Source organism: Macrotis lagotis, chromosome 5, assembly GCF_037893015.1.
Source record: "Macrotis lagotis isolate mMagLag1 chromosome 5, bilby.v1.9.chrom.fasta, whole genome shotgun sequence".
Classification (NCBI taxonomy): Eukaryota; Metazoa; Chordata; class Mammalia; order Peramelemorphia; family Peramelidae; genus Macrotis; species Macrotis lagotis.
In genome coordinates, this window is record NC_133662.1 from 33,048,117 (window position 1) to 33,192,295 (window position 144,179).

Below are 144,179 nucleotides of genomic sequence, written 5' to 3' on the forward strand. Positions count from 1 at the left end.
TGTAGGCAAAGACTAATAAATGTGTGCAAACCATTATTTCTGGACTATTGCTACTGTGCATGGCCCAGTGATGAGAAGGACACATTTTTCCCACCTTCCCTTCTCAATGTGTTAGAGTTTCTCATTACCCATTTCCATGAACTAGTCTCTTGCCACCTTAGAGATTATAGATAGCTAACTTGAGGAGAAAAACAAGCTAAACTATGGATAATAATAAATTCATTTTATAATTTTTCTTTAAAATACAGTATGAATTGTTCAAGGGATCGGATGTCAGTCAACAATGGCTAGGGAAAAGACCAAACATTTTTATTGTTGTAGGGTTTTTTGTGTGTTTTTTTTGGCAAGGCAATTAGGGCTGGTGCTCCATCCACTATGCCACCTAGCTGCCCCAACCAAACATTTTTAAAGATCCTTTTCATGAAAACTTTGCCCTTTGTATCCATTAGTTACAGCCATTCAGAGCCATAATTTCAGCTAACATTGATATGCTGATTAGACACAGGTTTATGTTTTGATCTCAGCTAACCCTCTGGAATGAAATTCTGATTCAGTTAAATACATAGGCAATAGGCAATTGGAAATTTTTCTTAGGTTACACTTGATGAAAGAGTTTGTTGCCTAATTTTGTGGGGTTATTTCTTTCAAACGGGTGTGGATAATACATATCTATCTATCTACACACACACACACACACACACACACACATATATATATATATATATACATACATACATATATATATATATATATATATATACAGAGAGAGAGAGAGAGAGAGAGAGAGAGAGAGAGAGAGAGAGAGAGAGAGAGAGAGAGAGAGAGAATGAGTTTTAATTGATGGAGAAGGCATTGTGGCCAGGATCAAGTTTGTCTTAGACACACAGTTGTAATTTTTTTATCATATTCTATTATCCCAAGGTTGTGAAATTACAAGGACTTTTGAGTTGTTCTGCTTTATTTAATTCAACAGTATTTATTTAGTACCTTTTGAATCCAAGGTACTCTACTGAGCACTGGGTACACAATATCAAAGTGAAAATCAATCCTTATTCTTCAAAGAACCCAAATTCTAATAATGGGAATTTAAAAAATTATAAATGCAATATAATTATAATTTGTAGAATGGACCATCGAGAGCTGGGAGTACACTGATTGTTTTTGAATTTGTGGTACTTAGCATACAATAAATGCTTACTTTTTGTCTTTCATTTGTTCATTCATTTATTAACTCATCATTTCAGGCTTGGGGTACAACCTGAGCAAAGATAGAGTTCAGAGATGAAATGTAAAATTTAAGCAATGGCATTCCAACCATTTTGACTGAAACAGAAAGAAAGAGGAAGAATGGGAAATGAAGATATAGAAGTAGGTTGGATTCAAACTTAAATGTGAAGAAACTTAAATGTCAAACTCAAAAGTGATTGAGTAAAACTGAATTGGTGTTAGATTCTTTATATCAAGGATTCTTGAGTGTTTTTGCATCACAGACCCTTTCGTAGATTGGTGAAATCCATGGACTTATAAGAAAAATATTTTAAATGCATAAAATGAAATATGTAGGATTACAAAGGAAAGTAAGCATGCTGAAATCAAGATACAATTCATTTATGTATATGAGGTCACAGATCCCCCCCCCTTCCCTGAAATCTATCCACTGACCCCAGGTGAAAAATCTTTACTCTGTTATAAATCATAATAACCTAGAAGCCAAGCATATTACATGATTAAACTGAGTATGGCTAAAGGAAGGAAGCTCCTTGAGAGAGATTTTTTTTGAAGATAGTGAATGATGAATTGAGAAAAAAAAATCTGTGGCTAGATGTATAACCTTTTTTCAAACCCTCTTTACCAAATGGAAAAATGTTTCTGTATCAAGCAAGAATATTTCTTTAATGGTCTGGAAATTCATTGACTTTGGTTCAACATTTTTTCTGTATTATAAGCCTTGACTATAACCTTATTGTTTATAACAGAAGGGAAAATTATTTTTCTAAACATTTTATTAATTTCTTTCTCTCAATATTTACTATTCCCTCAAATTGAGCAAATTCAAAACAAGCAAATTATTCAGTATTTACCTACATAGTATGGCAAAACAAATTCTCATACTCATTTATGAAATTGTATATCTCTTTTGATATTTTCACATCTCTGATCAGTAGGCAAGTGATATATTTCACTTTTTAATTATTTTTTTGGACTCATGGTTTATGATTGCATTGATTAGAGTTCTAAAGTCTTCCATCAATTTTTTCTATATAACAATTTTACTAGTTATTCTTACTTCTCTCTATATTCCTTCATACAACTTTTCCACTTTTTTCTGAAATTGACATTTCATTATTTTGTGACACAATTTCATTACAATCATATACCATACTTTGTTAACCTATTTCCCAGTAGATCAATTCCTTAGTTTCCATTTTTTTACATAGGAGACATTTAACTCTATTTGATTTCTTTAGAATATAGTTCTTTTATGTAGTATAGCTGCTTCTGGTAACTTCTGGAGTATAGATTTTTTTAATATGATGAATAGACTGGATATCTTCCTTTGAAGAATATCTATTAATATCCTTTATCTGTTGGTGAATACTTTTTATACTTATAACTTTAAGTCAGTTCCTTAAACTGTTGCAAAAACTTTTCCCTAGTGACTTGTTTCCTATCAAATTTTTACTAAATTATATTTGTTGTACAACAGTTTTTTTAACATAATTATAATTGTCCATTTTATCTTCTTTAGTCACGATCCTTCTCCATCTATCTATCTATCTATCTATCTATCTATCTATCTATCTATCCATCTATGTATCATCTATCTATGTTGTTGTGGTTCAGTTGTTTCAGTCATATCCAACTCTTTGTGACCCCATTTGGTTTCTGGACAAAGATGCTGGACTGATTTTGCCATTTTATTCTTCAGCTCATTTTACAGATGAAGAAACTGAGACAAATAGTGATTTCTTTAGGGCTTTGCAGCTAGTACTGTCTGAGTCTAGATTTGAACTCAAAAAGAGTTCTGTCTGTCTGTCTATCTATCTATTTATCTATCTATCTATCATCTATCTATCATCTATCTATCTATTTATCTATCTTGTATTGCTTTTAATTGAATATGCCTTGTTTGGGATGGATAACTATGTCATTATTTTTTAAAACGTTTGTAACCTCTGAACTTAGCATAGTGCCTTTAACATATTAGATATTTAATAGATATCTATTATTGAGCATGCTGTGATTCATTTTTAGTAAAGTTCTGATTTTCTAGACTTTTTCATTTGGAATCATTTATATAAACTACTACAGTATAGGTCTATGTCTCACTTAGGGTCTTTTTTTTAAATGTCTTTTTCTCTTGGGAATATTAATAGCCCCAATCACCAGCAAACTTCAGACCCCATTCTGGTAACTGATGAAATGCTTGAATTTCAACAAAATAAAAATTTTTAAATAAATAATTTAGATAATCCATGTAGCATGAACACAAATATAATCTTGAAAAGTAGTTTCGTTCATATTTTCATTCATTTTCTTACTCCTTTACTTGACAAATACTTATTGAGCAATTTATAGTCTTAGAGAAATTTCCTAGATCACTGAGGGATTGAATTTCCCAGGGTTATGATGTCAAAGTGTCAGAGGTAAGACTTCATCCTAGGGCTTTCAACATCTGATGCAGCTTTTTTACCTACTAAGAAGATGCCAATGGACTTTGATAGAGTTTACTCATCTAGAAGTTCATAAATCTAGTCTCTATCCCCCTATTTATTGAGCACTAACTCTTGGTAAGTCTGTATGCAAAACACCTTAATTAAGGGCACTTTTGTTTTAAGGAATTATTTTAGAAGCCTTTTTGTGAAGTCAACAATATTTTATAAAGCGGATAATATACTAAATGATTGTCTTATGAAAATTCTAGATTTTATATATCAGAATCATTTTAAGGAAAATATGCAGGTTTCCAGGTTAAAACAAGGCATTTCATAGAGAAAGGCTCTTTTCTTTTATTTTCCAGCAGTAATCCAAATGATAGAAATGTGATAAAAAAAAAAATCCATTGGAAACACAGCCTAGATTGACACTTGAGAACTTTTCCTTTTTGTTTTGTTTGCATAAATGTAGCACTTGTTTAGACACAAATCAATGGGATTACTCATATTTACCAAATGTGCCCCATCCTCACGCACTTTTTTGGTGGGGATAGATAATGTGGGTATTCCTGAAGGTATTTAAAGTATATAGTAATTCTCCAGAGCTTAATTAACACTAATGCCTAATTGACATGTGTATAATAGTACACATGCAGATACATAAAGAGAAGTACCTACTATGTCACTGCCATGAAAAGATTCTTTTTCAGAGATTTTACATGGGGCATTTTGCTAGCCTGTCCTTCACTACTCTGACCTTTCCCTCACATTGAACCATTGCTCTACTCTCCTTTAAGTGACTTCTGCTAGGTCTCTGAATTTCTTCTAGTGAATTCTCTGGCTGCCTCTTTAATACCCTTTTCTCTTGGACATTAGAATCATTAGAAACTTCAAACCCCACTCTGGTAGTTGACTGAAATCCTTGAATTACAACAAAATAAAAATTTTAAAATAAATAATTTGAATGATCTATGTGGAATGAACACAGTAGGTTAGAAACTATGGTCTGAAATAATTTTCAGAGTAATGTGAGAGCATACAGAACCAGAAGCTGGGTAATACTATTGAAACTTTACCATCCATCTGTCTTTTTACTTCTCATGGATAAATCAAAGTGTTTTTGTTGCTGTTGTTATATGACTATCTAAATGTTGTAATAAACATCAATTTTTAATAAATGTCTATTAACAACATTCAAAGGATATGTAATCCATTTTAAATATAGATTATATTACCTAGCACCTGTTTGTCTTTGAGCAAATTTTGTCCTAACATTTTGATACTATGGTTTCTTTCTCTGTAAAAATGTTTAATTAAAAAATTCAAATCCAAATCTAAATCCTAGGATCTTGCGATCTTATAGGGTACTAAAGGGTCTATACTTTCACTTCTTTGCTGGTTAACATGAAGAAACTGTTCTGGGATTGTGGGGTTGAACCTAAGCTCCAAGGGTTGGAGAAGCATTTATGATATCTTGCCAATTACCCAATATTTAACAGTTAATGTCCTATAAATGAATACTTGTGTTCTAAACATTACTCCCATGCCAATAACTAAAAGCAAAACTCAATGCATAAAGTGATGTATCATCGGGGGCTTCAGTGGAGATGAATTACAATGAATCAGATTTCAGATAGTGTAGGGAATGTGAAACTTGCCAAAAGCCTCCTTGGATATTTTCCAATAAAAGGAATATTTATCTAGGTATAAACAATTTTGTCTGTTTCTAGACTAGACTTCTTTATTACTACTTTCTGTACAAATGTCTCAGGAATAGTTCTGGGCAGTAATGCAATTTGAGACTTGATTGCTTCTGCTTATATAGTGAAAAAGTTTTACTTATGAAGTTGGTCCTTAACAGGGAGGTCCTTACATTTCAGGTTTTATATATGGATATATGTGAATATATGGATATCTATAATTACATATCTATCTATCTATCTATCTATCTATCTATCTATCTATCTATCTATCTATCTATCTGTGTATCTGTCATCTATTTAACTATAGGACACTAATCAATCAGACCATAAGTGCTTTAGTTTGTGAACACTTTTTTTTCTGAAGATTAATTAACTGGAGATCATGAGTCTGGCATTTCAGGCATGTCACGTATTCAAGCCTATTAGCAGCTTAGATTCAGGCACCTGTCATTTGAGGGGAAATCTATCATAGATTGGTTTTCATAATTAACCTAAAGATCTAGATGGTGATGTTGAAAGATAGAGGTTATCTTGGGTTAGGCAGTCTACTAATCTGGTTATTGTTTGGTCATTTCAGTCATGTCCTACTCTTTCTGACCCCCATTGGGGCTTTTTTTTTTGACAAAGACACTGGAATAGTTTTCCATTTCCTTCTTTAGCTCATTTTACAGATGATGAAACTGAATTAAATATGATTAAATGACTTGCCCAGGGTCACACAGATAGTTGATTTTTGAGTCAAGATTTGCACTCAGGTCTTCCTGATTGCAAGTTCAACACTCTATCCACTGCACCACTTACTTGCCCATATTTTACTAATTATTCTGAAAATGACTTTGACAGAGGTTACTATTAGCATGAGTAGTAAGGGGGGTGGTGAAGTATTTTTGCATAAGTCAAGAAAGCTGTTGTACATTTAGAAAGCACATTTATTGGGTAAGCAGTTATACTTTAAAAATGTTCACTCTTATTGTAAGAAAAAAATAATACAATAAATCATATTTAATATACAAGTTCCCTCTACTTAGGAAAGGAGTATCCTCAAGTAGGAATTGCATTTGTGAATTCTGTATTTAATAAATTGGAATAATAATAATACCTGTAGGTAGAAATTCATGTATCAATAACATTTTGAAGTGTTAGATGGATCAGAGGTATTGGAATCGGGGTACTGATTAATGAAAAAGTTCACTCAGTTAAGGGTTAGTTATGCATACAATGAATTTCAAAACAGTTGAGTTTCCTTTAGAAAGCTTAGGAGAGTAGATGTTCACTGAACATAGAGACAGGGATTCAGCTTTGGTGCTTATAAATATAGGTATATTTTCTCTTCTACCTCTTTAGTTTCACATATTCCACTTGCTAGAAGAGCCTTCTCTCCTTGATGATGTACTATATTTAGCATCCTAAGGGTTAAGATTACTTTGCCTTTGCTGTTATTTACATCATTGGTGGGTAAAGAAAATGCCCAGGTTCAATGAGTGACAAATCATTACAGACCAGGCAGTGTAATTAAAAAGCACAGCCATTGATCAGTGATGAGCTAAACCTGAGACCAAAAAGTGAGAGACCTGAAATAGCTGGCAAAACTTCTCATTGAATCTGTCTAAAATGGAAGATGTTTGCCCCTGCAGGCATTGGCGTGAGTCCCATTGTGCATTTCCATTAGAAACACATACTGACTCAGAACATGCCATTGATGTTGGCCTATTTATGAAAGACTGTTGAAAGAGGTTTCAGAGCTAATTGAAAAGAGCTGTTTCTGAAGTAAAGTAGCTTCAAACAATACAACTCTAAAATCTATTTAAATGGATTGGAAATTGGTGAGTTTTCCATATATCCTACATGAAATAAAGTAATTGATTCAAATAAAAACTTCCCTGGCATGTAGTGACATCCAGTTCTTTTAGAAGAAAAAGTTGTTCAATGGACAGGTGACTGAGTTTATTATAGCAGCCCCTGCTTACATCTGTCGATACTTTCATTCTGTTGTCTAGCCTTGTTTCCAAGAATGCATGGTTGCAACTGTGTAAATACACCTCATTCAGGGACTTGGCATTCAAGTTTTAAAGGGATGGCGTCAACTACTGTTCAATAAGAGAGCATGATCTTCTAGGAAAGAGGAATTTTCCAAAGTGTTTTCTATAATAGACAACAAAACCAAAAACAGGCTTTCACAAGTTTTTTTTGTTTTTTTTTCAGGTTAGAATAAAACAGATATAAAACTGGAAGACCTGAATCTTTACCACATTAAAATTGAATGATTTGATGTGAATATATTATAAACAAAATTATTTTTAAAATGAAATAATTTTCCCCCAGACAGTTTTGAGAAAAAATCTCAATTCTCATATCACTTTTAATAATAAAGAATGAGATAGATCTATATAGTACTATAAAGTTTACAAAAACACTTGAATTATCTTATTAAAACCTAATGAAAACCCCCACAATAATTCTATAAAGTAGTTCTGGAGTATTATTATTCCAATTATACTGAAAAAGAAACTGAAGTTCAGTTTAAATGCCTTGCCTAAGTCATACAACTAGTAAATATCAACAGTAGGATTGGAAATCAGGTTTAGCATGGTAGTCACTATGCAATACTTCCTTAAACAAACTTTTTTTTTTTATTATTTGTCCTGATATGCTTTTCTCTCTTAGAATGGAAAGAAAGATCATGAAAATAAGAAAGGGGTGAAAGTAGAATAGGTGGAGGAGAACACTGAGCTCATTCTTGTTCTTGTCTTTCCTTAAATGATTTTTTTGCCAAATGTCTGCTATACATGAGACATTGTGTCTCTCTATCATGCAAAGGATATGTCTCTCATAATCTTTCACTATAGAGAATAGGATGTAGAAGAAACCTATGATGTAAATAGATAATGATGCAGTTATTACACAGACAATATAAAAAAAAGAATCTGAAAGTATAGTAGTTTGGATAGAGAATTGGTCCTGGAGTCCAGAGAACCTGAGTTTAAATCCAGATTCTGACACTTGCTAGCTATATGACCCTGAGTAAGTCACTTAATTCCAATTACCTCTTGTAAAAAGGTATAGTGAGGGAAATGAAAAGGCTTTCATAGCTCAAAGTGAGAGGTTTGTTGCTGCTATGAGGATCAAGAAATGTTTAGTACTATCTCTATCATACCTGTGATTTAAAAAAAAAAATTATTGTCAATTGGGAGGACCAATGACAAAAGACTTTTCTAGGGTCACAAAGGAAGTTGCTATTGAGTAAGAAATATGATTGTAATTCTTGTAATGAGTTGTTTGGCACTAGCAGTTTTCTTAATATACTATGCATACAATGGATACCAAAGCCAGCTCTCTATGTGTGAACAGTCCTATTGTTTATAGCTTAAAACTGAGTCTTTAATCAGATTACTCCCAAGATATTTTGGGCAATCTGAGAATTTGTTAGAATGACCCCAAAATGGTTGCTCCAGTTAATTCATCCATCTTTGTGGTCATTTGTCTTTGTGGTTAATCTACAGATATCTGTAGATATCTGACCAATGGTTTGATGATTGCTATAAGATCTGAGAAATTGCCTTGTTATGTTTTAAAATATTTTTTCTAATATTTTTTATATCTATCTACTTCCTGAACTCAACCATAAATTTGAGGGGTCTTATGGCAATTCAGGACTATTAGGTTAGGATGTGGTGGAGGAATGAATGGACAAAGAAGACTGAGAAACAAGTAACTATCAGACCAAATCCAATTTTGGCAGCACTTTAAAATATAAAGGATACTATCGTTAATTCCTTCCATCCATCCATATCATATCATTAGTATAACATTAGTTGAGTGTAAGATTTCCCAGTTTCTCCTTATCCCTCTTATTAGTGGCAAAGTGAAAAGAGCACTAAATTTGGAGTAAAAGGATCTGAGTTAAAATCCCAGCTTCTACGTATTCTGTGTGAGACTTTAGGTAGCTTACAAGTGCTCTAGATTTTAGCTTTTCTCAACTATAAACAGATAGAAATTAGATAAACTCTAAGGTATCTATTAGTTCTAAATCCTGTTATCCCATGAACATGATATTCTCTGATAGATTCCTATAATAATTTGCCTCCAATCAAAACCCTGAAGCTAATGCTTTTAACACGCAGTGCCTAGGAGACTCCATTTCCCAACAATTCTACAAGACAGAAACATCTTTTGGAATGACTACAGATTTCTGGCTTTGATCCAAACTGGAAATATAGGTTTCATGGTGATGATAATAATGATACTACCCAACAGATCTGGGTAAAGAAATGAGTGATAGTCAATAGGATCCAACATATTTTTATGTCTAGACCCAGTGTTATATATAGAGAAAAATAAATATTTGTTAATGAACTAATGGAAAAAGAAAAAGTCATGAAATGCTTTAGCATTTCTTCATCTCTGTGTCATTGACAACTATTAGGTATTAATTTTAAGAGAAAGGCATGTAGAGAATAATAAGAACATTGAGAAGCTTCACTTGACTGAAGCCAAAATAATGAATAATGACATAATCATTTTAACAAGAATCTACTCCAAAATATATTCACCAAGGGGTCATCTAAATTTTTTTGAAGACCTCCATGTTGTTGTTCAGTTGTTTCAGTCATGTCCAGTCTTCTTGATTCATTTGGGGTTTTCTTGACAAAGATGCTAAAGTATTTGCCATTTCTTTCCTCCAGAAAACTTTCACTGAGAGGGAAATCATTAACTTTCAATACATTTCATTCCACCATTGGATAAGTGTAATTATTTGGAAGATTTTTCTTATAAAAGGAAGAAATCAAGGGACAAGATCTAGCTAGAGTAGGATTGCCTAAGTTCATGGAAAAGCCGTAGTTTTAGGGCGAAAAATGTTAGGGAGAAGAGGGGGAGTGAAAAGGAAGGGGAAGAAAAGGAGTATAATGTATTGCATTCTTTTATAATTTTAGTGGAGTTTTGTGATTTGCCCTAATGTCTTGCTGAAATTGGAATAATGTTTCTATACTAAGCAGCGGTAGCTTCCATATTCTGAAAATGCAGGGTACTTAAGGTCATGCACAAGTTATCCTAATTTCTGGTTTTCCAAGATTGAAGGTTGAGATATATTCATAATTTTTCTTTCCCAAGATGATAAAATCATTTTTAATATAACCTTGGGAACTGGCAATGTTCTGCTTATGGTATGCTTTCTTAATATGGGTGCTATAGTAATATCAATTCAATAAATTGTTCTTTTTAATATGATAGATGATCAAAATTGTTTTAATTGCTGGATATGAGAAGTTATCATTGGAATGAGAACTGATCCAAAAAATATTGAACCCAAGTCACAAGTCAATTCCTGAGGAGTAGGAAGACAGTCTTCAGGAAATTGACCACTCACACTACCTTTTCCATTAATACCAACTCTAAATGTTTCACTTTATCCTTCCATTCCCATTATCATACTCTAACTCTTCCAGTCTTTGTAGTTAAATTTCTGGAGATCATCTAACATATGCATTTCCTTTCCTTTCACTTTCTTAACCCCTTATACTCCAAGTACTGAGTTCATTGTTCAAATAAGACTGCTCTTGTCAAAATTATCAATGTTCTCCTACTTATCAAATCCAATAATCTTTTCATAATTCTCTTTCCTTTTAATTCTCTGCAGGCTTTGACACTGTCAATCATTCTCTGTTTTCAGTACACTACTTTCTCCTGGTTTTTCATCTACTTATGGGACTGCTTTTTCTCAGTCTTCTTTACTGTATCCTCAACCAGGTCTAGTCTACTATTATCATGTTGATGGTTCTCTAGTCCTAATCTCTCTTCTGACTACAATCTCTCATCTCCAGATGTATTTCACACATCTGACACTGTTTAATAGACATCTTAAATTCTTGGTCTCATTTTCTTTCACCCAAAGCATCCTCCCTTTCAAGATTCCCTACTACTGTTCAAGGGACCAGTATCCTTCCAGTCTTCCAGACTTGCAAACTAGTGTCATTCTTGACTTTTCAATCTTTTTTTTTAGGTATTTTAAAAATCTTATTTACTAAAGGCAATGGAGTTAAGTGACTTGCCCAGGGTCATACAGCTAGGCAATTAATAAGTGTCTGAGGCTGGATTTGAACTCAGGTACTCCTATTCACTCTTTATCCACTGTGCCACCTAACTGTCCCTGATTCTTCACTCTTATACATACACAGACACACAGACACACAGACTCACAGACACACACACACACACACACACACACACACACACACACACACACACACCCTTGTAATCCATTGTCAAGACCTTTGCAAAATCTTTCTACTGTAATATAGGTCCTTATCACCTAACACTTGGACTACTGCCATAGCCTATTGGTTGGTCTGCCTGCCAAAAGTCTATCCACTTTTCAGTCCATTCTCTGTACCATCACCTTGGTATGAGTCCTTGTCATCTTACACTTGTACTACATTGTTTGGTCTGTCTGCCAAACGTCTCTAGAGTCTCTAAAATTCTCAAGCTCTTAAACCCCCTTTTTCCTAAAGGAGGGATAAAACCAGAATATGATGCCTGTCAAATTAAAGAAGGGTTTTTATTAAGCAAGGAAGGAAAAAAACCTAAACATACACATGGGAATTGTCCATCTTGTGCTGGACAACAAGTAATGGGTGGGGAGACCTTTTAAACAAAGAAGGGTAGGAAATGTTTGGAGAAAGATGAGCTTAGAAAGAATGACACCAGCTTCTGGGCTAAGAACTATTATTTAATGAAATCTTCTGGGGAAAACTGGGAAATAATATTGCAGAAACTAGGCAATGACCAACATTTCATACCCTATTACCAAAGTATGGTCAAAATTAGTATAGGGTTTACCCACAAAAGGATGAATAAGTCAATGAGGAGAACAAGAAATAATTTATCTGTCAGATATATAGAGAGGGAAGGAGTTTATGACCAAACAAGAGTTAGAGAATATTATAAAATGAAAAATGGATGATTTTTATTGTTTTAAATTAAAAATATTTTGTATAAATAAAACCAATGAAATCAAGAGTAAAAGGAATGCAGAAAGTTGGGAAACAATTTTTATGGTTAATATTTCTGATAAAAGAATTCATTTCTAAATGAAATAGAGAAATGAGTCAAGTGTTTAAGAATGCAGGTCATTGCTCAATTGATAAATGGTCAAAGGAAATGAAGACAGATTTCAGATAAAGAATTAAAGTTATCTAAATCATATGAAAAAATACTCTAAATCATTTTTGATTTGAGAAATGCAAATTAAAACAACTCTGAGGTACCATCTCACATCTATCAGATTGGCCAATTAAAAAAAAAAGAAAATGGTTACTATCAGCAGGGATGTGGAATTTTTCTCAACAAGGGCTAGCTACACATGTGAGCAAAACATTTACAGTATTTGATGCTCTGCTAGTAATTGAAATAATCAATGTTTATGAATTCATGTTTAGTGGTTATATAGTTAATCTAATGACTACATACTAATATTGGACATTTACATTGTGGAAATTATTATTGTTTTTAATTTTTTAGGTTTTTTGCAAGGCAATGGGGTTAAGTGGCTTGTCCAAGGCCACACAGCTAAGGTAATTATTAAGTCTGAGGCTGAATTTGAACTCAGGTCCTCCTAACTCCAGGGCTGGTGCTCTATCTATCCCCTGCGCCACCTAGCTGCCCTGAAAATTATTATTGTTGAGTGATTTCTTCAGTTGTGTCCAACGCTTCATGATTCCATTTGGAGTTTTCTTGGCAAAGATCCTGCAGTGATTTGCCATTTCCTTCTTCAGTTTATTTTACAGATGAGGAATTGAGACAGGGTTAAGTTACCTGTCCACATATAGAAAGTGTCTGAGTCCTGATTTGTACTCAGGAAGATGAGTCTTCCTGACTCCAGGACAGATAATCTTTCCACTATGTCACCTAGCCGTCCAATGGAATTTGAGAGCCCCATAAAGGTAAATCCACATCTCTTTCCCCAAGCTGCCAGTCTATGTTAAGTTTCATAATTTCTTTGATTTATTATAGAATTCTCTGTTAAAATGCTTCTAGGAAGGGCTACACATCATACTCTTAGATATTAACACCGTGGTATGAATTGGTTCATTGTAATTAACTATTGGTTTGTCTATCTGCCACTGTTTTGCCTTGCAAGGCCAGTAACCTTGCAAAGGCCTAAGGAAATGGGTCAGTTAAATTTTGATGAGAAGGTAGAGGAATAAACAAAGTATATTAGGGCATTGTCATAAGTTGTTAGACCAGTAAGAGGATGGCCCGGAATTGCTAGAGGACAATAAGGGATTTCTAGTCACTTGAGCAGTGGGTTTGTAAAAATAAAATGAAAAGAAAAATCACCACAGATATATATATATATATAATATATATATATATATATATATATATATATATATATATATATATATATATATATATTTGTATTATATTCACTTACATGGATGCATATTGTTTCACTTGTTAACTTTTAAGATCTTGAGTTAGGTTGTGGCACACAACAAAGTTCAAATATAGCTTCAGACATTTTATGATCTTGGATAAGTTGTTTAAATTCTGACTCAGTTTCCTCATCTATGAGGGGGAAAATAATAGTACCAACTCCCCAGGGTTGTTTGGAAGATCAAAGGAGATAATATTTGCAAAGTGTCTGGCACATAATATTATGAAGATGATGATGATGATGATGATGATGATGATATGTAGGACCCCTTTTTTGCCTTTTTATATCCTCAGTGCTTAGAATAATACCTAACACACCTTAGAGGCTCAGTTCATAAACTTCACAATATTTTCTTAGGACCAGTTCTGCCTATGTTTAAATAGTAGATGAAATGGGGTTGGGGGGGGGGGGAAGTACTTATCTTGGAATTACAAGACTCAGGTGACTCTCCTCTTTGATAGCAGTTATATGAACTCATTGCATATGTACATTAACTCTCTTGTTTCCCTCTTCTGGAAATGATATTAAGCTCTCTCTACCTGTGGATTGGATTGAATCTGTTAAATCTACCTTAGATTTATTTTCATGATTAATGAAGTACCAAAGATATTTTTATCCTAAAGTGGTTAAATACTCTATCATGCTGGATGAATTCTTAATCTAAGGCATTAAGGGATAAACAAAATACATTACATACTTTAACCAATGGGGCAGTATCTATAAAGTATTATGGAAATAGACTGATAATTATAATGATGGTTATAAATAACTAAATGACATGTATACTTCATAAATCAAAATTATCATAAATATATGATTTATACTTTTACTGTAATTATATAGAACTGATTAAAATAAGTCTGGACCAAAATTTCAGAATAAGCTACAATGGAAGACCCTGAAATGATTTAGTGGAGGAAAGGAGGAAAAAGGGGGGAAAAATCCAAATTTGACATGGAAGATTCACAGAATATACTCAATTAACCTTATCATCTAAATCAATCTGGAAAGTCTTAATCAAGAAGAGGAGGAAATTTAGATGAAGCTGTATGTATGTATATGGGGCTGAGGGGGAAATAAGAGAATATTTACAGGGGAGAATATAGGGTTATAGCTCAATTGATTGAATTTTTCCCATTTCATTTTTTTAATTTCACAATGAAAATTTTGACTCTTGATGACAATCTGCGGTCATGGCTTCTGATTGACTTTGCATGCCAAAAAAAAGAAAGTATGAAATGTATTACATTATTTCATTTCTATTCATTCTCAATTTGCTGCCCTTTAATTTTAGTCAAGTGGCCCTTGTTCATGCATTATTGGACAAGCTATAAAGGAAAGCTTGTTTGTTTCCATTCTGTCTTGTGTAATTTGTGCTCCCTCAGGGAAGTCTTTTGTATTCTCCTTCTTTACACATGTTAAATGGAAAGACATCAGAACAATGGGGTTACATGGGGACTCCACCTACCTTCATGTTTATCAGCTTTCACCCTTCTCTAGTGTATCATATTTAACTCATGCCTCCAATTTATAATGGAGTCTTGGAGTAACCCGATATTCTGTTTCTATTGAGAGGACTCTGGATCAAGGAGAAGGCTAATGAAGGGTGGCCAAGAGAGGATAGCCAAGATAGTGAGGGCATTTGACATCATGTTATTTGAGGATTGATTCAAAGTGTTTAGCTTTTTGGTTTTTAGGTGGTGCTTTGCTTAGAGAAGACTTGTTAGACATGATAAATATATTTGATTATTTGAAGGAAGAAATATCATATGGAAAGGAAATCATTTTTATTTTTCTGAAATCCAAATTGTGCAATGCTAGGAAAAATGAACTAAAGCAAAGTTAGGCATAAAATAAAGAATTTTCAAAAATTAGAGTTATTTCAAAGTGGATTAACCTATTTCTGAAGAGAATGGCTTCATTCTTACTAGAGATCTTCATGTGAAAGTTGGATTATTGCTTGCCATATTATATGTTTAGAAAAACATTTTCTTCAGAAATGGGTTGAACTAAAAAGCCGTCAAGATTCCTTTTAATTCTAAGATCCTCTGAAATTCATTTGTAGGTGTAGTCTAATTGTGATGAAAGTTTAAATTTATTTTCTTTTGCTTTTGTTCTCAAACTAATGCTTGAAATGAGTTCTGCCATAGACCTTTTAAAAATGTATTCTGATCCCCAGACATGAGATATACATATTAACATAATTATAGAGATATATAGAAATTCATTCATAAATAGAAGGGCACATGCATTTATAAACACACACATGCACAAATATGAATACATATACAAACATATATGAAGAAAATGACATAGTTTCTGTTCTTAAGAAGTCTACCCTCTATTGGAGGATATAACTTTTATATATTCCAGGATAGGACAAGGGAAAGATCACACTTGGAGTTAGAATGTAGATTTGAATTTCAGCCCTGCCTCTTCCCACCTTTGATCTCTGGCTAACTATGACTCTTACTTTGATTATCTGTGAAAAGTGGGGATTGTATTAGAAGTCATTTAAATGTTGAAATATATGCTCCTAAGACTCCACATAAATATTAAATAAATTTAAACAACTTAAACTCAGGAAAGACCTCATAGCACTGGAGCTGTATTTTGAGGGAAGCTAGGAATTTTGAGACAAAGGAATACATTCTGGATATGAGAATAACCTGTTTGAAAGCATAACAATGAAAGATAGATTGTTGTGTTTGAGGAACAAATAGATTGGTTTAGCAGAAAGATAGACTACAAGAAAGGGAGTAGTATGTAAATTTGCCTAGAAGTATGTGCTGTAGCTCTAGCTCACAATCTAGCTGTCATCCTGGACCCCTCACTCTCTTTCTCCCCTCCCCCCATATTCCAATCAGTTGTCAAATTCTGTCGATTCTATCTTTATAATGTGGTATAAACACTTCTTTAATCCTTTGACTCTACCATTATCCTGTTCCATGCCTTCTTCACTGCACACTTCAACTATTACAATAGTTGGCTAACAGTTCTCAAACTTTTCCTTATTCCAGTCCATCCTCCACCAGTTGTCTTCTGAAAGCACAAGACTGATCATGTCACAACCCCCTGCTCTATTCAATAAACTCCAGAGGTTTCCTAGTATTTCTACAATCAAATGTTCCATCTTCTGTTTAGTGTCCTCCATAACCACTTTTTCAGTCTTCTACCTCATGTTCTTCAATCTAGTGAAAATGCTCCTTTCTGTTCCTCACACATGGATAATTCATTTATGAATTCCAGATGTTTTATTATGCATGAAATGTTTTCCTTTCTCTCCTTTAAATCTTGTCTTCCATACCTTCCTTCAAATTTTAGCTAAATTCCTAATTTCTTCAAGTTTTTCCTGAATCTTCCAAAATCTAATGACTTCCTTCTGAAATTATTTCTAATTTATCCTTATTTGTACATAGTTCTTTGCATGTTATCTCCCTTATTAGACTATGAGATTCTTAAGAGGTAGTCTTGTTTTATTCTTTCTTTCTTTGCATCTACAGTGCCTGACTCATGGCATTTAATAAGTGCTTGTTTAATTGATTTTCTTTGGACCCAAAATGTGAAAGATTTTCAATTCAAAAAAGAGGAGGTTTGTATTCGATTCTAGAAGAAATAGGGATGTAAAAACCTGGAAATCTTGTTGTTTGTGAGTAGAGTCAGTAGATAGGGACAGATTAAAGATTAAGGAAAGAACAGTGATAATTCTAGGCACAATTAGCTAGATGTGATAGGAGGTGATGAAATCAAGGGTAAAAGCAGAAAGACTGAAATTGATGAGGAGATGAATCATCTCTTCCTCATAGACTAAAGTAAAGGAAGATAGACCAAGGATTGATGGTGAAGGGGCTTTAAATTCTGGAGAAGGGGAGAAAAGGAAGTTCATGGTAAATGATCTCTAGTTTCTCAATAAAGTATAAAGTGAAATCCTCAACTGAGATTATGGAGGAGAGAATAATGTGAGAAACTTTAGGGAAAAAGAGAAGGTTTTGGAATTGCTGCTATGAGGGGAAAGTGCTCAAGTCAAATATGAAATTATTATGAAAGAGTTAAATGGGCAACTAGGTGGCATAGTGAGTAGAGCACCAGCCCTAGAGTCAGGAGGATTTGAGTTCAAATCTGGCCTCACACACTTAATAATAATTACCTAGCTGTGTGACCCTTGGCGAGTCACTTAACCCATTGCCTTACCAAAAAAAAAGCATAAAAGAATTTCCTTACAGTAGTGAGGACCCACATAACCCTAGATAACAAAATTGTAGTGGATCATATCAACCTGGTTATATGAATTCCTTCCTTCAGTAGCATGTCAATAGGAACAAGAGGAAAAGATTTATGGGCACAATCTATGGTGGCTGAGTTTCTCACAATAATCTTTAAAAAGTTGTCAAGAGCAGGAAAGATTGAAAAAAATACAAAGTCTCTTTTTAATTGTTACATTGAATTGTTATTTAATGATTATGTTATCTTCTTTAGAAAATTACATAGAATGATAAGACATGGGTTGTGGGGCATTGTGTTCTAAAAGATGAAAAGAGTTCTCATATTAATGAGTCAAAGTTTGAGATAAGCATCAGAATATTATTATAGTCAAATGAAAATGTTATTTTTCATGGTCTAATTTATTATTTTTTCTATTTAGACTGGAAGTTCCTTGAGATTAGGAGTTATTTCTTAGACTTTGTTCCTAACATTGTCATACTTTAAATAGATATTCTGTAAATTTTATTAATTGGTTGATTTTGTTTTGACTCAGCTTCAATTGCGCATATTCATGCCAGTTATTTATTATTTTCAATTTGTCTCAGTTTCAATGTCTCAGTTTTCTATTTTATGTCATTAACAATGAAAGAAGAGTTTCTTTTTGTTTGACTTGCTTTCAGTAACATGAAACACAAATAGGCATATAAAGACAAGCTGAGATCCCCTGGAATGTTTCATTGCAGACATCCTTCAAAGCTGATGTTGAAGCATTAGTAATTAATCTTTGGGTCTAGTCAGTCAACCAGTTCTGAATAGATATCATTTGACTATCAAATCTATATATCCAACCCTTATATTTTTTCCTGAGATCCAATCCCACATCTCTAGTTGTCTATTTATAATCTCCATATGGTATCTTATAGCCATATACAAATTCAGCTCATTATCTTTTCCCCTTAATCAATATCTCCTCCAAAAATTCCTATTTCTACCAAAAAATATGATTTTCTTCTAAAAGTCATCCAGTTTTCAAATCAAGTCAAGGAACTTAACTTTTCTTTGCTGTTCATTGCTCTTTGTCTTACATTTAATTGCTGAATCCTATAGATAGCTTTTTTATCTCCTCAACCTTTCTCATATTGGCCTTTTACTATACACATAGCTCAACCACCGAAGTTCAAATCCTGATCACCACTGTCATAGAATATTGAAGTAGACTCCAAATTGGTCTTTCTGTATCCATTCTTTCTCCCTCTAATTTATTCTCCACATAACTCCCAAATTGATATTTCAAAAACACAAATCTGACTATGCCATTTATTTTATAATTGCATGTTTATTTTCCAGCATTTCCAGCATTTAGGTCATGTATTCTATCCTCATTACTGTCTAACTTCTGCAATCATGTCCAGAACTTTCTTCCTCCATATTTCTGCCACTTGGAATTTCTACGCCCCTTTAAGACTTATCTTAGATGCCACAATCTGGCATGTTTAAGGAAATCTTTTATTTAATGTTTTGTTAAAATGGAAACAAAAAGATAAACATAAATGAACAATGATAAAGAATAAACATTCTATTCTAGTACAAGGAAATGATACCTGGGTTACCTCTGAAACCTAATATCATTAGGAATCATAGTAGGAGTCTAATTACACAGGACCTTGAAGTGGTTCTCTTATGTCCTGATGAGAGAAGAATGTAGAAAGAGGAAGAAGAGGAAGAGGGAGAAGGTAAAGATCATTAAGAAAAATCAGCCTTCCACAATCTCAGTACAACCATGGCTATCAATATAAACAAGGAAAAGAGGGTAGTGGGGGAATGACTGACTCTTGAATCTCACTATCATCTGAATTGGCAAAAAAGGGAAAGATATGCACTTACATAGAGAAATACATTTCACCCACCAGGAGAAGAAGTAAGAAAAGGAAGAAGGAGGAATGAGAGAGAGAGAGAATAGATTAAAGGAAGGATTAGGTCTAAGCAAAAATAAATAAATAAAAGCCAAAAATACAGACTCTAAGCTTGCATATAAAATATTTATAGCTCTTTTTTAGGTGGCAAAGACTGAGGGGAAGTCCATAAATTGAGGAATGGTTGAACAAGTTTATTCCTTCTTCCAGCTTACTTTTTGAATTTGAACTGACTTTATGTTAATGCTAGGCTCTGCACACTTACGTTTATACAATCATGTTATGCATATTTCCACATTGGTCATATTGTGAAACAAGAATCAGAATAAAAGGTAAAAATCTTGAAAAGGGAAAAAAAAGCAAATTAAAAGAGTGAAAATATTATGCTTTGCGTTCAGTGTCTTTAGAGTCACTTGATTATGGGTTTTATTCATTTACTAGGTTCTATTGTTTTGCTTTTTGAATCTATAGTTACTATCAAATTTTAAATTGGTTTATAAGTTTGATCTCTTTAAGTCTAACTTCCTATAACTTCTGGTGGCACAATAACCAGGGCATATTCAGGTTTCCTTATATCCTGACCACGTAGTGCAGTGCTTGATAGAAATCATGTGCCTGAGATTCTGGCCTCTTAGAAACTTTTATTGCTTTTACAGTTTCAGCGGGGGGGGGGGGGGGGGGGGGGGGGGCGGGGGGGGGGCTGCAAACTTTCAATTGGTAGGGGGTGGGGGAATTTCTTTTTGTTGCCCACTTAGTCTGAGTTCTGCAAATTTCTGACCCAAATTTTTTTCTTTTGATTTGTTTCTGTTTGAAAATTTCAGTACCCTGCTAGCCCCTGGACTGGATAGCCTGCTCTTCTTTGGCTTGGGACTCTGCCCTGCTCTGGGATCTTGTGTGCTTTCTAGAACTTGATTTGTTTTCCTCACATACTCATTACTAATCCTTTCCACCCTGAATCTGTTATTGAGCCCTGGGTCAGGTGCTAGCAGGGTACTGAAATTTTCAAAAAGAAATAGAACTGCCAAATGAAGTCTGTTCCCATACCTAGCACTTTCTCAAGGATCACCTGAGATTTCTTTCTGGTGCCCTCTCTCAGTCCTCAATTACTCCATGGACATTGACCGGAATGCACCCTACAGCTGTAGCCACTGCAGACCTTACTCATCTCTCTAAGTCACCCTAGACTAGAAAAAAAAAATGACTTGCAATAATTTCTTCTTCTTTTTCCTGATCAGAATTCTAGATCTTTAATGAAGCAATGTGGAGGGAGAGTTGGACTCTAATCTTCCTTTCACTCTGACATCTTGACTCACTGGAACAAATTACCCTACATAAATCTGATGGAATAGCATTGAACCTTAAGAAATAAAGAAAAAGGATGCTTTCACAAAAAAACCAAAAACCAAAACTGAGAAGACATATAAACTAATGCACAAATGAAATAAACATGACTAGAAAAACAGTTTTTACAATGATGACAGTATGATAAAGACAAATAACTTTGAAAGAATTAAGAACTCTGAACCATGATTCCAGAATTTTATATTAAAAACATTCCATGCAGCTAATAAAAAGGTGAGGGATTCAGAGTGCCTAAATATACATACATACATGTATATGTACATATATGTATATCTATGTGGTAAATGGAGAAATTTATTTGATCATGCATCTTTATGACGGGATTTTTGGGGGGCTTTCTTTCTCAGTGTGTGCAGAGATTGTATTTGGTGGGGCAGGGTTGAGTGGGAGAGAAAAAATGGAAGAGTTTTTGATTGAAAAATATAATTAAAACTAGAAAACCATTAATTATACTTTTGTCAGAGAAACAATTCAGCAGATAAATTTCTAGATAATCTAGATCCTCTAAAGTCATGATATAATGCCTCTATACCAACATTATGGCCTATTTTCTGAACTTATTTCTTGTTTCATTTTGCCTATGTTCTATAGTATACACTTAGTACAATATTGATTTTTACATGTGCTGCCTTTAATCTTTAATCAAATGATTTCCACCAGACTTCCTTCCTAGATTTCCTTAGATGGATTAGAGGGCACTCAAGCAAATTGCATTTAAAATATATTTTATTTTAATAAATATATATTCATATATACATACATATACATATATATGTGTGTATATATATATATATATATATATATATATTCAGATATATGACAAATCCTGTAAGCAAGATTTTCTTTTTTAGATAATTTGAGAAAAAGACCTTCAGATTGGGCAGGTTATTCCCTTCCTAGGTTCTAGGGCATTAGCATTATATCATCAAAGTAGATAATGGATTATCATCTTTTCTTTCTTCTCTCTTTTTTCTCCAACCTACACTGATAGTGGTAAGGGTGGGTCATGGAGTTGGGGGGAGAGAGAGAGAGAGAGAGAGAGAGAGAGAGAGAGAGAGAGAGAGAGAGAGAGAGAGAGAGAGAAGGAGATAAAGGTATGAATATTCTCTCCATATTTCCCTCTTGTTGTATATGCAGATACATATTTCTCTCTCTATCATCTTTCTCTCTCTGTCTCTGTCTCCATCTGTCTCTGACTGAGAGATTTAAATCATGAAGATTATGTGCCAATTATGCTGATTATGTGCCAATTTGGCATGGTTTAAAAGCACATAATGAAAGAAAACTCTATTTTGAAAATGGTAGAGTTAAGTTTTGACATAAGAAAATTCATATTTTTGTTTCCCTCAAATTTGTTTTGCTCCTCCCCCCACAAATTAAACAAATGCAGTTTAAAAAAAAAAAAAACTCAAATAGGGCGGCTAGGTGGCGTAGTGGATAAAGCCCCGGCCTTGGAGTCAGGAGTACTTGGGTTCAAATCTGGTCTCAGACACTTAATAATTACCTAGCTGTGTGGCCTTGGGCAAGCCACTTAACCCCATTTGCCTTGCAAAAACCTAAAAAAAAAAACAAAAAAAATAAAAAAAATAAAAAACAAATGAAATGAAAGGTAGTGTGTTTTAATTAAAATGAACTCAAAGTGAGGAATTCTACATGTTATACCATTTCCCCAATCATTAGATAGCTTTGTGATTTTCTCCAAGATCCTTTGCTTTTCTGGGCCCCCATTTTCTGGTTTCCAAATTAAGGCAGTTGTATGAGATGATTTCTAATGTCTCTTGTGGTTACGGCAATCTATGGTTCCATACTTTATATCATTATCTCTGGAGTGAGAGCCAATCTTGTTATAATATATATATAGAGAGATCTGGCCTTAGTACTGGGCAGATCTGTGTTCATGTCTAGCATCTGACATATACTGACCATATGATCCTAGGAAAGTCTGCAAACCTTTCCATACCCTGAGTAGTTCACTAAAATCAGAAGATGCAAAGATTTGCCAACTTGCTTGATGCAGTTTCTTCATCCAAGAGTAATCTCTATTCATAAAATGGCAGGTCTATTATTTATTCTTATTTCCAAATCATACCTAGCAAATAATTTTAGGCTAGTTTTTAAAAAATAATTTTATATTTCTATTATGAAAAAGTAAAATTTTCTCTACATTGATTTTCTTTAATAAATTCAGCAAATATTTGTTATGTGCTTATTATTTTAAAAGTACTCACCTTTCAGAATAAGCTTTCTAGGACAAAATAACTTCTTTTTTATTGGATGATTATTTTTGTTTTATGTACTTGAGCAAACAACAACAGCAACAAAACAAGTAAACCATTGATTGGGAGTTGATTTTCCTGTAAAGTTAATGAATATTATCATAGCTGAACTATGTTTCATGTTTTTAGTGGGTTGCTACTGGCCTTCATCAGATGAGTAACTTTGTGACAATGTTATCTTTCTCAGAATCCCTCAAATTGTTGAAATTAACTGTGTTATAGTATCAGCAATATTGTGTGATGATAAGCTTTGAATGATTCTGGTCTTCAAGTAAAGAACAAAGGACTCATGAGGGAAAATGCTATCCATATCCGGACAAAGTACTGATGCAGGTTAAAGCATACTTTTCCTTTTTTTTTAAGTGTGTGAGTTTTTCTTTTTGATCTGTTTCTTCCTTCTCAGCTGTGACTAATGTGGAAATATGTTTTACATGATAGCATGTGCATAATCTATATCAAATTGTCTATCATTTTTAGAAAATGGAGGGAAGGAGGAAAATTTGGAACTCAAAATCTTGTAAAAATGAATTCTAAAAATGTCTTGACATGTAATTGTAAATTATAAAATATTATTTAAGAAGAAATTAGTTGTGCAACAATGGATATCATTTAAACTTTATGTGCCTTAGTTATTTAATATATAAAATGAGTAGGTCAAAGATAATGTCTTAAGTTTTTTTTTTTGTTTCTCAATTCTTTTTACTTTTTTTAAATCAAAGGAAGTCTTTTTCCCCTCACATGAATGATGGAAGTTCTACAATTAGGATGTTAATTCTAATGCAGTTGAAGGTCATAATTAAAGTGTGGAATAGAAAATGGGTAGCTTGATCCTTGCTATGAATTACAGGGATCAGCCATCCATTATCCCCCACTTTTCGATCATTAATTGATTTTTATTAGTTTCATAAATCTTATTTTAGAGATGAGAAAAATCAAAACCCAAAGAGATGAAATAATTTTCCCAAGATCACTCAAAGTAAAAAGAAAAAGAGCCAATATTTAATTTAGGGCCTCTGACTTCAGAGCTTCTTTCTAACTGTACCACAATGTTAAATAAACTGACAAATAGTAGAAATAATGTTTTACATAGACCATTAGTGGAATGATAGTGTAGAGGGATTCTATCACTATGGTGAGTTAAGATGTAATGAATTAATATTTTTGTAAAATGACATTGCTCAGATGTAGCCTCATACAGGTCTAGGTTACTGAGCATATAAAAGGAAGAGAAGAGATAGAAAAGAGACCAGTATCTTGGAATTTGGTGTGAACATTTCTTTTTCCATCTCTCTGCTTGCACTGAAGGCAGTGCAGCTCAAGAAAGTACTCTGATCTGTGTCCCATGAATCTGATACTTGATATAGGATGTTGATATTTTGGAGTATCTCATTACATAATCAGCCTGCCTCTTACCTTCTGACTCCATCAGGTTCAGCAGCCCATTCAATGGAGTGAAAAGATGAGAGAGAAAATCCTTCTCTTTTGGTTCCCTTGAGGAGGAAAGATATGCTCTCTGCCTCTGAGCACACTTAACAGAGATTTTTCACTCTGAAGGTTTTTGACAGACGACTGCAGATTTGCAAGGTGGAAAACTAGGCTGGGTGTTATATGGACAATAGGCATAGAACATTATACGTTATTGTTTGATGGAAAAAAGCATTTACTGAGTGACTGATGGTATTTTAGATGTTGTACAGAGTACTGGAGCTGCAGTGAAATTAATTGTTTCAGTGCAGATAATTCTGCTTAACATGGTGAAGTTATCAGTTGGCCATCTCTTCAAAGTCCTTTACCTATATTTCTGCTTATCAGAAGAGAACACAGATAATAGTTCCCTGGGAGTAAATTTCTGATCTCCCCCCACCATTGTAGATAAAAATTGCAATATGAAAAGATAATTCTTGCCAACTGTCAGATCCCATTATAGAATTTCTGTAGCCTGATGCCATTTAAGGTAAACACATTGCATGAATTTACTGCCGTAAACTCATTGTATTTACATTTTGATTGTTAAAATACTGTACAAATTGAATATAATTGCCTTCTCCATGGCTACCCTCTTGGTATTTGAAACTTGAAAATCCTCCTCATCTGGAATGTGGTAACAGATTAATACTCCCATCAGATGAGGGCACAGGAAATTGTCTTCAACAGTGGTATCCTGTGAGGATACTGTTAATTAGGAGTCATTTCCTGTGTTCTGACCACTTTCAGCAACATTACCCAGAGGTACATAAGATACCACATGACAGCTTTTGAGATGAAGCCCTCTCTCATATGTATGACTTGCCTATATGAAGGGTTGAGGATATTCAGAATACAAATCATTTCCAGATCTACATTGATTGTTAAGGTATTAAACAGTTGGAATCACACCAAGTTCCAGCAGTCTGGTGGAGAGGGTGCCCATCCCATATTGTAAAAAGCAAAGTCTTTCAAATGAGATATTTAATTCTCCTTTCTAATCCAAAAAGGTCAAGGAAAAATTGGTTAGGTTTAATTCTATTATTTCCCTTTGAAAGAGCTTTTCATAGCTTGAAAGGAATTTAATAGAACCTAAACCAAATCCTTTATTTTCAAATGAAGAAATTAAAATGCAGAAAAGCTTTGACTTGCTCAACTTTCTAGAATGTCTAAGTTTTCAACCTAGATTTCTTTTCTGTTTGCTTTCCATTGAACCATTTTAGGAATGAGAGAGTAATGATTTAGATTTTCTGAACCTCAGTATCTCTAGGTTATAACTAGGAAAAAAATGCTAGAAAGAGATTCTAAAATACTCCAGCTGAATTCAAGAAAACACTGAGCACCAACTAGGCTCATGGGATGTAAAGATTTTATGTAATTATATGCTATTATTGATTACCTCTTATTTGAGATTTTCTGTTTTTTTTTATGTGAATGACAATGATAACAATGATAGCTTATTAATTAAAAAAACCTCTCAACCCATAATAGGGCAGTTCGGTGACTCAGGAGATAGATTCATCAGGAAGATTCATCTTCCTGAATTCAAATCTAGCCTCTGACAAAAACTGGGTAACCCCAGGCACATCACTTAACCCTTTTTGCCCCAGTTTTCTTATCTGTTAAATGAGAAGGAAAAAGAAGAGAAATAATTCCAGGATCTTTGCCCAGAAAACTCCAATTGGGATCATGAAGAGTCAGACATGACTGAATCAATTGAAAAGCAGCAACAACAGCCCATAATGTGACAAAGTAGGGGACTTTGTGTAGCTGTCAAATTGGACTCTGGTCACTGCCTTGATAGGTTTAGCACTCCAAACAATAGACCTATAACTGCTTCTAAGTGCAAGAGAATAGTCTACTTGGTAGAGAGTAACAGGGTGGTCATACCTGAAAACATTTTTATTATCATCTTGACTTGGAGGGCAATGGTATTAATGATACTTCTTGGTGTTCTGATACCAGAAATAGACCAGAACAAATCAGACTGTCTATACTTAATTCTTTAGAAATGTACAAGTATAGTTTCTTATGTTCTCTGAAGCAGGCAAATCATAAGCACACATAAATTAGACAGAACATAACAATCAATTAACAAATATGTATTAGGTACTTAGTATTTACCATGTATTATTCCAGATGTTGGAGATACAAAGACAAAAGAATTCCTTCTGTCAAGAATTGTATATTCTTTTAGAGTAGAATATATATATATATATATATATATATACATATACATATACATATATGTATAGAAGAATATACACAAAATGATTATAAGGTAGTGGGAGAGTACTAGCAGTTGGGAGAATTGGGAATAGCTTAATGTAGAAGGTGATTCTTGAACTGCATTTTAAAGGAAGTGAGGAATTCTGTACTATATCATAATAAAATTGGATACAGATATTACCACTTACAGGCAAGAGCTTAATACTGCTTTTTCTGTCAATGGTACCTGTAGCTCCAAGTCACAAAACAATGTTCAATATCAATCAGAAACTACTACTACATGAGATTCAGAAACAAAGAAATCAGAGGAGACAACCTTTGAAGAATAAAGATATGGAAAAAAACTGGTTATCTATCATACTGTAAACTAATGTAGGGAAATGACAAGAAATAAATTTATGTAAGCTCAGATTAAAGGAAATAATAACTGAAATTGAAGAATTATTAAAATAAAAAGGAAAAATTGAAGACTGAAAACTTCACTTGACAAAACAACAATAATAATGATAAATATATATATGATTATTATAATTGATATGCACATAATGTTGAACAGTTTTAATGCATTTTACATGTGTTAACTTATTTGATTCTTACAACTCTGGGAGACAGGTGATATTAATTATCCTTTTTTTTCAGATGGGTAAACTGAGACACAGAGAGACTGTGTTTTGCCAAGGGTAATAGAACTAGTAATAGATGGCAGAAATAAATTTATACATAAGTGATTGGAAGAATAACATTTTAGAAGGATTCCACAGCTATGATGAATTGTAATTTTATCAAGAATATTATTACAAAATTATGTTGTTCAGGGGATCCTGATATGGGATAAGTCTGAGTTATTGAGCATGCAAAAGGAAGTATGGAAGTAGAAAAGAGGTCAGTATCTTGGAGCTTGGTGTTGTGAACTGTTTCCATCTCATTGTGTATTGAAGGCAGTACAACTCATGAAAGTAGCCATTGTCTTCCCAGGAACCTCATATTCGATACAAAAAAATTGGTATTTTGTAATATCTCATTACATAATCAGTCTAGTTCTTAATTCCTTGCTCCATGGCAGATTCAAATTTGGTTCTTACTGACTCCATGTCATGTGGTTTATACACTGCTCTACCCAGTTGCTTTCAAATTTTAGAAAGTCTATTTAATAATAAAACAGACAAAATCAATAACAATAGCAAAATATGTTGTCATTTAAAGTACTTCTTAATTTTTATACTGATAATTTCCAGAAGGTAGTTGTATGACTGAATAAATATACACTTTCTGCAGTTTAATTTTCTCATTTGTAAAATGAAGGGTTTGGTCTAGATAAAATCTAAACTCACTTTCTCATCTCTGCCACTTTCTTGAGAGAGAGGGAAAGAAGATAATAGAATATTTCTTATAGACTACTATAAATCTGATGGCATGAAACCATAAACTTTTTAAGATTTAAATTATGGTACCAAGACTTTTTCTGGTTGTTTGTATATGCAGACACAGTTACCTTTGTCAAGACTCACAAAAGGAAAAGGCAGAGTTATCAAGAAATATTAAGGATAGTCTTCAAGAACGACCATGACAGAAATGACTTGAGAAAGCTTTTAAGACTTACAGAAAGGCATTGGAAGATTTCTGCAATGTCTAGTTGCCAGATACTATAGAAAATTTCGATAGCATATTGTCCAGCTAGAGACAAGGAAAAAATTATAGCATGAAATAGAATACAGAAAACAAAATTTAATAGAAAGTCGAGATTCTTTTGGTCAGTAATTATAAGCAAAAGTTCAAAGTCCAAAGCCACATGTAACACAAAAAACCAGAAGAAATGATTCAAAAATCAATCAAAAGCTTCACTCTAGAATCTTCAAAAAATAAATAAATCAGAGTGGAGAACAAGTGAAGAAGGATGCTTTGCCTCTAGAAGGACTAGTAATTACAATTTTGATAGTTAACATTTATTTGATGTGTACTATATGTCAGATAGGATACTAAGAATTTTACAAACATAATTTCATTTTATCCTAACAATAAATTTAGGGTGTAGGCATTATTATTTTTGCTATTTCATAATTGAAGAAAATAATTAAGATATTTAACAAAGTTAAGTGACTTTCTCAAAGTCACCCAACTAATTAGTAAGGAGCTTACCGAAAAACCCCCAAGATTTAAAAGTGGAATCCAAAGACTTTCTGGGGATGACCTATACACAAATTCAACAAAAACATGTTGACAAACATGTTAGACAAATGATTGTCATTTTGATTTGTTTATTGAAAAGGAATGGTTAATGATATAAATTTACATCTAAGCATTGCTGCTAGAAATCAGAGATATATTATACTTAGGAAATCCAGAATTAGTAATCATTACAAATTAGAGGCAGAAATTCTGCCACACATAATTGCAACACATACCAAATACCTAGTGAGATATGACTTGGTGACTAAAGTTTTCTATCTTCTTTGGACTTACCAACAATAAGTCTGCTTCCTTCAACTACAGAACAAAAAATATCTTTGAGTATTCATCCAACAAACTGTACTGGGACCACACATTTTTCACTCACTGACTACATTGCCCAGATATAACACTGATCCCTAAAAAGTAAGAATGTTGCAAATAGATGTCACCAAACTAAGAAGTGATCATCTCTAAGCTACATGAATTGTAAAGCTTTCAAGATATAGAATCATATTAAAGAAATAAAAATTATGTGGGAATATCTTGAGATATATTACTCTATCATACTGAAATTCTGCTAAAATATTTTCTTTAAATATAAAGAAAATAGACTTAATATCATCATTCTTTTAATAAATTACAGTAAATGGTTACTTTATTAACTTGTGCAATGTCCTGTCCATCTAATGTTAAATATATAAAAGAATAAAAACAACAAAGTGATTTCTCTTAACTACATTGAAAAAGTAAGTATATTGAGAAAAAACACTAACTAGTATTGAAATTTTTCATAATGAGAGAATAAGCAATAATAACTGGTATTTAAATTTTAGAAAACATTTTATGCTCACTATCTCCTTTAGGTCTAATGAAAAACTTAAGACTTAAGTAGTTATATTATTATCATCATCATTTCACAGAACAGGAAATTAAAATTGGCTTAAATACTTGTCCACAATCATCTATGTAGTTAAGTAATAATGGTAGGATATGATCTTAGGTTTTGTTGTTATCAAATCTTACACTCTATCCACTTAATATTTATTTCATTCTATTCATTTGTAATTATTGGCAGCATGCTATAGTCTTCTTTTACCTACCATGATATTTGCTTATTTATTTTTTTTAAATTACAATTATTTTGAGATTATAGCTTTCAGTGTTGCACAAACAGAAGACAACCAAAATAATAGCATATACTTTTTTTAAACAAAGTATTACTTGTTGTCATTTCAGTGTTAAGAGTAGGGATGATTTTTGTAGCTAGAACTGGAAACTAAGATTATGCAGTCCAGGAAACTAGAGGTCAAGACATTACCATGTGTCTGAAGGCATATGTACTAAAACAAGAAAATACAAGTGTTGGAGGTCATGGCAAGCCTGGAAGAGTCAAGAAAGTAACAGCAAGGAAATATATAGAAACCACAGGGCTAGATCAGGAACAGAGAATGATTGACCCTTGGGCTCTGTAAGTGTATAAGGCCCATGAAAACATTTAGTCTGGCATTTTCAAGGCACAGGCAGGAATCAAAATTCAATAAATCTAGGAGCTTTCAGGGATGAATCAATTAAATATTTGAACAAATACAGCAGGCTACTTTTAAGTTGATGGTTTGGTATGGCCTGTGAATGATGTAATAAATATCCAAATAGACTTTGGACAGAAAAAAACGTTTCCTCACCCCTGATGGATGGATCATTGCATCAATAACCAGATTAAAGTAGTCAAAAATACAAATTCACAGCAACAGAATCAATGATAGAGAGACTGCTCTCAGTATAATTGAGGCAACTTCCATCTCACTCAGAATTCCTTCATATATTCCTTGCTCCAGAAAGAGGCTAATGACTGAATTCTCTGAGCATAGTCTATGTGAGTAGTAGATGCACAATGTGGGAAGATAGAATCCAGGGCTTTGAATTCAAAGGAATTTTAGAGATTTTAATGATGAGGAAATTAAGTTGCAAAGAGAATTATTGACTTCCTCAAAATGAGTAGGTTGGATTTTAACCCACACTATTTCCAAATTGAGTGTTTGTACTAATGTACAATGTTTAGATGTCATCTTTACTATTTAATGGAGGAAGAAGACACAAACACAGTTTTCAATCTATATTACTTGTCACATTCCCTGCCCCCATTCCTCTTTGGTTTTGTTTTATTTTTTTTTTGGCATGGAATGCTCAGTTTGAATTATTCATGAAGGGCAAACTCCTGCTCTAATATAAAAAGTGTATGTGTATATGTGTGTGTGGAGAGGGTGCATTGGGAGAGGAGTGGTAAAGAGTAACAAAGTCATCAGCATTTGGAGGTCTTCATGCCAGCCTGCTCAAAGTATAGATGCAGAGCTTACTTACATACGGTTTTAATGAAATTGAGATGTTAATGAAGAAAATGGTTTAATAGGAAAGAGAAGCAGGCAAGAATTGTAGATGCTAGGCACAGGTTCCTCCATTTTGCAAATATTTTGATCAGTGCAAATTTGTTAATTGAGGCAATTGATTTTCACCTGAAAATGGTTGCAATATCTAATTCATTAAAGCCTAAAATAACATCCTTTGGGCTAAATAGGGCAATTCCATTCCTAACCTCTTAGTGATATATTAACAGTGTGTAGGCATTTGAGTGCATATCTTAAAAAGTGCCACATTAACAGGAATCTACTCTAGAAAATGAAAAAAAAATTAACAGTGCACACGCGCTTAAGGTGGGGAAAGAAAAAAAAAAACCCATGGCCTCCAGCTCCTGTCCTCCTCTTCAGCAGCATTTTAAGGTCTGTGTTTAATATTGCCAGGCCTGCTTGAGTGATAAATGTAACTGTATAAAAATTACTTATTACAAGCTGTCATGTTGCCTCACTCACATCGGCTGGGCTGGAGGCATTGTACATAAAACTCTCAGCTCCACCTTGACAGCCTCAGCCAGGCTGGCTTTAAAGTAAAATGCTTTCAGTCATGAATACAAAACATAATTTACCTTTTCATAATACTTCAGTTTGAAACACTTTGGGAAAGCTCGTGTTACCGTCAAACCTCTCTACCTGAGCGGAGTGAGAAGAACCTGTGAATTCCAAGCTGTCATTTGAAATGTGCTGCTGACTTCCATCAGTTTTCTCTTTGATGAAACCTTAAGCTGGTAAATTGTGGGCCCTCTAATTTTTAAAAGTTGTATTTATACTTAATACCTTTTTGCAACTCTTTAGTGATAAGATGCTGTCAAGGGAGGATTAGCTAGATCACTAAATTGGAATATAGAATTGGAATTCTTGCCTGCACCTTCCTCCTCCCCTCACCTTGAAGCACCTTTCTCTAAGAACTTTATATTTAAGGGGTCTGAGATCAAGTATTGAACTTGAGAATCTTAAGAAAACTGCTTCATTTACTTAAAAAAGTCTGCAAAAGCTTTATAACCAGTATAACCTTCCAACCACTGGCCAAGACCAGGGTTTGTCATGGCCATGCCATTGCAAAGCTTCATGGACTTGTATGTTAGTTCCATACTGCTTTTTAAAGACAACAGGCCCCTGTGAACTGTGAATGTCAGCCAGATGGAAATCAAATGTGAAGGCTCCTAGGAGACTCTTTGAAGAACAGCTGATTCATTGTGACTGTTTTTATAGTTAGTCATGATGCGTACAGTATGTGAACATCCCATCTGCAGGGGTGTTTGCCCACCAGCCTCCCTGCCACATTGGCAGAAATGACCCCTACACCAAGCACAATCAGAATGAAGCTGCAGATGTACCCCTTGAGTCCAGATTCCTTCTGACAATGTTCACATTCAGTTAGGACCCAAAGTGCTTGTACTTGTCAGGAAAGATAAATAATGAAGAAATTTCTCATCACCCCTCTACCCCCCTCCTCTTCTATTGCCCTTTGGAGAGTGAAACAGAATTGCCCTAGGAAAGACTTTTCTTTGCCACTTTCTTCTGTGGAAGCTCGCACTTCCCCTTATCAGAACAAATATTTTTAATAACTCCTTCCAATTCACATTTAGGATTGCCTGGAAAAAGGAGTCAGTTTTAAGAGAGACAGTGGTCCCGCCATGCTTCTGTTTTAGAAATAGAGATGAAGTGAGAGTTGCTTGTAAAGGGATTATTATAACTGTATAAAAATCTACATAAAATCAATGAACTTGAGTTTCTGATTTTTATCTTAATTTGTTTTCCATTCAAATAAAGAATTTTTTAAAATGTCAAAGACAGAGTAATTAAGAACTGGGAATGCAAAAACAAAACGGATACATTCCTTGCCCATGAGGAGCTAACATTTAAGGTGTGGAGGGACATAGATGACTTGTCCATGGATATGTAGAATAAGAAACATATAAAATAAATAAAGTAATTTTTGGAGGTGTAACTAGGGATAATTAGAGAAATCAAGAAATCCTGATATTAGAAGTTGCCAGTGGAAATGAGTTTGATAGAAGTAGTAGTTTCAGGAGGCAGAGATGATAAGGAAGAAAATTCTTGTCCTAGGCAATGGTCTATGACTTGACATGGAGGTTGGAGAGGAAATGTGCAAGAAGGCCAGTTTGATTACAGTGGAAGATCCCCTTGAATCTGGTGTTTGCCTTGAGGGATTACAACCTAGTGATAGAACTGGGAAATCCTAAAACCAATTTAGAGGATAAATTTGAGTGAGTTGCCTATGACTCGATTAGGTTAAATAATTTGCTTAGGTCCACACAAGTATTGTAACAAAAAAGACTAGAACCTTGTCCTCCAGATCTTTTCTCTAACATTCAAAATATACCACAATATATACAAAAATAGCTTTAAATGTACAATACTCTACAATATACATGTAAATAGCTAAAATATAAAAATATAATTCTCTTGAATGGTGGACCCTTTGGCATACATCAGAATAACATTTTTAAATGGGTAAAAGAAAATACATAGTATTACAACATAAACCAAATATATTAAAATAGTTATCCTATATATATATATATACATATATATATGTATATATATATATGTATATATATATATATATATATATTTAAAAAACAAAACACAAGGTCATAGCCCCAGGGCAAGAATACCGGAAAGAGAATAAGATAAATATCTCAGAGGTACAAAGTGTTATTAAAATTAAAAGGAGGATAAGATCAACTGTGATTAGATACATCAAAAAACCTTTAGGGAAGAGGAAACCTTCTGAAAATTGTACCTTCAGGATGAGTATGATATCAAGAGACAGGAATGGGGAAGAAACACAGTTTAGGTATAAGAACTAATGGTCACAATGGAAAAAGGAAAGCATAGAGTGTATTAAGGGAATAGGTTAGTCTGCAGTGAAGGGGATAGAGGGAAACAGGGTGGAAAGATAACAAGGGAAATATTACCGAAAGTCTTTAATGTTGAACTAAGGAGCTTCAACTTATTTAAGTAAGGGAGAATTACTGAATGTTCATGAGTAAAGTCATGACAAATTAAGGCCATGATTTAGAAAGATAACTGGTTAGCACATATGTCCTCCTGAAGATGGTAAAATGGTTAGAGCTAGAAAGAAACTTAAAGACTACTGAATCTGACCCTTTCATTTTACAGATAACACTGAGACCTGGAAAAGGAAAGTCACTTTTCTAAAGATGAAGCTTGTTATTGATTTAGTTTGACCAGTAACTAGACTACAGCATCGGTTTCCTGACTCCCAGTTTTTTTCCTCCTATTGGTTGCCTATTTGTTTTCTGTTAGTTTATGTGTTTTTGTTAATTTTATTTTTAATTTATGGAATAAAATAAGCATTTCTATAACAGTACAATAAAAAAGGGGATAACACATAAAGCTGAAAATCTGATATGAAATAACTTGGTATTCCTTTCAAAAATAGAAAACAAAATTATTATTTAAATTTCCTTTTTTTCTTTCATTCTCTTCCCTCAACCCAGAGATGGCCACCTTTAGAACATCTGATACAACTAGGTTGTGTGTAAATATATATACATGGATATACACACATGTGTGTAAAATTATTTTGTACATCTTTTTATTAGTAGATAGCATTTTTATTAGCAGATAGCATTTTTTTCATATGTTCTTTATAGTTAATTTGGGAATTTATAATAGTCAAAATGATTTATTTGTTCAGTTATTCTTAAAATCATATTGCTGTTAAAGTATCTGCTGTTGGTTATGCTCATTTTGTTCATTATTTTGTGCAAGTCTTTGCATTTTTAAAAGATCATTGAGCTCTTCATACGTAGCACAATAGTATCCTATCACAATCATCTACCACAATTTAATCTATTTTGTCAGGCTCACTACTCATTCATTAGAAGAATCAAAACATGACTTCATAAAATGAAATTTTATATTTTTTCAAAACTTTTGGTTTTTAGTTTGAGATCTCCCTTCTTCAAAAAGTCTTTTCCAGTCTTCCAAATTACTAGTGCCATCCCCTCTAAAGTTATCTTTTATTTGATCCAGAGATATATACCTATATATATATATATATATATATATGTATATATATATCATTATCTAGAGATATATACCAATATGTGTACATGCCATCTCCTTCAACAGAATATAAACTCTGAGAGGACAAGGACTTTTTTCTGTTTTTGTTTTTTTTAATGGTTGGAACTTAACACAGAGCCTGGAACCTAGTATGTATTGAACAAATGTTTGCTAATTGATTGAATGATTATTTTTAACTTAATTTAAATCTGAATATATCAAATGAAGTGCCAGAAAATTATAATACAAGTCAAGAATATGAGGTTTTGCCTTTCTCATCCTAGAAATATACTAATATACTATACTATTTTCCAACCTTTTAGACTCAAGCAGCAGAATGAGCTTCTTTAGTTTTTTTCTTTTGTTTGTTTTTGTTTTTTTAAATTTTTGCAAGGCAATGGGGTTAAGCAGCTTGCCCAAGGCCACACAGTTAGGTAATTCTTAAGTGTCTGAGGCCGGATTTAAACTCAGGTACTCCTGACTCCAAGGCCAGTGCTCTATCCACTGCGCCACCTAGCCGCGCCCTTCTTTAGTTTCCGATAGAGGATGGCCCTCTGCAACTTTCTGACTATGCAACAGCTACTCAGGTAGAACATTCATGACTGGAAACTCACTTTATAGTTGTAGTTAAATTTATTCATCATTGTTTTCTTATCATACTACCATAAAGAAATGAGGACACAAATTAGAAAACTGGTAGGTAATCAGTTCATTAAATTCTATCCTTTTCAAAGACTTTCAAGGTCAAATAAGTTTGGCCAAGTGACCCTTACATCCCAAATAATAATGAAGAAAGGTCAACAGGGTCTACTGAACATCATTTCCTCAATAAAATTGATGGTCCTAGGAATAATACACTATTCCACTGTGTAGTTAGACACATATACTTAATTGTGAGAAATATTCACTTTTTAAAAAGGGAGAAAAGATATAGGGAGTTAACTTCTCTTTGAAGGTGTCCCATGAGATCATGGGGATCTAATCTTTCCTTTTTTAAATTTTGTCAGTGATAGATCTACTTTACTTTTTTTTTGCTGAATCTGTTATTAAGGTAAGTTTTTCAGTTTTTTCATTTTATTGACAAAATATATACAGAACCAAGAAATTCAACAATTAAGAGATAATGATTCTCCATGGTCATATCATAAACACAACCAAATGAAAAACTTGACTCATCTCTTTAATAAAATGATAGAAATAATTCTAGATTCTTAATCATTTTTGTGTGTCAGGCAAATTCTGGTGAAGTTTATGGCCAAGTTTTCAGAATGATAATTTTAAATGTTAAAACAAAATGCTTAAGATTACAAAAGGAGCCAATTATTTTGAAATACAATAATCAAAATATTTTAAATGACTATTCATTGACTGAAGATCAAGAATTCCTGACTAGGGGGGCGGCTAGGTGGCACAGTGGATAGAGCACCGGTCCTGGAGTCAGGAGTACCTGAGTTTAAATCCAGCCTCAGACCCTTAATAATTACCTAGCTGTGTGGCCTTGGGAAAACCACTTAACCCCACTGCCTTGCAAAAACTAAAAAAAAAATATGAGAATTAAAAAAAAGAATTCCTGATTAGTGTTTAAAAGGATCTAAGCAGTCATTTAATCCAACCTTCTTATTTCAATGAAGAGAAAACTGAGACCCAGAAATGCTCAATGACTTACCCAAAGTTACACAGCCAAAGAGAAGACATGTGAACACTTGTCTTTTGAGTTCAAACCCAGATCCTGCCACTCTACTTCAGTGACTCCCTTCAAATTAGATACACTGTTTCTTCCTATCTCCAATCTCTGTCTTTAAAAATCTTCAAGATCAGGGCACATAGGTGAATACAGCAGATATAGCATAGACCCTGGAATCAAGAGGACCTGAGTTCAAATCCGGCCTCAGACATTTAATAATCACCTAGCTCTATGACCCTGGGAAAATCACTTAACCCCATTTCCTTGCAAAAACAAAAAAAAGTCATCAATGTCCAGGTTAGACTTCTATGAAGTCTTCCTGATCACTTGCAACTAGAATTCATCTTTCTCCCTCCTCAGATTTCTCTGAGTACTTGTTTACACCATTTCTGGATATTTAACATATTCTTTCTTAATGTTCACAGTCTAGTCTTCTCTCTTCTATTGATTTCAAATTAATCTTTTTTAATTTTAGAAAGATTTTATTTATTTTCAGTTTTACAATTTTTTCCCCAATAATTGCTTCCCTCCCCCCACCCCCCACAAAAGGCAGTTTGTTAGTCTTTACATCATTCCCATAGTATTCATTGATCTAACTTGAATGTGATGAGAGAGAAATCATATCCTTAAAGAAGAAACATATAGTATGGGATATAATAGAATTACATAATAAGACCATTTAAAAAATTAAATTAAAGGCACATAGAAAGTCTTTGGTCTTTGTTCAAACTCCATAATTCTTTTGTAGGATTTAGATGACATTTTCTATCACAGATATCCCAAAATTGTGCCTGATTGATGCTCTGTTGGTATGAGCAAGTCCATTAAGGTTGATCATCATCACTCCCATGTTCCTGTTAGGGTATACGATGGTTTTCTGGTTCTGCTCATCTCATTCAGCATCAGTTAATGCAAATCCTTCCAGGCTTCCCTGAATTCCCATCCCTCCTGGTTTCTAATGGAACAATAATATTCCATCATATACATATACCACAGTTTGTTAAACTATTCCCCATTTCTTCACCACCACAACGAGAGCTGTTATGAAGTTTTTTACCCTTTTTGATAATTTCTTCAGGGTATAGACCTAGGAGTGGTAATGCTGGATCAAAGGGTATGCACATTTTTGTTGCCTTTTGGGTATAATTCCAAATTGCTCTCCAGAAAGGTTGGAAGAGTTCACAGCTCCACCAACAATGTATTAGTGTCCCAGATTTCCCACATCTCTTCCAACATTGATCATTGTCCTTTCTGGTTATATTGGCCAGTCTGAGAGGTGTGAGGTGGTACTTCAGAGATGTTTTAATTTGCATTTCTCTAATAATTAGTGATTTAGAGCAATTTTTCATATGACTATGGATTGTTTTCATTTCATCTGTAAATTGACTTTGCATATCCTTTTGGCCATTTGTCAATTGTGGAATGGCTTGTCTTTTATAAAAAAATTTGACTCAGTTCTTTACATTTTAGAGATGTCAAAAACACTAGTCATAAAAATTGTTTTCCAATTTATTACATTTCTTTTTTTTTTTAGTTTTTTGCAAGGCAAATAGAGTTAAGTGGCTTGCCCAAGGCCACACAGCTAGGTAATTATTAAATTCTGAGGCCGAATTTGAACTCTGGTACTCCTGACTCCATAGGGGTTGGTGCTCTATCCATTGTGCTACCTAGCCACCCTACTACATTTTTTTATCTTGATTACAATGGTTTTAGCTGTGCAAAAGCTTTTTAATTTAATGTAATCAAAATTATCTAGTTTGTTTTTAAAGATGTTCTCCATCACTTCCTTGGTTATATCTTCTAGTTTGCTTATGATATTGTTTTTTATGTCTAGATCCTGTATCCATTTTGATCTTATCTTGGTATAGGGTGTAAGATGTTGGTCTAATCTAAGTTTCTTCCATACTAACTTCCAATTTTCCCAACAGTTTTTATCAAAGAGAAAGTTTTTATCTCATTAGCTGCATTCTTTGGGTTTATTAAACAACGAATTGCTATAATTGCTTCCTGCTATTGCACCTAGTCTATTCCACTGGTCCACCACTCTATTTCTTAGCCAATACCAGACAGTTTTGATGTCTGATGTTTTATAATATAATTTTAGATCTGGTGGGGCTAAGCCACCTTCTTTTGCACTTTTTTTTCATTAAATTTCTGGAGAGATTAATCTTTAGACGAGCTTCCTAATAATAGAGATGTTCAAAATGCATCAAGAAATTCCCTTTAGTTTCCTTTCAGCCAGAGTTTTAATATTAGGCTGAATACTTCCCTCTCACATACTTGGAGAGGATTCATGTTTAGGTTTTTAGATTAGACTAAATGTCCTCTGAGTATCCTTAAAAGTTTGAGAATTTTTAAATCATCCTTTTATTTCCATTGTACCTTCCAGAAACCAGGTGCTTGTTCACACAGACCTCTCCATCTCCCATTTCCATGTTTTTATACTAGCTATTCCCCTTGTCTGGCATACCCATCTTTCTTTCCTCTAACTCAAGGAGTCCCATTCCTGACACAGCTCAGTAACTATCTTCATGAGTCTTTCCTAATCTGACTCTCAGTTGCTAGTGTCCTTTCCCCCCAAATTACCTTGTATTTAACAATTATATATATATATATATATATATATATATATACATATATATGTGTGTGTGTGTGTGTGTGTGTGTGTGTGTGTTGTGAGGGATGAGTAATTTTTGTTTCTCTTTTTCTCCTTTTCCCTGAATCAAATGTCCTGAGTTACTATGATAATACCAAGTTTGAAAAAAAAAAAAAACAGTCTTGTTTTCTGCAGTATATTACTAGCTTTTTGGAACATGCCTGGTTTAACCAATTTCCCCAATGTTTTATTTGAGGTTACCCATCTTCCACACTTGTAGCTCCCAAGGGAAAACATGATGGTTTCAGTAAACCTAAAAGTCACTAGGAGCTTATAATTTTTGTTCACAAGGGTTCTTTTTAGGATTTGCAATCCAATCTAACCTGAATGTCTACAAAGAGAGACCCTTGCAGTTGGCTGATGACATGAGATTTTCCATTTCATCATTGTAAGTTTGATTCAGTGCACAATGAGATTAAAATAGTGACTTTGTATGAATTAATTGCAAAGGAATATCCTACCAAGGAAATGAGATACCAGGTAGAAACTTATTTGCAATCTTAAAAATTAACAAATGGAGTTGAATCATATGTTGGGGGGAGGGAGGGAGAAAAGTCAGGAAGAAAAAATGCAAATTAATGTATTTAAATTCAGGTTTTTAATTTTCTAATTTGGTGCACAAATTGCAGCTGCAAACTGAACCAATTTCAAAAAGTTAACATAATTTGATCCAATTCATTTATAGAACTTTGATGACTATTCTTCTGACACTGTCATTAATATGATGATGTTCAGATAGAAGCTTATGATCAACTTAAATGCTATTTAGTTCATCTAAGGCAAATAAATTAAGATAATGTAGACAAGCATTAATTAACAACTATAACTTCTTCCTTTCCCTGGAGTTCTCTTGTACAAGACAGATGGGTTTCTCTTTTTTTAATAGAAAGTTGAGAGATCTATAGGTATTTTTTGAAATATAATATGACTTGGCATGTATTTATAAATGGAAAATCCCAGATTACTTCAAAAAGAAGTCCCATTGCCCTGCTATAGACAGGTAAACTCAGTAGGATTGGCTATCCTTGATTTTCTTGAAATTCCATCTGTTGAATTAATTCATTTTCTGCAACACAGACATTTTGCCTGGATTCCTTCTTCAGTAAATCTATATTTATTAAATAATTATGTGGCAGACACTGTTCTAGATTATAGGGATACCAAGGCAAAACACACACACACACACACACACACACACACACACACACACACACACACACACCCTACCCTTAAGTAGCTTAAAATCTATCTAGGGGAGACAATATTTAAGATTTGATGTATATTCCAAATGCAAAGAAAACAGATAGAAGATGATTTCCAGGGAAGGGGATTCAATTGCATAAAAGATAATGCTTAAGTTGAGGTATTAAATGAACTAGGGATTGGGAGAGATACTGTAAGAAGGAAGTACCCTAATATTTTAGGAAAGCAGTCTGGCAGCTGTGAATAGGATAAATTGGAGAGGAAAAACAGGGAGATCAAGTAGAAGGCTTTTGCAAGAGGTGATACAAGCTTGAAATAGAGTAGAAGCCTGTGTGAGTTGAAGGGAAGACAGATGTGATAGTCATGTGCAGGTAGAAACCACAAGATTTGGCAGGCTAATGGATAAGTGCAGTAGAAATGAAAAGTCTGGATATACATTATCTTGTTCTACCTAGAATCATAGTCATATCTCTCCTATTAGATGATAAGTTTCATTAGAGCAAAGTCTTTTACTAATACGTAGCCACATGCATTAATTCATGCTTGTCAAGTGACTGAATAGAACTAAGCCTAAGCCTGGAAATTCTTGGGAAAAACTGGGAGCTGAGTTTTTTCATTTTAACCTATAGTAGTAGTCAAAGATATTAAATCCATATTAAAATTCTTTAATGGGTGAAAATTCCAAACTTTGTTTGCATGTATCATCTGACAATACAGAGAAATAAATCATGGCTGAAATTAAACTTAAGTATGTTTGCTAATCATCTCTTTGTGGCTATTATTTCCAGTCTAATCCATCATTAGTCTGAGACATGCAAAGAATCAGGTAAGTAGGATAGAACTGGTGTCTGAGAGTGCCCAGATGTTTGTGAACCTATAAAACTCTCAAACCATTTCCTTCCTTTAAGCTGAAGTTTCTTTCTAATATATTTGTGTGAACTAAAGTTTGTCTGAAGTCTATTGCTTTCAGAGAAGCAGAATTTTTGGGCAATGTAACAGAAAGGAAGAGATTCTGTCTCTTTCCCCCGGATCATATCCCTTGGAATCAATTTGGAATTTATTAAGCAAAATATACTATATAATACATAGTACATATACTCTTTGTAATGTGATTTATAATATATGTAATATAATATATAATATAGTACAACATGCTTTATTAGGCAAAGAACAAAAGACATGATTTCTTTTATGAAGTGAACAAACCAGAAAATATAGTTAGTTTATCTTTATATTACCTTCTTAGTTTAAAATAGAATCTTCTTCTGAAAAAAAATATTCAAAATCCACAGGAGGATTTTCAGGGTAATAGGCAGAGCCCCAAAGCATCTTCTTATCAATGTTGGTGACAGAAAGTTGTTTTTTTTACTCTAAATAGTAGTCTAAAGTTTTACCTAAAATATAATATATTAAAGTAGGAGGGACTCTTGTCCTCTGTGTTACTCACTTGTGGAAGATAAAAGGGGAGATGATTCTGCTTCTAAAAATACACAGTGGTTTGTTGGCCACCAGCAATTATTCCCTGAGTAAAATGGTTGAGTGAATAAGTAAGGAATTAACCAAGCACCTGAAATCCCTCGTGAATAAGGAGTACTGAAACATATGATGTGCATCTAGATGAGGATCTTTGAGAGAATTCATGTGGCCATTTCTGTGATATGTTTTGAATACTAAAGAATTAGATTTTCTTTATCATCTGTTTGGCATTTAGTGTCTACCGCCTTGCTTTGTGAACTTTTTCTTATTATTATTTGTATTCTATAGACCAGTTAAATTATATTGCTTATTGTTCCTCATGCATGAATATCTATGTCTTATATTAATACTTTTACATTGGCTGCTCTCAAAGCCAAGAATTCATTCCTTTCATAACCTTAACTCTCAAGTTTATAAAATCCAATCTTCTATTATTCCAAACCAAGATTTCAATGAAAACAGAGACTGAACTAATTAGAGTGATTTGATAGATTCTCTTACAAATGCAAAATTTGAGGAATATAAAATCTCAATTCAAGCATACTCTTCTATGTGAAGCCTTCTTGACTTTCCTCAGCTACTATTGTTTTTCTTCCCATGCTCTTCAATTACTATGAATTTATTTTGTACATATTTATATACTTATATATAATGGAACATAAGCTCCTTGAGACAGAGACTGTTTCATTTTTATCTTTGCAGCCTCCATGCCCAGCACAGTTCCTGGTACATTGTTTCTCCAACTAGTTTATAAACTCCTAAGATAATATTTTATGTCTCACATGTTTTATATACTTCCTTATGCCTTATAAATAAAAAATAGATATAAATATAATCAAATAACTAATTTAACAAAATTATTAGATCCTATAAATACTTAGGTAGCCCTGAAAAGTCCTATAGATAATAGCCATTATCAGGTTTCAGATTGTCTACATTTTCTTTTTTTTATTTATTTCTTGTTTTCTTGCTTTTTTATATCTATCAGTTAATCAAATAGTCTAGGAAGACATCTTGTTCTGTTGACCTTTTTAGTTTCTTAATCGTCACTCCTTATTATTAGTATTTCTGCTCTCGTAGACTCTTTCATGAGTGAAAGAAAATCAGAATTATCAGTAAGTGAAATCATGGTATATCATCATCATTATCATCATCATCATTATCAACCCTAGCATTTATCTGATGCTTTAAGTTTTGTAGAGAAGTTTACAAGTATTATCCCATTTGATCTTCACAACATCCCTTGGAAGTAGAGATTTTTATTATCATTATTATTCCTTTTTCGTAGGAAACTGAGTCAGAGAGTGGCTAAGTCACTTGCCTAGGTTTACATAACTGATAAGTGTCTGAAGCATAATTTGAACTCAGGGCTTCTTCTGCCTCTAGGTTCATTACAATTCACTTTTTCACCTATCTATTTCTGCTGGCTGATCGCACAAAGAATTGGAATACATATTCATGGCTCCTGAATATAGGAAGTATTCTTTCCAGCAAGTAGTGAGCAATTAGAATGATTTTTGGTTTAATTTTTCAGTCATCTGGGTGGATTTTTGTGTTTAAAACTGAGAACTTTTGATAGGTTAGGACTGAAGACTGATTTCTTATAGATTTAGAGTTAGGAGAAGTCTTAATTAACAACTGAGTGGCTTCCTATTGCCCATAGAAAAAATGTAAAATTAGCTTTCAAGGATCCATTATCAACCCACTTTTCCATACTTAATTTATATCATTCCCTTTTATGCATTCTATATTTCAGCACAATTGGAATTCTAGTTGTTCATGAGATGACACATGCCACTCCCATGAATGGAATGCAGTACTCCTTCATCTCTGCTTTTCAGAATTTTTTCTCTTCAAGCTTTAATTCAAGTGCCATCTCCTTTATGAAATATTCCTGAACTTCTTAGTTGTTAGTGTTCTCTTTAAATAATCTTAGACTTTTTTGCCTAGGTCTCATCTTTGTCTCTTCCACACTTACATATTTATCTATGTACATGTTACATTCCCCAAAATATGTAAACCCAAGGGTGGGAATATTTTCATTTGTTATTCATATAATTAGTGGCTGTCCTGATAATGTTGCTTATAATTTTTTATATTTTAACTATATTAACATTAATAGGATAAATTGTAATAAGGAATAGTAAGATTATTGGTTAAAGGACATTGATCTTTTTAGAATCAAAAGAAAGATGTAGGCTTGATTTACAGAATGTGGTAGAGGTTTGGAAAGTGAAGGACTTATAGTAAACTTCATTTTCTATTTTGACAATTTTAATTTTGTTTCCCAAGTTCTGAGAAGATTCAAAACATCCAGAGCATCCTCTTTATCTTATTCCTTACTTTTATCATCTACTCTCTGAATTCTACCATTTCTTTAAAGGCCAGTTAATGCTCTATGTCTTCACTGGGTCTTCCCTGATTGCCCTAGCTATCCAGAATGATCTTTTCTTTCCCTGAAGTCTTGAAACAGTGATTCTTGGTCTCTCCTTTGGCACTAGGTTTATACTGTAGTGCAATATTTTATTATTTCTCTGGAAAGTAGAGTATTAAATTAAGAGAAAGATTTGGGTTTGAACTTTTTCTCTGCCCCTTATTAATTGTAGTGCCATAGGCAAGCTACTTATTTTTTCTGGGCTTCACTTGCCCCATGTGTTAAATAAAGGGTAAAAGCAACTTTATATCCTATTACCCATCTTCCTACCCTGAAGTTAGAGCCCATGTATTTTTTGATATATTCTGCATCCAGGACATTGCTCAACATTTAGAAAATGTACAATTGCCTTGCAAAAACTAAAATAAAATAAGAAATTTCCATCACATATTTATTGTATTGACAAGGATGATAAAGAAGAAAGCACAAATTAGAAGAGAGACATAACCAAGATAGGATATTGGGACAAAGGGATAACCATTCAGTGATATTTTTAAATCTATCTTAGACAAGATACTAGGAAGAATTACCTTACAATGATGAAAGTTCAAGTATGGGATGAATTACTGAGACTGCATCATCTCCTCAGAATTATGAATAAAATTATTTTAATTTGTTAGAATAGCTATCATTTCTAAAACAATTTGATGATTAGTAAAGCGCTTAACAAATATTATCTCACTTATTTTTCATGATAACACTAGAAGCTAAGTGCTATAATCATATCCAGTTTATAGATAAGGAAACTGAGGCAGACAAAGGTTAAGGGATTGTCTAGGGTCACACAGTTTATGACCATCAGAGACTTTGAATTCAGTTCCTGGTGTATAGAGATCTAATCTTGGATAGTTCAAGTCTCTCCTGACACATATTGATTATATGATCCTGAACAAGTCACTTAACATCTTTGTGTCCCAAGTAACCTTCTCTAGATTTTAAATTGCAGAAAATTTGCTGTTCTACATTGATAAAATGAACAGCTATTATAACAGAACAAGTTCCTTGCCTCTTGGGGTTCCTCAGGTCAATTCAGCTTCAAAGCATGGAGAGAATGCCTTCTTTGGGTATTCTTTTAGACCTTTGGTTCTAAAATAGCAAAAATTAACAGATGACTTGGATTTGATTGTCTGTGCTTCATAAATTATTGAAGGGGATTTATGAAACCAGAATATCAATCTCAAAGTTCAATATTAAATCATAAATTCAGAAGAATTTTATTTTTTTTATCTTTGCATCATTAGTGCTTCCTCATGTAATGTACTGTGAATAGGATCATAGGATCTGGGGATAGAAGAGATTTCAGAGAATCTTGAATCCATCAGCCAATCAACAAACATTGATTTACTAGTATTTACTAGATTTAGAGTTAGAAGGGATCTTGGTTTTAATGTCTTTATTTTATAGATAGAAGAAACAGAGTAAAGAGAAGTACAATGACTTGCCTGAGATCTCACACCTAGGAAGTAACAGAGATTTGAACTTAGCTTTTCATACTCTAAGCCCATTATGTTTTCCATTATTCCATATTACTTATGCTATATTTAATAAGTGTTTGTTGAATTGAAAGTAACAGATTTGACTAATTTTATGACCAGTGTACTACTCGAACTTACTTCCAAGTGTGATGGCTGCATTAACCTGTAATTGAATTGCTCCTTGAATAGATTCATTTATAGAAATCTACTTTTCCTGCAAACCTTGCCAAATTTCCATCACTTCTAAAAACTGCTCTATTTTTATACTCAGATTTTTGGCTCCATCTCAAGATCCCAAAATCATTAAAAAGAAATAGTAAGTGATTACATTAATTCTTTAAGCTCTCAATTAATGTGTGGTTCAGATTGTCAGAACATGATAGAAAAATACATTTTGCCAGCCATATAGCTTCACTGCTGTACAGATGTTAAAAAGAAAGCTAAATGGGATTCGAAAAAACAAGAGTCATTTTTAAGGATGTGATCTTTACTTTGTAAATAAGTAAGGCAGTTCTTAAGTGTACATCATCATTATTATTGCTATAATTATTATTAATATCTGATCTTTCACAGAAAAGGAAAGACATGATGAAATCATTTTGCAATACAATATCATATAAAGACATTGCTTTGATTTGTGGTCCTAATTCAGACTCTTATTGTATGACCTTGATCAGGCAATTCACCTTCTTATAACTCTGTTTTCTCCTTTTTTTTACTGAGGGTCCTTGACTTGATTATCCCTAAAACTAGCTTAACTTTCTAAGTCTCTTATTTATCTAGGACATTGTATTCATAAAATAAAAAGGCCTGGTCTAGTCAAATGACATTGAAATAATTGGGCTGTATGATTTACTTCAACTCCTTTATAAAGCTATGTAGTCCAAAATATAAAGGTTTTTTCTGACAAATGTGCCATGAGTCACCTTTGGGGAACTAGACTAGGTATTTTGAAGCTTCATGTTTTTTAGGCTATACAGAGAGACCCAGGAATGAGCTAGTGATGAGTTTAATGATGCCAATTGACTTGTGATTCCAGTAGAAGACAAGTTTGTAAAGAATTGCCTTTGTGTGCTATTGACATCTCTCATTTCCATGCAAATTTACGAATATGCTCTAAACATAAGAAAAACAGGATGAGTGAAATCAAAAGCATTTTCAAAGAGGTCATTTCTTGAAGAATTTCTTGAAGCAGCAATAGCTATTTGCTGCTGTCTATGTGTTATTTTCTGTGAGAAAATTGAATCCAAGAAATATTCTTTTTGGTGCTTCCTCAGCTCTGGATATCTTTACAAATATACTGTAGCCAGAGTTCAAGTATTTGTGTTCCAAGTGAGCTCTTAAAAGATTTGATCCCCTGTTATCCAAAACCAAGATTTCAATGAAAACAGAGCCTGGACCAGCTAGTATGATTTTATGGATCATAACACAGGAGACCAAATATAAAATTTGAGGAATATATTTTCCAAGAGAATTGTAGCTCTCACCACATATTACCATTTTAAAAGCCTAGTACTTCAATATTTTTTCTAAGTCATCATGGTGGCAAATTGCTTATATGAATAACTGTCTGACTGAAATTAATGATCACTAGCAAAGTGAACAATAATACTCAACTTGGAATATATCAGCAAGTTTCTTTCTGTTTAGTGCCTTGGAAAAAAGATACCCTGTTTTTAAAAAAGAAAAATTGGTCTGTAGATTCGTAATGCCAACTGACCTGCTAAGACAGAAAGGTGAACGAGAGATGTTTGTTAGTTCATGAGCAATGCAGCTAATTTTCAGGTTATTGCCTTGATGTTAATAAGGGTGAATTATGTGCTAACCTCCTCATATGCTGGGTTTCGAAGTTTTGAAGGGCTATTTGTCACATTACAATATGACAAATTTGGAAAGCACTCTGGCCATGGAACACATGTGTACAAAAAAAAGCCTAAATTGTAATCCCATCTTTGCCATGGGTGCCTTCAGCATCTGTCAGTAGCTCTTGAACCTTTCTGAGATTGTTCTTCATCAGTGAAAAAAAAACTGACCTTGCCTTTGGGTAAACTACCCCTAAAGCATTTGTAAAATTGAGAGTGGTGAATATTGCAATCTAAAAAGGGTGACCATAATAAAAAATTCTTAGTTTTTGTTTCTTTTGAGAACTCTCTCACTCTCTCTAGCTCATTCTCATCCTCTTTTTCGCTCTCCCTCTTTTTATTTCTCCCTTTCTCTCCTTTTTCAAATATGTTATTTCTATTACATAAACAAAAATGATTTTGAAAAAGTCTTAGTTACTATACTTTTAATTATCTGGTGCAGTTATCTAATGTTGTTTATGATTCTATAGGTCCCTTTGTATTATAAGCAAAGGTTCAAGGGATAGCAGAGGGTCTTGTCTGATAACTCAATTCAAATCCAGAAGACAATGTACAAAGCTACTTCAGTTGTAGAATGGTTGTTAATGGTCTGAGGAGAGAGAAGATAATTTATGCCTTTCAATATTTCAGTAATAGTTCTATTTTATCTGCTTTATTAGACACTGATTGGCAACCAAGTGAGTTCAAATTCAAATAGACCTTTATATTTAATTGATCCCAGAGAACCAATTTAGCCATCCATTGACTTCTACCATTTCTACAATCTCAGTTGCTGCCTCATGTCCTCTCTATTTCTCCCTAGTTCTCTTATTAGGGGAAATAGTAATCAAATCAGAATTACCATTGCTTTTGGAAAAGATGTGTTAATCAATACCCTTGTTTCTTTATTAACAATTATGATTTCCAGGGGCAACTAGGTAGTGCAGAGCATAGAGCACTGACCCTGGAGTCAAATGGAGCTGAGTTCAAATTTGACCTCAGATAATTTAATAATTGACTAGCTGTGTAACCTTGGGCAGGTCATTTAACCCTATTACTTTGAAAAACAAAACAAAATATTAATAAAAAACCAATTATGACTTTCCAGAACAAAATTATATTTTCTGGTTACCCCTACTTTAGACATGCTGTTTTCTCTCATTAGAATGTGAGTTCTATGAGAATAAGAACTGTCTTGGTTTTGTATTTTCATCCTTAGAATTTAGCATGTTTGATCCTCACTAAGCAGTTACCATATACTTTTCATTCATTATGTATCAACTAGAAAGTATAGTGGAATAGAAAAATTAAAAAGTTCTAAGTTTGAATTCCATTTCTGTCATTGCCAGAGTGAGCTTTGGAAAGTCATTTAAGCTCCATACATCTTTGCTTATCTGTTGAGTGGAATTGGACTAGAATCAAGGATTCTTACATTTTTTGAGAGGATGTTTTTGATATCTGGTTATCTGGTGAAGCCTATAGAACCCCTCTAAGAATAATTGTTTCATTAGGCATAACATGAAATACACAGAATTTCAAAGGAAATCAATAATATTGAAATACAATTATAAAAATATTTTTCAAAAACAATTTATAGGTCTCAAGAACCCCCACCCAGACAAGATAGTCTCTATGGCTTCTGGCAGTCCTAAAACATATATTTTAATCTGCATATATTATGAAGAATTACTAAGTACATCTCTTATATTTCATAAATATGACCTTTTTTTGAAGTGAGGTATGAAGTCATACATGAAATATGGAGAGTTGTGTATATTGTGTATAGATTTGCATATTTAGCTTACCAAGAGTTATAGCTAGATACATCTTTACAAATATATCTAATTTATACATCAATGATTTTTAAATTGCTTTTGGATTATAAAAGATAGAATAAATTGCTACTAAATGTTAATACGTTTTTAAAAGAAGAGAAAAATATCCCCCAAAACAAAGTATAACAATAATATGTTCAGTAGTATAGCTTTCAAGTGAAGCAAAGAAGTCATAGGAAATAAGCTATGAGTACTTTTAGCTGAAAGAGAAGTCTGTATTGAGGAATTAAAGGATTTTTGTGTTTGTTTGCTTTTAACTTAAAATCCAAAATATTCTGATAAGGATACTTGCCACTTTAGAGATTTTGGACTCCTGCCTTATTTAGGGTCTTGTAGATGGGTTAGAGTTACTGTTTAAGCAGATTACATTCCCCCAGTTGCATCCCTCCCCAATGTTCCCCTATGTTATGCAGCTCATTATCCCTTTGTTCAGGGAAAAATGTAGGATAGGTCTTTTTGAAAAGAAAGATTCAGATAGGAGTGAAAATAGATTAATGAGATAATCTTAAAATTACTCTTCAATTTGAGTCTGAGATCCGAATGTTGGGTCTAGTGCACTGCAACAAATTTTCTGCCTTATGCCTCTGTTTAGAGAGAAACTAGATTTTTAACTCATTCTTTTACATTCATATTGGTAGAAGGCTTAAAATATCCCCTTATCTAAAGCAATAAGTAAATGAAAATTTAAATGAGTATTATAAGAATTATTTTTTTATGTGGTCACTGATTTTTTTATGTGGTCTTTTAATTAAGTCAATTGCTAGAACAGAAGGACTTGCAGTGAATTATTGGTAAATGGACATTCTATTTTGAAAGTAGTTTCTCTCATCTCCTCCTCCCACCCTGCTTGCCAAATATATCCTGAGGCAGGTGATGGGTAGCATGTCATGATATCCTGTCTTACCTGACAGACTCTTTTAATCAAAACTTTAGTTTTGAGTAGTTCAGAGTACAACTTCTGTAGTATTTCTCAGTTACAAGAATCAACTTGCTGAGCTCATTTCGTGACTGTCATTTTTTTTTTTTTTTGGTTAATACACTTAAGATTTTTTATTTATTTAAAAACACATGCACAGGAGAACAGCTATTAAATACATTCATTGCCAAAAGGCCAGAGGGCCAATGTATAACATTATCAGAATAATGCTGAACAGACCCAAACCAGAATGGCAGACTGCCTTAAAACACAATTGAAATCATGGCACTTTTTCATCAAAACATGAAAAATCAGAAAACTAGAATTTGGCTCAACCCTATTTAGCAAAAGGACTTTTGAAGATTCTAATTAATAATTGTGTCTTTTTTTCATCTCTGAGAAAATAACTATGCAATAAACTTTTTTTTAACAGGAGAGAAATTATGGGTAAGTAGCACAGTTGTAAGGGTAGTAATATATTAGAATGTTAATCCGTAGATGTAGACATTAGTCCTGAATTTCTCTGCTAACCAGACATATGTCCTTGAGGAAGTGATTTGACCTCCATGAACCTCAGTTTCCCCCTCTAAAAAGATGTGGAATGGAAGAGATCTTCACCAGGGGCCTCTGCAACTCTAAGTTCCTATGTTCCTATGAAGTAAGTAGAAAGCATATAGGACTCTGAATCAGGAAATCTGACATGATTTTTCCAATAAATATTTTTGTGATCTCAGTTAAGTGACTGGATTTCAGTATCCTCAGTAGCAAAATGAAAACATTAGATGATTTCTAATGTATTTTTCTTTCTACCATTCTCTGCTTTCTACTCATTGATTAATTATCCATTTAAAACTTCTCCCAATGACTTCACGACATAAAGCAAATTTAAATATGTAAGATCTTGGAATGCTAGTGATACAAAACTCTTGGAGATCATTTAGTCCATATATTTCATTTTGAAGAGGAAGAACTGAACTGCCTAGGTGGAAAGTAATATTTCAGAAATCTGATAGCTAAAAATACTTAACATTGACAAATTGATTTATATGAAGGAAGGCAATATCTTTGCCAAGAAAAACCCAAATAGGGTCTTAAAGAATTACATATGCCTGAAACAAGTGAATAATAACAACGAGATTGATATTTATTTAAACTCAAGTCTTTCTCACTCTGAAACATCCTTCCATCATGCCAGGTCTCTTCTCTCATTGGTAATTTTCTACTGGAGGCTTCCATTTGGGGAATGAGCCCAAGCTGGACAAGCTTCATTCTCCTTTGGGCTGCAATTCTGACTCTCTGAACTTCACCATTCCCCTACAAAGGTACTTTCTCTCCCCATTCTTACTCCCTTTTCAGCTTTTCTTTAGAATATAAAATGCTTGAAGGCAAGAATTGTTTCATTTTCCTTGTATTTTTATCCCTATTACAGAGTATACAGCTTAGAAAATAGTAAATTTAATAAATGCGTATTGTCTTGGTAAACTCATGTAATATGGAACAATTTGCCTAGTGGGTCCCCTTCTGTGCAAGGTTCTTTAATCTTAAGTCTGTGAAAAACTCAGTTGTATTTTACTAAGATCTTTTCCTTCTTCAGTCAAAACCATCCTTTAACATAATAATAATAATGTAAATTTCCATATTACTTTAAGGTTTAAGAAGCATTTTTCCTCTCAACAATCTTAGGCAGCAGTTCAGGTATTATTAACCTCAGTTTACAAATAAGAAAACTGAGACTTAGAGAGAGCATCTGAGTTATTCAGAGTCACACAGCTAATAATTGCTAGTTCCAGAAGTTCCACTATATCCACAATATACTGCTACCCCTCTGCCATAGAGAAATAAAAGTAACTCATTTTCAGTAGAGAGTAGTAATTGTTGTAGTAGAGATTATGTCCCTCTCCTCTCCTATCTCATCCCCATTTTGTTGGGTAGTATAGGATCTTTTGTGCTTGGCTCCTCAATCAGCATTAATTGACCATGACAGTGACAATTACTGATGTCAAGAAAACTGAAAAATCATAGGGAAAGATTTAATTTGTATATGAGGATGAAAAATGGAAGAGTTCTTTTCTGTGTTGCAGCCTCACAGACAACTAAATGTGGTAGATTAGATTCATGACCTATAAGTTGATTTGCCAGTTTGTTTCTCTGAAGGGGTTCCTGTTGGAAAGATTTATTTTTACCCTTGTTCTTCTGGCCCTAGATCATTTGAAAGGGACTGTTTTTAACATGGCACACCTATTGTCCCTTCTCAGCTTCTTCAGCTGGGTCAAGGAAGTGAGTGATGAAATGTCCTTCTGTATGGAAATTTCTTGGCCTTGATGGCACAGTCCAGCAATTTTGCTCTAAGGAGAATAGTGTTGGTGATATTCAATGAGCCAGATTGACATTAGCAATCTTATCTTTCCTTTTCTTTGTGGGAGGAATAATCACAGCTCCTACTCCTCAGCTTTGTGTCTTTACCATATGGATAAATCATATGGTTGCCTAGTTTAAGCTATTCTGGGTCCTATATATTTGACAACAGCTTTTTTCTAATCTCAGTGGGAAAAGACTATCAGACTCACATGCACTGAAACAATTCTAAAATGACATGGTATTTAAACATCAACAAATTTCTCTTAAGGTAAAAATTTAAAAAAAATCTGGGTTGGAACCTCCTAGATTCAGTGGATATTTTATTATACAAAACTCTTTGTTCAATTGGCTTGATTTGCACTTGACTTAATTTATGTTTTGTTCTCTTAGTTTTTCCCCTAGAGGTGAGGATATAATATCTCTGCAATACATCTATGCTTTCTTACCTATTATTTTCCCTTCTCATCCCCAGAATAGACTTTTGAGGTGATTAGGAGCCATTGTTTATGAAATAAAGCACAAATAGCTGAATGATAGAAGCATCATGCCCATTTTTGACCTTACCATGACACTGAGCTAACCAACTCTATATGCAACTTGACATCACTGTTTAGAAAATTAATCACAATCAGATTATATATTCTAGCACTTAAAATAGAAGAAGATTAGAAGTCAATTGACCCAGTCATGCAATAAGCATCATTATAATTGAGAAATCTATTCAACGTTACTGTCCTCAGTTTCTATAACTGTTTCAGGGACAATAATATAAAAATTAGCTCATCTTTTTTCTCCTTTCAAAACTTTACTATCATCTGTTCTATTTCTTAAAAGGTCTATCTGAAATCTCTACTTAATTTGGTTAATTGACAGAAGTCAAAGTGCTAATAACTTCTTGAATGATATTTATAAGGCTCTTTATAAGGATCATTCAACTTAAGGAAATTCTCACCACTATGTGAGAATTTCAGATCTCTAGTATGATTAGATGATTGGGGCTACTTTTGAATAGGAAGTTGTCTGTGGATGACCCTCGAGACAGAATCTCACAGTTGCAAAGAACTTCATGAACTCCTGAAAAGTAAGTTCCTCCCAACCATCCTACATCAGTGACCAGCCCTTATTAAAATGAGAAACCTAGTTGCTATTGGTACAATCCATTACAGTTTTGTGAGGCTCCTCTTTCAAAGGAAGTTTGTCATTATCAAGCTTTCCTTATCCTCTCTACAACTTCCAACAACTGAATCTGCTATGCCCTCTGGGCCTCATGCTGGACAAGTCTAATCCCCCTTCAAATTCCTGAAGACAAAAATCATGTCCCCTCTAAGTCTTTCCTTCTCCAGGCTAAGCATTCTTAATTCCTTCAATTGATCTCAAAGGAATTAAGATCCTTGATCTTTTTTTTCAAGGATAAAGATCCTTGATCTTTGTGATATGATGTGATCTTAAAACACTTTACTATTCTGGTTGATCTCCTTTGAATGGTCTCCATCTATCTTATCAATGTCTCAGATAATGTGTGGATCCTTGAACAACATATAATGTTCAGACATGGTTTAAGTAAGATACGATGCAGTAGAGTGCCTCTCTGTCATGAATGCCATGACTCCCAACACAGATCTCTTGATCCCAATACAGATCTCTCTTTTTGGTTGTTTTTTCAAGTACCAAATCACATTTAGTTCATTAAAACCTCTAGGATATTTCAAATTAAGGTCTAAGATGAAGCTCATCCGTTTTGTTGTTCAGGTGCTGATTTTTTTAAACCCAAGTATAAGATGCTATCTTTATCTCCATTAAATTTTGTCATAATCCTGTCAGATCTGTATTCTAGTCTTTCAAAGGTATAAAAATAACTTTTTTGACTCTATCATCCAATGTAATAACATTCTCTCCTAGATCTAACTGTCAAATAACTAAGCTTGCCATTTATGCCTTTGTCTAAGACATTGATAAAAGTGACTAAGCATAGATGCTTCAAATACTCCATTAAAACTAGTTTATTGCACTTTATTTTAACTCATCCCTACTTTTTATTCACATGAATAGTAAGAGAGTGCATCAGATACTTTGCTAAAATTTAAATGAAATATAACCACAACATTCCCATGATCAATAAATATGGTAACCTGTTGATAAAGGAAGCGAAGTAAGTATGTTATGACCTCTTGATAATGAAATTTTGACCCTTTAAGATCACTGTTTCAGGTATTTATTTGCCCTCCCTTTAATAATAACTCTAGAATTTTGTACTATGTATAACAGCCAAACAGCTTTACTAATTCCATGAATTCTATGTGGTGCCTCCTGATGTTGTGAATTTGAAAATCAACCTCTATGCCTACATGTGGTACTATTTTCCCTCTGCTTTTTGGAATCTTTCTCTTCCTTTTAAGGGCCTGCTCAAGTACCACCTCTTCCATGAAACCTTCTCTGATTTCTTCCTCTCCCCTACTAATTACTTTTCCTTTCCTGTTAGAGCTTTGCTCCTATGCATAAAGAATAGATTCTAAAGTGGTAATTGCCTATAAAAAATAATAGATATCTTTAGATAGTTGTAACTAAGATGGGGCTAGGGCTTTTTTTGGAGGGGAGCAATATATATTAGAGAACAGGTGGATCTAAGAGGATTGATATGGAATGTAAATTTTATTCTCCATTATATCAAGTAAATCTATTGATTTGGGAAGATGTGGTTATCAGGACTTTTCACATTAAAGAAGACAAAAAATAGGTAAAAACTTTGTTTGCATGTATATTATTCAGAGATTGTTCAGAGGGCTTGAAAGAATTTCACGCATAAGGTTGTTTACAGGGTTGATCACAAAATTTAATTTCTCTTTCTTCTTTGTTATCAGGTAAGGGAGAACAAAGTAAAAGTGAGAACAGCAGACTAGTCAATCAGGAAAGCTAGAGAGACTAACTAATGTTTTCTACCAGTCTAAAATGAATGAAAAAATTCTGGATATGAGAAAGAAGAAATTCTAGAAGACTGTTTAGCATTGTTAGAGACTGACATTATGAGAGATAATAAAATCTGAGAACTGATTGTGCAAAAAAAGAAAATTCACATTCACATTCACTCATTCTGAGTCATTTGCTTTTTGAGTAGAATGGTGGCTGAAATTATTTATATACTATTTAATTCTAACCTCTTTCATCCTTCTTCTATTGTTTGATTCATTATAATGCAACTCTACAAAGTTACAGAACTAGTAAGTTAGAGAACTATGTAAGTTACAGAACTAGGTATAAAACCCAAGTCTATACTCTTCCTATTACATCAAATTCTTTCTTATATGGCACACTGGTAATGCTTTCCTTACAAACCAGGTATACAGTATGGCAGAAAAACTATTATACATATATTGTATTTTGGGCAAAACATTTTTCTTCTCTGTTTAAAAGTGGATGATTCATGAAGCTACCTCTATGAGAAATTAGAATAAAGACTATTATCGCATTTGGATAAAATCTAGACTTTTCTAATTACGTATAATAAAGTTCAATGACTAGCTCTAAATTCAAACCCATAACCTCATAATATTTATTTCATCATTTCAACTTATTAATGTTTGTTCTATAAGTCACATCTTTTATCATTTGTTTAATGGAGAGAGGAAGAAAAGAAGAATAACTCTTTATGATGCCTATATTCATGATTAGAGTCACAAGCTGGAAAGACTGCCCTTGTCCAGTAATTGATTTGCTTCTGAATGAACAGAAAGGTAGCATGATTAATTGAAAGAACAATGGATTAGACATCAAGAGACTTCTAGTCCTGTCACTGGCTAACACTGAAGAAGTCCTTTAACCTCCTGGATCTCTACTTTCTCATCTGAAAAATGAGCGAAAGGATTGTTTAATGTGATACCTAATTAAAGTTCCCTTCATCTTTAAAATTTTGTAAATGTCAGTGTTAAGTTAGGTCAAAGACCCATGATCTGGATCATCAAGAAAGCTTATAGACTAAACTAAAGAAAGATCTTAGAATAAACTTTTCTCCTGATCATTAATACTTTAAAAGTATTTAAGAAGAAATGACATGGCTAGTAATATAACCGTGGGATGTCAAAGAAAGAAAGAAAATTGCAAATATTCTTTGTAATGCTTTATGGTAGCAAAGAGCTGGAAATAAAGTAGATGCTCATCATTTAGAGGATGGCAAAACATGCACCAATTTCTGATACATGAATGTAATGCAACCTTGAAAACGAAAAATTCAGGATATGGCAAATCTTATGTGAAAAGGAACTAAAGAGAAGTAGAAAAAGAGTATTCACAATGACAATGCAAATGGAAATGAAGTATCAAACAAAAATTTGTCATGTTGACTAGATTTGAATTCTGAGTAGAAGTAGGAAAATATAGCTCTCTCTCTGGTTATTTGGTTCTTGTCCTTTATTACTGAAGAAGAACAAAATGACATCGCTATGTTTGAGACAAATTACAGTGTGTCCGACTGTGGCTGATCTGACCAATATTGAACTTAGACTGCTCTAGCACATGTCTGGCACAAATAGTCCATGTGAACACCTAGGTTGAATATTCTAAACTTATGAATGGAATGTTTCTTTTGAGCTGCTTCAATTCTGCCTTCTTCATAGAGTGCAGCACCCTAACAGATGAGGGCACACCAGGCTGGGTGATCTTGTGCCAATGTCTCCCATGTTGTATAATCAATTCTAAAGTTCTTCAATGAAACCTTCAAGGTGTCTTGGTATCACTTCTTTTGACCCCCTTGTGGGCACTCCTGTGTGAGATCTCCATAAAATAGTTTTTGTTTTTTTTCAGCAAGTGTACATTTGGCATTCTAACAAAGTGTCCAGCCTATCATAGTTGCTCTCTTTGTAGTAATGTTGGAATGCTAGGCAGTTTAGGTCAAGAAAGGACCTCGGTGTCTGGTATCTTCTCCTGCCAGATGATTTTCAGAATTTTCCTAGGACAATTTAAATAGAAGAGATTCAGTTTCTTGACATGGTGTTGGTAGACTGTTTAAGTTTCCTAGGCATATAGCAGTGAAATCAGCACAACGACTCTGTAGATCTTCAGTTTTGAAGTCTCCCAGATCCTGAGCTAGCTCTGGCAATGTGAGTGTCAACCTCATTGTCAATGTATACCTCCTTGGAAAGGACACTGCCAAGGTAACTGAACTTGTCCAGAGCCCTCAAAACTTCTCCATTTGCTGTAACTGATGGTTCCACATATGGATGGTATGGTGCTGGCTGATGGAGCACCTCTGTTTTCATGGTGTTAATTGTTAGACAAACATTAGTAAAAGTAGCAGAGAATCAATTCATACTTTATTGCATCTCAGTTTCAGAGGCTGCATTGAGGGTACAACCATCTGCAAACAGAAGATCATGTTCCAGCACTCCCCTCACTTTGGCCTTGGCTTGTAGCCTTTTCAAGTTGAAGACTTTGCCATCAGTGTGATAACTGACCTTGAGGCTATATTTTAAAACTATAGCTCTCTATTCTTTGCAAAAGTGAAGACTATTTTCTTCTATTGTCCTTGCTTTTAATGCTTTATTGTTTCTTGATGTTTCATCAAGTCATTAGCTTTTATTTTCCCAACTCATTTTTTTTTGTCTTTTTTTTAGGTTTTTGCAAGGCAAATGGGGTTAAGTGGCTTGCCCAAGGGCACACAGCTAGGTAATTATTAAGTGTCTGAGACCGGATTTGAACCCAGGACTCCTGATTCCAGGGCCAGTGCTTTAGCTTTATCCACTACACCACCTAGCCGCCCCCCAACTTATTTTTAAGAAATTATTTTATTCAGTGAGATTTTGGATCTCTCTTTCCATTTGACCAATTCTGCTTTTTTTTTTTTTTTTGTTTTTTTTTAGTTTTTGCAAGGCAAATGGGGTTAAGTGGCTTGCCCAAGGCCACACAGCTAGGTAATTATTAAGTGTCTGAGACCGGGTTTGAACCCAGGTACTCCTGACTCCAAGGCTGGTACTTTATCCACTGTGCCACCTAGCCGCCCCCCAACTCTGCTTTTTAAAGATTTTTTCCTTAGATTAATTTTTGTGCCTCTTTTCTCATTAGTACAATTCTGTTTTTTAGGGTGTTATTTTTTTCTAGCATTTTTGTGCGTCTTCTACCAAGCCATTAACTCTTTTCCCTCATAATTTTCTTATATTACTTTCATTTTTTAAAATAAGTAATTTTTTAATTCTTCTAGGAATTCATGTTGGGCTTGGATTCAAGTAGCAATTTTTTCTTTGAGGTTTTGTAGCTGATTTCAAATTGTTATCTTACTATGCGTTTATGTCTTAGTCTTCCCTATCACTGTATAATCAATTTCTTTTTTCTTTTCAATATTCTTATTTTTCCAGCCTATCTCTTGACTCTGAACTTTGTCAAAGTTGGGGTCTGCTTCTCTGGGAATGGGAAGGCACTGTCTCAAGCTTTAGCTTTTGTTATGTTGCTGTTTTCAGAGGGAGTTTTTGGAATCTTTAAGTTTTTCAAGCTTCCAAGGTGGTGTTGGCTTGGCTAAAAATGGATATTGTTCTCTTGACCTGCACTCTGATCTTTGCCCATAAAGGGCATCTACTCCTTTACAATCACATTTAATATAGCACTATTTGTTTTGTAACTTTCTCCAGAGCACTGTTCCCTTGTGACCAACACCCAACTGTCTTCTCTGCTTTGGAATTGCAACCCAGAATTGCATATGGTCAATAAGGTTGCCAATCAGTCCCAGTTGCCATCTATACCAGCAAAGTGTCCCCTAATTTTTTCCTGACCAATTGCATGACCTTTTTAACATCTCTGACCTGAGACCTCCCAACACTGCTGTTGCTGCTGCAGACTGCTTTTGTATGTGTGGGCTCCTGACTTGTTTCTACTTAAGAATAACAACTTCTTATTGAACTCTTAACTTTTCTTAGGCTAGAAAAATGTCTTACCCTGACCTTTTGTCTGCTTTTTCACTGAAAAATTTCATTTCAAGCATTATTTAAACTTGTTTGGAGGGGAATGTTGAGAGACTTTACTTAGTTTGCCTTTAAATTGTCATCTGGACTCTTTACCCTTCCCCAACTCCTTCCTCCCACCCTCCATCAGGTTGTATTAAGGATTTTGGTCACTTTACTTCTTTCTTTCTATCTTTCTATCTTTCTTTCTTTCTTTCTTTCTTTCTTTCTTTCTTTCTTTCTTTCTTTCTTTCTTTCTTTCTTTCCTTCTTTCTTTCAGTTTTTGCAAGGCAAATGGGGTTAAGTGGCTTGCTCAAGATCACACAGCTAGGTAATTATTAAGTGAGTGATGCCGGATTTGAACTCAGGTACTCCTGAGTCCAAGGCTGGTGCTTTATCCACTATGCCACCTAGCCGCCCCCACTTTACTTATTTAAAAGAGAAAAATTATACCTCATTTCTAGATACATCTCTATTGCAACACAAAGAATTAGAGGAAAGAGCATGGAAATATGGACGCCTCTGTGGCTAACTGAACAGACAGAATTTTTCATTCACATAACTTTGCTTCTATCCTTATAGCTAGCTAGCTAGATATGGATATAAAATAGCTAGTATTTATATAGTGCTTTGAGGTTCTTAAACTACTTCACATGTCATCTCATATTTCTTCCTGGTAAATAAGTAAAATAAAATTTTAAGAAATATCTTTCATGGTTTATATTTTAATGGTTCCATGGTTTCATTTATGTGGCTGTTCCTTCCATTGTATAGATTGCAACCTATAGTTTAATGCACAAATCAGAAAAGAAAAAGAGATATTATAAAGAACCATTCGTATATATTACCTACATCTTGCTTTTTTATAAAAATATAATATAAATTTAAAAAGTAACTTTTAAATTTGTCATCTTTGCCAGTGTCATTCAAAATTTCCTTGGTTCTTTTCAATGCATTAAAAAAAAAGCTTCAGTGACCCTCTGCTTGACATAGTCTCCTAGCAAACAAAGTAACATTTTCTTTTGCTTGAAACAGTCAAGAAAACAAATTTGTACACCTCTCAGGTCCAAAAATTTATGTCTTATTCTAGACCTCAATTCCACTCCACTTCTTCCAGGAATGGCTAATATGTTTTCCTGAAGTGTTATTGATAGTAGTACATTTAACGAAACTTCCTCCCTAATTACTTGCTATATGTTTTGAATTTATTTTTCAAAGTGTATGTTGTCTCCCCTAATTTTTGTTGTTCATCTTTCATTTTTAAAGAGGACTAATGACATCATAAAGTTATATCTTGATTTGTATATGAATTGAAGTGAGGCAGAATTGTATCAAGTCATCAGTCTTTCTCTTTCAAAGTCATTGAAGTTCAGTGGAAAGACAAAAGTCAAGAGAAGTGGAAATGACCTAAGATGCAGTGCATGACCTTGGCATTTTTTATATCTGACCAAGTTTTAATCACTCCAATAGTGACTGTTTCAGTCACCTTTATGGACAATAGAACAAATTCCCATATGTCCATTACACTAAGTGGAATCTTCACATTCTCCCTTAACTCGCTGGAATGTAGCTGCTATGTGTGTTATAACTTTTGAAGACATAAGGTAAGAGTTGAGTGGTAAGTGGAAAACAAGGGTTTACAAGTAGCCCTGAAAAGAGCTTAGGAAATGCTCATATCAATGGTGTTAGTTTTTCCTAAATATGCTATACAGCCCTCTTTTTTTCCAATAGAATGAATGGCTTTTTATCCCAATTGCCCAGAATAGGGCTGGCACATGCTTATTGAATGAATTAAAGAAGAGTAAACAATGTCATGCATCTTTCTGTCGTCCTTTGTGTTACTAACAATTTTGTATTTTTCAATTGTATATTTCATGAATTGTAATATTATATTAAACTAGAAGAATATTGATGTTAAAAATGAATTTTGTGTTAGAGAGCAGTTTAGTGTATTTTAAAATACTATACAACTTCTAAATCAATTCTAATTTTTGGATCAATTCACTATATGTAGTGTTTGTCCAAGATAGCCATAATTAAGTACTACATCATATACTTATCATGGAATTGCTTTTACTATGTGGACTGCCAAACATTTTAAAGCAGTTATGGATCTCTTTGAGGTTTTATTATTCTGAACTGGATGCACTTCTTTATAATCCTTATATTTTGAGTCTATATAGAATATACTTCAAGATATAACTCTTATGCATGTCCCTTTTTTAAAAAATCACTTGAAGACAATTACATGATCATTGGACAAATTTATCTCTAGCATTTTGATGAATCTAATGTGATAGTAACATATGCATGGGAGAAACTTTTTTTGGAAGAGAGATTTTTAAGGCTTTTTTTTAAATTAAAGAAAACAAACTGGATCTGGTCTGTTGTATAACTAAGAAATACTATAGAAAAATTTGGAACACTGCCTTACCTTCTCATTTTCATCAAGTTTAGCTTAATCAATATAGAATTCTCATAAAATTTTATAGAAATTAGAAGGAAATCACATTGTAATTCCTTTTTGGCAGTTAGATGCACAGTGGATAACATATCAATCCATAGTCAAAAAGACTCATCTTCCCAAGTTCAAGTCTGATCTCAAATGCTTACTAGTTGTGTGACCTTGAGTAAGTCACTTAATCCTATTTGCCTTAGTTTTTTACCTATAAAACGAGGTGGAAACCACTTCAGTTCCTTTGCTAAGAAAACCCTAAATGGGGTCGTGAGAAAACAGACACAAATGAAAACTGATTGAACAACAACAACAACAAAAAACTCCTGCTTTTGTCTAGATTGGTTTTTTTGTGGGATATTACTCTATATGATTTTATGTAATTGTATGATCTCTTTCCCTTCTTTGTGATAGTTTGAAAACTGATTCTTTGTACTTTCTGATTGTGTTTACTCTAGCAGAGTATTTCTACATTGCCTTGGTATGGTCTAGGTGTTGTTTTTGACTTCAACTTCTAAAATGCCATTTCTATAACTTTATAGAATATAAGAACAGTTTTAATCTTGTAGAGATGATTTAATTTATTGTTCATATATGTGTTTGTGTGTGTGTGTGTGTGTGTGTGTGTGTGTGTGTGTGTGTGTTTCTGGTCATAGTGCTACATAGTACATAATAATACCCAAATGTTTTTTCTTGTTTAGTGTTTGACTTTTAGGTTAATTTTAAGGTCTTTGAGGGCAAGAATCATGTTTTGCACTTTCTTCAAATCCTTTGAAACACCTAGCATAGTTCTGGGCACTAGAATGTACTTAAAAACTTATTGATTGATAATCATTCTTCTGTCCCTTGGTGGGACTAGTAAAATGAATATAAAAGAGCTTTTCCTTCTCTTTCACCTGGAATATACTTTTACTTGCTTCAGACCCATAGATGAGCAACTCTTCCAAAGCTGATTTATAGTTATAAAGTAATTCCTTCCAGGAACCACATTGGAAGGCTATAGAAAGGCATGGTCTTTCGGTTCTTATGTACATAGACCCATATGAAGTGGACTGTGAATGGGAACTATGGCCCCAAGGAGTTTGGATAAAATCAGGAACCTCCTGAACCACATTTTAAACCTTACCATCTAGAAAAAAGCAATTGTGAGATTGGAAATTTCAGCTGATACCCTGAGGACTTCATTGATGTCTTCTTATTCTGGTCAGGAGCTGAAAAAGCAATCTCAAGATCAGATATTTGGATTATATTACTATGTTGATCAAATTCCTTTACTGCAATTTGCCACTTCATTTTTCTATGTATGCACTTTAAGATCTCATTTGATTAATGTTTGAGTGAATAACACTACATTTTTATTGAATATAATGGGAAATGAGTTTTTAATAGCAACTCAAACTTATATAGAAATTTTGGTTTAAAAAGAACTTTCATTTATTAGTTAGCAACTAGCATTTTTCTCCTATATTTATAGATGAAAAAAGTTAATACATAGATTAAGTGATATGTCCTTTATGCCTGGTAAAATCTCAGAAATAAACTTTGAACTCAGATCTTCTCACTCCAAAACTAATAGTTTTTTTCATTATACTGTATTAAGGCAATAATAACATGATCCTGGTAGATAATTTTGCAAACAGACTAGGGCAATCCATAGCACAAAAAAACTCTTTCCTATGTTTAGACCCCCAAATGAAAAAAATTAAGACCCAGACAGTGAAATAACTAGTACAAAGTCACAGTGGTGGTATTTCATAGAGTTTTAACTGGAATGCAGGTCCATTCACTTCAAGTCCAATACTCTTTTCCTCTGTAACATTAAACCTAATATTTCACTCAGATTAACTTCCAATGAACAATATAAAAGCTGAAAATGTTGTTGCCTAAGCTATCTTAATTAAAATTTTGGCTATCACTTTGTATTGATTTTGAGTGAAGTAGCATTGTGACCATAAGGAATAGATAATTGTCATAGCTGACCTGCCCAGTTCAACTGTCAATGATCCTGAGAGCTGCATGAATTGTTCTGCTAAGTTGTATATCTGTTGTGGCTGGGTGGATACAGATATAGTCCTAAAAGCTGATCTCTGTAGAGAGATTCTCTTTTGCTCTCCCCTATAGAATTGGGTTCAGTTATCCAATACAGAGTGGGTATATGTCAGATGATGGGGATTTTCTAGTATAGTCTAAAGTCACATTTTCTTTCCTCACTGACTGTAACTATTTAACCTAAGAAATTAGTCCCTGTGTCTTTTGTTTAATAACCCAAAGGAAAGAAAGCCTCATTTCCATTTTGTATGGTCAGCGGTGTCACAGAAACATTGTATGAAGCTTCCAGTCCTGTTCTGTCTCCCTTTGCATATTACCCATAATGTTGCCAAGAGAATGACCTACCAAGCAGCATTTCTCCGTTCAAACAGGTTTCATACTGAGAAGATACACTCTTAGAAAAGGAGCTAGGAGCACTAATCTTCTTGAAATTTGATATGATTTAGTGGCAAATATAGTGTCAGGATAAAAGAGAAAATAAAAGTAGTACATTGTACATTGTGTCTACAGTAACTATATTTGGATTTCCTCAGGGACAGAAACCACTGCTATTGCTAAAACAGCCACTATTATTTGGACTAGGGATGTTAGATAGGAGTAGAGTCCTCCATATTGTGTATCATTTTTAACCCATGAATTCCTTCATGAAGCTTCTTGCAATTGATTATTTGAATATTCAGGAAAGGAAAATTTTAAAAAAAGCAAAAACAAAACAGTTGCAAACATTTACATTTTCAAGTGCAGGCAGCCAGTCTCCTGTGTGGAAGGAAATCCTAGCATAATAAGGGTATGGTCAAAGTGTTTCAAATGTTGCTTTTTTTTTCCTACCCAAGCCTTCTGTGGGATCATCTCTGCCCTTCATGCCTTTTGAGGGATTGTGAACAGCTGAGAGGCAAATGCAAAGCTCTACTCCTCAGCAGATTCATCCAGCTGCTTCAGGGAGCTCAGTTTCTTATGGGCATTATTTGGAGCTATCCCCACTTGCCCTTATCCTGCACATTTCACAGCCCCTCCTGAAATTCTCTAATAATGGCTCAGTGGTATTTTGTGGTACATCATCCCTGACTTGACACTTTTGGGGAAAAATGTAAATAAAAATAGTAGTTCTCACCACCATCAGGGTCTTTGAAACATAAATTAGAATTCCTTGTCCTAATTTGCCGCTGACAAGTCTTAGAGGCAGAGTTAAAACAAAATTCTTGAGCCAGCAAACTTGCTTCTACAAGTACAAAGGAATTTCAATAGTGGCCTCAGGAAGAAATGGATGAAACTGTCAGTCACATAAAAGAATTTAAGGAGGGAAAAAGCTGGTACTTCATCAAATGGGGGAATTCAAATGTTTCAGCATGTCACTAACCCCAGTACTGCATCTCATATTCTTTGATTCCCTTAAGATTAATAATAGAAAGATGGTTAGTGCTCCATTAACACTGCTAAAAGATGTTTAAGCCTCAGGTTTTAAACACATGAGTTTATACTATCTAACAACCACCAATCCTAAGTGTATTAAAACCTTTTAAAATATTTATGATTTTTAGGTAATTAAGAATGGAAATTTTTGAATGTTTACAAATGCTTTATTGATGGAAAAATAAATAGCATGTATTAATTACCCTATATCTTTCTCTAAAATCTGACTTTAATTTTTCATTCAATTCCAAATTCCCTTCAATACAAACTTAACTAAATACCTACTTCAAAGTAATGTGCAATATATTAGATATAGAAATCAATCAGCAAGCTTTTAAGAACCTACTATGTGTCAGAGATCCTTTAAGGGAGTAGACTTAAGAGACTTTAAATCTTTTTTGTCAAGGACTCCTTTGTCTTCTAGTTAAAAAAACTCAACTATGAAACCTTTCTCCTTTTTTTAAATCCATAAAACAAAATGCATAGCTTTATAAAGGAAACCAAATGTATTGAAATTCTGTTATCAAAATCTTTTTAAAACCAAATCCATTGATTCTAGTTTAAGAACCACTGAGAAGAGGCAAGAGATTACATTTTGTTTCTTCACCAACAAAAATTCTTCAAAGCCCAAAATAAAGATCGAAAAGTGAGGGATCAAGTACCCTCAAATGAAGATTGTCTAATGTATAAAGACACAGACTGATCCACAATGAATTCTGTGTGCTGCCTTTCCCCATGGACATCCACATTTTTTTCATCAGATTGGAGATAGACATGTCAGGAGAAGACCTGTTCTCTAGAGAGAATTGAAAAGCACATGGCTAGAGGAAGACAGTAGCAGGCAATGACAGTGACACCTTATTTCTAATTAAGCACTGATTGCTGTGGGCATGTGTCCTTTATATGTGACTGAATTAAACTAAGCCAAGGACATGTTAGTGTATCATCACTTTGTTCCCCTGATCAAAGTATTTTTTTTACTAAGGTCCATATTTCAGAGGTGGGAAAAGACTGAATATCCCTAGTCATCTTGACAAAAATTGAGGAGAATCTTTCAAAGAGTAATAAATTAATCGGTCTTGCCAAACTAAAATAAACTAAAATTCACTGATGAAATTACAAATCCTTGTAGTTTTACACTGTGTAGATGGGGCAAAGTCTTCCTTGGAGATTTCCAAACATTTGAACCTAAACAAATGAATATTTTCTATCATTGATCAGTTGGTAATAATAAATAACAATGATAAAGATTTGCAAAATTATTGAGTTACATTACCTCAATTTATCCTCAAAAGGATCTTAGCATGATTGTTCTTATCCCCAATTTATTGATGTGGAACTGAGAAGTTAAATGCCTTGTCCTTGGACACATATCTGTCAGAGGCAAAATTCAAATCCAGGTCTTCTGTATTGTAAATCACTGGACTCTATATTTTCTTACATAGACCCTCTCAAAGCATCAGTCTTTTTCACAATTCCCCCAAACATGTATTGATCACCAAGGGTAACAATCTCAGTTACCTTTGCAGATTCATTCCCTAAGGAAGTTCCTCTTGTTTATTAGTAACAGAGCTAGCAGATAGGTTACCAAAATGTTCTTGCCACCAGCAGAACCCAGTCACAACAATTGGAATAAAAGATATAGAGATATATTGACAACAGTGTAAGAGACAATGTGATAGTGTAAAATGGTATATCCATTGACTAATAATTAAATTTATTTATAAGTCTGATGCCTTTGGGGAGAGGCATTAAAAATATCTTCAGTCAAAGGATGATATGACAACGATATTTGATATGCTGAAATGGTGATTCCTTTTGGGTATGACTTAGACATTGTTGGGAAATTTCCTTGCAGCTCTAAGATTCCATAAAATTCTTCTCTCTCTCTCTCTCTCTCTCTCTCTCTCTCTATATATATATATATATATATATATATATATATATATATATATGTGTGTGTGTGTGTGTGTGTCTGTTTGTGTCTGTGTGCATATATATGTATATATTATTTTATTATATAAATTCTTATATATATATATTATTCTATGTTATAATAGATATCAAGAATCATAGAATAGTAAACCAATAAGAGATTTTACAGATTATTTTCCCAAAACTTTTGTTTTACTGATTGTAAATTGAGATCCAACAAGGTTAAATAATTCACCCAAGATTGCACAATAAGATAGTTAGTAGAGTTGGGACTAAAAGCATATTGAACAAAAGAGTTTGTTTAGGTCTGAATTCCATTTTTTTTAGACAGGTTATTAGTTAACTGAAGAACATCTACAGGGAGGCTATTGTGGTTGTGAAAGTACTGGAAATATGTCCTCAATTGAAGGAAAAGACAGCATTCATATTGGAGAAGAGATTTGGTGCTGTATTTGAGACAAGGGTAAAAAGGAGTGGTGGTAGAACATGCTAATTGCATTAATTTTTTATGATTATCATATGGAAGAGGAATTGTACTGTGTTTTGTTCCCAGGGAGCATAAGAAGGAATAATGGGGTGGCAGTTTATGGAAAGCTCACTATAAGGAAAGCCTTTCTGATAGCTTCCTATAAGTTATAATTGAGATTACTAAAGATAGTTTTCCATTCTTAGAGAATGTTCTTGTTTAGATGGTCTCTAAAGTCCCTTCTATGAGAGATTCTCTTATTTTATCTCATGACTGCTTATTGTTTACTCCATAATGCCACTAATGTGCCATTAAACTAGAAGTTTTGTACATCTAAGACTTAAAGGAAGATGGTTAATTTGCATATCTCAGTGTAATTAATGTAAGATACTGTGTCTGATATGGCACCAACAAAGGAAGAACAGGCCTTATTCTACTCATTCATTCAAGGAAGTGGGACAAGAAGAGGATGGCATTGAAGGAATATATAATGACTTGACCAATGATTATTTAGGAAATGTAGGATGCATTGGGAAGAAAGGAAGTTAAAACAAAATTACAAGTCTAGTTCTACACTTGGTGCTTTTTTAATGAAGATACTTCCAGGGAAGGAAATAGATTGAGTAAATGTACACTAAAATGCCAGTAACTTATTAATTTTGTTTTCTTCCTAATAGAGTAGCAGCTAGGCAAAACTAGGTTCCATGAGGAAAGTAAAAGCTAGAGAATAAAATAGAAAGAAAAAAAAGATTATAGAAAATGAAGACAGGTGTTGCCAAAGATGGACTTGACAGTTTTATACAGTTGTATCTGGCTACAGAGTATCCTATTAATTATTATGCATTTGTGTGCCTGGATAGCTGAATTATTTACACTTTGAAGCTGACTTTAATTGGTTGACTTTCTCTAACAATGACTTTATTCTCTTCCCATTTACTTGAAGTGAAAATTTGGGAAAGACACCAGGAGCACCACCCTCTGCATGGCATTGCGGGTTACTCACTTTCAGAAGCAGCTAATTCCAGTAGGGATAACCTAGATGTAGTTTATAAACCTGCGTGATGGACCTGCTCCTGTGGTGAATCCCCATGATTTTCTGGCAATGAACTTGGTTTTCCGGACCAAGAAGGAAAACCCCCTTGAGCAAATTTGGAGCAAAATGGCATCTTTTGATAATCTAGCCCCTCAAACTCACTAACGCTAGACCTCTACACAGGTGGAGGTGTGAATTTCAGGGCCATTGAGCACTGCACATTTCCCAAATGCATCATAATTAAACACCTGTGCCAAATGACATCTTACTGATCCACTGTGAAAATTTGCAGTGTTCAACAGTCCTTGACATTTTCTATCTCTTACTTGGGCAGGTGGTCTTGAGGTTAGGCTTTAGTCTGTGGTTAAAAAATACACATGAAACTCAACATATCACCACTCTCTATATCAATGGTCATGCCTCTTTCCAGACAGTTTCAAAGACTTGTGGGATAACTGAGGTTTAAATGCGTTCCTTGAATGTTTGAAGCAAGTGTAGTTTTTTTTTGGAGGAACTGCAGAAACATGTTCAGACAAAGCACATTTTCTATCAGTGAGGAAGGTGATTATGATAATTCTGTTCTTTTTAGGGTTTTATACAGAGAAATCTCAATGAATGAATCCTCTGGGCATAAGAATCCTTCATAAGTAAGATTTCTAAATCAGGCTCTATCAGATAGGTGATAGTATTATTATGTCAAAAGACAAAATACTGACTGATATTATTGAGACTAAATTAACACATTAATGGATGCACATGATATAGAAATTTCCTGCACATGCACACATTCTCTCATATCTCTCACTTGGGCTCTAATGTCCCTTTTTCAGAAGGACCCTTTGAGACTGATAGTAATAATCACTTCTCACTAAGTAGATTCATATATTGACTTCTGTTTACTTCAAATTAATTCTTCCAAATATTTGTGATTTGCTGTTGTTTTTGTTGTGAGTATTAGTCTATGATCAGTGACATTAACCACCTGGCTTGTCCTTGAACAAGATACTTATATCAATTATGGACATTTTCACTAACTCATTCCCATTCCTGGATTTTTCCCCCTCCCCTACAACATCCCTTGGCTTTGCTATTATTAAGTCATTTCAATTATATATAATTCTTTGTGATCCCATTTGGAATTTTCTTGGCAAAGACAATGGGTAAGGTTGTCATTTCTTTCTCAAGTTCATTTTACAGATGAGGAAACTGAGTGTCTTGCCCAGGACCACACAGCTATTAAGTGTCTGAAGTCAGATTTGAACTCAGAAAGATGAGTGTTGCAGGCTGCAGATCTGCCATTCAATCCATCACACCACCTGGCTGTCTATTTTCTGTTACATTTGAGCTAAAAAGCCTACCTACTATGGAAGGTCTTTTCTGATTCCTCATAATTCTAGTACTTTTCCTCTGCTACTTATTCTATTTACATGCTGTCTATGAACAGTCATTTGTATGTTATTCCCCTGATTAAACTATGAATGTCATGAGAGCAGGGACTTCTGTTTTTTAGTATTCTATTTTCTTACCTATTTTTAAAGATTTGACATGACTAACACAATCAGTACTTAATAAATGTTTATAAATAAGCATTTAATAAAAATTAAATAATAATATCCCCCAAACTTTAGCAATGATAACTTCCTCTCTGCTTCTTCCCACCAGTATCAAAGTTCTCAAGCAGAAAAAATAACATAGAGACCATAGTTATTCAATCCTGTTATTTCACAGATGAAAACACTGGGACCCAAGGAGATTAAGGACAAGCAAATAGATATAGCCTTTTTTTGTTTATATACTACTTTAAAGATTATAAAAATGTTCCCTCTTGATAGCCTTATGAGGGCTTGGGTCACCTCTATAACAGTGATAATAATGACCAGTGTTTGTTTAGTGCTTTAAGAATTGCAAAGCATTTTATTTTATGATCTCATTCTATCCCTATAGTTGTGTGAGGTAGCCGACTTTGAATTATTTCTATTCACAGATGACAAAGCTGAATCTCAGAGAGGCAAACCAGTTTGTCTAGAGTAGCAACTTTATATCTTAGTAAAGTGATTTTCATGAGATGCAGAGGTGAATGATAACATTACGCAGTATCCAGCTTTCTTGTGATGGGATTTTGGACTTTAGTGAGTTTATTCTGAAGCAATAAACATGGTCTCTTGCCAGGTGAGTGTTCAAAGCATTTCTGGATCCTCTAGTATGCCATACTGCCTCCATAGTTACTTTTTACATTTATATAGTTAATAATAAATACAATAATACTGTAAAGTAACAAAATTAGTCTTCAACATCCCTAAACTGTTTCCAGAATCTCTCAGTGGCACAGTATACCCCTGAACTTCTGTAGTGCCCTAAGATTCTGAGATACAGATATCATGATTTCTAGCATGGTCAATATTCTTTTCTTTAGTATTTAGTGATACTACTTCATGAACTGTGGTTTCAAAACCTTTAGTAATAAAATACATGTAGCTAATTTCCAACTTTTAATGAGGTAGTTCTAGAAAATGGTATAAAAGTAAAAAACATGAATATCAATATATTTAACCTATGGAAATGGAGGACAGGCTGCTATAATCATCAAAAGCTATAATCTTTCTCTAGATATTACTGAAAAAACACATTGGTGCATATAATTATTTATAACAAATCATTAATTATGATACTGTATGCTTTTCTTTTTAAATAAAAAGAACCAATTTTATTCAAATATTTCAGGTTTTATCCACAACTAAATATTTTGTATAATATGTTCCAAAACTCTGATAGAAACCAGAATCTTGAGTAACTCATTCTTCTGACTGAGTTTTCCCTCAATATTTATGACTAACTCTAGTTATGAATCACTTACTGATAGGTTGTGTCTGCACTGTTAACCATCACCACATGGTCCAATTTAGAGTCAATCTTGGCATCAAGTGAAATTTCTAATCAAATTGACAACCTATCTTTCAGTTTCTTCAGGAGTCATGATCAACTTATCTGTCAATATACTAATATTGATACATTGATGAATGTGACAGAAAGCTAAGTATTTTCAATGAAATTCTCAAGGCAGATTCAAAAGAACTAATTCAAATTATCTTAACATTTTTCTTGGCACCATCAAAATCAAAGTTAACAAAGAAGCATTCAACAAACTCATGATCTTTGTATATGTCAGAATCCTATTGAAGAATTTTGACTGGGTTTTTTTTTAATACCTGTCTTCATTTTTGTACATCTTTGTTATGACTGCAGAAGTCAATTAGTGAAGAATATGTAGACACATAGTTTGAATTGCATTAAGATACTATAACTTGTAAAGAAAGTGATTAGTAATGGGTGGTTGAGGAATACAAATAGCAATCAATGAATCAGTCACAATCTCTGCTGGAGGTACTGAAGAACTGACAAAAATATTATCTATGGTCTCTTTCAATCTTGAAAGATCTTTATATGTTTGCCTCCCAATTCTGCACCAAAATTTTAGTTGTTAGGTTTGCCCCACAATGAACTCAAAGCATTTCTTTCAGTTGAGGGGAACAACAATCTAAAAAAATTACAGATATTCATGCTGCTCCTGTATAGTTGCCACATTTATACTGGAATTTTGCATATCTATAGTGTGTATCTAAATATCATTATCTAAAATCATGTTTGTCAGTCAGGTAGTCAAACAGTATTCAACTATCTCTGGTAGATTGCATTTACCTAGTTATTTCTTCATCTTAAAACATCTTGACAATTGGTTCAGTTTCTGCCTGCAGCTGTTTTAGTTGTACAACAAGAGTAGTTTTTTTTCCCCATGCAAAGCATGAGGAATGTAATCAAAATAGAGATTTCTATACACGTCCATTACAAAGTCCACCATGTTCATGTCACTAAGGAAGTCCAATTTTTCTTGAAATAATATAATTCCTTTTTGTTGTATATCTCTTTGAGAAACTAGAGCAGTGGGAAGACCAGAATGCTGTCCAAAAAGTACACGATATGAGTAGTGAGATCATATTCCTCTGATTTTCTGGGAAAAAGAAAGTAACTCCTAGGCAAGTTTTAATGGTATTATGTACTTTTTTAAACATGAAATAGCCAAAAAATGCAGTATACAAAATAAAATTTGTAGCATACAAAGTTTTTTTTCTCATCAGTAATTCCCTAGAATTCAATGACCTTTTGTGGTAATAGGTCAAAAGACGCCACTGATATCATAAAATAGTCACTTTTCATAAGATGAAATCTTGTTATTCCATTGTTTTTCAGTTGTGACTGGCCTTTGTGACCTTAATTTGGGTTTTCTTGGCAAAGATATTAGAGCGGTTTGATATTTTCTTCTCCAATTTATTTTACAAAAGAGGAAACTGAGGTAAACAAGAATAAGTAAATTGTCCAGGGTCACACAACTGGTAAGCATCTGAGGCTAGATTTAAACTCAGGAAGAAGAGTCTTCCTGATTTAAGACCTAGCACACATCCACTGTACCATCTAGCTGTTCCCACACACACCTTTTTTATTTTTTTATTTTTCACTAGCTTTACTTTTTCCTTTAAGCTTTCATTGCCTGGTTGGCTCTTAAAAACTAATAGATTATTAGAGGTTGATGATCTAGAGTTTTCAGTGGATACCCACAAAATAGTAAGACTCTGGAGTGACCTTATCCCAAGTGGGAAATAGACAGTAATTCTGGGTACTTCTTTCTCCTCTTACTCATATATGTGTGTGTGTGTGTGTGTGTGTGTGTGTGTGTGTGCATCTATGCATATCTATATACATATATGTATATACATATATATGTATTTCTATGATCTAGAGTTGTATAGCATTTCATATTTTATAAAGTATTTTTCATATTTTTTATTCATAACAAACTTATTTAATCATTATTTGTGTACATTGCTTTTAGGTCATTGCAATTTTTGGACATACTCTTCTCCCATTTGACCTAAAACAATTGAAATTTTTCTCTAAAAAAGGAAAATAGTTAAACTAAAATTAGAGGGTGACCACATATGGCAATGTATGCTTTTTTTTTTTGCTGTTTCAGTCTCCCACCTAATGCTGAAAGGAGGGAGTTATGCTTCATTTTCTGTACTTTAAAACTATTGTTATTCTGTTCAGATAATCATCTTCCTTTTAGTGATTTTTAAAAAATTATATTATCTTTTGCAGTTTAAGTAGTATCACTGGTCTCTGACTTTCTTTCCAAGACTTTGCTACCCCCTAAAAGTGATGCTATGAAGATCTCAGAATGCATCAAAATTGTTTCTTTCTTTGAGTTTTTTGTGGTACACTTACTATTAGAGATATCTAGGTCAGAGGGTGTGAACAGTTTATTCATTTTTCTGGCATAATTCCAAGTTGTTTTGTAGAAGTGCCATACCAATTCCAATCCCTACCAAAAATATTCTAATAAAATGTTCATATTTCCACAAACCCTCTCACATTCTAATTTTTGTTGTCTTTATTAATTTTTATAGTTTGAGCTGAAACCTCAAGAGTGTTTTCTAATTTTCTAATTTTTTTCTAATTTCCATTATACTTATTATTAGTGATTTGGGACATTTGTTCTTATATATTGTTTAATCTTTTCTTTTTAAAATATTCTCTTGTACACCAAATAAAACAAAAACTTTCATATATGAGGGTATAACATAAAAATAAAACTATATGTGAATCTGACTCTATTATGCATATGATAAATTCAACATGTAAATTTCAAAGCTGCTTTGTTTGTCTGTGATTCCTTCTGGCCTTTCCTTCCATTCTCTTCTATACATTAAAAAAATTCTTAGATGGTGGAGCTCAAATGGTTTGGCTATGTCTACACATCTTTTTGCTCCAAATTATAAAGCTCCTTTACCATTCTAAAACTGGCCCAAAGGGACCTCCTTCATATCATTTGTTTGTGTTTGTGCAAAGACCTTAGGAAAATGACAAAGAGGACTCATTGTCTATGATGATTGCCCATGAATAGCAAAGCATACAATCAAGATAATTGAAAAATTTATGCCATAAATAGTTGGATAAATTGGAGATATTAATAGATTTAGCAACTGTAGAAATTATAGACATTGGACATATTATATGTTATATATATAATCCTTTTTTCTATTTCATTTTTTAAAAATTCTATAACTGAAATTTTTAATGATAAATTCTTTTTTATTATTGATGTCTCCATCAATATATGGGCTGAAACAGTTTATGTGATGTTAGGTGTAGATGTGAAGTAAGTACCAGATAAGACAGAGGGGGATTGTTATTCCTCAAAAAGAAAGTCTTGAAAACTAGTTGGCAGAAAAATCAGTAAAGGTGGTAAAGACAGACATTCTGGAAAATATAAAGCACAAGTCAGTATAATCTTTTCCCCCTTCACATCTTTTTGATTTTCTTTTTTCTTATTTTTCAAAAGAAGAGAAAGATTCCAAGACAAAATCAGAGAATCGTAAGAATTTTAAAATTGAAAAGAATTTTTAAGATCATATAGTTGTGCTATCTCTTTTACTTTATGTTTCTTCCTTAAGGATATGATTTCTCTCTCATCACATTCAATCTGGATCAATGCATACCATGGAAACATTGCAAAGACTGGAAAATTGCCTTCTGTGTGGGGTAGAGGGAGGGAAGTAAAATTGGGAAAAAATTGTAAAACTCAAATAAAACCTTTAAAGAAAACAGATCATATAGTTGTTCAATGTTTCATATATTTATTTGACTATATTTCATCAGGATTAAACTAGAAAGACTGAACCTCATATTTGCTGTTGTAACCAAAATTTATAGCAAAATTAATGAAATAATAGGCCACAGTTTCTTAATGATAGAGCTGGAAGTAATGCCAGAAGTCATCCAATCCAATCATCTCATTTAACACATGAGGGAACTGAGTCTTAAGGAGGTTAAATGACATGTCTGTAGTCATGCAGTTATGTATCAGAGGAGTGATCTGAACTCGGGTCCTTTGACATAATTAATAGCATGTACATATCTACTGCATTTTCCCATGTATAAGATGCTCATTTTCCCAAAAACTTGGAGTCTACAAACTGGGAGCATCTTATACAGTGGTTGTAGTTTTTTTACTTTCATTTTCTGCTTTTTTGGACTTCTTGTCTTTGTGCTCATTGTTTCACATTTGTTACCAGTATATTAGGTTATGTTTTGCTACATACTGCCCAGAAATTACTCAGGAAATATCTTCGTACAGTGCTAAATTCAAATTAAAAGTGATCCAGTTTGCAAAAGTGAATGGAGACTTCTGAGGCAGAGCCAAAATGGCTGCGTGAAGCTGACATGTTCCTAGACCCTTTCCCTACCAAGGATAATTGAAACCTCTACTCTGACATTCACGCTACAGATACCAAGAAAAAGAGAAGATTCAAAGAAGTTTTCAACTGCAGAAATCATGGAGGATCTTCTGTGAAGGTCTGTCTGTTTGGGGGAAAAGGGGAGGTAAAGTCCAGGAGGCAGGAAGGCTTTTAACCACAGTGCAATCCAGGTCCCAACAGCTTAATAATAACAGAGGTCCCAGCAGCTAGATAGCAAGCCAGCAGGGAGGATCCTAACCCCAATCAAAGTCTGAATCTTGAGAACACCAGGGTAAAAGACAGGACTGGGTTGGGAAACATCCTCTGTTGTCAGAACCTGGACATAAAAGAGGAAACAAATCTCTGCAAAAGCAAGGCCTGGACTGCATAGGCAAAATCTTGGCCAGCAACAATCCAGGGATCAGACCCCTGCCCCAACAAAATAAAAGCTTCAATCTATACTCCATATATTCCAGGAACAGAACTACAACAAAAATGAACAAAAGCTAAAAAGAGCTCTCACTATAGAGAAATACTTCACAGATAAAGATGACAGCAGTGTCATGTCTGAAGAAGAAAGCAGCAAAAATTTACTCACAGGAGAAGTATCAAAAGAGTCTATAAATTGGACTCAAATATAAAAGTCCATCAAAGAGCTTAAAAAAGAACTTAAAAACAAAGAAGAGGGGAAGAAGAAAAATGGAAAAAAGAAATGAAAGTCATGCAGGGTAATTGTGACATGTTGACCAAAGAAATCAACTCCATTAAAAGTAAAAATAACCAACTGGAAAAGGAGACACAGAAGATAATTGAAGAAAATAAAATCCTAAAAATTAGAATTGAACAGTTAGAAACTAAGGAATCTACAATACTACAAGATTCCATCAAACAAAATAAAATGGCTGAAAATATTTAGGAAAATATAAAGTACCTTCTAGGAAAAAAGAATGACCTGGAAAACTGATCTGGGAGAGACAATATATGAATCACTGGACTATTAGAAAACCTGGACTAACAGAAGAACCTGGGAAACATCATGCAGGAAATTATAAGGGAAAACTACCTCAACCTACTAGAATAAGATAATAATTTAACAATTGAAAGAATCCACAGAACCCTTCCAGAAAGAGACCTCAGGATAAAAACTCCAAGGACTGTACTAGCCAAATTCCAGAGCCCTCAAATAAAAGAGAAAATATTGAAAAAAGCAAAAAAAAGAAAACAATTCAACTACAAAGAGAATACAATGAGATTAACACAGGACTATCAGCATCAACACTGAAGGATTGGAAGAACTGGAATGCCATATATCAGAGAGCTAAGGACCTGAGATTATAACCCAGAATGTACTACCCTACAAAATTCAGCATATACTGTCAGGGAAAAAGATGCATGTTCAATGAAATATATGACTTCCAGAACTTCTTGACACAAAGACCAGGACTGAGCAGAGAATTCAATTGCCAAAATCAAAACTGAAGCATTACATTTAAAAAAAGGTAAATGAAAAAGGGGACTGAAAAAGAAAATTGTTTTAAACAAATGCTGATCCCTAAAATGGAAAATATAACAATTTTAATTCTTTAGAGCTTTACTTCTCTAGGGAAAATTAGAGGGTAGAATATAATTGAAGAGAATGACCTTAAAAGGATAGGGGTATAATTGGGTCTTGTCTCTCAATTGAAGAGGTCTAAGATCATATCACTATGTTTGAGAAAAAAATCCTGGGAAAAAAGCAGGAGGGTTAACTTCAACTTAAGGGTCTCATTATACTATGACCCACTTTAATCAGAAGGTGCTAAAGCAGCAGTCATCAAAACTGCCTGGTACTGGTTAAGAAATAGAGCAATGGATCTGTGGGATTGGGATAGGTTCAAAAGAAACTCCAGTAAATGACTACAGCAATCTACTACTTGACAAACCCAAAGACATCCTCCTCTGGGATAAGGACTCACTATTCAACAAAACTTGTTGGGAAAACTGGAAAAAAAGTATGGCAAAAATTAGGCATTGATCCATACTCACACCCTATACCAAAACAAGGTCAAAATAGGTAAAGGATTTAGACATAAAGAGCAATATCATAGATAAATTAACAGACCAAAAAAATAGTCTCTCTCTCTCTGATCTATGGAAAAGGGATAAATTTATGACCAAATAAGAATTAGAGCACACTATAAACTGTAAAATGAATGATTTTGACTATATTAAATTAAAAAGTTTTTGCACTAATAAAATCAATGCTGCCAAAATTATAAGAAAAGAAGAAAGTTGGGAAACAATCTTCACAACCAGGAGTCCTGATAAAGGTCTCATTTCTAAAATATATAGAGAACTGTATCAAGTTTATAAGGTTACAAGTCATTCCCAAGTTGATAAATGGTCAAAGGATATGAACAGACAGTTTTCAAATGAAGACATTAAAGCTATATATAATCATATGAAAAAATGCTCCAAATCAACGATCGATTAGAAAATTGCTAATTAAAACAACAATGGGGTATCATCTCACACCTATTAGATTATCCCAGATGAGAAAAAGGGAAGATGATCCAAGGAGAGGTTGGGAGAGGATTAGGACATTGATGCCTTGTTGGTGGAGTTGTTAACAGATCCAACCTTTCTGGAGAGCAATATGGAACTATGCCTAAAGAGTAATAAAATTGTTCATACCCTTTGACCAAGAAATTCCAATTCTAGGACTATATCTAGAAGAAATTGTAAAAAATGGGAAAAGTTCTATATGTTCTAAAATATTCATAGTAGTTTTTTGTGGTGGCAAAGAATTGGAAATTGAGGGGATGCCCATCAATTGGGGAATGACTAAACAAGTTATGGTACATGAATACTATGGAATATTATTGTTCTATAAGAAACCATAAATGGTTGGACTCTAGAGAAGCATGGAATGACTTACAGGATCTAATGCTCGGCGAAGGGAGTATAGTCAAGAGAACAATGTACACATCGACATTATGAGATAAACAACCTTGATGGATGTAACTCCTCTAGACAGTCCAGAGAGCTTAGACAATTGTATTAGACTGGTTATGGACTATATTATCCCAAATCGGAGGAAGAAAAGCAAAAACAAAACAAAACACAGAAAAAACTCATCTCTTATGTATCTCTTTTCCTTAATCCTAATTCTTCATGCCCAAAATTACTACTTTGTAAATATGTTTAACAAAATTTGTTTGCAAAATGCTAACTTGACTGTTCCCTACTGAGGGGAGGGAGGTGGGAAGGAAGAGTGGAGGAAAGCTTTGTAATTTGGAAATATGCATGTACAAATGGATGAAAATTAAAAAAAAAAGAAATGAAAAAACGTGAATGGAAATCATGCTACTGAATGAAAGTTTGGTCCTCTTCTAACAGAAAACAATTCAAGACTATCCATGGGAAGAAGAAATCCTACTGAAAATTCCACGGCAGAAGAAGGCCATGAGATGAAAGTCAGAAAAATGGCCAGATTTAGAGAGAGGGAATTGCAGAGATGGATTGAAAAGTAAAGGGCCATTGGAATTCCTGTGTCCACAAGGATAGTTCAGCATGAGGCAAGAATTGTTGATAAAAAAGAAGTTACTTATTTCAAAGGAGGACACAATTTGTGCTTCAAGTTCATGAAACAGAATGGACTAAGCATAAGTACAAGCATCAAACTTGCCCAAAAGATGCCTGAAAGCTATGAGCAGAAGGTCCTTAAATTTCATGATGAATAAAATACATTCAGTAACCTTATGTAATACATTTTTTTCAAAATTGGGGCCCCCAAATTAAGGTATATCTTATATATGGGCAAATATGGTATATACATCTATGTATATATATATATATATATATATATGTTTATATATGTGTATATGTGTGTATGTATGTATATATATGCATATATACATATATTTGTATGTGTATATATAGATATGTTCTGCCTTGTATTTAGGCATCATTAATAATCAGTTCATATAAATGATCGTAACTAATATCAACAAACCAAATTTAGCATAGTTCTTTCCCATATTGAACCATAATAAAAGCTGTTGATCAGTCTTTTCATTACATCTGAGTCTTCATGATCCCATTTGGAGTTTTCCTGACAAAGATATATGGAGTGGTTTGTCATTTCCTTTTCCAGCTCATTTCACATATGAAGAAAACGAAGCAAATAGTGTTGTTTCTTGCCCATGGTCACATGCCACATAAATGTCTGAGACTAGATTTGAACTCAGGAAGATGTGTCTTTCTGTCTCCAGGCTTAGCATTCCTTCTACTGTGCCACCTAGTTTTCATAATATAATTAACAATATAAAATCTAAGGAAAGATTATTATTATTTAACATTTATAGATGCTCAAAGAGTATGTGGTTTAGTAATATATAGACAGTTCCAAATGATTTTTCCACTCTCTGGGCATCAGTGTATTAATATGACTTTTCTCACAGTAATGTCAAACCTGAAATTCTCTTCTTTTGACATTGTTACCAACCTGATATATAGGAGGTAGAACAACATAATTGCCAGAATTTGATATATTTAGATAAATTTACATTTAAATAATTAGTAGTAAGTTAAAATATTTCTTCATATAACACTGATAACCTCCATGTCTTCCTTAGAAAAGTCCCTTTTTATATCTTTGATCATTTATCCATTGATAAGTGGCTCTTATTCTTATAGATTTAAATCAGTTTCTTAGGAATCTTGAGAATGAGGTGTGTCTACCAGAGAAACTTGCTTCAAAGTTCTTACCACACCACAATTTCCTGTTTTCCTTCTAATTTTTACTATCTTGGGAGTATTTTGTGCAAAATCTTTGAACTTTATGTGATCAAAATTGTTCTGTGTTATCTTTTCTATCACTTACTTCATTGTGAATTCATCCTCTAACTTTTATCTGAAAGCAATTTCTTTCTTACCCCTTTGTATTTTCTGAAAACAATTTCTTTCTTATTTCTTATAAGGTGATTTTTATGACTGTCATATATCCTATTTCAACTTATCCTAATATATCATACATTGGTCTATATCTAGTTCTTGCCAGATTGTTTTTTATACATAGAGATAATTTATTATTTATTTTTTAAAGAAAGATTTTATTTTGAGTTTTACAATTTTCCCCCCATTCTTGCTTCCCTCCCCCCCATAGAAGGGATTCTGTTAGTATTTACATTGGTTCCATGTTGTTATACACTTATCTCAGTTGAATGTGATGACAGAGAAATCATATCCTTAAGGAAGAAATATAAAGTATGAGATACTAAAATTACATTATAATATAATACTTATTTTTTTCTAATTTGATGGTAATAATCCATAATTCTTTTCCTGGATATAGATGGTATTCTCCATTGCAGATAGCTCACAACTGTCCCTGGTTGTTGCACTGAAGGGATGAGCAAGTCCATCAGGGTTGATCATCACCCCCATGTTGTTGTTAGGATGTACAATGGTTTTCTGGTTCTGCTCATCTCGCTCAGCATGAGTACATGCACATCTCTCCACTGTCAGATTGTTTTGCAGTTTTCCAAAGCAGTTTTGTTGAATAATGAACTCTTACCCCAGTTGTTGGTATTTTTGAGTAACAATACCTGTTCTCTAACATTCTAAAGGGTAAGAATATATACTTACATATGCATATATATATATATATATGTACAAAATAAAATAAATACAAATAAAAGCAAAGCAGTTAAATATAAAATTGTTGTGGAGGGAGAGTAGTTGCATCTGGAAGATTTATGAAAGACTTCCTGCAGAGAGTAGCTTTAACTGTGTTTAAAAGAAAAGAGAGAATCTAAAGATTAGAGATGAAGGCTAAGTACTTTCCAGGCTTAGAGAGAAGAGTCAGTGAAAAGAAATTTGGAAAAGATATAGAGAATCCTATGTGAAGAACAGAGAACAGTTAGGTTGCTTTCTAGAATGTGGGTGAGAGAGTAATTTTCAAAAAAAAATGAAATATATGCTTGGACCACATTGTAAAAGGTTTAAAAGGATAAACAGAAGAATTTATTTTATTATAGTGGCAATAGGGAGTCACTAGTTTTGGTTAAGTAGGAGAAAGTCATGGTCAGATTGGCACTTAAGGAAAAACATTTGGCACCTAGATATGGGATGGTGGAATTTAGTAGTGAGAGATTTGAAGTATAATAATAATAATAATAATAATAATAATAATAATAATAATAATAACAATAACAATAATAATAATAATACTTAAATTTATCTAATATTTTTGCAAATTAAAACATCTCTGAGATACCATCTCACACCTCTCAGACTGGTCAATATTCCAGAAAGGACTATGATCAATGTTGGAAGGGATGTGGGACATATGTGACACTAATACATTGTTGGTGGAGCTGTGAACTCATCCAACATTTCTGGAGAACAATCTGGAATTATGCCCAAAGTGCAACAAAAATGTGCATGCCCATTGATCCAGCAATAACACTACTGAGTCTACACCCTGAAGAGATCATGAAAAAGGTTAAAAACACTTGTACAAAAATATTCATAGCAGCCCTGTTTCTGGTTGGCAAAGAATTGGAAATTAAGTGAATGTCCTTCAATTGGGGAATAGCTTAACAAACTGTGATATATGTATGTCATGGAACATTATTGTTCTGTTAGAAACCAGGAGGGATGGCAATTCAGGGAAGCTTGGAAGGATTTGAATGAACTGATGCTGAGCAAGATGAGCAGAAAAAAAAAAAAAAAACATTGTACACCCTAAAAGCAACATGGAGGTGTTGATTAACCTTGATGGACTTGCTCATTCCATCAGTACAGCAACCAGGGACAATTTTGGACTATCTGCAATGGAGAATACCATCTGTATCCAGAGAAAGAATTGTGGAGTTTGAACAAAGACCAAAGACTATTATCTTCAATTTAGAAAAAAAAACTGTTATCTTATTATGTAATTTTTCTATCTCTTATACTTTATATTTCTTCCTTAAGGATATGATTTCTTTGTCCTCACATTCAACTGAGATCAGTGTATACCATTGGAAACAATGTAAAGACCAACAGATTGCCTTCTGTGTGGGTAGGGGTGGAGAAGCAAGAATGGGGGGAAAATTGTCAAACTCAAAATAAAATATTTCTAAAAAAATTTATCTAATATTTTTAATAATGAAACTTCAAAACATTTTTATCTTGACTCCAAAGGGCTTTGGGAATAATTCATTAGTGTTACTTCAAACTTGGAATTATTTAACTTGGGGAGGGGGGAGAAAAATGGTCCCATTTTTTGCTTCCTTTCTTCTTCCCTTCTTCTAGCTACTTTCTTTTTGCTATAAACTTCATGAGACGGACTATAAACCCATCCAAAGGAAAACTCAAACATCTTGATTAAAACTTAAGCCCTCATCCTTTGTTCCTCAATCAGTAAAATTATAGGTTCCTGTCTAAGTGTAAGTAGATGGAGTTAAATAGCATCTTTCTAGAGAGAAATTCTATGATGCCTTATTTTTCCACATTGTATTATTTAATGATCATCTTTTAATGTGATACTTTTAACATGATAATGAATCCATATAAAGTATGACATTGAGCAGTACAAAGAATCTAATCTTGTATTATTAGCTGGCAAAGGTCTGAAAATTAATATCTAATTTCTGAATTATGAGATGAAATGAGGAAAAAAGTCAGTAAAACCTTATTTTGGGCCAAGACTTGCCCGAATGAAGTCACAGAGTCTTTGTTCAATGTCACATAGACTTTGTTCAATGAAGACCATTACAGAATTACAGATTTCAGTTAGAAGGGACATTTTCAGCAAGTTAGACCAATTCATATGCAAAAAATAATTCCAATAAAAACTAGAATGTAAATATTCTTGAAAACCTTCAATCATAGGAAATTGGTTTTGGTTCCATCGACAGCTCATTTCATTTTCAGTAAGCTCTGACTAATAGCAAGATTTTTTGTTATATCAAATCTAAAGTTACCTTTTTCAACTTGAAAATGCTTCCTTTTTTGCCATTTGAAATGAAATCATTTCACTAGATCAAATGTTTTCACATGTTAACATGATAGTACTTGGAGGTAGTTATCACTTAACCCACCTTCCTTTTGCCCCTCATTCAGGCTAATAAAAACCCGTGTGTATAAAATAGGGATAATGATGCCATGCATTTCTGAGGGTTATTGAGAGGAATAAGTGAGATAATATTTGTAAAGCACATATCTAGCGCCTGCATGTAGTAAGAAATGAATAAATGTTTTCCTTCCTTCCTTCCTTCCTTCCTTCCTTCCTTCCTTCCTTCCTTCCTTCCTTCCTGCCTGCCTGCCTGCCTGCCTGCCTTCTTGCCTTCCTTCCTTCCTTCCTTCCTTCCTTCCTTCCTTCCTTCCTTCCTTCCTTCCTTCCTTCCTTCCTTCCTTCCTTCTTTCCTTCCAGAGTTCCTCATATGATCTATATTGGGTCCCTTCATTATTCTGGTTGTTATCCTCTTACACTCTCTAGTTTATCAATATTTTTAATAGACTATACAAAATTCCAGATAAAGTCTGACTTGGGCTTTGTGAGAATACAACTTTATTCCTGTAGGGTATGCTACCCCACCCAAGCTTCCCAAAATAGTAACCCTAAATTACTTAACTTCACTTAACCTCAGTTTTCTTCTCTGTAAAATGGGGATATTAATAGCACCTATCTCACAACATGGTTGTGAAGACCAAATGAGATAATAATACAAAGGGATTAGCAAACCTTAAAGAACTTGATGAATGTTAGCTATTTTGACTGCCATGACATGCTGTCCAGTAATATTTATCTTGAACTTCATGAAAAACATCATGAAAAATATTTTTCAGGAAAATTATTGTCTTATCTCCTTGGATGAATAAAAAAGTATGCTTAAAATAGGTCAAATGTCGGAAGATAAACATTTTAATAGCTAGAACTCATAGATTTTAAGGTTTGCAGAACTCTTTACAGATATCTCATTTTATCCTCATTAAAAACCTTTCAAGGTAGGTATATTATTATCTTCAGTCTACAATCAAGGCAATTGAGGCTAATAGAAATTAAGTGATTTACTTAAGATCACATAACTAATAAGTACCCTAGGAAGGATTAAATTATTTAGAAAATTATTTTTAATACTTTTTCACTGCTTACTAAATTGGACAAATCTAGTTGCACTTGGTTCATATAAGTTATTAGTTGTTGCTATTATTCTGTAATCAAGAGAGAACCAGAGTTAAAGTCAAAGGACCTGACATATTATTTGCTCTAATATTTATACTTTTTTGTCCTTAACTAATCTCTCCATTCCTCAAAATTGTCATAAAATATGGATATTATGTACTAAGTGACTTATAAGGTATAATCTAACTCTACATCTCTTAAACTATGTGTCCATATCTGATTATTTTAAAATACATATCTAAGGCCTGTGATTCCAATGAATTCAACAATTTTTTAAAATTCAGTTAATTCAATTTCATATGCAGTTCCATCCCTCCTTCTCACCATTGAGAAATTCAGAAAAACTGAAGGCCTTTCCCCTCTCTTTTTTTCTTCCTCTTCTCTTCTTTTTTCCTTTCCTCTCCTTTTCTCTCTCCTTTCTTCTTGTCTCCTCTCCTCTTTGCCTTTTCTTCTTTTATCTCTGTCTATCTTTTAGGCACTGTTTCTTTCTCTGTCTCTCTATCTTTGTCTCTGTCTTTGTCTCCTCTCTTTTTCTCTCTCCTACCATGTATAAGGAAAATATTTTATTAGGAGTACTCTCCCCTGATCAAATATGTTATCAGAGATCTGACCTTCTTTAGAACTTCTCCATGGTCCTTTGTCATCATAACTAAATGAGTCTGAGTTTCTTTATATGCCCAAGTATAGGTTATTCATTTTTAGCTTTCTGAGCATCTTGAATATGTTTTTATACTGTGTTCTGCCCTCCTTAAGCATATTGGATACACATTATTTGTTGATAATATATTTATGTTGCATGTATTGGAGAGGGCCTTTTATACATACATACATATATATATGTATATATATACATATATATATGTATTCAGTAGAGCTTCCTTTCTTTATCATTAATATGCCTAGATTTTTACACATATTTCCCTCAAGGTAATGGTTGAGCATTGTATTAGGTATAGCAAAATGAGCTCTGGATTTGAAGTAAGAGGATTTGCGTGCTGTTCAGCTCTTCAGCATGTGTCATTTAGCTACTATGGACATTAATTACTTCTTTTATAAAATTATATAATCGGACTAAATGACCTCTAAGATATTGACTCAAAGATAGTCTTCTACATATACCTGATCTTATCCATTACCTGTGAATTCATTTTAGTTTTGTCACCCAATTGTTTCTATTATTCTTATAGGCTAAGCAAAGAAAAGGTATCTTTATTAGTCATTCTTCACCCTTTGAGTTCTTTGTAATATGAATTCCTAAAATAGTCTTGTGGCTGGGGTGGATGGAGGGAATCACATTAATGTGTCTCCTCTATTTGCTCTCATATGACTGGACACGGGTTGGAAATTGGAACAAACATCTCATATCTAAATGCATGAAAAAATTGATATTATTATCTGTACAGATTAGCTCCTAGAAAAACTGGTTAGCTCAAAACTTTTTTTGAATTTCTCTAAGTCCACTAAAATGTGGACTACAATGATTTAATTTTAAATAGCTTTGTAAAGTTTATAGAATGTTCTGACAACAACCCTGTATGTCAGCTAATCATATGATCTATGCATTAATGGTGAGACATTAATACTGGTTTAAAGACTATCTTATGGTTATTCAATTTGTAATGGTTGAAGGTAAGATTTATAATCAGTGTTTTCTTATTTCAAATTCGTCAATTTTTCCATTACACCAATCTGCCTCTCTTCATAGAAACACTTCACAGAAACTTTTCAAAGAGAAGTAGGTTCATCAGCCTTGGACCTTGGACCAGAACACAGGCTCTGATTTTTAAGGATATTTTTAATGTTACATTTAATTTTACCTTACAAAGTGTAAAGGGACTCTTAGACACTTCAGGTGTGGAGTTCTCTAGTAAGCCAGATAAAATTAAAATTCTCTAGAACTTTAATCCTTAAGATAGGTCAATAATAACTCTTTAGTGATACAAAGGAGGGATAGACTGTTTGTAACCAATGCTGATAGGTATAATATTTTCATCCTTATGTGGTTATCACTCTATTACTTATGAATGGGAAAAGAGTTAACCTTGTCATATATATATATATATATATATATAGATAGATAGATATAGATATAGATATAGATATAGATTAGATATAGATTAGATATAGATATATATAGCTTCAGGTTCAGGGTATCATCTCCATAGTTGTTCTTACCATGTTAATTTATACCTAGGGAATGCAAGTCTTTTCAATTTGACACAGAAATCAACTTAACATATTAAAACTCTTGCAATCTATCATATATTTTATTAGTGGAATTGGTTTGTAGTCCCATTTTTGTGCCTTTTTCCTTCCTGGATTGGGTCTTAAGAGCAAATTTTCTCAGGATCTTGGTAGACTGCCTTCTTTATTATTGAGATCAACTTTTTAATAGCATGTATAATATTTATGGATTTTATTTATAAATCTAAATCAGGCTCTTTTTTTCCTGTTTCTCCAGTAATTATTGTACAGCTTACTCTGTTTCTCTTTCTGAGATGGGGTTCATTAAGACAACTATTTCGTGTTTTGTAAATATGATCATTTTTACTATTTTTTAAAGTTTTTTGCAAGGCAATGGGGTTAAGTGGCTTGCCCAAGGTCACACAGCTAGGTAATTATTAAGTGTCTGAGGCTAGTTTGCTGTTGTTTTTGTTGCTATTCTGATAGCTCCTCATTTTTAAAAATGTGGAAATGTGAATAGTAATTTCTCATAATTATCTTTATAGTGTCCTGATTTCCTGTGAATTTATATAGTCAATTTTAAATTTTAATAATTTGATTTTTTCTGCCTATTAACTCTTACTCCACTGGTAATTTCATTAGTCTTTTTAAAAAGATTTTGTTTTTAATTGTTTTAATAGTTTTCTTTTAACTTCTCAATGCTATCTATTTCTCTTCAGAATTTCAAAATTTCTTCTGCTATGCTTACATTGAGAATTTTGGTGATTAGGGCTTTGGGGGGGACTGTTTAAAAAAAACAGACTAAGATCATTAATTTCCCTTTTGTCTAGTTTGTTAATCTATGTTTTAAAAGATATATATTTTTTCAATTGGTGGAGTAATGAACTGATTCAACTATTCTGGAGAGCAATTTGAATCTTGTGCTCAAAGGAAAAGAAAACCATGCATACCCTTTGATCTAGCAGTACTATTACTAGTCTGTATCCCAAAGAGATCACAAAAAAGAAAAAATATCAACATGTACCAGAATATTAATAGAAGCACTGTTTATGGTGGCAAAGAACTGGAAATTGAGGGGATCAATTGGTGAATGGTTGAACAAGTTATGGTAAATGAATATAATGGATTATTATTGTTCTATGAGAAATAATGATCGGGGAGATTTCAGAAAAACCTGGAAAAATTTAAAGTGATGCTGAATAAAACAAGTAGTAACTGAGAACATTGTGCACTTTAACAGTAACTTTGTTCAATGATTAACTATGATAGTTTTAACTCTTCGAACAATTCAGTGATCATAGACAATTCTAAAAGATCTATGAGGGAAAATGTCATCCACATCCAGATCAAGGAATCTGGAATCTGAATGCAGATCAAAGTAAACTATTTTTACTATTTAATTCTGTTTTTTGCTTTTTTCTTCTTGTGGTATTTCATTTTTTTGTTCTGATTCTTCTTTTTTTTTTACAACATGACTAATATGGAAATATGTGTAACATAATTGTACCTACCTGATGTATTACCTAAATCAATTACTTGCTGTCCTTGGGGAGAGGAAAGGGTGAGAGGGAGAAAACTTTACAAATGAAATGAATGTTGAAAAAATCTTTACATATATTTGGAAAAATAAGTGAAAATATATGTACACACACCTATACATTTTCTTCTTAATATGTTCTATCTATCTCCTATTCACTTTGGTGTAGTATTTAGCTAGCCTTTAAAAAGTTATTTTTTTTCTTCTCTTACTTGTTCCTTCACCCAATCATTCCTTATAAAGTTATTTCTTAGTTTCTATTTAGAATTTTTTGTTCATATATATTTTTCATAATCCATGATTGGGGAAAACCTCCAACAATCTGGACATCAAAACCTCTTACTGAATGATATTTTGTTGACTTGAGTGCCATTTTAATTAAGAAATATGTCCCATTTATTTCCCTTTGAATAAGTATAGGTTGGAAAGGAAAATATTTTGGGGGGGTGTCCACATTTGAGGTTCTTTGTGTTACCTACTTGGAATATCCTCTAGGAGGAGGAAAATGAGGAGGAGGAAGAGGAAGATGTGAATAAAGAGTAGGAGAAGGAGAAGAGGAAAAACAAGAAGAACTAATTACCAGTTAAAATTATACAATCTTAGGTTTGGAAGGAACCATTAAGGCTTCTATTACAACTTTTATCTGATAAAGAATCCTGCTTCCACAAAGTCAGAAAGTGATCAAAAAATTTTGCTAGAAATTCTTCACTGGTGAGAAGGTTAGATTGCTAGCTACTGAGGTAGGCCATTGGTTTAGGTTGCTAGTTCCTGTGACAAGCCATTTCACTTTGTTAGAAATACCTTTAATTGTTAGGGAAATTCTTTGCCTCTTTACAACTTAATCTTCAGTGTTTTATTTGATCAAAAATCATTATCATATTCTCTCTGATTTTTCATTTCTCTGGTTAATATTCCCATTTCCTTCCCCTTATTGCACGAATGGGATAATATACTTGATCTAATTTACGTCCTTAAAATGTACTACCAAAGTCAAGAATTTCCAGGGATTCAATGAAAAAAGTGCAAAAGAATGTGGCTTAGCCTTACCAGATCTAAAATTATATATTAAAGCATCGGTCCTCAAACCTGTCTGGTATAGGCTAAGAAATAGAGTCATGGATCAGTGGAATAGACTAGGTGCAATAGCAGGCAATGATTATAGTAATCTGCTGTTTGATAAACCCAAAGAGTCCAACTATTGTGATAAAAACTCTTTCTTCGATAAAAACTGTTGGGAAAATTGGAAGTTAGTATGGAAGAAGCTTAGATTAGACCAACACCTCACACCCTATACCAAGATAAGATCCAAATGGATACAGGATCTAGACATAAAAAAGAATATCATAAGCAAACTAGAAGATCAAGGAGTAGTTTACCTATCAGATTTTTGGAAAGGGAAACAGTTTATGACCAAGGAAGAGACAGAAAACATCATTCAAAACAAACTAGATAATTCTGACTGTATTAAATTAAAAAGCTTTTGCACAGACAAAACCACTGTAACCAAGATCAAAAGAAATGTAGTAAATTGGGAAACAATTTTTGCAACTAGTATTTCTGACAAAGGACATATTTCTAAAATATATACCGAGAACTGAGTCAAATTTTCAAAAAAAACCAATCAGTCAAAGGATATACAAAGGCAATTTATAGCTGAGGAAATCAAAGTGATCCATAGTCATATGAAAAATTTCTCCAAATCATTACTTATTAGAGAAATACAAATTAAAATATCTCTTAGATACCAACTCATACCTCTCAGACTGGCCAATATGACTAGAAAGGAAAATGATCAATGTTGGAAGGGATGTGGGAAATCTAGGACACTAATGCAGTGTTGGTGGAGCTGTGAACTCATCTAAACTTTCTGGAGAGCAATTTGGGATTATGCCCAAGAGGCAACAAAAATGTGCATACCCTTTGACCCAGCAATACCACTACTTGGTCTATACCCTGAAGAGATCATGAAAAAGGGTAAAAACATCATTTGTATAAAAATATTTATAGCAGACTTGTTTGTGGTGGCAAAGAATTGGAAATTAAGTAAATGTCCTTCAATTGGTGAATGGCTTAACAAACTGTGGTATATGTATGTCATGGGACACTATTGTTCTATTTGAAACCAGGAGGGATGGGAATTCAGGGAAGCCTGGAAAGATTTTCAGGAACTGATGCTGAGTGAGATGAGCAGAACCATAAAAACATTGTATAACCCAATAGCAACATGAGAGTGATGATCAACCCTGATGGACTTGCTCATCCCTTCAGTGTAACAACCAGGAACAATTTTAGGCTATCTGCAATGGAGAATACCATCAGTATTCAGAGAAAGAATAATTGACTTTGAACAAAGACCAAAGACTATTGCCATCAAATTAGAAAAAAAATCATTATATTATTATGTAATTTACTATTTCATACTTTATTTTTCTTCCTTAAGGATATGATTGCTCTGTCATCACATTCAACTGAAATCAATGGATACCATGGAAACAATGTAAAGACTAACAGAATGCCTTCTGTGGGGGTGGGGGGAAGGGAAGCAAGAATGAGGAAAAAATTGTAAAACAAAATAAATAAAATCTTTCTTTGAAAAAAAGAAAAAAACTGTACTACCAAGCTCAGCAATCTAGATGTGGTATGACTAAGTCAAATAACAGGAGGACTATCATATTGCTAGCTCTTGCCAGTATTCTTCTCTTATTCAATCTAAGATTACATTATCTTTCTTGATTGATATATCACATTGTTAATTCATTTTGAGTATTTTTATATAGTCATTATGAATGAGTATAAGCTGAAATCAGTTCAAATGAACAACTTTCAGCTCATTATCAGGAATATTGCCCTTTTAAAGTGTTTCCTCCATCTTGTACTTGTGAATTTTATTTTTTTGGAAGCTAATGGTAAAACTTTTTATCTCTGTTAATTTAATTTTATTATATTTGGATTAGAAATCTAACCCATAAAGATTTTGAATCTTGACTATCTTTCAGTGTTTTAGCTCTTTACCTCAGCTTTGTGTCACCTGAAGATTTGGTAAAGTGCTATGATTTTTTTGATAAAATTGTTAATTAGAAAAGGACCAATAATTTCTATGTGTCCAGATGCAATGAGGAATCAGATGGAAGCTGGTCTTCAGGGATATGATTCAAAGTTTATATGTGCATAAATGACTACATAAAAAGTACTATCATAAGGATCACATAGAGGTGATGCCAAGGCAAGTACATGAATTGGATTTGAGTGAGAGGAGGATGTGCTAAGTCACTAGCCTCACTCCTCCAGAGTCATCTGGGTTCAGTGGTTAAATAGATATGATATGAATAGAAATGCAAAGAAGAGAAACATCACCTTATTTTGTAGACAGCATAATGTAATTCTAGTAAATATAAACACACCACTAAAATCTACAGTTTTTTGTCTCAGTGAAATGTCCTTCCAAATTAAAAGATGTAGTAGAGTCCTGCTTGTGGAACTTCATTAAGATAGAACATCAGGGCCAAAGGGACTTCTTTTTTGGAGGGAAGGAACTTTTTTCCATTTTTTTATTGCTTTGTATCGCCTGCACTTATCATGGTACCTGTATTTAATAAGCACTTATTGGCTGGCATTGGGTGAATCAATCTCTAGATGTACCATCCCATAAACCTCTAGAAAAGTATTCTTCTCTTTATTACATCTTTCTCTCATAGACCTTATATTCTTTTCAAAATTTTATTTTATTTTTAATTTATGAAATGAAAGAAACATTTTTATCACACTGTAGAATAAAAAAGATGATTGTATATGAAAAGTGCAAATTATATTCATCTTGATATTCTTTTTAAATGCACAATAACATTATCCTGTAAACTTCTCTTTTTTTCCCTTTCCTTTTCTCCCCCTACCCTAGAGATGATTACCATTAGACACAAATAAAAAGTTGGGATAGGAATTCATTATTTGGTAAAAATTGTTGGGAAAATAGAAAAGCAGTATGGCAGAAATTGGGCATAGACAAATAACTTATGCTATTTACCAAGATCAAGTCAAAATGTATAGTAGACATTATATTCTAATGGGGGAAGACAATACATAAAAATATGGGGAGAGATGGAGTTAGCAATGAAAGTACTTGCATAGGGGTATGCTGTTGAAGCCTGTAAAGTCAGAAGCACACCTAGAAGAGGAATGAAGGATGGCCAGCCAGGACATTTACCCAAAATGGAACGATTGAAAACAATTCACCAGTGGGAGAAGAGAGTTAACAAAATATAGAGATGTTTCAGAGGAAGAAGGCCACAGGGATAGATGGATATTCCAAGGTGAGGAAGCCCCAGATTCTTAAGGAGATTCCAAGGTGAGATTGCAGCTGAAATGTAGTGGTGAAGTTTAGAAAGTTAGAAAATAACAACAATAATAATGAGCATTTATATAAGACCTAGTATATATTTAACACTCTGCTAAGCGGTATATAAATATCTCATTTGATCCTCACAACAAGTTTGGGGGATAGTTGTTAGTATTAAATCCATGTTGCAATTTAGTAAATATAGGCAAACAAGTTTGAGTGACTTGCACAAAGTCAAACAATTAGTTAAATGTCTAAGGCAAGATTTGAACTCAGGTATCTCTCACCCTAGAATGATAACTATTTAGCTAAAACATGATCATTGCTTCCATGGAACTTATAGTCAATTAAGAAAAAGAAGTAAAATCCAAAGTATATCTGCCCTTGTGAAGGTAGGAGTAGAAGAATGAAATTAATCTGGAATTATAAATTAAATTTCTTTTTTAGATTAGATCTAAAATGTCTATATGAGAATCAGCAAATTTCTTACACCTAAACTTAAAGACAGTGTGCTTCACTGACTTAATTTCACATTTTGATATCATTTGATAATTAAAAATGAATTAGTTAAGAAATAACTAGCTTCTTTTAAGTTTAATATTAAAATGAATATTTGTTATTTATTTTTTTGTTTAGCCATTTAAGTCATGTTCAACTCTTTGTAAGTTCATTTTCACATATCTGAGTGAAAGATAGTCTAGAGTGAAAACAGAGGAGAAAGGAAGATCAACTAGTAGAATATAGCAATAATCTACAGGTGAAATGATGGCTACCTAAGTCTGGATAACCAGATGGTTATCTAGTATCAGTGTTAGAGGGAAAAGGGTTGGGCATATATATGAGAGATGCTATAAAGCTTAAATCAACAGGACTTGGAAAGAGACTGGATATGAAGATTAAGAACACGTAAGGGTGATACTTCAGTACATAAGGACAATACTTAGGTAGTAAACCTGTATGTGAAGATGGCAGTAACATTGACTGTTGGGGGTAAGTAGAACTAAGGGAGAGTTTTGGGAGAAAGAGTTCAGTTTTATATATGTTAAGTTTAAGATGTGTATTAGATGTACAATTCAATAGAATCAATAGAAAGTTAGAGGTCATCAGAGTGGTTAAAAACAAGATTCTTAGATTTGAGAATAATCAGCATAGAGATGAGATTTGAGTGCACTGGAAATAATGTGTTACAAAGTGAAATATAGTGAGAGAAGAATAGAACAAATACCTACCACTAGTCAATGTGACCTGTATAAAAATTCAGCAAGAGACTAAAAGAGGAAAGGGTTAGACAGGAAGCAAGAGAATGAGAATAAAACAGCTCATAAAAACCTAGAGTAAAGAGAGCATGCAGAAGGAGAGGGTAATCAATAGTTTTAAAGGTTACAGAGAAGCCAAGAAGAATAAGTGTTGAGAAAAGGTCATTAGTTCAGACAATTAAGAGATTATTGCTAACTTTGGAGGGAGTGGTTTTGGTTAAATGTGAGGTCAGAAGGCAAATTGTAGAGTGAGAGGAAGGAAAGTGAAGTCATTGATTGTAGATTGCCTTTTCAAGAAGTTTAGGCACAAGAGAGAAGATAGGGATTGTGACTACATTCACGGAATGTTTTATTTTTTTATTTTTTAGTTTTTTTAGTTTTTGCAAGGCAATGGGGTTAAGTGACTTGCCCAAGGTTATACAGCTAGGTAATTATTAAGTGTCTGAGGCTAGATTTGAACTCAGGTACTCCTGACTCCAGGGCTGGTGCTCTATCCATTGCGCCACCTAGGCACCCTCACCGAATGTTTTAAAATAATTTTAATTTATTTCTAACATTAATTTAAAAAAAATCCAAATTTTCTCAACCCCTTTAGCATCTTCCCTAACAATGAAGAAATCAAACACCATAATATCAATTACACATAAGGAATCATGCAAAACCTATTGCCATATGAGCCATATTGCATAAAACGAAAGACAAAGAGAAAAAATATACTTCAATTTTTCATCTGTTCTTTGTCTAAAAGTGGATAGCATTTTATATCATAGTCTTGGAACTGACTTGGATCATTTAGCTCATTAGCTAATAATGATCATTAACTCAGAGTAGTTAAGATTTTCACAGTTGATCATGATTGCAATATTGTTGCTATTATGTAAAATAACTTCCTAGTTCTCACTTCATTCTGTGTTAATTCATTTAGGTCTTCCTAGATTTTTTTTGAAACCCTCCTTGTCTTTCCTAATACTACAACAGTTTTTCATCACAATCACATATCAAAATTTAACTGTTTCCCAACTGATGGGCATTCCCTAGTTTCTATTTTTTTGCCAATCCCAAAAAAGAGTTGCTATAAATATTTTTGTACATATGAGTCATTTTTTGTGGGGGATATAGACCTAGTGGTTGTCTAGAAAAAGGGTATATACAGTTTTATAACCCTTTGTATATATTTCCAAATTGTTATCAATGACTGGACCAGTTCACAACTCTACATTAGAATTCCTATCTTTTTTTCCATATTCATTCCAGAATTTCTCATTATCATTTTCTATCATGTTAATCAATTTGATAAGTATGACATAGTACGTAAGAGAGGATGTCTGGTGAGGGGTAAGGTAGACATGGGCATGGTTGTAGGAGTGAAAAAGCAGCCAGTAGACGGGGAAAGATTGAAGCTAAGTGAAAAAGTGAGGGTAAAAGAGAAGGCCATCTTCTGGAAAAGATGTGATAGAATGCGATCACTTGTACATTTAAGATTTCCTTAGTGATGAGAAGGGCTTCTTATGTGAAATAGAGATAGAGGAAATAATGTCAGATGATAATCATCAGACAGAAGAAAATTAAAGATAAATCCTCTCCAAACATTCCATGTATTTCATGTTTGGGTTAATTCAAAGCTTAAGTCTGGCGAAAGATGACTGGATTTGGTTAAGGGGGAAAGGGACTTGACAAAAGAGGATAGTGGTGAGTTGAAATGGTTCTGTGGAATTCAAATGGGAAAAGGGTAAGAGTATAGCCAGTGCAGAAGTGATAGCCTTGGAAAAATTTGAATTTTTAGGGAACTGAAGATCGTACTGTGGATGAGAAACTAAATTTGAAATTGCAAAGAAGAGGGAAGGGTAGAATGAAAGCAGATTATAATCAGATAAGGGAATTTCAAAGTTCCTGAACATGGAAATGGTTCTTTTGTGGGTGATGGAAAGATCAAGGTTTGACTGTCACATGGAAATTCCCTATCTGGTCACAATCTATTTTAATTCCACCTCTTCCTCTGCCCTATAATTCCAAATTATAATAATTTATATTTTTATATAAATTCTTAAAAAAATTATGATTGCCTAATTTATCAGAGATATATAAATGCAAACGTTTTCCCAATCTGTATCTTCTTTATGCTAACTTCATTGAATTTGCAATTGTGCAAATGATGTAGAGATGGGATAGTACTCATGTTAAATGAGAAGTTGAGGAACAGAGAGAGATTAATTTGAGGGAATAATAATATGCATGTTGCAGTCCTAGAATGAAGCCAGGCTTTAGGATGAAAAGACTGTAAGTCTAACACTGAACTCATTGAGGAAAAAAATGTGAAATGTCCCAAATATCACTAAACCATAGCAGGTACCAGAAATTTGATTTGGTAGTAGATAGGGATTGATTGAACCTCAAAAGAGGAAAAGTTACTGAGTGGTGATGATAGAGGGTGTGCTTGGATATGGCAATGAAGAGCAAGGAGTATTCCAATGCATCCACCTCATTCACTGAGATGAAAAGAATAAGTGAAAGTAAAATTCATACTGGAAAAGATGGACAGTGAGGCTAGGTCTTTATGAGGAATTCAGATGTTAGAACCCAGAATCAAAACAGAAAGGAAAAAAAAATTGACGGAAGGTTGAATTACCTACAAAGGGAACCTTCTAGAAAGCACCATGGGAAAGTGAATAGGTTTAGAGCAAGACAAGAAAGGAAGTGAGGTTTGAGGAGAGCTAAGGTCCTGGGAGGAAAATGGGAATTGGACTTGAGGCAAGGGGAAATTGTTCCTGGTTACTAACAATGCTCAATATTGCTTCATTTGCCCTTTTGGATATGAAAGGGAGAATAGAACCAGAAAAAAATGAAATTCCAAGGTCTCTTTCTTGGAGCCATGTGCTTATTGTTGGTCTGTTAGTTCATAGTTAAAATGATAAAAGTGTCTGGAATTCACACTGGTATTTGGAGAATGAAACTATTTACACTGGTAGATTATAAAATTTAATTTTTTTGCTTGCTTATTAATGAAATTTCTTTTATAGGAGATAAAAATTTCATTGCTCATTTAGAGATAAAGTTTAAAAATACAAATAGCCCTGGGATAGGAAACATGATGACTTCAAATGATGCTGAAGTGCAGATGATGGATATCTGATCCTATTTTTCAAAGTAATTTTGGCAGGTGGAAAGACACAAGCGTCAAAGGTGTTGAATGAAGCTCCCAGGCAGTAGGGAGAAATGGGGATTGAAAGGAGAGAATAGGATCATTAGAGATAAACTTTACCTGTTTCACACGTTCGTCTAGGGCTAACTTTAAAACATAACTATGTGCCTTACTTTGCTTATCTGTAAAACTATCTTCCTCTTCCTAAAATAATTAAGGCATAGATACATTTGGGAATTGAAAGATTGTATCTAGGATCTGACAAGTGTAAGGAACTCCTGGTGTGGAAATTTCTAAAATATGCTGGCAATTTTTCTTTAATTTATAATCCTGGAGATTTGTTTAGATTACTGAGAAATAAAGTGATTTACCTGAGGTCACACAACCAGTATGCCAGAGGTGAGATTTGAACAGGTCCTTCTGATTCTAAGACTAGCTCTCTACTCTGCTTTCTCTTTACACATATTTTACATGCATAGACAGACATGCATATGTAGTATGCATATGCAAACACATATAAAGAGTGTATATGTTATATGTATTTACTGATATAAGATTTAACATTCCACAAGCCCAAACTACTTGATATTCAAATTTTATCAAATATATATTACTTTAAATAATGATATAATTTAATTGCTCAGACATTGGCTTTGAATTTGGGCTTAGTTGAGGAAAAAAGCAAGAAAGGACAATTCTCTACTTTTATTGTAGAACCCCACTGTTAAATATTCACAGGCTAATGTTTAATTGCATATTTGCCACCTTCACTGATCTTGAAAATAATTAGCTTGAAAAAACTATTTCCATACTTGATATAAAAACACATTTTCCTTAATACTTATTATTTTCATTTTCAGGAAGTTAAATAATTAAAAACTTGGGAACTTAAAAGTGTGCTATTATTTGTCATGGAAAAAATATCATGAAAAATATGTAAGTCTTTGTGTATGTGTATATATAAGCACACACAAATATATATATATATATGTAATATATAATAAATTATTTTTAAAATATCTAAGCATCACGAGTCAAAGTCTGTATAAAAAAAGAATGACTTGTGGTGCCAAAATAGTAAAGATGACAATAACACTCAAATTATTGATTTAGTATAGGCTACTCAGATATGATCTCATCAATGTGTATGGTCTCTTCAGTGATATAGATTGCAATTCATTCATGCCTGTCCCTTCTGGGCAATCATTGTCCCTTGCCTCCCATAAATTTGCCATGGGGGATGGGGTGGGGAATCTACCCATTGTGATGGAGTTCTTTTTCTTTTTTCCTCACAAGGATACCAGTGAAACATGGAGGCTCACCAATGGTTTTCCTTCATTTCTGCCCTATGGCCAGTCCATCTTGTTTTTCAATCATGCATTTCATTTATCTAGTTATTTTTCATAGTTTCTTATGTTTTATGTATTGCAGTCTGTCTTTACTCACAATATACCACTTCGCTGACTTTTGAGAGAGATCTATTTTAATTATACGGAGAATGTAATATTCTATCATTTATAGCTACTATCAGAACAATATTTTATTGAATTAGACAAAATATCAAGATTCTTTAGTGGAACAATATAAAGTAATTCAATGAAAAAAGTAGAAAGGCTAATAGGTAGGGCTTGATTCTTTCAGACATTAAACTATGGTGCAAATTATCAATTGTCAAAGCCATTTGGTTCTGGGTAAAAGATAGAAATCTAAAGTAGATAAGCAAGAATTAGAAACAAATGAGTATAGTAGTGTGGTGTTTGATATAACCCACACAAACTAATGGGGAAGGGATTACATTTGATAAGAAAGTTTGAGAAAAATAGAAAGGAACCTGGCACAAATGAAGAGTATTATATACTATAATAAATACCATATGGATAAACTATTTAAATTTAAAATGTCACACTATTAAAAAATTATAGGAGAATGGAAAGTTATATCTTTTAAAATTATGGCTAGGGAAAGATTTTGTGAGCAGATATAGGACAGAATGGATTGTAAATGACAAAACAGAAAGATTTAATTAGAACTTTTTTTCATGAAAGATTTTATTTATTTTGAGTTTTACTATTTTCTCCCTAATCTTACTTCCCTCCCCCCACCCCCACAGAAGGCATTCTGTTAGTCTTTACATTGTTTCCATGGTATACATTGAACTAAGTTGAATGTGATGAGAGAAAAATCATATCCTTAAGGAAGAAAAATAAAATAAAAGAGATAGCAAAATTATATAAAAAGATAACAGGGTTTCTTAAGTTAAAGGTAATAGGCCTTGGTCTTTGTTCAAACTCCACAGTTCTTTCTCTGGATACAAATGGTATTCTCCATCACAGATAGCCCAAATTGGAATGAGCAAGTTCATCAAAGTTGATCATCACCCCCATGTTGCTTTTAGGATGTACAATGTTTTTCTGTTTCAGCTCATCTCACTCAGCATCAATTCATTCAAATACTTCCAGGCCTCTCTGAATTCCCATCCCTCCTGATTTCTAATAGAACAATAGTGTTCCATGATATACATATACCATAGTTTGTTAACCATTCCCCAATTGAAGGACATTCACTTAATTTCTAATTCTTTAACACCACAAACAGGGCTGCTATAAATATTTTTGTACAAGTGATGTTTTTGCACCTTTTCATCATCTTTTCAGGGTATAGACCCAGTAGTGTTTTTGCTGGATCCAAGGGTATGCATATTTTTGTTGCTCTTTAGGTATAATTCCAAACTGATCTCCAGAAAGGTTAGATGAGTTCACAGCTCCACCAACAATGTATTAGTGTCTCAGATTTCCCACATCCCTTCCAACATTTATCATTGCCCTTTCTGGTTATATTGGCCAGTCTGAGAAGTGTAAGGTAGTACCTCAGAGATGTTTTGATTTGCATTTCTCTAATAAGTAATGATTTAGAGCAATTTTTCATATGACTATGGATTGCTTTGATTTCCTCATCTGTAAATTGCCTTTGCATACCCTTTGACCATTTGTCAATTGGGGAATGGCTTTTTCTTTTGAAAACTTGATTCAGTTCTCTGTATATGTTAGAAATGAGTCCTTTGTCAGAAATACTAGTTGCAAAAATTGTTTCCCAATTTACTACATTTCTTTTGATTTTGGTTATGGTGGAATTGAGTAAAATTAAAAAGCATTTGCTTTTTCAATTCAATGCAGCTAGCCTTAAAGGAAAAGATACAGATTAGGGGAAAAAAAAAACCTTTGTATTAAATGGGTGATAAAATTATGAGATGAACAATCTCTTTAAATTAACAGAAGTTAAGAAGATTAAAAACTATTCCTTAAAAAGAAAGTGGTCAAATGATATAAATAGTTTTGTTTCCTTATTCTTTCAGCCTTACTTAAGGAATAGGGAATTTCTTTTGGTAGGGTCAACCTCTTCACACTTCTAGAGGGAATGTCTGATTTTTATTTGTTCTTGATTTGGATTTACTATCTTTGTCTTGTTACTTCCTTTGCATATTGATGGAGTACTCTGATCTTCAAAGAATTTAGGGTTTGCTCATATTGGATATCTGCTAACTTTCAGTGAGCCCAAAGCAGTCTTATACAGAGAGAATTTTGATTGGTTCTTGGTCTGAACTGCAAACTACTGATTGGAGCTTGGGTTTAAGTGACATAGATATAGGTTTGTCCCTGACCGGCAATCTAGAAGCCTGCTGCTGGACAGAGTTTCCTTGTCTACTAGCTGTATGACTCTTCAGACTCAGTGACATCTTTGTAGATTTTCCCTTATCCTCCCTTTGTTTCTCAACTGCAGGCCTTAGATAACTGGAGGCTGAATCTGGGACTCTTCTCCAAAATCAGAACTACATAACTTCTGTTTATTTCTGTTTATTCTCTTTGCCTACTTCACAAACTCCATCCCCATTCCTCACCCTTGTTAGTTGTTACTAAATACAACTGCCAGTGGACTTCTATTTCCTTTTCAAACGCAATATTCAGCCTTTGGACCAAGATCACTCTTCATTGAAAAGCAATCATAGGTCCATCACCTCCTCAGTACAGGTACCCTCTTTACTCCACACTAGATTTTTAAGCCAGTTCTGGGGCACCTTTGACAGATTTATCAGTTGACTTCTATTTCTTCCTACACAGTATTAGTCCTGGCACTGATAAATATTGGAACAGCAAAAACTCCCAATTCTATCCCAGCACTGGTAGACTCAATGGGCACCTTCCTGGCCAGACACTCTCCTCAGTACCCACAGCCACCTGGCTGACTTTTTACACTAACTTAGTCTGTATAAGTTATTGAATTTTACTTGGATTTCCCATTTATGTCTTGGTATAGTAATGTTGGGGATTCCCCTCCCCCAGGTCTTTAGTGTAGTTGTGGATGGGAGCTGGACTGTCCTGCTTTCTCCTACTTTGCCATCTTTCCTGATCTCTTGTGGACAAAAAAATTGAAATAAAAATTATTTAATTCCTAGCTGAAAAAAAATGTTCAAAATCCCTAATAACCAAAGAAGCTAAAATTTACAAAAATATTTGCTCATAATCCTCAAAAATGTAGGATACCAATATAGTTTTTTTGTTGTTTTGCTTGGGTTTTATTTTGCTTTTGATGAGAAAGGGAGAAGGGTTATAAAAAGGCATATGTGAAATCCAATTCACTGCTTAAGAAACTACAAATTGGTTGAATAATTTTGGAGAAAACAGTTTAGTGTCATGCAAGAAAAGTTTAATTTATCATGTTCTTTAGACACAGAGAATCTACTAGTGGAACTATATCTAAGGATATTACCAATAACAAGAAAAGATCTATACATATAAAAATATTCATAGCCTCATTATTTGCTGGAAACAAAACAAAAAACCTTGGAAATTAACTACCTGCAAATTTTTGTTTATGGATACAATAAGATTACTTAAACAGTTTGACCTTTATAGAGAATTCTGGGTTTAGAGTTAGAAACACTTGGGTTTATATTGCACCTCTAAGATTTACTAGTTATGTGAGCATGAGCAAATACTTTATCCTGCTTTTACCTTTAAAATTAGAGTATTACCTATAATACTTATTACCTGTAGTATCTTACAAGAGATGCTTATAAAGTACTATAAAAAGTTAAAGTGATATATATGTATATATATATATATGTATATATATACATATACCATCAGTTAGTATATTTGTTGTTATAGCTTCTGAACATAAGAAAGAAATTGAAGAAATCAGAGAATAGCATGAAGTGCTACACAAGAAAGAAGTTTTTTTAATTTTAAAGAGTATTTGGGCACATCTTAGGAAGTATTTCATGTAAAAAAATGAAGTGTTTTTGAAAAATAAAATTTTAAAGTATATTTGGGTGAATCTTGGGAAGTATTTCATATAAAAAATGAACTGTTTTTAAAAACAAAAATGAGTGAGTATACCATTCATTGCAGTGACCTCAACAAGTGATATGAGATGATAGCTCTTGTGCGATTTAATGATGATTGATAGTGAGTGTAGGAACAGAAGCAATGAGTTAATTGACTAGGTCCTGATCAAAGTGTGCTAGGTGCTTTAATGATATATCTTACAGATGTGGTTTCTTCCTCCAAGGCATTTACATTCTTTTAAGGAATTTACATTCAGTTTACATATAATCCCATATATTTTGTAGCATTTGAGGCCATGAAATTCTTTCTCTGTCTGAATAAAAGAAGTACTTAATAAATGTTTGTTGAAAATAATGTGGTCAAGTCAACTATCAGATAATACAGACTAAAACAAATCATATTTACCTTAAATTATTATTTCACTGTGCATTTATAGATATAGTCTCCTGAAAACCTATATCACTGTTAGCCCTTAGAGTACTTTATGACTGTTTAGATAACTGGGATGGATCTTAGGTTTTGTCTTTATGCATATATGAGCTCATTTGTGCACCCTCTTGATTTGAATATTGTACTTACTTGTCTCATGGCATTATTTGGAGTGGTAAATTGCTCCCATGTGACCTAAAATTTCATTCCTTGGGAGAGGACATCCCAAGGTTGCTAAGTAAGGCTGAAGGATACAGTAGCAGGGAACCCAGATACTCAGTCTGCTAGGAAAGAAATGAGTTTTAGATAGGGTAGCACCACATTTTGAACAAATAACAAAAAACCTGTTTCCAATGATCCTCTATAGCAATTGCAGCTGGTTCACACTTTCTAGTAAACTGATCAATAACTAGCTGCCTGCAATAGACTAAAAATTCAATCCATCTAGAATTAAATAAATGCCTAATTGTATAAGTTACTATGTAGTGTATTAAGAAGGCACAATGATAAATACTCCATGTCCTTGAAAAGTTTATAGTTGAATGAAGATGTATATATACATCTATAAAGCATAATAAAAAATTAAAACAATAAGAATAACAATAATGAACAACATAAAGATTTTAAAAGTTTAAAGATTTTACATATATTAGCTCATTTAGCAAACATTGGAGAAAACGTAAGAGTCGAGTCCTGAACAAAACTGTAGATTCTGAATGGTAGAGGAGATGAGGTAAAATGGCATTATAGATACTATGTACAAAAACATAGATGTAGAATATGGAATACTGGATTCAGGGAACAGAACAGAAGTCACTTTATCTTGAGCAAAGAATCTGTGAAGGTAAATATAGAAAAATATTCTGGACCCAGTTTGTAGGTTTTAAAGATTTTAAATATCAAATTGGGTAGTTTTGAAGGGTTTTAAATATCAAATTGAGTAGTTTGTATTTCATCCTAGGGACAATAAAGAGCCACTGGTGGTTTGAAGTAATGCAATGCTGTAGCCAGATATTCTTTATGATGATTATGTTATATAAATATTTTATTTGTTTTCCAATTAAATACAGTAGTTTCTATCCATCACCCTTTGGTAAGGTTTTTGAATTTTATACATTTTCTCCCCACCTTCCCTTCTCTCCCCCTTCCCCCTAAACAGAAGGCAGGCCGATAAGTCTTACATTGTTCATTATTGTTACTGTTATTGTTATAATTTTTATTATGCTTTATTATGCTTTATTATGCTTATCTTCATTCAACTATAAACTTTTCAAGAACATGGACTATTTATCATTGTGTCTTCTTAATACACTGTATAGTAACATGGCCATCACCATGTGGATAGAGAAGAATTGAATTCAAGAACCATTGTGGAAGTTGAATTCATAGAACTTAGAAACTAATTATATATGGAGAGTAAGGAGTCAAAAATGACTCCAAGGTTACAAACTTGGGTATCTAGAAAGATGATGATGCTCTCAACAGAAAAAGAGATGTTTGTAAGAGGAATGGATCAAAGGAGAAATAAAATGAGTTCTACTTCTAGACCAATTGAATTTGAGAAACCATGGGTCATGTAGTTGGAACTGTATACAAGGTGACTCAGGAAAGACTAAGTCTTGGAGAGAGATGAAAGCAAGAAATATAGATAAGGGAATCATCTGCATAGAGTAATTTTGAATGTGTGGCAATTTGTGATGAATATAAAACAGAAGCCAGAGAGAAAAGAGAATAGAACCTAGGACAGAACCTTTGTATATCTCTGCTATTAGTATTTTTGTAATTAGAGCCAAACTTTATTCTGAAAGATTTAGAACTACATAGTTGAAAAGAAAATTTCCATCTCTTTATAGTAATGATGAGAGTATCTATATTCCACTGGAAGGTTGGTCCTAAAGAAATATAGTCTGAAACAGAAAACAGGTGGTAATGTTGGAGTGAGGCATATTAGCAAAGACTAAGTTCTAAATCTTTGAGGGACTTTTTGGACTGGGCCTGGGGGGTGCTAGGAGGTATTGGATGATTATTATTTCCAATTACAGATAATATTACCTGTTTTCCATTGAAAATTTGCCTAATTCCATTTCAGCCAAACTAACTAGACCATTAAACTATTTTGGGCTTGAAATATACTGATGACAATGAAAATGCTGATCTGAGGATGAATGTGGGTTGGGGAAATGTTAAAGTAAAATATAGAAAATTCAAGCCCATTTTCATGCGCAAAGCATTACTAAGTACAATTAAATATTTGATATTTTAGAGGTAAAACAAACATTGAAACTGCTTCATCCCTAGTTGAATGCCATGGAATGTCAAGATTCCACTTAGTAGATTTGGGAAAAAATATTTTTCTTAGAATATTCATACTTGGAAGGTCAAATCACCCATTTGTACAATTTTGCTTAGTTTATTTGAACTAATTCTATTTTTGAAATTATAATTTTCTTGAAATAGCATTTATAAGTTTTACTTAATAAAGACAGATTAAAAGATAGAAAACAGCATCTTGTTCTGCATATAAAATAAGGAAAATTATACAAAACACCTTCCCTATATCATTTGTACTTAAGAGAGTTTTTATTGTCAACAGGATTAACTGTTTCTCTTGGGGCCTATGTTTCTAGAGGCTTAAGGGGCCTATTCTAGCCTTGATATGATAGAGTAGTTTCTACTGATACCAGAAGGGTTACTCTCAGGCATCCAGGGGAGATGAGATTATTTCTTGGTTGTTAATTACCCCTTTTCTGTATATTCCTCTGGCATGGGCTCCTACTTTTTAGAAAATCTCATCTTAGAAAGGTAAACAATAATACCTTTTCAAACCTCTATGATGTATAATAATAAGGAAACTGAGAAAGATTTCTAAGTAGAACTTCACCCATAAGATCCAAAGAAACTAACCATTCTAATCTGTTTACCCATATTCTACCTATCCTTCAAGACCTATAGTAAGCATTATTTTTCCCCAGTAATTTCTAGTCATATTGGTTTTTTTTTCTAATCTGATTATCTACATCCATTATTTTCTACATCATATGGTTTGGCATTTGGTAGTATTCACTTTAGCACATTACTTACCATTTAAAGGACATAATGTCAAGTATTGGTAATTTCATCAGTGAAAGGAACTTTATAAGTAACAGATTACATCTGGTACCAGAGGTCATCAAAATTTTACATGCAATTATTTTTATTTTGTCTTGGTTTTAACATAATATTTTAATGATACTGCATAGGCACTATTTTTAAACTGCCATGTTTAAAGAATACTGGATTTTGAATTCAGAAGAACTGATTTCAAATTATGATTCTTCCAATTACTATCTGTATGATATTTAGCAAGTAATTTCCCCCTTTCTGTTTTCTTCATCTGTAGAATATGGGAATTAGATATAATGACCTCTTAAGTCCCTTCCATGGGAAGCTAAGTGGTTTAGTGCATAGAGAAGCAGTTCAAACATTTACTATCTATGTGACCCTAGTCAAGTCATTTAACCCTGCTTGTCTTAGTTTCTTCAACTGCAAAAATGAGCTAGAGAAGGAAATGGTAAAGCTCTCCTACATCTTTGCCAAGAAAACCCCAAATGGGATCATTACGAATTGGACACAACTGAAAAACGTTGAACAAGGTTTCTTCTAGTTCTAAATTTATGAAGTAAGTGTCCAGTCTGAGGTTTGGAAACTATAAGTGACTCATTCATGGTCATAGCTTGTAAGTGATAGACTTAGATTTGAACCTGTGATACTTTTACTTTTCATAGGCCAAAAGCCTTTCCATTATGCCATATCACCTTTCATATTGTTTTATATTATGCTTTAATAATTTGTCAAATTATATCTTATCTTCCCCATACTGTAAACTGTGAAAAATAACTATATTCAAATTTTTTCATCTCCCATAATGAAAGGCACATAGTAAATATTAAGTTGGTTGGTTGTTGTCCTTTATACTCAAAGACAACCAAAATAACATCATTTTGTTAGTGTCTTACAGCTTTTGCTACTGAGGCTGATCAGTCCAAAATGATCTTGGAATGCTCTACCACAGTTCTGACACAAGTGAACATGGATTCTCTAAACTTTCATATCTCCTTTGAGCTACTTCAATTTTACTTTGCTCATACAGAACTTTCTCTATAGAGACATGCCATATTGAGTAGTCCTGTGTCAATGTTTCCCATGTTGCACAATCAATTCCAAAATTCTTAAGAGAAACCTTGAGAATGTACTTCTGTTCTTTTTCTGCACCCTCTTCCCCTTCAGGAGGTGCTTACCCTGTGTGAGTTCTCCATAAAATAGTCTTTTTGGCAAGTTTATGTTTGACATTTAAACAACATAGCCCATTGTAGTTGCCCCTTCTGAAGCAATTTGAATGCTTGGAAGTTTATTATGAGAAAGGACCTCAGTGTCTGGTAATTCTCCTGCCAGGTGATCTTCAGAATCTTTCTAAGACTTTCCTGGCATATCACTGGTATCCTGTCCGCACTTCACAGAAATAAAACAATGAGGTCAACACAATGGCTCTATAGGCCTTTAATTTGATATTCAATCTAATATCTCTTCTATCTTGCACTTTCTTTGGAGCCTCCCAAACACTAAGATAGCGCTGTCAATGAATGCACTAATCTCATCATCTATATGTACATCACTGGAAAGTACAATGCCAACATCTGTAACTTATCCACAGTATTCAAAACTTTTCCAGTTGTAATAATCAATGATTCCACATATGAATGGTGTAGTCCTGGCTGATAGAACACCTGAGTTTCTTGGTGTTAATTGTTAAGACCAAAATTAGAACATGCAGTATAGAATCTATCCATAATTTATTGCATCTCAGCTTCAGGGGTTATGTTGAGTGCACAATCATCTCTTTGATTCTCACAACGACTCTGCAAGATCGGTGCTATTGCCTTCAGTTTTGTATTTACATAGACTGACTCAGATAGAGATTAAATGACTTGTCCTGGGTCACACAGCTAGTAAGTGTCTGAGGCTGGATTGAAATCAAAACTTCTTGCGTCTAGGCCAGCACTCTCTTTCCTGTCTCATCTAATTGCCTTTATTTAAAGAAAGTATTGTTGTTCATCCATACTTAAGAATATCAATGATATGTGATTTGGCTTTATATGAGGCATAATTTCACGAAGTCATCAGCTTCACTGTCCCTTCCAGGATCATCAAAGACAAGTGGAAAGATATAATTCAAGCCTGGCAATGGTCCAGGATGCAGTGGATGACCTTGTTATCTTTGATATCTGATCAAGATCTATGTGTTCCACAGTACCTATTTTAGCTACCTTTGTGGTGGTTGGAATAAATTGTTATTAACCATCCATTTCACAAGGGGAAATCTTCAAATGCTTGAAGTAGACATTCTCCAAACTCATTAATAGGTTTTGGACTTGATAACCTCAACTTGCTTTGGCCCATTTGTCAAGAGAGTTTTTACTGGGGTGTGGTCACTGAGCAGTTTATAGCATAAAGACAAGGAAAATATAGAGTCAATCATACCAATTTGAGGAGAAAGGTATCCTAAATTCTGAATTATAATTTCAACCAGGGCTCCTTGCCTTATAATGTTCTCCATGATGGTGTCTGAAATTTTTGTTTCAGAGATTCCTTTAGGACAGTCAGAATTCCATGTTAAAATACATATATTTCTCAATGTCTTGATGCTTTAAGTCACTATTGATTTAAATCCAGTAGGATTTTATCTGCCATTAATCTAACTACCTTATTTTTAAAGAAAAATCAACTGAGGACCAGAGTAGTTAACAGTTTTTCCATGATCACATAGTTAATATCTGAGAATGTATTTGAACTCATCATCTTGATTCAAGTTTCAGCCCTCTAACCATAATGCCTTTCCTTAGAAGAGAGAAATCTATTTTTTTTGTTTCAAGGACAAAAAGTCATTCTCACTCCTAATTTAACCAGAACATTACTCTTTTCCAATAGTTTTCATATCATACAAAGGAAAAAAATTCAGAAGACCTAGGTTTTAATGCTACTTCTCTCATTCTGTGACTTTGGGTAAATCATTCTCTTTTAAGTTATAGAATAAAAATGATTCCCAATCCAGTGTCGTTTTTATTTTTTCTTATATAAGAATTGAATTAAAAGATCTCTAAGCCCTGAAATTCTATGATCCTAGTCTCATACTACCAGTACCATTATTACAATCTAGGACATGCATAATTGGATTGACATATCAGGACAACCAGAAGTAATTGGTAATCTTGGAGTTATCCTTCACTTAAAGTAAGGAAAACTACTAATGAGACAGTTTAAGGCTACTTACAATATATGCATTCTTGGGCTGCAGGATGGTTTAGGAAGAAATGATATTGTTGGATATAAGAAATGAAGTAGCCAGGGCATTGAAATCCATAACTCACCATGGTTAATGAATCTTACTCTCTCTAGCCTAACACCGGAGGCAAGAGATAGGCATTGGTGCCTATTAAATAAGAGCTAGGGGAAAAGGAATTACAGTAAAAGCCCTCTTAAGATGTTTTCAAAGGAACATCCATTAAAAACTTCTAAACTGGGAAAGCTTCCAAAGCGAGAAATGGAAAATTGCAGATATGTTGCCATGCAAATTTGAACAGTTAATAAATACTCTTAGATAAGGATGATGATAAAAAAAAATAAGCAGACCCTATGGGAAAATGTCATAAGTAGGAATCTCTTAAGTGGGTTTTTCAATCTCTTCTATAAAATGAGAGTTTGTTCCCCTGGATGTGCCATGTAACCTAAACATCGGCTTTCTTTATGGACTCAGGTCTCCAATTTCAGATTGAGTAAGCACAGTAGTTGTCTCTTAGAAATACAAAGAAAAGAAGTGACATATTACTCTTCCCTCATTCTGGATCTCTAAGATAGCCCAACTATCTTTGTGCATTTTCAGACATTCCTTAAGCAGCAACTTGTCAGAGTGTAGTATTATTCTTTACTGTACTGTCATATTTCTTTATATAGAGACGTTAACATATCACCCATCTGTTCAGAATTCTTCAGTGGCTTCCAATACCTCCAAAACAAAATCTAACCTTTATAACCTGGCATTCAATGTCCCCAAAGTCTGACATTACCCTAGTTTCTGTCATTATATAATATTATTCTATTTCACATATAACCTGTTATAGTCAAGTTAGAATAATACCTTTCTCCAATAAACATTACAGTCTTTGCTTGATAAGTCATTTTTCAGCTAGTACAACTCTACATGATACATTTGAGGTTTTCTTGGCAAAAGTACTAGAATGGTTTGTTATTTTCTTGTCCATCTCATTTTATAGATGAGGAAACTGAGGGGGAAAGGGTGAAGTTAGGTGCCCAGGTTCACACATCTAGTAAGTCTCTGCAATTATATTTGAACATCAGAAATCTTCTTAATTCCATTCTAATCACTGCATCCTTGGTTACCTCTAATTACTAAATCCTTGGTTACCTTATTCTTGAAATTTTCTATTGAAAGTTTTTTTTTCTTTTTACCATAGGTTTTTCTGTCCACATTAGCACTTTGCTTGCAACTACTTCATGTTCCAATGACATTCTATTTTTTCAGCAGGGTAATATGTATGTATTGTATTTCTGCCTAGTTTATAAGATTTATGGAGCAGGAATGATGATGTCTCTATTTTTGCTACTTTTTTCTATTTTTACTACTTGTCTCTATTTTTGCTACTTATTCAAAACTTAGCACAGTGCCCTACTTTCAATAGTTACTAAATAAATCAGTGAATTATTACAATGAATGAATGAATAGATTTTGTCACTAAGTTTATACTATCTTTTGTTGTTGTATTTACTTGTAATGAATCTCCAACTAGATTGTAATTATCTTGAAGCAAACAACTTTTTATATCATTTATACAGTTGGCAGAGTTCTTGGAATTTGAGAGATAGCTAATAAATATTTGTTGAACTAAATTTTGCATGGTGCTGAAAAAATAGTAAAAATAAAAGTTGTTTCCATTTAGAGATGAGATCAAATAGAAGTAGGACTACTAAGAAGAATTAGTTCTCAAAACTTGAATCATATATGATTCCCAACTATTTGGATGACATCCTTCCCTGTTTGCCCATACCATACCAATTTTGTTCAAAATCTCCTTTAAAAGAACTGGGATGGGGGAGAAAGTGTCTCTGGAGAACCTTGGAGACCTTCTTCACTTTCTTCTAACTTCAGTAGGATGCCAGTGGAACCCTTGGACCATCCATTTCTTATCTCTCACTCCTACTCCATGATTAAACCAACTTTTCCTTCTAACATATCTTTCCCTGGTGATCTCTTTTACTTTTGTTTTTTGAAATTCCTCATTGGTTGTATATTGCAGCCTGCTTATTCCCCCTGACCCTCTTCATTTTCCTATATATGAGGAAAACTATTATTTCCGAAATTTGTAGTCTACATCTTAAAGATATTTAGCCCTCCTGGTAGAATGTTAGTATTAAAAATATACATCTTTATTTCCAGAAGTTTGGGTTATTAAAGGAACTATGCAATTCTCTAAAGGCAATCCAGTTTTTCTCTTTTTGTCCAGTTCTGGACACAACTTTTTTTTCCTAATTATACATAATGATGGATAATCTTATACATTATATTGAATGTTATTCAAATGAAAAAGCTCAATTGTAAACTATTGAGCTACACTCATCAATAGTTCAACAACACTATTGTGTCTATTATGCTGATCCTAATTCTTATTATTGGCACCCCTATCCTATCTCTTTAATTTGAGCCAGTATGCATGACCTGTGGCCAAAGATATAGTCCATGGATTTCAGTACAGGAAATTTTCTGAAACTTATACTATTTCTCCTCTCCAGTGTTGTATTCCATCTTTTCCCCCCACCACTTTCCTTCATTCCTCACCCTACCTCCCACCCCACTCTTACATATAGGAAGAGTAAGACCTTCCTGTGCTCTCATGCTGCCTATTCATTATCCTCTCCCTATTGCACCAATGAATTGTGTTCAATTACTCTTTTTCCAAATAAATCTAGAAGAAGGAGAACTAAGAAGTCTTTTGAAAGCTGATGCTTATTTATGAAAAATGTACTTGTGATAACACAGAAAAGTATGGAGACTGACGACATTTGCTTTGCCTTTGTACTTTTTTAAGTTTGTGGGTACCTGTTTAGAACTCTGGTTTGAAGGAGACTTGCAAACATATTTCATATGCTAACATTACTCTCTTTGATTACAGACAGTTAGATGGCCCAGTGGATAGAAGGTTGTATTAATAAGTCAGGGAGATCTGAGTTCAAATCCTGCCTCAGATATTATTAGTATGTGACCCTGCACATTATACTTAACCTCAGTTTTCTAGTTTATAGAATGGGGATGATAGTAACAAGTAACTACCTACTTAAGCATTATATAATGCCAACTGTTGCTATTAATAATTATTACTTTAATAAATTCATCATCATTATTGATTTCCCAAGGTCACTGTTCAAGGGACTGAATTTTTTAGCCTGCAGAGTCTAAGGATGAACCAGCAGTTAGTATTTAATCCGCAAAGACATCCCAGGAAAGACAGTTTGCTACAGTTTTGCTGACCTTGTAGGCAGTCAAGAGAAAAATAACCTGCAAGGATTCAGAAACTCATAAACCCCCCAAATCAGAAGGAGAGCATTGAACTCATTAGTAGTAAAGATATGCTGAAAATGCAATATTCAAGTTTTGATTCATCAAAAGATAATTCACATTATCTCAGTTAATAGATTTCTGATCTGTTAAACATGCTGAAAATCTGGATCAAATATTAGCTCTCCTAGTACAAAGAGATCAGATTTCAGATATACTATATTATGATAATTTCTAGGCACATGCTATGACCCACTGGATATGAATGTTTAACATAGCAGATCTGATACCCTATATTCAATATAGAAACTGAGCATCCAATTTATATGTAAAACTGAAAATTTTAAAAAAATGCCTATGATACAGGTTTTTAAAACCATGTTTTTGTCTTCTACTCAAATTTCTTTGAGTATTTGTATGTCTGCAGAAAGTTGGAAGATGAATACAGAAACCATAAGTGGACAAAAGACACCTTTAAAAACTACAAACCAGCAACCAGAAAAGCTTTTAGCTATAAGTCAGCAGACTTTTATGTCAAGCTTGGCTGACTAATTATTGCTTATAATTTGCATTAGGATTAATTAACTAATTAGAGAGGAATGTCTGAAGGCAAAGTTATGGCTCTGCTTGTCAAGCTGAGGACTTTAATTATTCTGATATTTTTAATTATAATCAGCTGCTGAATGAGTATTACATTGTCAGCTACTATTGCTAAAAATCAACTGGGCACAGGAGCTGGAGGAATTATGGGTACCTATGCTACCGTAGTTCCCGCTTCTACCACTGAAAAGCATAGCCAAGTAACATGCATGAAGAAAACCACCTGGCTGTAGCTATCTTTAAAACCATGTACACAGCACTGAGAAAACCATGGAAATTCAGGTTTACATGCTAATTAAGGCCGAGGTAGAAACTTTTCCTTAGCAGTATGAGGAAATCGGCTCTGCACTCACATACAGACCATGAATCTGATCCTATTTGGCAATGTGCCGATGGTGGAGGTGGTAGTATCCCATGGAATTACTGCTGCAAGATTGAAAAGACCTGAGACTCTCTTCTGAGTCCTGCTCCAGTTTCTTCAGGAGCTGTACACCTCAGCTTCCCTCTCTGTAAAACTGAGGTCACAAGACTCCCCTCCATCCCCATTTCCTCATGGGACTGTTGGGAAAATCAGTGCTCTTCAGAGAAAGTCATTAAATCAGTTTAACATTACTGCCCACCTCACTCTCCCCTAAATGTGCTAATACACGCAGTTGATTTCACAAGACATCCGGGTATTTCAACCAGAAGATCAGCACTCAGAATCCCATTATTTATCCTTGACATTACATTTAAACAATGGTCAGAGATATAATGGAAAAGAAAGGGGGGGGAAAAAAGCTTCCAGATGATTCATCCCAAGAAGAAACATTGAAACCATGTCATGCCCGTTGGAGAACTAAAAGCTTATCTGTTCTCCTCAGATAATTACAACAGAGAAACTCAGAGCTTAAATGATGTTAAAGGTTACAAATGACTTAAAAATGGCAAAAGCCTGCAGTTTTGAAGTTGAGGCACAACTCAAATGCTGTGTTTATTTCTTTTCTTGCGTAAAGATGCCTAGGAGTGGATTCACAGTGGTACTTCAATCACCCAGACACTCTCAAAGAACCTGTAAAGGTTTGTTTTGAGAATATGCATTGGTAACCCTCACACTCCAGAGCAGTTTATTGTTTGAAAATGCTTGACAAGGAGCAGAATGTGCAATTAATTACTTCAATTCTCCACTTATATGCAAGGGAAACCAAGCTGGTAAATGGATTCTAGTCATTCTTATACACCTCTATTCCAAGACTGGGGAGACATGTAACTGGGCTCTCCAGAGTTCAATATACTACTACTCTCCATTTTTTAAGCTCCTAGTAGGCATTGGGTATACAAAAACAAAAGAAAAATAGTCCATGGTTTTATGGAGCTTACATTTTAATTATGAGCTGAAGAGTAGAGAACGGTTACAAACAAACAGATAAAATAGTTACAAAAATATGCAAAATGCCTACAAATTTGGGGGGGAAGATGGAGGATATAATTGAGGAAGGATCAAGAAAGAAAATAAATCATTCAAGCATTTATTTAATGTTTCTTATTGGTCAGGTTCTGAGGATACAAAGACAAAAACATACTCGCTGATATCACAGAAATTACATTTTACTGGGAAGATGCATGTAAATAATTAGGTTCACACAAGCTATTTAGAATTGATGGAAGGTACCTTTAAAGGAAAAGCTTCTAATATAATTATAATAATGATTATGATAGTAACTAGCATTTATATAATATTTTAAATTTTGTAAATTGCAAGTTGCTAATTTTTTCTTCCTCACTCTTCAAGACAGTCTTTTAGCATTTGGGCTATGTTGGCTGTTCAGTCATTTTTCATTTGTGTCTGATTCTTTTTGACTCTGGTTGGGATTTTCTTGGCAAAGATATTTCCTTCTCTTTCAGTTCATTTTACAAATGAGGAAACTGAAACAAACAGGGTTAAGTGAGTTTCCCAGGGTCACAGAACTAATAATTATTTAAGAATAAGTTCAAACTGAGGAAGATGAATCTTCTTGATGCCAAATCTAGTGCTCCATATCTATTATGCATAAGCAAAGTGCTCCTCTAGGAGGTAGCACTTGAGCTAAGCCTTGAAAAGAAATAGGATTCTAATAGGCAGAGGTAAGAGAGCAGAGCCTTCCAGTCATGGGATAGGTCTATTTAAAAATCATTAAAGGCAGAATGAAGTGTATAGGAAACATGCTCAGAGGAGCAAAGAGGTGTTGTCATCAGATTTCATAGACCTAATCTACCTAGGAACAGAAGTTTATGCTGTGGCAATAGTTTTGTCTGGGTTGCTATTATCATTCAGTCAGTTCAGATTGATTATCAATCACTAACCCATGTGCTAGATGTTGTGCTAAGTGCTAGGGATATAAGAAAAGATAAAAAACATGGTTCTTCCCTTCTAGGAGTTTCCATTCTAAAGGGAAAGATAACATGTAAACAACTGTATAAATAAAGATATCTGTTAAGTCATTTTTTTTTCCCATCTTGTCCAGCTCTTTCTGATCCCATTTGGGGTTTTCTTGACAAAGATACTGTTGTGGTTTGTCATTTCCTTCTCTAGTTCATTTTATAGATGAGAAAACTGAGACAAACAGGGTTAAGTGACTTGTCTAGGGTCACACAGTTAGAAAATGTCTAAGAGCAGCTTTGAATTCAGAAAGATGAGTCTTCCTGATCCACTGTACCACCTAGCTGCCCCACATGCAAAATAAAGACAAAATAAAGTAAATGAGAGGTAATATTGGAAGAGAACCATTAGTAGGGGGGTTGGGGTAGAGAGAAAACCAAGAAAGTCTCATAGTCCTGATTTTGGGAAAACCATTGTTTCCTTTTGTGTTAGTTTCTTTTTTTGTAAAAATAAAATAATTAGACTGCAATAACATTGTTATTTAGGAGATTTGTTTCCTAGATAAATATTTGCCTAGGAATGGAGGATGAATATTGCTCATGTTTTCTCATTCTCTGAAGAGAAGTGAGAAAAAGTCACATCTCATGGAATTAACATACCATCCTCCATAAATATGATTGATTTTCAAATAATTGAATTGCTGTTTTTAGATCTTCATTATATTCATTCATTCATTTAGATCATTCATCTTCATTTAGACTTCATTGAATCTTCTGTTTTGGAATCAATTCAAAGGAAACATTTTAAGGGACATATAAAGAAAGTCTTTTACTCATTATAAATTACTACTCATTGTAATATAATTTCATGCACTGCTGGACAATATATTTAAAGGGTTTCTGATTTCATTAATATGGATACCTGATCCATTGATGTGGATCCCTGACCTTCCTTGCCTTCTGTCTTCATTTTCATGAGTTACCAGGAGTAAATTATCATCATCATCATCATCTTCACCATCATAAATCATCATCACAACCATCACCATTACTACCCCCATATCATCATCCATGATGAAGGTCCATGATCAGCTCCATTATGCCATAAGGAGGCATTGAAATGTCATTTTAATTACTTAATGGTAGCATAGCTACACATAAGCCTGAATTAAAAAATTTTTCTTTTCTGAGTAATTAATACTGTCTGGTACATAGGAATAATTCTTCTTTATGTAAATATAAGCTACATGAAGACAGATATTGATCATAGAATGAACTAAGGGTAGAAAAGTAAGCTAATGATAATAAAAGCTATATCATGGAAAAGAAGTTTTATGATTACTGATTGGTGTACATGGAAGAAACTAAGCTGTGACAAGACTGGAAAGATGCATATTATGAACTTGAGAGTATCAAGGAAAAAAGTAGATTGTTTTGACTGCCTTTGAGGTGCTTTTCCCACAAAGGGATGACTATAGCTTATTGATTGGTGAGACCCTGCTCAGAACTACTATTTTTTGAGGAGAACCAGCCATGCTGTTCACTTAACTGCCAGCTCAAATCATTGTTTGGATTGTTCCACCTTCCCAACATCTTTCTTTTTCCACAGCTGACTCCCTTTTTTTCTTTTTTTTTAAATTTTATTTAAGGCAATGGGGTTAAGTGACTTGTCAAATGTTATACAGCTAGACGATTAAGTATCTGAGGTCGAATTTGAACTCAGGTCTCTATACATTGCACCACCTAGCTGCTCTGAGCTGATTGTTTTCTACATTTGCTCCTTTTCAGTTCTTTTTTTGTGCTTTGTCTTCCCTTGCATGAATGGAAATTTCTTGAGAGTAGGTACCATCTCATTTTGTCGAATTTGTATTCACCAAATCTATCATTGTGCCTAATATATTAATTATTTGACTTTCTTTTCTTTTCTTTTCTTTCTTTCTTTCTTTCTTTCTTTCTTTCTTTCTTTCTTTTTCTTTCTTTCTTTCTTTCTTTCTTTCTTTCCTTCCTCCCTCCCTCCCTCTCTCCTTTTCTTCCTTCCATCCTCCCTCCCTCCATTCCTTTCCTTCCTTCTTTCCTTCCTTCTTTTCTTCATTCCTTCCTTTTCTTTCTTCTCTCTTCCTTCCTTTCTCATCTATCTTATCTACCTTAAGTTTCTATCATGTTGTTCAATCAATCAGTCATTCAAAAAGCATTTATTAAATTTATATTATATGTGTTTCTGATGCTATGCTATATGCTAGGAATAAAATATTATTAATATCAATATAAAATATGTATATATATATATATATATATTTATATGAAACTTACGTTGTCCTTGCCTTCAAGGAAGTGTATTGCTATAAAAAAGATTGCTTGGAAGGTTGAAGATGTTTAACTTGGAAAAGAAAAAACTCAGAAGGAACATGATAGCTGTTTTCAAGTATTTGAAGAGTTATAAGTTGGATTAGATGGCTGCTGAGGGTCTTTTAAATTCTACAAGTTTATTTGTTTTTTACTATATAGTTTTTTTAATTTTGTTCTTTTATATCCAATACCTTTTTTTTGCAAATAGATTGTTTTTTAAATTTGATTTTTTAAAATTTTATATTTTTTACATATAGAACATATAAATGTTGACTTGGATTAAGGAATAATAGGCATTAATTCATAGAAATGCTATTAAATGTATTCTTAATTTAAGTAATATACCTATTTTGCTAATGAGGTAGCTGAGAATCAGAAAGGTTATATCACTTACCTAAGGTTACTCAGAAAGTAATTGTCTGAGTTAGAACTTTAATCCAGATCTTCTGGCTTTAAAAAGCAACATGCTTTAAATTCATTCTGCTCTTCCTTGTCTCTTTGTGTCACTGTGATTGCCACATTTATCCTGTTTCTCTCCTTTTACTTTCTCTCCTAATGGTCCCCTTAATTATCTACATCATGTGTTCTTCTGGGTTCAAACAATAGTTTGGAGGTGGAGGAAAATATAATGAATAGAGATAAAGTTAGGAACCATTTACATAGAGACAAATTATGGATAGTTTTTGTTTTTAAACACTGCAGTCATTTCCCAATAAATAATATCATCTTCTGGAATCCTTTCTATCAAAGAAAAACAGGCAAAATGACCATAGCAAGTATTTGTTAACTTAATCAATGTTTAGCATCTATAATCTTCTCTCCTACCCCCCAAGGAGAGAGATATTTCATTACCTGTTCTCCTGAACCAATATACTGTATCTCATTCTTTTAACCCTTTCTATTGATTTCCTTTGCTCAAATGGTTTAGGATCTCATTATCTCTTGTCTGTACTATTATAATAGCTTTTTAATTGGTCTTCCTACTCTTGTCCATTCCCTACACAATCTATTTGGTATATTGAGACAAAAATAGTTCTTCTACAGCTCCATTCTTATCATATAATTCCATAGCTGAACAATCTTCACTGACTTTCCATAATCTATAATGAATACAATGTGGACTTTGTGGCCTGTTATCCAATATTTAAGTCTCTCTAAAATCTGATTTCAAGTTTATGCCTTAAACACTCTAGAAAAAAATGAACTAGTGAATAAACTGTTCATTCAAATAGTTTATTTACTATCTTCACCATACCACATAGTAATTGATTTCAAATTGTCTTAAGTTATTCCTTTTCTCCACAATTGTATCTTATGGGCATGGAAGATAGAAACTCGCCCTCATATTTCTCTTATATTCCTCTAGAACCTAATCTAGTGCAAGGAACATAATTAATACTGCTAAATACTTATTGAATTTAAATATCTAAAAGAATTCATGACTTTCTCAGTTCTTTTTTCAAGAAGAAAGTCAGGAAAGCTTGACAGTTTTAATAAAAACACAAAAAAATTAAAGTAGTTACATTTTAATATGCACTCAATGACTGGTTCCTAACTGTAGAGTTATATCCAAATCAGGAATCAATGTGAGCTAGAATTTAAAATTAAAAAAAAAACAGAAGAATACAAATGAGAGAAGATGCAGTGTTCATTTAAGGCAACTCCAGCCTTACCTGTTTAATCAAGTTGTCAATACTAAAAATGGAAAATGGACAAAAGAACAGACATTGACATATATGATAATCATGTCTTAAGGCAGTTTAACCAATGTGAATTAATGACAACAACAAGGAAATTGACAGCTCATAGACTGCCTCATCTACCAAATATTTGATTTCCTTTCAATGAAGAAATATATGATAGGGAATATGTACTTTGTAAAAGGAATGTTTGAGAAGTATCATCTCATCAAACAATAGGAAGTAGTTATAGAAAAACATATTTTTAGAATGATTTATGAAAGATTCAACTAAATTAAATCATTCCAGAGGCACATAGGAAGAATGAACTAATGGAAAATAGAGTTTGCTGATGTGTCTAATTTTTTTCTCTTCTCTGAAGTAAATACACCACAGTTAACACCCAACTTTATAATTGTTGGTATTCTGCATGAGAAAGCAGAAATGAAATTCCAAAATGGGAGATGCAGATCAACCAAGTATACAAGAAGGAAATTTATAATGGAGGGTAATAAGATAGCAATTTTCATAATCTGTTTTGAATACTAAATTCTTAGAAAAAATTTAGGACTTTATTGTTACCAAATTAAGGTGACTTAGAGAATAGTCATTACAATCATTCTATGTACTTACAGTACTTTCTCATCTCACAAAAATTATATTACTAATCTGTACATCCTTTGATGAATTCTTTTTTAAAAGGAAATGATTAATTTAATTTTGCTATTTCTCAATTACTTATAAATTAAAATTTTTAAATATTTTTTAAAATGTAAATCTTCTCCCTCAATACAATATTTGCTTTCTTAATATGATATTCATTATACATGAATAGTCATGGAAAACATTTCCATAAAAAAGAACAAAAAATAAAAAGAATACAATTTTTAAACTATGTTTTAATCTATATTTAGAGGCCATCAGTTCTTTGTCTGGAGGTTGATATCGTGTTTTCATAAATTCTTCAGAATTATTTTAGATATGTATATTGCTGAGAATTTCCAAGTCATCTACAGTTGATCATTATACAATATTCTCCTGGTTCTGCTCACTCCCCTTTGTAGCAAATAATTCAAGTTTTCCTAGGTTTTTCTGATATCCACTTGCTGAACATTTTTTATTGAACAATAACATTCCCCTCAATTTCCAATTATTTGCTACTACAAAAGAGCTGCTATAAATAAAGAACATATAAGTACTTTGTCTTTTTGCTTTGATCTCTTTGGAATAAAGACCAATAGTTATGGTGCTGGATCAAAGAGTATGTATTTATCCTTTCCTTTTTCAGTCACATTTGCCAATCTGTGAGGTGTGAAATGTTAACTTTTTTCTCTAATCAATAATGATTTAGAGTATTTTTTTCAAATAACTATATAAATCTTTGATTTTTTCCTTCTGATAACTATTCATAAAAATTTGGGTAATTTCTCTCAGTATTTAAGAAATGAGGCCTTTGTCAGAGAAACTTACTGTAAATTTTCCCCCAGCTACCTAACTCCCCTCTAATCTTTGCTTCATTGATATTCTTCCTATAAAACATTTTTTCATTTGATTTAATCCATATTATCCATTTTTATGCCTCAATGTTATCTATATTTTAGTCATAAATTTTTCCTTTATCCGTATATCTAACAGGTAAAATATTTCATGCACTCTTAATTTGCTTATATCACCTTCTATATCTAAATCACATTTCCATTTTGAATTATCTTGGCATATGGTATGTGATATTGGTCTCTACCGAGATTCTGCCAAATGTTCTCATTTCCCCAGGAATTTTTGTCAAATAATGATTTCTTGTCCCAAAATCTTGGATCTTTGGCTTTGTCAAACACTAGAATACTATAGTTATTTGCTACTATGTATTGTATATCTAAGCTAATCCACAAATACGCTATTTCTCAGTCAATGTCAGTTGGTTTTGATGATTAACACTTTATATTAGAGTTTGAGATTTGTACTACTAAGGCACTTTCTCATTTTTAAAAAAAATAAATTCCTTTGATATTCTTGATGTTTTGTATTGCTGAATGAATTTGGTAAAAAAAAAAAACTTTCTAACTCCATGAAGTGGCTTTGTTTTATTGTGTCTTGTTTTTGGATAATTTGCTTGGTTTGGCACCAAATAAGTAAATTAATTAGGTAGAATTGTCATTTTTATTATATTTTATTATATTTACTAACTTTGAGTAATTAATATATCTCCAAATATTTAGATCTATCTTTTTGTGAGAATGTTTTATACTGGGGTTTGTTTTTGGAAGATAGACTCTTAAGTATTTTTTATTGTCTGCAGTTATTTTAAATGAAATTTCTCTTTTGGTTTCTTCCTGTTAAACTTTATTGTAAGATATAAAAATGCTGATGATCTCTATGGATTTATAACATATTTTTCATTTTTTGGGAGCTTTTAATTATTTTAACTAGTTATTTGATTTAGGCTCCCTTTACACTATAACTATCAGTTAAAATATGATAGCTTCATTTCCTCATTGCTTATTCTTGGAGTCAGGAGGAAGGCAGTTTGGATCCTATTTCAGGCCCTTGATACTTACTACCTATGTGACCTTGGGCAAGTCACTTAACCCTGATTGCCTTGTATCCAGGGTCATCTCCAGTTGCCCTGATTCATATCTGACCATTGGACTCAGATCTCTCCAGAGGAGAAAGCGAGGCTGGTGACTTAGCACAGCACCCCCTTACTCAAATTCAATTCATGTGCTTATCAACTTTGACAATGAAGGACAAACAGCATGATCATCATTTTCTTCTCATTGCTAGTGTTTATATCCACTCTTATTAGGAAGGCTTCTAGCTTTTTCCCATTATAAATAATGCTTACTGATGGCTTATATAGTTACTGCTTAATATTTTAAGGAAAGTTCTAATTGTTCCTATGAGATAATCCTATGATTTTTGTTAGTTTTGCTATTAATATGGTCAATGCTGCTGATAGTTTTTTCAAATATTGAACTTTTGTATTACTGGTATAAATCCTACCTGGTCACAGTGTATTATCTTTCTGATATGTTACTATAATTTTCTTGCTGGTATTTATTTAAAAATTTTTACACCAATATTCATTAGGGAAATTGACCTATATTTTTTTCTCTGATTTTTGCTCTTCCTGTTTTAGGTATCACACCAATATTTGTGTCATAAAAGGAATTTGATATAACTCCTTTATTTTTCCAAATAGTTTATATAATATTGGAATTGTTTTTAAATGTTTGGTATAATTCATTTGTGAATTCACCTGATCCTAGGGAGTTTTCCTTAGGGAACTTCTTTATGGTTTGTTCAATTTTTTTTCCTCTAAAATAAAGTTATTTCAGTTTATTTTGTTAATCTGGGCAATTTATATTTGTAAATATCCATTCATTGCACTTAAATTGACAGGGTTATTGGCATATAATTAACAAAATAGTGCTTAACAATTATTGTAATTTCATCTTTGTTAGCTTTGAATTCAGTCTTTCCTTTTGGATGCTGAGATTCTGGTTTTCTTTTCTTTTTTTTTTAAAGTACATTAACCGTTGCCATTACTGCTGAAGTGCAATTCCACCCCAAGAGCCCTGCAGGTTCTCCTCGGAGAGGGGTGTCGGCTGGCCGCTCCGGGCCCTGCCATGGCACAGAGCAGCCAGCCGACGCCCCCCCCCCCCCCCCAGGAGAACCTGCAGGGCTCTTGGTTGGAATTGCACTTCAGCAGTATTGGCAACGGTCATAGTGCAGTGCCATCCTCAATTTCAGCCTATAATGGCGACATGGAAAAGATTCTTCTGGATGCCCAGCATGAATCTGGACGGAGCAGCTCCAAGAGTTCTCACTGTGACAGCCCACTTCGGTCACAGACACCCCAAGATATTAACCGAATTTCTGAAACGGATACTCACAGCATTGGAGAAAAGAACAGCTCGCAGTCTGAAGAAGACTGCATAAAAAAACGGAAAGAAGTGGAGAGCATCCTGAAGAAAAACTCAGACTGGATCTGGGACTGGCCCAGTAGGCCTGAAAATATCTCCCCAAAGGAGTTTCTTTTTAAGCACCCGAAGCGTACGGCCACTCTCGGCATGAGAAACACGAGCGTCCTGAAAAAGGGGGGCATCTTCTCAGCAGAGTTTTTGAAGGTTTTCCTCCCGTCCCTGCTGCTCTCTCACTTCCTCACCATCGGGCTGGGGATCTACATTGGAAGGCGACTCACCACCTGCACCAGCACCTTCTAGGGCAGTGGGGCTGGGAGTCTGGCCAAGCAGCAGGCTGCCACTCTGAGCTGCATATGCAGGGTGGTTACCGCGGGAAGGCCGTGCATCTGGCCGTGAGTCCGGGATGGCTCCTGCCACTTGTGCTCATCTGTTGTGCAAATGTTGTGTTCCTAGTTCAGTAGAAGCGGAGGAGAGTAGCTGTCTTCACTCCCTGGGCACCACATGGGGAGCAGGTCCCACTGATTGGACTCTCCTCCCTGTCGGCGTAGCCCCTCGAGTTCTCCCCATCCTGAGGCTCCCTGGACACCCTTCCCAGTTCCCCACGCAGGGGCTACTCCTTTGGACAAGTGAATCGTGTCATTTTTAACAGCATGATTGTTAGGGGCTTGTGGTCCCAGAAGACCCCCACGCCTGTTTGCCCTGGTTGGAGCACCCACTTAGGGAAGTCTCCCCTCCATTCTGCTGGGTGGTCTTCCTGGGCTGATGGGAAGAGAGGAAGCCCCCAAGGTGGTCCAACCAACACTGACGTTGAAGTCTCTGGGTCCTCCCCTTGTTTTCCCTCCTAGGGCTTGGTGTGGCCTGCAACGTGTCCGGGCAGCTGCCCCCACTAAGCCTGCTTGCTTCCCCATGCTCCCAGCTAGGTCCCTACCGCTTCTTGGCCCTGCCCTTTGTCAACTTCAGCCACCACAGCCAGAATGAGAATTCTGTGTTTGCCAAATTCCCCAAGGTGCCCATCTCCAGGTCCAGTTCACCAGTGTCGTGAGCCCACCGTTTTCCTTGGCGCAAATTATTTTCCAAAAGGAGGCCATATCTTTGCTGTGCTGGACACACTCAGCATTTGTTTATATCTGTCCCTGATGACCCCCCCAACCCCCCCACCCCATCTGGGATGAAATAACCTTCCAAATTGAAAGGCAAGCCCCTCTACTTTGCCCTCCACCCCTTCCTCCACTGCAGAGGTGGCCCAGGTGCTTGCCCTTCCCAGCCCAGCCACTGGGCTCCCCTGCTTTGGTCAGACACAGGGCTTGGTAAGCCAAGGGAAGGAAGAGTGATTCAGAAAGCAAGGCCTCATCGGCCAGTAGCCAGCCAATAATTAAGTGGAGTGATTGCTGGGCCCCAGCACCTTAAACAAAATGAAGTATCTTTTGTTTTCTATCCCCTTTGTCCTGAGTAGTTAGTCCCTCTCCTACCCTTTCAACCACTTCTTGTAACAGAATAAAGGAGCTTTTCAGCCAAAAATAAATAAATAAATAAAAGTACATTAACCAAAAGTTTATTTGATTATTTTCTCATAAAATCAATTTCTAGATGTTTTTGTTATTTCAATAGTTTTCTTAATTTCAATTTTATTAAATTTCTCTTTCCTTTTTGATGTTTTTAATTGGTAATTTTTAGCTGTTTTCCAGCATACTTTTTTTAAATTGCATATCCAATTCATTGATCTTCTGTTTCTCTATTTTATTGATGCAAATATTTAAAGATATACATTTTCTCCAAAGTACTGCTTTGGTTGCATCTCATAAATTTTGGAATTTAGTCCCATTGTTGTCATTTTCTTTAATGTAATTATTGCTTGTTTCTATGATTTGTTTTTTGACCCATTCATTCTTAAGGATTAGATTATTTAGTTTTCTTTCATCATCACTATTACTATTATTATGTGAGACATTTTGTATTATGTTACTATGCTATTATGTGAGGCATTTAGGAATAATGCTAGTAAGTGTAAAGTGTCTTAGGCTACATTTGAACTCAGATATTCATGAATTTGAGTTTACCCATGGATTTACCTATGGAAATAATTCTATTTATAATAGTGAGGTTCATAGACTAGCTCCCCGAAAGCAAATGTTTAATTAATTGTTTTGAGTATATTATTTGTGATGTTAGTGGTGGTATTGTTAGGAAGAGGAGGAGAAGGAGGAGGAGGAGGAGATGAAGAATATTATGATGATGAAGAAACAGGAAAAGGAAAAGAAGATGAAGGAGAAGAAGGAGAGGAGAAGGAGAAAGAGGATGAAGAGGAGTGTACGGGGAAGGGAAATGGAAGAGGGGAGGAGGTGGGAAGGAAGAGGGAAAAAAAGAATGAAAAAGCAAGGAAGGAAGGGAGTGACATAGAAAGAATTCACTAACTGCTTGGTGAAATATAATACTTTCATGGAAAGAGTCAGACTGAATTACAACTCAGGATTCTGGGAATATTTTACCTTAAAAGCAGGAGTAAAACTTTCCCCTCGGTCTTGTGTTTATTGTTTTGGGGCACAAGACTGGTGTGCAGGGAACCTATGCTTCTGCTGGAGTCAAGAGCTGTGGTACCCTTAAGGAATTGTTGGTTTTAAGTACTGGTCATTCACAAATAGGATTATTCATAGTATTGCATAGTAGCTCACACTTTTGATTTAGGATCCATTTACACCATAAGAATTGTTGAATATCAAATTTTCCAAAACAAAAAAATAGAAGAAAAGTTGTGTTTTACCTATTAGTTTTGCAAATCTCTTTAAAGTCTGATTTAATAGAAGACAGTTGAATTGTCATATCTGCTTTGATCTATCTTTGTGATGTTATTTGGTTGAAGAAAAATCTGTCCTCACCTGGATAAGAAATTGGTAAATAGAGGAGTATTTTACTAGGCAAATATATTGGTACTATGTAACAACACTTTGGATTTTGCCTACCCCACGAAAGAGTCTTGGAGACCTCCAGAGGTTTATGAATCAAACTTCGAGAATAACTGGTGTAATAGAAAGATCACTGAATTTTGAATTGGATGATGTGGATTCAAATTCTGTCACTACTGTTTATTATTGTAGGTAGGTCATTTCCCTTTCCTGGGTCTTGATTTCTTCACATATAAATGAGGGGGAAGGAAAATATGTGACCTTTTAGATTCTAAAAACTATAATCTTAGGTCAGGTGTTTGTACTACATATACATATGTATACACACACACACATAAAATATTTGCTGCTTTAAAAAAAGGTAATACTTCCAAAAAAAAAGGGTTTGATCAACTGTTTCTTATTAGGAGACATCTGCAAGGGTTATGAAGTAGACTTCCCTGGAGAAAAAGGAATAATTTATACTTTAGCATGCCACTTATTTCATATTGGTTATTCTGTGAAACATGGAAAAATTCTTATCCTGGAATATTATTTATTTATTTCTCACCAGTCAGCTTTTTTAAAATTTGAAACTACTTTCATCTGCCAATACCCACCCATTTTCCCCACCCACTTGTGAATCAAAAACTTCTTAACCCAGCTTAGGCACTGAAATGAACAAACCATAATGCAATTCTGAACGCTAGATGACTAATAGAGGTTTATTGGTCATAATGCAGATTTGGTGAACAAGCATAGACACACCCATAATTGTTCCTAATAACAGGAGGTAGATTAACATTGTTTTTTCTCTTTCATAGATGGTACAACTAGGGCACAAATGAAAAGCAATTAACTTTTACTTAATCATAGAGATCATGGGTTCTCAGGTTTTTGGGAGTCAGTAATTTCAGAAAGATATTTTCTTTAGAGAGAAAGTAAATGGCATTTTTGTAGCCTGCAGCATCAAGGAGGAAGGATTTGTGAGTATGAGAGATAAGAAAAATTAGGGAGAGAAGGTATCAAACAAACAACAACCAAAACCTATTCCCTCCAAAGAATAAAATCATTCAGATCATCTAAGAAAGAATAAAGATTAATTCTTGTGAAATAACCTTTTATTTCTCTTAAGATCGTATGCTTTGTTGATTCTACTTTCACAGAATCTCTTAAATAGATCTCAGAAAGAAACAGGTACAGGATTGCCCAATATGTTGTGCCCTCATCAGAGAGGGTGCTGTGATCTATGAGCAAAGTAGAATTGAAGTAGCTCAAAGGAAACATGAGATGTGAAAATTTACAGAATTCACTACAGGTGTTCACATGGACTATTTGTGCCCAACTTGTGGGAGAGCATTCTGAGTTACTATTATTATTGGGGTACCTTGGTGGCATAGTGGATAGATTGCCTGGTCTGACCCTGGGCAATTAAGTTCTTAACTTTGTTTGATTCAGTTTCCTCATCTGTAAAAATGTGTTAGAAAAGATACTCCAGTATCTTTGTCAAGTAAACTCCAAATCGGGTCATGAGGAATTGGACACTATTGAAAAACAACTAATAAGTAATTATTATCAAAGTTCTCCAATTTACTTTTCTAGGTTTATTATGCATTTCTCCTTTTTTACATTCTCTGTATTCCTCATAAATGGGCAATCTTGACATACTTCATATGAAATGTTCTATCTTTATTCATATGGTTTTGTCCAGAATGTGCTGATGCATGGAATGCACCCTGTCCTCACCTCTGCATTTCTTTTTGATGTGAACAATTTGCTTAAAAGATACAGAAAAAGAACCATTGTATATGGAAAATGATAAACTTAAATTTGTGAAGAAAGTCTGATAGACTGTTCGAGGAATACACCTCAATGAATTTGTGAGATGACCTTTTTGAAGGCAGAGCCTTGACTGAGGTGACAATAGCTACAGGGAATTATGGTCTATCAGATTATTTGTATGTGACTTTTTTGCTTTGTTTTGGATTTTATAACTGACAAAATTTTTAAATGAAACAATTGGGGAGATTAAGAATCTTTGGCTTCATACCTGATAGAAATCTGGAGTTTTGAATTATACCTCATAATGTAAAGATGAGTCAATGAGCACCAGAAATTTAGCATTTGAGGTATTAGAAAATGTTAAAAAGACATCAGATAGAGAAGCAATAGGACAAGAGAAACAGAAGAAGAAGCAGGAGACAAAATTGAGGTCAGGAGTAGTCACAGGAAGCTGGAACCAAAAACACAAAAACTTAAGAAATTTTGTAGGAATTCTTTGATTGGAAAATAGATATTACTTTGATGATTGACTGGAGAATTTCTGGCAGTAGTGACTAGAAGCTGATTGACAGAGAACTGAATCTTACTGAAGTGATTAGAAATATTTTAGTTTATGCTTTTTCTGGTGCTATTTAAAAACCAAAAAGGGGGAAACTTCTCAGGGGTGACTAATTATATTATATTGTCTTTATGAAGGGAGTGGAAAAGGGGATTTTCAATGTTATGTGACTGTGTGTGTGTGTGTGTGTGTGTGTGCAAGTTGTTTTCTGCTGAGAGAAGAAGCTTAAGGATTATTGGACAAAACAGAATTACCTATTTGAAGATATAAAAAGCTTGGCAGTTCTTTAGCATTAGGGAATTGCTTATTATTGCAATAGCATAACACTTTACCAGTACCCTGCTAAGGGTAGCAGTGAGTTAAAAGAACTTGTCATGTCTTCAGTCACTGCTTGATTGATGAGAACAGAAAAGTGGCTTTGCCCAGCAGTAGAACAATGAGGACCAGATGTTGAACAACTAGCAGAGAAACCTTTTTTTCCAATGTAATTTATTCTATAAAGCACCAAAGATATCAAGATCTACAGTGCAGAATTGAGAGTTGCCCTGAGCATTGGGATTTCCCATTTCATGTTCCTCCTTCCTACAGTCCACTCTAAGGGTCAACTCTCCCTCACAGACATGGTAGATATTGGTGGGAAAGTATGTTCCAGATTATGTGGGTTAACTCTTATAATTATTTCTGCTTTAGTTTCCTCTTCTTGTGAGAAAATAGTATTTTTTTCATAGGTGTCTTTTCTGCTTTAAAAAAATGACATTATTTCTGGTTTTGCCTTCAAATGAATGTCATAATTATTCTTGCTATTTTTTCTGCTATATCGTAAAGTAAATATTTTATGTTTAAAAGTTAATGGTTGGGGCAGCTTAGGTGGCACAGTGGAAAAAGCACCAACCCTGGAGTCAGAGGACCCAAGTTCAAATTTGACCTCAGACAGTTAATAATTGCAAAGTTGTGTGACCTTGGCAAGTCACTTAATCCCATTGCCTTAAATAAATAAAATAAATAAAAAAGTTAATAGTAGAGGAGCTAAATGGAACAGTTAATCTCTCCCTCAAGTCAGGAGGACCTGAGTTCAAATATAACCTCAGACACTTAACTAGTTGTGTGATCCTGTTTAAGTCACTTAACCCTGATGTCCTCAAAAAAAAAAAAGAATTCATGGTAAGCCAATTAATGTTGGAGCTAGCTTGAATCAGCTTGCAAGATATGAGTATTAAATTTTCAATGTGAGCATTTATACCACAGAAATCAGTAAAATCTATCTATAAAATGACAGATAAGGGATTAATTTATTGTTCCTTTGATTTCTAAAATTAAGGAAATCATGAAGAGACTTGTTTTTAAACATAAATCAGTACACCCTTGGTTAATAATGTTATGAAGACTAATTTTATATAAATAGGAAACACACGTATAGTGCTCATAAACTACAATGTTAAGTAGAATATCCTATGCCCCTTCTCTTCTTCTCATCAAGTACGTGGGAGACACATACACAAACACACAGACACACACACACATATCAGGTTTTGTTCCAGGACCCTAAAAAAGAAGATTAAAATGTATTCCTGGGATATACCTCTATTTGAGAATTCCAGAGCTGCCTATTTGAATGCAAATTGCTTGAGCCACCCAGTCTAGGAAATGACTGAGTGTCCACACCAAGTCCAAGCTCTTTAATTTCATTCAAAGCTGAGTTGAAGAATAATCTTTAAAAGTTACCAGTGCCTCCTCTTCTCTCTGACTCAAAAAAATTACTTAGTATTATTTTGTTTATATTTATTTATAAAAAGCAACATGGTGTTGTGAATAAAGATGTGATATTAGAACAATAAGATTAGCTTCAAGTTTTTCCCCTGACTCATACTGGCTTTTCAGTCTGAGAAAGTGTAACTTTCAGTACTCTCAAGGCAATATTCAAAGGCTCTAATTTGCAGAGAAGATACCAATCCAATTGGTAGAGGAAGTTCTTCAACAAGAGCTCCCTATCCTGTTAAAACCTCACACACAGGAACTATGGAATGTATGTGTATAGGAGGGGAGGGGGCATGTATGCACATGCTTCACACAGATCATAAATAAACATACACACAATCTCTCTCTCTCTCTCTCTCTCTCTCTCTCTCTCTCTCACACACACACACACAGTAATATAACAGTTCACCCATAAAATCTGGATCATACTTTCCCACCAATACCTATCATGTCTTTGAGGGAGAATTGACACTTAGAGAAGACTGTAGAAAGGAGGCACATGAATTGGGAAATCTATATATTTAGGGCAACTCTCAACTCTGCACTGCATTTCTTATTATCTTTGGTGTTTTATAGAATGAACTATACTAGAATATATATTTTCTATATATTTATTTATACATCTTGTTTCCATTGGGGAATATAAGATCCTTGAGGGCAGAAATTGATTTTTATCTTTGTAACTCTAGCACCCAACACAGTTCTTGACACATATAATTGTTTGTTCATTATTTTTTGACTATCACATATGGAAGAACCTTGTTTATCTGTAGATAATTCATGAGTGATTTTTCCTGATAACTAAAGATTATCCTTTTAAGTATCAACACTTCAAAATTTTTTTAACCATTTTCAATGAAAATCTTTAAGAAATTTATTATATAACTCTCTTATACCCTTGATCAGCATACATTGAATATAATTTAACTTCCACTCAGCTCAAGGAAATTTTAAACATAAATTATATACTGCATTAGAAGATATCCTATGCTATTTTTATTTTTGATATTATAAAGCTATTTGAGTTTATAGAACTGATCACAGATTACTGTGCTCTTTGATTTCCTTGCTTTTCTTTTTATAGTTTTTTCTCTTCTCTTAATTTTAGATTACCATGTCTTCATAGATGCATCATAGCTGTTCCCAGCCCCACCATTTGTTTTAATTTTCTACAGGTTGAGAAACTTGAAAAAAAATAGAGTAATTACAATTAATATATGAATTTAGAGAGATCTCATTTAATTGTTCAAATGTCTTTTTGCCTTCTAAATTTCCAACTTATATAAATGCCTTCTATAGTGGGGTTAAAAAAAAAAACCCAAAATACTTGACCTAGTGTCAGAAGACCTAGATTTGAGGGATGGTTCAGAGACTAGGTACATTATCTTAGAGAAGTCACTTAACCTTTTCCTTCAAAGTTTTATTGGTGTCTCTTTTTTTTTTTTTACCATACTTGAGGGTCATTTCTTTTGTTTTTTTTAGATTTTTGTAAGGCAAATGGGGTTAAGTGACTTGCCCAAGGCCACACAGCTAGGTGATTATTAAGTGTCTGAGGCCAGATTTGAACTCAGGTAGTCCTGACTCCAGGGCTGATGCTCTATCCACTGTGCCATCTAGCTGACCCAAGGGTCATTTCTTTTAACAAAGAAAACTGTTAGGCAAAACCAATTAACATAGGAATGGGACTAACAAATTTTATAATATCCATCAACCTATTTAAATTTTTGAGTATCAGTGTGTTAATCTGAAAAATAATAGTAGAATATTCACTTCTCCCTTAATTTTCACCTTACAGTACTACTTAGATATTAGTTGATATTATTAGTTCATCTCAAATAGTTGAGGTTGGTAGATAATTATGAGAAAAAAAACCTGTTACTGTAGTTTTGTGCGTTCATGTCTCCTATTAGACTGAAAGATACTTGAACATATGAGCTGTTTTTCTTTACATTCCCACAATATTAAGAATTGGCTTGTGATGAATAGTTTTTTAAATCAATGAATAAATGAGCAAATAAATAAATTTTAAAAATGATAAAGTTCTCTCTGAAGTTCATTTTTTCATCAATAAGGTAAGAATTTTAGATGAGATGATTTATAAGTGCTCTCTCAGCTTTAGCATTCTATTATTACATTATCTACTGTCCTACACAATAGTAATAAAAAGAGAATTCATTAACCCAAGAGAAAGTGTACATTGAAAATAAAGATAAGGTTAGAGAAATTTCTAGAGGAAAATTCCATGATTTCTACTTTAATTAATATTTCTGAAATGTCTTGTATGTGCAATAACAATAGCAATATATATTAATGAAAACTAGACCGTTTGTGGGATATCCTAACTCTTTCTTCTACTGGATAATTTGAAAACAATCATGATCTTCCAAAACAGAGACAAATATGCTAGACTGAATAATTCAATTTTTGATCAATATTTATTTTTGAGTTTTTAAGAGCTCTCATGAATTTTCATGGTGGAAGATGAAGAAAAAAGAAATGGAGGCTGAAGATAATGAAAAGGAGGAAAAGAAGGAGGGAAAAGTTATTTTTACCTTTTGCAGGTCTAAATTTTGTTTTGTGCCTTCTAAAAGTATGAAGTCTGTAATTCGACTCAGGTATATATGGCCCACTGAAAATTAATGCACATCATTCAGGAAAAGAATTTCATGTTCTATTGATGAATGAAGCACTTACAAGGACAATAAGGAGCAGAAATGTTTAGCAGAGCAAGTATGATTTTGCTGTTAGGAAACTAAGATGCATTCCCAGATAACCTTGACTATTTCTCAACAAAGGAAAACTATCGTATTTTATGAATAAGATATAAAACATACATCTGAGGTTTTGGTATGGTCATTTAGCCTACTCCCCTCTCTGTAGGTACAATTGAAACTAAGCTAGTTATGCCTTCCTTTGTAATGAGAATCCTGTGTCTCATTTCCTTATCTTTATAATGATAATGATGTGATGGCAGTGCTCTCATAGCCCTAGAAAACTCATCAAATAATAGATCTAGAATGGGAGGGGACCTTAGAAAACATTTAATTTAATCTCTTCATTTTATCTATTAAAAAAAAAAAGAAAACTGAGGTCAGAGAAGCCAAGTCAGATTCAGATGTCTTTCTGCCCTAAGAAATAAGCCATGTGCTCTCCCAGGCTTAAAAGGAGAACATCTGCCTCTGCTTCTTTCTGGGCTTACATTTCAGACTGTTTGGAGGATCTCTTGCTGGAGCAGAACTGTTCACCTAGAACAGGAGTCCCTGGGACTCCTGGCAAAGCAGCTTTTTTGTTTCCCCTTAGAAAAGAGATGGGGATTGGAGTAGGGAAGCAGTAGCTGCTCTGGGTCAACCAGGGAGTAGCTGAACTTTGGTCTAACCTGACATAATCCATCAGTCCAATTCTTTAGGAGATACAGAGACATTCCTTCACACAGAGTGGGAAAAATGTCCTCCCTACTCAGGGAGCTCATGACTAAGTGCTTTCTATCCAGAATGTGGGAAAGGCTTACTTGATGGGAATTTACTTAAAGCATGATCTTGAAATCATTGCAGACAATTTCCTACTCAGGTTTGTGAACCTATGCAATGAATGGCAAGGGCTCCATAATTCCAATTTCAATGATATCATAGGTCATTTACTATTGTTATCATCATCCTCCCCTCCCCACCCTCTCAGGCACTGCTCCACTTTCTTAATGGCCATCTTTAAGAGCTATCTCTAGGACATATCAGAAATAAGATAGAAATAAAGACTGGGCCTATAATTTTGTTATAAGAAGCAACTAGATGAGAAAACTTACTCTGCCATTACAGGCCTTCTCTGCAACTGCTAAACTTACAGAATTACCTAGTACATTGACAAGTTAATTGACTTGCCCAGGGTTTCACCATCAATATATATCAGAGACAACACTGAAATTCCAATCTTCCTGGCTAAAAGGCCAGCTTGCTATACACCAGGCATCGCAGTCTCTCTTATAAGAACTGTCTCAAATTAAAGAGCACATCTCCTGATGGAGGAGTACTAGGGGGGAATAGTAACAGTCTACCATCCCCCAAATCCTATAAGAAGGGAGACACAAATAGCCAGTTGAAAGCCCTGGAGAAGCATACCAAAAATCTGGTTATTTGCATAGTAAAATTGAAAGCATATTTGCATTCAAGAATCAAACGCATGCATTACCACTGTCCTGGAAATAGGCTGACTCAGACCATACGACTAAATAAAAGAATAATGTTTACTCAGAACTGATGTACTTGTTTAAAAAGTTAATGTTTTAAGCTTTCTGCCTTCTAGCAAAACATCACTAATCTAATTAGAGCTTTCCAACCCCACTTGGCCTGCAAGCAGGCCTACAGTGCCTGTTGACTGCTCAGCAGACAGGATGTACCTCAGGCCCTTTCTATTCACCCTCTCGGCTCAGAAAGTTCGACTCTCCCCTCCTCCCCTTCTCCAAATATTTTCTTCTCATTTTTATGTCAGCCACCAGGCTCGTTCCAACACTTTTCACTCCCTAGTTGTCCCAGAAAGTAAGTTTATTTGGGTGATAGGTCTTACCTCAAAGACATTCTTCCAACACTATGTGGGTAACAGACAGATTTATAGTAACTAAGCCTGGGGTCTTTAGAAGGTGGGGGAAACACATGTACTGGTAAGGCTGTTTATTCAGGCAACCACTAGGTTTCCATGATCTGTCTTTAAAGCTCCCTCTTGGATTTCACCCGTTTATTCCTTTGAACATTTCTTCAATCTTTTGGTTTGGGGTAGCTAGTTAATATAGGCCAGAGTCTGGACAGGGTGGCAGGTTTGAGAGGTTAAGAATGGATTTGCCTAAGATCTAGGTGGAATTAATTAGACCTAATCACAGTCTATTTCCAGTTTTCTCTTAATCATTGAGGATTCAGGAAGGAAAGTCTAAAGGAAAACAGTGTTATTAAATGAAATCATAAAACAAATAAATGTAAGTTTATGAATTTGTTCTGAAATTTACACTGAAGGAATTGTCTGGACAAGTGGTTGAGAAGATAATTAGAAATTAAACTTTTTGATATATATATATTTATTCACACATATGTTGCATGATATCTGAATATAAAATATATGCAATATGATATATATATATATATATATATATATATATATATATATAGATGTTTGTATTTGTATAAATATCTATCTATACTAACTCTGAATAGGAACATGGAAAGAGGTCATTTGTGTTTTTGCCTTCTGTTCCTAGAAACCTGGCACTGGTGATATGGATAATAAGTATTCCTTATACCTGTATATACATCATTATTCTTCTCATGAGTCTGTTGCATGCTAGAGGTTTATGTATAGAAATTATTAACACCATTTTGAGATAGGGAAACTAAAGCACAGAGTGCTTTCATTACTTTCCTAGATCACCTAGCCAATTAGTGACTGGAACATGAGGAGGAACCAGATCTTGAGCCATTGTATACTTTCTAGTAGATTGCTGGCCTTATCTGTGTAACGTATCATCTACTACATTTCAGAGTTGGATTGTAGACATTATTTCCACAGAATCAGCTAAGGGATATGAGATGGAGAGAGAAGCTGGGGTCAATGAAGTAAGTTCTGTTTTGATCCCTGCAGTCAGAGTTGGGAGACAGATATCCAGTATTCCCAGGTGATTAAGGATTACCACTGAGGCATGTTATGACAGGATTCAAGTCACAGAACTCAATCCCTTGTCTCTCCCAGTGTTTTGAGTAGCCATCACTACTCAGGCCTTTCTGAGTTTACAGATTGGTTAGCCCATTGTACCTCTGTCCTCCCCAGTGAATAAACCTAACTCTTCCAGACCTAAAGGGCAAGGCAGATCCTTTTGTTAATGATAGCTAATATTTAGTTGGCTAATAATGTATATTCACTGGCTCATTTGATCCCCAAGGACAACTATAATAACTTTAGGAAAGAAATACTTTACCATGATAATAAAAAAAAAACTAAACTTCAGAGAAGTGATTTGTTCATGGTTCTCTGAGTCCAGTACTTTTTTTTTTTAACTGGACTGTACTCATGATAGTAAAAGACTCTAAATAGAATAATCAACAAATGAATATTTACAGACCAGAGATTAAATCTTTGAAGACTAGTCCAGTTGTTGGTTCTAAGCAAATTTAACTAAAGGGAAATCAGTTATTTTCTAAGATTACTCACATATTTAAGTTATAAATTCATTTTCATGACATTTTAAGTGAATTAATTCTTCTAGAGTTAGATGAAATAATTCCTCCAGAGGTAAATGGAATCAAATTATACTGAATTTCAACTTGGGAGAAGTGATGATACTGTTTCCTGGCCTCTGGACCCACCTTATTAATTACTTTGTGCTTGAACATAGCAGTTAACTTTGACATTATCTTGTGGATCTTATGGGACATTGCACAATCATTCCATTGTAGCTCAGAATTCAGCCATCACCCAGTTGCAGTATAGGGGAGATTACATCAAAAGTAATGTTACTAACAGCCTCATAAAGATAATCATCAGAAATTTATTTGAAAAACTAAATTATTGTGTCAGACTTTAAGTTGCTATAAACAGTTTATGTATTTGTCCATGCCTTTGTTATTGAGTCAACTGAGACCTCTGTTAGACTCAGTCTCCACTCTCTAGTAAGGGGGAAGGGGGTTATGACTGAACTGACTCCTGCCTTAATTGTTAAGTTGTTACTATCTGGTCCCACTCTACCTGTGGCATTTGGCTCTACTCACAAGACAAGAAGACAATAGAAGCTAAATAGATTATATAGAGTATACCTCCCAAAAACAAGATTGAAGAGATTTTCCTTGCTACTCTGTGTTGCAGGAAATGAGCACATGGTACACATCTCATCTGATCTGTCTATTTTCTCACTTCTGAATCATGAGAAAACATAGCTTGGTCTTCACTCAGATACTGACTTGATGCAGTCTCCTCCCAGATGTCAAGTACCTTGGATTACACAGTTTAATTTTGTTATATTTTACCCTGAAGATGTTTTTGCTCTATCAGAAGAGGGAAGTCTATAGGTAACTTAATTTTAATTATTTTTAATTCAACATTAAAAAAAAAAAGCTTCCTCCATTCTCCCATCCCACCCCTTTGCCATCAAGACCCAGGTGTGAGAGCTCCCTTTAAAAAAATCCAATTCCATCCTCTATTTGCCATTCTTTTGTTCTGACACAAGCTGTGGAGATGGGCATGTTTCCAAAGTTGCAACGTATTCATTTGGTCAAGAGTCAAAAATGTTAGCTCATCCATAGTTTATCTTCTGATCACTCAGGTTCTTCTAGGAGACTGCAGACCACCCTGAGATTTCAGTTTCAACATCCTAAGTGTTCTAACCCTTTGGAGAATAATAACCATCAGAGATAAGTTTTTATTCGTGTATACATATACCATATAAGAGGAGGTTAGACTGCATTCCCTCTTGTGCTAAGCTCAAATATCCTTATGTTGCATTTGTCCTAAACAATATTCAATGAAAAAATTTATATTTATGCAACTTGTGTGTTTCATAGTGCTTTCATTTTTCCCCCTAAGTCCCAGTCAAATGTAAATTCCTTAGGGTCAAGGATTGTTTATTTAACACTAGAATTTAGCATTGTATCTTAAGTGGGTAAGATTAGAAATAGGCAAAAGGATAGAGATAGAGTTTGAGAAAGGTTTAGGAATAGGGAGAGAGCTAAGGAGATAGGGATTGGGATAGAGAAAGAACTAAGGATTGGGAAAGAGTTAAAGATCGAAATGGGGATAAGGATAAGAGTAAGGATGGGGCAGGAACAGATGGAAATGAGAATAGGGATGAGGGATAGAATAGGAATAAGAATGGTAAAGGGATTAGGATAAGAAAAAGGATAAAATAGAGATATGGATAGAGAAAGGGGGAAAAGGAAAGGAATATAGGGTGAGGATAAAGATAGGAACTGAGATAGGGAAAAAGTTGTGGATAGGAATAGGGAAAGGGTAGGAACAGGCATAGAGACTTGGTCCTTGCCTTTCTTTATAAAGGAAACACTTAGGTGAAGAGGTTTTTTTTTGTTTTGTTTTGTTTTTTTGTTTTTTTTTTAGCAGTGCAGGTCAAAAATAAAATAGTCTTAAGAGAGGCTGGAGTGTTGAGAAGTTAAATGATTTACCCATGGTCACACAGCCATTATGTGTCAAATATTCAATTCAAATATTCCTCACCACCAGTGCATAACTATACTGCTTCCAGACTGACAGTAGTAGATGAGTAAAAAAGGAACTGAATTGCATTGAATTTCAAATTTTATCTTACTTGATCCTCTCAATTATTTTTTGTGAAGTATGGTGGGGAGCTATTTTCCTCGTTTTATAATTGAGAACACTGAGGCATAGCAAGGTTGGGGTCACAAAATGCTGCAGGCCTCCTAAAGAAACTCCTGTGCTTTCTCCCTTAGATCATACTGCATTGCAGTAATTTCACAATGTAGACTACTGCCCACACTGAACCCCTACCTTTTATTTGTTGTTTTTGTAATTGTTGTTTTGAAGTGTTTCATAGTCAGGTGTTGATGATGGGGAGATGGGGAGGTAGGAGCAAGGCAGTTGTGGGAGCCATAGCATTTCAACTTTTTATGGATTTTGGCCAATTCTCTCTTTTTCTTGAAAATCCCTAAGAGATTGAGGAAGGAGGTTGTGCCAGCATTCTCTGGGCGAAGGTATTTCCTCCAGTCATGAGTATTTCTGTGCAATATTGAAAATGATGGAGGATCCCAGGAATGGAAATAGGCAGATGACATGTGTTACTTTTCACCATATCCAAGATTAAATTGATTAGAAGCAGCTAGATATGATGAAAAGGGTGTTATATTTGCAGCCAGAGAATTTGAGCTCCAATCTCTCAGTTGTTACCTCTGTGACCTTGATCAAGTCCCTTCTCTTTGGACCTCAGTTTCCTCATTTGTAAAATGAGAGAGTTGAACTAAATAACCTCTAAGGCTACTTTCATATATAAATGTATGACTCTATGATGATTTTATTGATTTCTGTCAACTCAAACCCTAGGCAAAAGAGGGAAGAATATCCCTATGAAAACAATTTCCTAAGTAAGATAAAAACAAACCAAAAAATGTTTCTCCTCTCTAAGAAGCCATAGTTTGATTATTTTTATCATATGCTACTCCCAGTTATTATCAAAAGTGTCATATTTACTTGTGCTTTTATAGGGCTTACTTTTACTCTATCCCTAGGAAAGGGGTGAACTTCTAGCCCTCCATATAAATGACATAAAGATCATAAGTTTACAGAATTTGGAATGTGAAAGAGCTTAGAGATCATCTATCCCAAGAGTTATGTAAGATTTGTGAACTTACTATGTTTTGCATTGATAAAGGGGTTCCATGATACATACATAAAAGATTAAGAGCTTTTTTATCTAGCCCAACTTTTCTTCATAATTATTTTATAGTTGAAGAAACTATGGATTGTAAAACTTAAGCTTGATCATGGCCATACAAGTAATAGATTGACAGAGACAGAATCACTAATTGTCTCTATGAAGAATAAAGAAAGTGAAACAGGAAGAATTAGATGTTATGAATACTTTTCTGACTAACTACTGAAAAAAAAATTTAGAATGATTGAGCCGGGAATAGCAGGGAGTACACCCTGGTGGAGGAAAAGTGAAAAACCTTATTAACAAAATAAGGTTGAGTGATCCAGTGAGCCTGTTTATTGAATTTTTTAGAACAGGGCTCATGATGCATGTGTGTGTGTGTGTGTGTGTGTGTGTGTTTTGTATGATGATCCCTTTGGCAGTCTGATGAAGTCTATGGAACTCCTTTCGAAATAACATTTTAAAATCGCATAATTAATTTAAAAATATTTAGCATTACAAAGGAAACTATTTATATTGGAAAGCAGTTATTTATTTATTTGGATATGTACTGAACCCAGGTTAATGGTCCCTGCCTTAAAGGGATGAGATGACCTGCTCCTAATGACTAAGAGAAGTTACTGGGGATGAAGGAAGAATCCTAAGGGATAAAAGAGTATGGCCTAAACTACAAGCAGAGAAAATAAACCAGAAGTCAGTTTGTGAAAAAACAGTTTATCAGAATACCAATATCAGAATACCAATAGGAGGCAGGAAACAATTCATAACAGTAGTACCAAGACTGGAGTCAGCATGAAATTCTTAGGGTAAGTGCACTACAAAAGGGAACAGGAGATATCAGGAAGATAATTTGTTTTATAGGACTTCCCTGCCTTGGGCAACATTCTTTTATAGGGACAATGTGCTAACCCAGTTCCTTTCTCCTTCTGCACTCACTCTCCATGAATCAGTATTGCTATGGAACTGAATATCAGCATATTATTCATTAATTCCCCAACTACTTATTTAAATGCCACATGCAAGACATCAAGCTAGCTACAGAGAAAAATAAGAGGGGAAAAAAAAACACCTCAAATCCTGCCCTTAAGGAGATTACATTCTAGAAACAGTGATAAGATATGTTGCTGTTAGTCCTTTGTTCTCAGAGGACCAAGACATCACAAGCTTCTGACTAGCTTCTGAATTGGATTTAAGTGAGCCAGATAAGTGAGTATACAATTACTTTCTATTTAGGTATTTGTCTTACCATGTAAAGAAATGGGTTTCTTTTTTGCTTAAAGATCTTCAGAAAAGAACATTTGTAATTCCCTTTGGGGATAGTATAAACCCTTTTGGACACAAAAATCTTTCTTAATATTTACCTAAATTTGGGAGAGAAAAACTGGATGGCTAATTGCAGGATGAATGGAACCCAACCTTTCCACCAAGAGGAGAACAGCTGGAACTCAGCCCAGAATGAATGGAAAAAAATGTCTAATTTTGTAATTGCGAGATAAGAAAATTTTGCAATTTTCAAACCACTTTTACAGACTAGATTATTAAATTATGAAGGTCATATACCCAGGATTTGTTATTCTATTTCTCTTTCCACCACCAAATAATATAAAGATCCTCACAATAAATTAATAATATATCAACTCCTAATAATCTCCAATTTTCATTTATCAGAACTTTCTTATTTCAAAAAAGAATTTTTTTTTGAGCCACTACTTGCTTATTCTTTCTTTTCTATATATTCTGGTAGACTGTAAAAGATTTTTTAATCTTGCTTACACCTTCCCTCCCCTTTCTTGAGGACAGGTTTTAGATGTCCTGGTATATAATTTTGCAACAACTTTAACTGGTAGCTGGCAAAATGCACTCTATTATTTCTTTGCTTTTCTCTATCTTTCCTTTTTGTTCTTGGTTTGGACCTCACCATTGTGGAAGGCAATAAGACAGATTCTATCTTTTTTGTTACTGATCAAAAAACAGACTGATTCAAGGATGCAAAACCAGTCACCCCAGGAGCTGAAACCATAACCACTTTTCCTGGTAGGCTGTTAAGACATTGTTCCTCCCTGCTGAAAGGGGACAAGACCTGAAGGGTATTTGTAAGCCTCTGATTTTCTACTCAAAATATTTCCAAGCCAGAACAAATTTGGAGCACTGGAATGCCCATTCTTTTCCTAGTGGTCTTTGAGCATACAACTCAAAGACGGGACTTCTTTCTCTCCTCTAGCTGGCACCTGCCAAAATCAGTTCAGGGGTTGGAAGAGTGGGTAAAGAGACTGTTGAAATCGCGTGCACAATATTGTTGTTCTAAGTTTAGCGGCTGGATTAAAGCCACCTTGAAATTTTGGCCTTGTGTCTCTGAGATACTAGAAAATTCCCCCCAGCATAAAAATTGCACTTTAGGGATCAAAAAAAATAAATAATGATTTTTGTATCTGAAAACAAGGCTGTTGCTATGTGTGAGTGGCAAAGTTCCATAGACATTAGCTGTTTTCACTTTCTTGTGGTCCACCCATGAATTACAAAGCGCAAAAGGGTGTTCCCTTCCAGTTGAAAATAGTTTTTTGGCAGAGATTTCTGATGCAATTCTTCAGTGAACCAGGGGGGACCCATCACCTCAATCATGGAGGGTTTGTTTTTTTTTTTGCTTTCTTTCTGTG

At 33.9% G+C, this 144,179-nt stretch overlaps 1 protein-coding gene and 1 pseudogene across 1 annotated transcript; one reads left to right on the forward strand and one right to left on the reverse strand.

Annotated features, from left to right (window-relative positions):
• Positions 1-72,875: 72,875 nt before the first annotated feature.
• LOC141489238 (eukaryotic translation initiation factor 3 subunit E pseudogene) lies at positions 72,876-118,305 on the reverse strand (annotated as a pseudogene).
• Positions 118,306-124,883: 6,578 nt separating this feature from the next.
• On the forward strand, positions 124,884-126,678 carry LOC141489662 (BCL2/adenovirus E1B 19 kDa protein-interacting protein 3-like). The gene has a single exon (XM_074190176.1). The coding sequence runs from the start codon at positions 124,884-124,886 to the stop codon at positions 125,478-125,480; it is 597 nt and encodes a 198-aa protein (XP_074046277.1). The 3' UTR covers positions 125,481-126,678.
• The last annotated feature ends 17,501 nt before the right edge of the window (positions 126,679-144,179 follow it).

Bases quoted from the DNA above. Each gene is read 5' to 3' on its own strand.
- LOC141489662 (XM_074190176.1), top strand. From the start codon at position 124,884: ATGGCACAGAGCAGCCAGCCGACGCCCCCCCCCCCCCCCCAGGAGAAC.